The following is a 125,333-nucleotide window of genomic DNA, read 5'->3' on the forward strand; positions in this document are numbered from 1 at the left end:
CGCGGAGTCCGCGGATTATCCGCGGATCGGGCGGATGAAATTTAAAAAAATTAGATTTTATCCGCGGGTCGGGTCGGGTCGGGTCGGGCGGTTGAAATAAAAAATTTTTTTATTTGAAATAGATTCAGGCGGGTGGCAGTTAAACCAATTCGGAAATATATATACATAGTTAAATGTTGTTACCCACATACGAAAAACGAGCAGGCACCTGCTGCATATGCCACAACAGAAGAAAAAAAAAGAAAAGAGATGGACACTTTTACGGAGCGGAGAAGGGACGCCTCGCCGGGGTCCGGGACCGAGGCCCCTTCCCCCGAGAGGGCCCCACCGGGAGCCGTAGCTGAGGCGATCCGCGAGAAGGGCCTGACGCACGTCCAGGGTCACCACCGCGCCCACCGCACCGACACCGCGCCTCGTCCGCCTTCGCCGCGGCCGGCGTCACGCGCAGCAGGTAAGCAGCTTTCCTGCCCGCCACCCCCGTGGCCGGGGGCTCGTAACAGGGGTCACTCCGCGCGCTCCGCCCGCGCAGCTTACCTGCCCGCCACCCCTGTTGCCGGGAGCGCGTAACAGGGGTCACTCCGCGCGCAGTGCGCTCACGAAAGGGGTGGGGCTCACCCTGGTTGATATAGACAGCAGGACGGTGGCCATGGAAGTTGGAACCCGCTAAGGAGTGTGTAACAACCCACCTGCCGAATCAACTAGCCCTGAAAATGGATGGCGCTGGAGCGTCAGGCCCATACCCGGCCGTCGCCGGCAGCGAGACGCGCTTGGAGGTGCGCTCAGCGCGGCTCCCATATGATTGCGCACTGGTGTGCGTCTGGGTCGTGACACCGTGGCACACGAATGTCTGTGCTGCATTGGATCAGTCTCCTTTCTTTAACAGGCAAAAGCTTTATAACCTCACTAATGCCTTGCATCGTCTATATTAGATATATAACAACGGGCGGGTGCGGGCGGGTGCGGGCGGGTGCGGTTCTGATCAAATGTTACATCGGGTGGATGGCGGATGGTTGATGACTTTCTGATGCGGTTGCGGATGAAATAATTGCCTATCCGCGCATTTCTAATATATATATATATATATATATATATATATATATATATATATATATATATATGAAATACTTGACTTGGTGAATTCTAGCAAATATACTCCTCCCCTCTTAACCACGCCCCCAACCCCGCCCCGACCACACCCCGCCCCACCCCCGACCACGCCCCCAGCCCCCCACCTCCCGAAATCGGAGGTCTCAAGGTTGGCAAGTATGCATATAACGTACACTTATTCAGCCTGTTGTTCAATATTCTTTATTTATTTTAAATTGCCTTTCAAATGTCTATTATTTGTGTTGGGTTTTATAAAATAAATTTCCCCCAAAAAATGCGACTTATACTCCAGTGCGACTTATATATGTTTTTTTCCTTCTTTATTGTGCATATTCGGCTGGTGTGACTTATACTCCGGAGCGACTTATACTCCGAAAAATGCGGCAATGGTGGTTCTTTGGTCAAAATGTTGCATAGATTATGTTTTACAGATCATCTTCAAGTCGCTTTCTGACAGTCGCTTCATAATGCGCCGTTTTGTAGGCAGTCTTATTTACGTGGCTCACCTTCGGCAGCGTCTTTTCTCCGTCATCTTTGTTTGTAGCGGTGTACCGTGCAAGGATGGGAGTGGAAGAAGTGTCAAAAGACATTCAGACTTTACTTAAATCAATAACGGGGCAGCATCTCCTCATCCGTGGCTCACTAGTGCAACAACGCTGGAAATGTGTCCCATGAAAAACGGTCCAACCGGAACTCTCTAATAACTAAAGTTCCGTGGGTGAATTATGTAAATTCACTACACTGGTAGTTTTTAGCGTTTCCATAGCGAGATATAAGTCAGAACTTTATGCTACTTTATATTAGATGATGTTGGCAACAGCAGAGGGTGAATGTTCCATAACAAGAAGATAGTGAAAAAGAAGAAGCTTATCGACTACAGCTGATAAGCTTCAACCGATTTTGTCTTCCGGGGTTTTATTTGCCAAAATACTTAATTATAAGGCACAGACAGCACGCAGATGTACAATTTTTTCAGAAATGATTACTGTTACGATATACTGTATGATGCGAATATGATTTTTTTTTTAGTTAAAGATAATACTGTAACTTAGTTACCCCAGCTTTAACGGCCAGGTGTTCCAATACTAAAGGCCTCGGTGATGTGACTGATGCTGTGTTTAATGTGCCATAAAAAATGATCAAATGCTGGGCGTCCTCTCCCTTCAATTTGTCAAGTCTACTCATCTTGATATTGCATCATTGACTGATCAAATTACAGGCTGTCTGTGAGCGGTGACAAGCAACATTACGTCTAAATTGAGGAGAAAGTTGTATCTTGCGTAGAACTGGATACATTTTGCTCCAATCAAAAACCATAATCTTCTCTTTCTACCTGTCTTTACAACTGTCAATACATTTCTTTAAAATAGTTAACTATAAATATATATTTTACATATGACTAGGGATGTATACAGAGTACTGGTAGTTTTTGGCATTTGATAGTCAGCTTGGAATAATCACAAATAAGGAAGCAACACCACACAAACCTTTATAACACAACATTTATTCTTTCTCAAAAGTCCCTCAAAGTCACGCACACTAAAACGAGTTAGTGTCCATTTAAAATGAACACGTTTTACTCACCAGTCACGACCGCTGCGCTTCATCAACCGTCCTCTTACAGATCCAGCAATCCACAGGCCAATATTAATCCACTCAATAAAGTAAAAAAATTAAATAATATAATAATCCATTAAGTTCTCTGAAGCAAGATAGCATCCAATGACCGGTCTCTATTTGCCGTCTAACATCACACCATCGCGACAAGTTTGTGTGGCATCAAAACACACCTAGCTTAAATGCACACCCACTTAACATGCTAATTGATTGTCTCGATTTATATGATATATTTGCAGAGGTGGGTAGTAAGCTCCTAAAACAGTTGACTAAAATAGCGATATTTTTGTATTTTGACAAATCAGACTAATTCCGTACACAGTTGTTACTCTCAAAAGTGACATGACATCAGACAAGTCAGCAGAAATCTTCGATGATTACATTCAAACTAGTAAAAAGAACATTTATATCATGTGTTGTCATCCGTCAGTAGAAATGTTCACATTTCAGTCTACACGAATTCCACTTATAACTAGAGAAAACATGTTGCAACAAATTGTATATGATATTTATGTTTTACACACGCACGCTCACATCAACTACAATTGTAGTCTAAGAACCATTCAAAAATAGCTAATAAATAAATCAGAAGTTACTTACAAGCTACTAAATACTTGAGTAGTTTTTTCACGGAATACTTACTCACTCTTACGCAAGTAATAATGTTGACGACTACTTATTATTTTTACTTGAGTCGTATTATTCTAAAGTAACAGTAGCAAGATTTTTGGTCGGCCTCAAAGAGATTCTGGCAAACCATCCGACGCCTCAGGAGGGTGTGTTCCAATTATAGAGGTATCACACTTCTCAGCCTCCAGGAGAAAGTCTATTCCAGGGTGCTGGAGAGGAGAGTCCGGCCGTTAGTCGAGCCTCGGATTCAGGAGGAACAATGTGGTTTTTGTCATGGTCGTGGAACACAGGACCAGATTTATACCCTTGCTAGGGTACTGGAGTTTGCTCAACCAGTCCACATGTGTTTTGTGAATTTGGAAATGTGTCCCTCGCTGTGTCCTGTGGGGGTTTCTCCAGGAGTACGGGGTCTAGGGTCCGTTGCTACGGACCATATGGTCTCTGTACAAGCGGAGCAGGAGTCTGGTTCGCATTGCCGGTAATAAGTCAGACATGTTCCCAGTGGATGCTGGACCCTGCCAGGGCTGCCCTTTGTCACCGGTCCTGTTCATTATCTTTATGAACAGAATTTCTAGGCGCAGTCAGGGTGTGGAGGGTTTTCAGTTTGGTGGCCTGAGGATCACATCTCTGCTTTTTGCCGATGATGTGGTCCTGTTGGCTTCATCGAGCTGGGACCTTCAGCGTTCACTGGGGCTGTTTGCAGCCAAGTGTGAAGCTGCTGGAATGAGGATCCACACCTCCAAATCTGAGGCCATGGTTCTCAGTCGGAAAATGGTGGAATGCACCCCTCGGGTCGGGAGTGAAGTTCTGCCTCAAGTGGAGGAGTTAAAGTATGTCGGGGTCTTGTTCTCGAGTGAGGGAAGAATAGAATGCGAGATTGACAGACGGATTGGTGCGGCGTCTGCAGTGATGCAGTCACTGCATTGGTCTGTTGTGGTGAAGAAAGAGCTGAGCCAGAAGGCGAAGCTCTCGATTTACAGGTCATCTACTACGGATGCCTCCTGGACTCCTCCCTGGTGAAGTGTTTCGGGCATGTCCAGCCGGGAGGAGACCTCGGGGCAGACCTAGGACACGTTGGAGGGACTATGTTGGTATCCCCCCTGTAGAACTAGAGGAGGTGGCTAAGGACAGGGAAGTCTGGGCATCTCTGCTTAGACTGCTGCCCCCGTGACCCGGACTTGGATAAGCGGCGGAAATGGATGGATGGATGGATGGAACGGTACTCTTATTTGAGTGCAATTTTTGGATACTCTACCCACCTCTATATATTTGATATGATCATGTAAAAGGTCTGCGCTCTGCAAATGAATGCCTTTCATAAATATTTGTTCCACTTGAGGTCAATTGTAACTAACAGAAAGAAAGTGATGGATCAGTGTGGTCTTGACAAGATGTTGACATGACTGCATTGCACCAAACATAGTTGAATTGTTTAAGACTTAAAAAGCAAGTGTTGATGAGAAATGTTCCTGCTGTGAAATCCTACATGATGTTGGTTGTGTAGAACCTCTTGAGCTAATAAAAATGGTAATCTTTTTTTTCCGCCCCACATCTTTATGTACTCCAAATACATATACGGTCGCAATCAAAAGTTTACATACATTTGTAAAGAACATAATGTCATGGCTGTCCTGAGTTTACAATCATTTCTAGATAGAGTGATTGGAGCACATACTTGTTTGTCACAAAAAACATTCATGAAGTTTGGTTCTTTTATGAATTAATATGGGTCTACTGTATGTATCGATAAGGAATATAAATATTGGTATCGATAAAATCCTACATACATTCATAGTCGTAGTTACGACAGTCAAGTTGACCAAGTTTTTGAAGACAACTTACACCCGCAGTTTACGCACTTAGCCAAGTTCTAACTGAAGGAATTACCCAGGATGTAATGAAGTATTTCCATGTAGTGGCCTGGCGACGACCATAGCAATGACACTTGGTGGATCCTCCGGGCTACCAATGAGTACTGTAATCTGCTGTAGAACACACTTAAGGCTATTCTATTGGGTGAAAATAATCTAAAGGTTACTGTTGTATTGAAGTTGTAAGAAAATATTTAGAAGGTTGTAAACAGTTTTTTTTAATACTCTAACTCTAAAAATAATATTTTTAAGACTAATAATACTACTTCACGGAAAATTGTTTACCACGGTCAAACCTGGAACGAAGGTCAGCGCAATAAATTAGGTATGACTGTCGTCACCTATCTGCTAAAAGATATACTGCATGTTTAAGATTCCTTTTTTTTTTACTGTTAAACACAAACTATGATTTATTGATCCAACTATAAGACCACCCTAAATATAAGACAAGTCCCCTTTTATAGAGATGCCGATTTGAATAACAATCTATCACTGAGATGGTTTTAACCACTTTTGAGCAGTATTAACCCCCCTCCCCCAAAACCGCTACTGATTATGGTGAATATGAAACTAAACTGCCAAAATGTGCAGACGTAAGACTTAACAGTAAGGAGTAGTTTTTTTTAACGTTTTGTGAAAATGTCAGAGCAGTAAAGAGTACATTATTTTGTTCATATATAGACAACAACTATCCAGAAATCTTTCTTTAACAGGCAAAAATATCAATAAAACCATTGCAGACATGATACCGCAGTATTGTAAATAGAGAAGAGGCAATAAAATGACACAACACAATTGTGCTCATGTTCAGATTTACAAAAAAAGTGCCAAAATAACATATTTTGAAATGCTTTTTCAGGGGGAAAAAAAAAAAAGACGTGTCTTGAACAGGCAAGCTTTTGCGCCTCACTGTGAATGTCTATTAGGAGAACAAACCAAGCTCTTCACGATTAGAAATGAGCAGATTGAAGAAGTCATATTCATGAATACATTTCAATATAGTAGAACTTGCCAAGAATTGTAAGAATAAGCACACCAGCTTTTTTGGAAAACTGTTGTTTCTTTTTACATTGACAAGATGAGAAAAAGGGTTTTGTTTAAATGTATAATATTCTCTATTCAACTATGGAAAAAAAAAACTAAACGAAAAAAAATCCTCACCCGTCTTTAAGATAATATTTCCAAAGTACTTCAAATCTAGGGCAGCACGGTGGTACAGGGGTTAGTGCGTGTGCCTCACAATACGAAGGCCCACTTCCAAAGACATGCACCTGGGGATAGGTTGATTGGCAACAATATATTGGCCCTAGTGTGTGAATGTGAGTGTGAATGTTGTCTGTCTATCTGTGTTGGCCCTGCGATGAGGTGGCGACTTGTCCAGGGTGTACTCCGCCTTCCGCCCGAATGCAGCTGGGATAGGCTCCAGCACCCCTCGCAACCCCGAAAGGAAAATGGATGGATGGATGGATAGTTCAAATCTACGTTAGACTTGTGTGACAGTCTGGGCAACAGAGGCTCCACTGTACTCTGATTTAACTGTACCATATTTTGAGCTCCAGTTTTGTAAAACTTCTTAAACTAAAGTTTAAAGTCACTTCAGTTGCATTGTTTTAAATCCATATTACGTCCACACGACTTGTCCAGGGTGTACCCCGCCTTCCGCCCGAATGCAGCTGAGATAGGCTCCAGCACCCCCCGCGACCCCGAAAGGGACAAAAGTGGTAGAAAATGGATGGATGGATGGATTACGTCCACATTTTCTGTACTTAATTAAGACTAAAATAAGTATACATTGAACGTGCAGACACATGGGTCAATAAATATTACAAACACAGCAGAAACTGAGTGCAGCATTGAAAAGTCCTGCTATGTCCTCCATTGAACCGTCATTGTAAAAGTAACAAAAGTTTCTAACTCGACAGATCCTAAACCCCCAAGTGTCTTCCTCCGATTTTCCATGCAACACAATGTAATTGCATCGCACCGCCGCTGAATCGTTTGATAGTGTCACACAGGGCCCACAGTTGACATTCTGTGGTGTCAAGACATCAGATGGTTGTGAGAGTCAACCACCTGCTGGGTGTACCACCACATTCAACTGTTTGATCAGTGCGACCTATCCTACACAAGATGCGTGGTACTGACAATCTCAGTCCTCTTTCTCAAACTCATACAGGCATCTTTGCACTGTTAAAAGCAGGACTGGACAGTGCTGCAATCACTAATGGTCACAAGTGCCTCTGATGAAAGTCCAGACATGAGTACTTTGAAATAAAGTTGTTTTCCTCGTAAGTGGCATTGCTTGATAACATTTAGAACATGTGACTACACTGGAAGAAGATTGCATGACTTGATCATTTTAGTCAGGTGTCTACAAAATAAGAGGATAAGATTTGTAACATTTTCTATTTCTACATATGTTCATGTAGCAGGGACAGGAAACTTCGCCAGTGCATGTCAATGCAGTGTCATACTGTAATTGTCTATAATGAGATGGCGCTGACTGAAAAACGTTGTTTATTACATTTAAAATAGTATTGTATTGCTTTGAAGATTAAAAAAACAATTGACAAGTTAATTGGTTAAGGACATGCCGGGGATAAATGAATTTTCGCAATGTAGTAGTAATTCATGACTAGGGCATAAACACCCCGTTTACTATCTTACAAACAGTGTTGGGTTAGTTACTGAAAACCAGTAACTAGTTACAGTTACTAGTTACTTTATTTCAAAAGTAACTCAGTTACTAACTCAGTTACTTACACCAAAAAGTAATGCGTTACTGTGAAAAGTAACTATTTAGTTACTTCTTTTTTTCTTCTTCTTTTTTTAAAGCCCCATTAGCCTTCATTTCAGTACTGTTATTGCAGTGGAGAATAATACAATATGTTGATCAACTTGACATGCATTTGCATCACTGAACTCTGCTAAGCAATGTGGTCTACATACAACACACAAAGACAAAGATATGTTTCAAAGGGCCAAATTATTTCAGGCCAGCACAAATTGACAAAACTATTTTAAATAGCTGCAACATAACATACATAAGTAACAAACAGCATAATAGCAACATAGCTGCAAACCAAGGAAGTACTTTAACTTTAACTTTACATCATACTTGCCAACCTTGAGACCTCCGATTTCGGGAGGTGGGGGGAGGGGGTAGGGGTGGGCGTGGTCGGGGTGGGGCGGGGGCGTGGTTAAAAGGGGAGGAGTATATTTACAGCTAGAATTCACCAAGTCAAGTATTTCATATATATATAGATACGTATATGTATATATATATATATATATATATATATATATACATATATATATATTTATATATATATATATATATATATATATATATATATATATATATATATATATATATATATATATATATATATATATATATACACGTGTATATATATATATATATATATATATGTATATATATATATATATGTATATATCAATATATATATATGTATATATATATATATATATGTATATATAAATATATATATATGTATATATATATATATATATGTATATATATATATATATATATATATATATATATATATAAAATAAATACTTGAATTTCAGTGTTCATTTATTTACACATATACACACACATAACACTCATCTACTCATTGTTGAGTTAAGGGTTGAATTGTCCATCCTTGTTCTGTTCTCTGTCACTATTTTTCGAACCATGCTGAACACCCTCTCTGATGATGCATTGATGTGTGGCACGCACAAAAGTGCTTTCATCAAATGCACTAGATGGCAGTATTGTCCTGTTTAAGAGTGTCACAACATTGCTGTTTACGGCAGACGAACTGCTTTACGATAGACGGAAAACGTGACTGCTGTTGTTGTGTGTTGTTGCCGCGCTGGGAGGACGTTAATGAAACTGCCTAACAATAAACCCACATAAGAAACCAAGAACTCGCCTTCCATCATTCTACAGTTATAACGTGATTGGGCAGGTATGCTGTTTAAATTGTGGGTTAATACTCAAATAAAATATTTGTTATTATGGACCTGAGTCCGCCTGAATTTCGGGAGATTTTCGGGAGAAAATTTGTCCCGGGAGGTTTTCGGGAGAGGCTCTGAATTTCGGGAGTCTCCCGGAAAATCCGGGAGGGTTGGCAAGTATGCTTTACATACACAAAGCCTAACCAGGCATTTTTTCTCTCAAGGAATTCTGAAATAAAATCATGTCTGAAGCCTCTCTTCCTCCCTCCCCACACCCAGACACACACACACAGCGCCTCTTCCTTGTGATTCAGAAGGACGACACCGCAGCGCTGCAATAAAACACACTCAGATCTTCTGTTTCTAGCCGATATCACATAAAAAAATAACGTAAAATAACGCATCATGTAGTAACGGTAACTGAGTTACTGAATATAAAAAATAACGCGTTAGATTACTAGTTACCGCCGAAACTAACGGTGTTACAGTAACGCGCTACTTTGTAACGTGTTAGTCCCAACACTGCTTACAAATACCGTACATTCCGGGCTATAGAGCACATCAGTATTCAAGCCACACCCACCAAATTTTAGAATAATAAGATATGTTGTTCTTCGTGACTGCGTGGGTTCTCTCCGGGTACTTCCTCCCACCTGCAAAGACATGCACCTGGGTATAGGCTGAAGGGAAACACTGAATTGTGAAGTGAAGTGTGAATGCTTGTTTGTCTATCTGTGTTGGCCCTGTGATGAGATGGCGACTTGTCCGAGGTGTACCGAGTGCAGCTGGGAAAGCTATAGCCCGCCATGACACAAAGAGGGACAAGCGATTGCAAATCAATGGCTATTGTAAAACTTACAAAGGTTGCTTGGAATGATGAATGAAGAACCATTTTGAGAAGATGAATAGGCTATGGATGAATAGTATATGAAACGAGATATACTTCCATTTCAAGGCACAAAACAGGAAGTACATTTCCAACATGCAGTACCTGCAGTGAGTAAACTCGTTCAAAAGATGGCGCCAAAACACAACAACAACACACCTTTTCAGTCTCTCTATCGGTTTTGAAAACGATTTGTTTACTACAAAACATGGCCGTTAGTGAAGAAAAATACATAACATTTATTAGTTAAATATAAGCTGCAAGTTTCAAAGCGTAGGAACAAAATAGCGGCTTATAGTCGGGAAAATACGGCATGTCTAAATAACCCCTCTAAACATGAAACAGCGCCCCTTAGTCACCTTCAAACTGTTATAATCTAATACAGCAGGGGTCGCCAACCCGTCGACCGCAATCGACTAGTCGATTTTTGGGACTCTACCAATCGATCGTGAAAGAATTAAAAAAAAAAAAAGTATTAATATGACATTAGTGACAGCCCCACCCAGAGAGTGACCAACAGACGCGCCAGCAGGGACACATTTATACCCCTGAACACAGCACAGCAGCCACATCCCCGAACAACACTCGCTCGTCTCGCAAACGCACGATGCATGACGTGCACTAAGGCTGACCGTTGCAACGCATCGGACATTTTCCAGCATCCACTATCAAACAACGCTTCCCTGAATCACGACCATTATCGCTCGCCTGTGACGGGAAGCGAACAAGCCAAATTATAGAGTCCATGAACATTGCTCCAAAGTACGGAATTTTTGTTGATTTATTGTGCATACATAAGTAAATACTGACATGTGCAAAGGCAGTATTATATGATAAAACAAGGCGGCAGCTGTAGATGGACTTTCCAGTGTATCTTTTCTTTATCACACAGGAAAAACCCGCCAGGTGAACAGCTGATTTTACCACTTCCGATGCTGACTAGAGATGAATGCGTTAAAATGTAATATCGGAAATTATCGGTATCGTTTTTTTTATTATCGGTATCTTTTTAAAAAAATTTTTTTATTAAATCAACATAAAAAACACAAGATACACTTACAATTAGTGCACCAACCCAAAAAACCTTCCTCCCCCATTTACACTCTTTCACACTCATTCACACAAAAGGGTTGTTTCTTTCTGTTATTAATATTCTGGTTCCTACATTATATATCAATATATATCAATACAGTCTGCAAGGGATACAGTCCGAAAGCACACATGATTGTGCGTGCTGCTGGTCCACTAATAGTACTAACCTTTAACAGTTAATTTTACTAATTTTCAGTAATTACTAGTTTCAATGTAACTGTTTTTATATTGTTTTACTTTCTTTTTTATTCAAGAAAATGTTTTTAACTCGAAGACCTCCATGAATAATAAAAAACAAGGACCCAGATTTCCCTCGCCCGGACGCGGGTCACCGGGGCCCCCCTCTGGAGCCAGGCCCGGAGGTGGGGCACGATGGCGAGCGCCTGGTGGCCGGGCCTGTCCCCATGGGGCCCGGCCGAGCACAGCCCGAAGAGGCAACGTGGGTCCCCCCTCCAATGGGCTCACCACCCATAGCAGGGGTCATAGAGGTCGGGTGTGATGTGAGCTGAGCGGCAGCCGAAGGCAGGGCACTTGGCGGTCCGATCCTCGGCTACAGAAGCTAGCTCTTGGGACGTGGAACGTCACCTCGCTGGGGGGGAAGGAGCCTGAGCTAGTGCGCGAAGTGGAGAAGTTCCGGCTAGATATAGTCGGACTCACTTCGACGCACAGCAAGGGCTCTGGAACCAGTTCTCTCGAGAGGGGCTGGACTCTCTTCCACTCTGGCGTTGCCGGCAGTGAGAGGCGATGGGCTGGGGTGGCAATTCTTGTTTCCCCCCGGCTCAGAGCCTGTACGTTGGAGTTCAACCCGGTGGACGAGAGGGTAGCTTCCCTCCGCCTTCGGGTGGGGGGACGGGTCCTGAGTGTGGTTTGCGCTTACGCGCCAAACCGCAGCTCAGAGTACCCACCCTTTTTGGATTCACTCGAGGGTGTACTTGAGAGTGCTCCCCCGGGTGATTCCCTCGTGCTACTGGGGGACTTCAATGCTCATGTTGGCAACGACAGTGAAACCTGGAGAGGCGTGATTGGGAAGAATGACTGCCCGGATCTGAACCCGAGCGGTGTTTTGTTATTGGACTTTTGTGCCCGTCACAGATTGTCCATAACGAACACCATGTTCAAACATAAGGGTGTCCATATGTGCACTTGGCACCAGGACACCCTAGGCCGCAGTTCCATGATCGACTTTGTAGTTGTGTCATCGGATTTGCGGCCTCATGTTTTGGACACTCGGGTGAAGAGAGGGGCGGAGCTTTCTACCGATCACCACTTGGTGGTGAGTTGGCTGCGATGGTGGGGGAGGATGCCGGACAGACCTGGCAGGCCCAAACGCATTGTGAGGGTTTGCTGGGAACGTCTGGCAGAGTCTCCTGTCAGAGAGAGTTTCAATTCCCACCTCCGGAAGAACTTTGAACATGTCACGAGGGAGGTGCTGGACATTGAGTCCGAATGGACCATGTTCCGCGCCTCTATTGTCGAGGCGGCTGATTGGAGCTGTGGCCGCAAGGTAGTTGGTGCTTGTCGTGGCGGTAATCCTAGAACCCGTTGGTGGACACCGGCGGTGAGGGATGCCGTCAAGCTGAAGAAGGAGTCCTATCGGGTTCTTTTGGCTCATAGGACTCCTGAGGCAGCGGACAGGTACCGACAGGCCAAGCGGTGTGCGGCTTCAGCGGTCGCAGAGGCAAAAACTCGGACATGGGAGGAGTTCGGGGAAGCCATGGAAAACGACTTCCGGACGGCTTCGAAGCAATTCTGGACCACCATCCGCCGCCTCAGGAAGGGGAAGCAGTGCACTGTCAACACCGTGTATGGCAAGGATGGTGTTCTGCTGACCTCGACTGCGGATGTTGTGGATCGGTGGAGGGAATACTTCGAAGACCTCCTCAATCCCACCAACACGTCTTCTTATGAGGAAGCAGTGCCTGGGGAGTCTGTGGTGGGCTCTCCTATTTCTGGGGATGAGGTTGCTGAGGTAGTTAAAAAGCTCCTCGGTGGCAAGGCCCCAGGGGTAGATGAGATCCGCCCGGAGTTCCTTAAGGCTCTGGATGCTGTGGGGCTGTCTTGGTTGACAAGACTCTGCAGCATCGCGTGGACATCGGGGGCGGTACCTCTGGATTGGCAGACCGGGGTGGTGGTTCCTCTCTTTAAGAAGGGGAACCGGAGGGTGTGCTCTAACTATCGTGGGATCACACTCCTCAGCCTTCCCGGTAAGGTCTATTCAGGTGTACTGGAGAGGAGGCTATGCCGGATAGTCGAACCTCGGATTCAGGAGGAACAGTGTGGTTTTCGTCCTGGTCGTGGAACTGTGGACCAGCTCTATACTCTCGGCAGGGTCCTTGAGGGTGCATGGGAGTTTGCCCAACCAGTCTACATGTGTTTTGTGGACTTGGAGAAGGCATTCGACCGTGTCCCTCGGGAAGTCCTGTGGGGAGTGCTCAGAGAGTATGGGGTATCGGACTGTCTGATTGTGGCAGTCCGCTCCCTGTATGCTCAGTGCCAGAGCTTGGTCCGCATTGCCGGCAGTAAGTCGGACACGTTTCCAGTGAGGGTTGGACTCCGCCAAGGCTGCCCTTTGTCACCGATTCTGTTCATAACTTTTATGGACAGAATTTCTAGGCGCAGTCAAGGCGTTGAGGGGCTCTGGTTTGGTGGCTGCAGGATTAGGTCTCTGCTTTTTGCAGATGATGTGGTCCTGTTGGCTTCATCTGGCCAGGATCTTCAGCTCTCACTGGATCGGTTCGCAGCCGAGTGTGAAGCGACTGGGATGAGAATCAGCACCTCCAAGTCCGAGTCCATGGTTCTCGCTCGGAAAAGGGTGGAGTGCCATCTCCGGGTTGGGGAGGAGATCTTGCCCCAAGTGGAGGAGTTCAAGTACCTCGGAGTCTTGTTCACGAGTGAGGGAAGAGTGGATTGTGAGATCGACAGGCGGATCGGTGCGGCGTCTTCAGTAATGCGGACGCTGTATCGATCCGTTGTGGTGAAGAAGGAGCTGAGCCGGAAGGCAAAGCTCTCGATTTACCGGTCGATCTACGTTCCCATCCTCACCTATGGTCATGAGCTTTGGGTTATGACCGAAAGGACAAGATCACGGGTACAAGCGGCCGTAATGAGTTTCCCCCGCCGGGTGGCGGGGCTCTCCCTTAGAGATAGGGTGAGAAGCTCTGCCATCCGGGGGGAGCTCAAAGTAAAGCCGCTGCTCCTCCACATCGAGAGGAGCCAGATGAGGTGGTTCGGGCATCTGGTCAGGATGCCACCCGAACGCCTCCCTAGGGAGGTGTTTAGGGCACGTCCGACCGGTAGGAGGCCACGGGGAAGACCCAGGACACGTTGGGAAGACTATGTCTCCCGGCTGGCCTGGGAACGCCTCGGGATCTCCCGGGAGGAGCTGGACGAAGTGGCTGGGGAGAGGGAAGTCTGGGCTTCCCTGCTTAGGCTGCTGCCCCCGCGACCCGACCTCGGATAAGCGGAAGAAGATGGATGGATGGATGGATGGATGTATTTGTTTTGTATCATCCCGCGAGGTGTATATTACTTCTTTTGTATTTTCTGTTCGGTTTGTACATCATGAAGTTTTGCACTTCTTGTGTTTTTTTGTGTGTTTTTTTGTTTGTTTTTGTTATATTTGGATGTAATTGTTGGTTTATATGATATCATTAAGTAAGACTATGTATTATGTTGTAGGGGGCAGAAAAATATAAGATTTTTCTTCATCCTGCTCCTTCTCAGGCATTGGTGTGTAAATGTATAATTGAATAATTGAGGTATAATTGTCTATCAATCAAAGATGCACATCAATGAAGGAGATAAATAAAAATGAAATGAAATAAGACACTTCGGGGTGCCCCTGTGCTCAACAAATAAAATATTGCATCAAAAATCGTCTGTCTGGAGCCAAAGGGGGGGGGCTCTCGCCGTGGAGTTTACAGTTACGATAGCACAATTAGCCCCGAACGGGCTAACATCACCACTGACGTGTTACACGTCTGATTCGCCCAGCGACTCTCTGTCGGAGTATCAGCGCTGGGGTCCAGTGCACCACACTTTTGTATTGTCGCTCGGTCCTTCGGCGGAGTGCTTTGGAAGCTACCGGAGCGCTCGTCTTCCCCGCCCGGACTGTTTACAACGGGGGCGAGCGAGGGAGGCAGGGAGGGTGAGAGGAAGAGCGTGTGCGGGTGTCGTGGAAAAGCGGCAAAATGTTTCTCTGCTTGCATCACGCAAGTGACGTCAATGCATACTTGCCAACCTTGAGACCTCCGATTTCGGGAGATGGGGGGGTTTGAGATGTGTGTGGGGGGGTTGAGGTGGGCGGGGTTGGGAGGAAGCGGGGTTGGGGGTAGCGGGGGTGTTTTTGTAGCCCGGAAGAGTTAGGGCTGCAAAGGATTCTGGGTATTTGTTCTGTAGTGTTGCTGTTGTGTTTAGGTGCGGATGTTCTCCCGAAATGTGTTTGTCATTCTTGTTTGGTGTGGGTTCACAGTGTGGCACACATTTGTAACAGTGTTAAAAAATAAATAAAATAAAATATGACTACCCTCAGTGTGACATGTATGGCTGATCCTCAAGTATGTCTTGCAATAACTTGCGTGTGTCTGCAGAAACCTCATAAGACATGTGTCTGGCCCGCCACGCTGTTAGTATGGAGAAAAAGATGATGCAAAAAGATGATGCGGTGACAGTTTCTAGAGGACACTAAAGGCAGTGCCATCACGGCAGGCCTTCAAGATTGGAGAGAGCCATATACCACACGGTGATTGGTAGGTAGATTCCTTTAGCTCCGCACACAACGCTGTCAAGCGCCATTCATTTAAAACTCGCGGGCCGCACTAACATTAAACTTTCATAATAAGGTGGGGGCCGCAAAATAACGTCTCGTAATGTTTGAGACCCCTGGTGTAGAGGGTGTAGAGTAGGGGGCTTAGCACGCAGCCCTGGGGGGAGCCGGTGCTGATGCTGATGGATGTTGAGAGGAATGATAGGCAAAATAACAAAAAAAGTGCAGTTCCCATTTAAAGCAATTTTAGTGAGTGCCCAAAATATCACAAGTAATATTTTCAGCAAGAGTTCATGTCTTATTAGATGGCGTAAGATCTGCAAGCACTTCACACCATGGTCTCAGATCAAAGGAGTGAGTCAGCCTGCGCTGGAGGAAGTTCCTTCATGACACTTACACACAAACAGGATGTTGCCAGGTTTCATGTTATCAATAATACCTGGGCTTTTCCTGGCATGACATGTTCGAGTGGACTACTCAGTGGGGCACGCAGGCGTGAATAATTCACTGGCAGCATCCCGACAGCCCTGACAGCAACATGATGCAGTGCCGACTCTCACTTATTGGGTGTAACTGCTTTGACGTGGAGGTGTTGCTGCAGAGAAATGTTTGATATCAATTAGACTCACAAAGATCATCCCTGTGTTGCGAGAAGACGGAAGTGTAACAGATGTTCTTTGTACAATCACAATTGTGTCTCCTGCTTCACAGACCATGTAACTGAGGGAATATCATACAGAAAATAAATATGTGTCTGACACTTTTCTCTTCAAATTGACAGCACAAGAACACAACACGCATGCATAATGGATACTTGGCACCGTCTATGTTTCATGAAAATAAATATTTTGGATAATCTATTATCTGTTATCTAAAAGGACAAATCTAAAAAAAAAAAAATCATTTAATGTAGTTATTATGATGTACTGTAGCTCTTTAAAAGTGTGTTATTATATGTGATAAATGATACGGACATGCTTTGAATCCCTATTTCCCTCCAAGAGATGTTTTAGTGTATTATATTATGTATATACAGTAAATATGCCCAGCTTTTAGGTGGAGTATTTCTTTAATACTATGTTTCATAAATGTCACGTTGTTAATGTGGCCTTGAGCTAAAGACAATGGTTATGCAACACTGCTTTGGGAACGTACTGTACTGCATGTTTGAGAAGCTTTTAAAGAGCAAGTGCAGCTGTGTGGTGATAGTAAATGTCTGAGGCTGATTAACTGTGGAGTAGCGTCTCAACATACACCAAATATACCTATCCAGTCCACTTTATTGGTAACAGCAATTAATTACACTTGTACCCACCAACATGATGTGTACTTGCACTGTAAATACACTTGCACTGTCAGAGAAATTATTCTTGAAGAATGTATGATTGTAGTTTGCAGGGGAGTAGCACACTTTTTGTATTATTTTGCCTATGTCATGTAGCTAAATAAGGTAATGTTAAGAATAATATAACAAATATACGCCTAAATTCACTTAAATTCATACATTTGTCTTGAACTTTATTTGACCGCCAGGGGTGTCAAACGTACGGACCGTGGGCCGGACCTGGCCCGCAAACAGGTTTTATCCGGCCCGCGGGATGAGTGTGCTAAATATAAAAATGAGCCAAATTTTTTTAATGAAAGAAACCGGTGTTCTAAATGTGCCTACTAGATGTCGCAATAGCAATTTTTTGGAACTTGTAGATGATGCTACATATGTAGAACAAATAAGCCATATTATGTTAGTGCACCAGTCGAGGAAGATGAGCAAACTATGTAAATAACATCCTGGAATTTGATTTTGGAAATTATTTTTTTGTCATGCTACAAACCCCGTTTCCATATGAGTTGGGGAATTGTGTTAGATGTAAATATAAACGGAATACAATGATTTGCAAAACGGTTTCAACCCATATTCAGTTGAATATGCTACAGAGACAACATATTTGATGTTCAAACTGATAAAAAAAAAATATCATTAACTTTAGAATTTGATGCCAGCAACATGTGACAAAGAAGTTGGGAAAGGTGGCAATAAATACTGATAAAGTTGAGAAATGCTCATCAAACACTTATTTGGAACATCCCACAGTTGAACAGGCAAATTGGGAACAGGTGGGTGCCTTGATTGGGTATAAAAGTAGATTCAATGAAATGCTCAGTCATTCACAAACAAGGATGGGGCGAGGGTCACCACTTTCTCAACAAATCCGTGAGCAAATTGTTGAACAGTTTAAGATAAACCTTTCTCAACCAGCTATTGCAAGGAATTCAGGGATTTCACCATCTACGGTCCGTAATGTCATCAAAGGGTTCAGAGAATCTGGAGAAATCACTGCATGTAAGCAGCTAAGCCCGTGACCTTCGATCCCTCAAGCTGTACTGCATCAACAAGCGACATCAGTGTGTAAAGGATATCACCACATGGGCTCAGGAACACTTCAGAAACCCACTGTCAGTAACTACAGTTGCTCGCTACATCTGTAAGTGCAAGTTAAAACTCTCCTATGCAAGGCAAAAACCGTTTATCAACAACACCCAGAAACGCCGTCGGCTTCGCTGGGCCTGAGCTCATCTAAGATGGACTGATACAAAGTGGAAAAGTGTTCTGTGGTCTGACGAGTCCACATTTCAAATTGTTTTTGGAAACTGTGGACGTTGTGTCTTCCGGACCAAAGAGGAAAAGAACCATCCGGATTGTTATAGGCGCAAAGTTGAAAAGCCAGCATCTGTGATGGTATGGGGGTGTATTAGTGCCCAAGACATGGGTAACTTACACATCTGTGAAGGCGCCATTAATGCTGAAAGGTACATACAGGTTTTGGAGCAACATATGTTGCCATCTAAGCAAAGTTACCATGGACGCCCCTGCTTATTTCAGCAAGACAATGCCAAGCCACGTGTTACATCAACGTGGCTTCATAGTAAAAGAGTACGGGTACTAGACTGGCCTGCCTGTAGTCCAGACCTGTCTCCCATTGAAAATGTGTGGCACATTATGAAGCCTAAAATACCACAATGGAGACCCCCGGACTGTTGAACCACTTAAGCTGTACATCAAGCAAGAATGGGAAAGAATTCCACCTGAGAAGCTTAAAAAATGTGTCTCCTCAGTTCCCAAACGTTTACTGAGTGTTGTTAAAAGAAAAGGTAATGTAACACAGTGCCCTTTCCCAACTACGTTGGCACGTGTTGCAGCCATGAAATTCTAAGTTAATTATTATTTGCAAAAAAAAATAAAGTTTATGAGTTTGAACATCAAATATCTTGTCTTTGTAGTGCATTCAATTGAATATGGGTTGAAAAGGATTTGCAAATCATTGTATTCCGTTTATATTTACATCTAACACAATTTCCCAACTCATATGGAAACGAGGTTTGTAGATTGAAAATTAACACCAATGAGTTGACTGATGAACATTATCACATCATTTATTCAGAAAGTATAAATAATGACAAATAAAGATGGAATGCTATTAACCGCAACATGTAAGTTTAACAAAAAAAAACAACAATATTATTATTTGTACAGTTTCAGAATGTGCTTGTTCTATTTTTAAACAAAGAAAACAATCTGAAGTTGTCTTTTTTTTAAACTTATCATGCCGTTATTATATCAGTCCGGCCCACTTGGGAGTAGATTTTTCTCCATGTGGCCCCCGATCTAAAATGAGTTTGACACCCCTGTACTAGACATTTAGGTGTGTGGCACAAGACTATCTGCACAAATACGCAGTTGCATCATTGACCTGTAGAAATGATCCCTTGAAAAGAATAATGTCTCTGAATGTAACCTGAAGTTTACGCTGTCTTCAATAGCTAAGAAACATTGCAACGCAGTGAAGCGTCTCCCTCTTAATCCTTGGACTGGCACCCACCCTTGTTAGGAATCGTTGACCATGGACTCGTTTTAAAGATAGTGAAGAATTCATCACAGCTTGTTGTCTCAATGCAGCCATCTCCTCACTGAAGTTCTTCAATTCAGTGTTATCTGGTTGCATGGCATGTAACTGTTGTTCTCCACAACACTGCTGTTGTCCCAATGGTTGTTGACTTGAGACTTGGCATTCGACTGTTGGCACAATTTTGCATTCTCGTCTTTCAGCTTCTCCACCTCCTTTTTTAATGTTGCGTTGTCTTCACTGAGAATCTTAATTTCTTCTCTGAACTTTCTGAATACTGTCATATATTTACGAGACTCTTTTCCGTTTCCGATCATTTGTTCTTGGACATCTGCAACATATTTAGGATAGGATAGGAAAGACTTTTAGTTATTCCACAACGGGGAAATAACATTGTTGCAGTGCAGGTTTTTATATACAGTAACAGAAGTAAAGCGTAATGAAAAACAAAACAAAAATTTAATGATATGTACAGTATATATAGAAGATACAATTCTACAAAAACACTAACATCGATATTAGACTTAGACTTAGACTTAGACAAACTTTAATGATCCACAAGGGAAATTGCCCAACACAGTAGCTCAGTTACAATGATGGGAAGTGTAAGGATGGAAAGGGCAATGCAGGTATAAAGAGACTAATATAGTGATAAAAAAATCTAACATATTTACAAATATATACATAATATGTGTACAGAATAATATATATACACAGATATATTATATATTGCACACCACAGTAATCACATAAGTGGATTGTAAAGTCTTATGGCCGTGGGTAGAAAGGACCTGCGATAGCGCTCCTTGTTGCACTGTGAATGTAACAATCTAATGCTGAAGGACCTACTCAGGGACTCCAGCGTGCCATGCATGGGGTGAGATGGATTGGACATTATGTATGTCAATTTGGTCAGCATTCTTCTGTCAGCCACCTCCTCAATGCTGTCTAGTAGGCAGCCTTGGATGGAGTCAGCTCTCTTAATCAGTTTATTAAGTCTGTTCCTGTCTCTGACCCTGCTGCCCCCACCCCAGCAAACAACGGCATAGAACACGGCAGAAGCCACCAAAGTGTCGTAAAAGGTGCTCAGCAGTGACCCGCACACCTCGAAGGACCTCAGTCTCCTCAAGAGGTGTAGGCGACTTTAAACCTTCTTGTACACAGCGTTTAAATTGTAAGTCCAGTCCAGTTTATTGCTGAGTTGAACACCTAGGTATATAAATGAGTCCACTATTTCTCTATCTGATCCCTGGATGTTCACCAGTGTGGATCGTGGAGCTGACCGCCGGAAGTTTTTTATTTTTATTTTTATTTTTTTTTTTCAAAAAAGAAAAAACCGCACAGCCCCCACGCCCAATGCAAACACCGCATCCCGGCCATCCACACAGCAACGTGCCCATACGAGTCCCGGCCAGGGGAAGGAGCCCCCCAACGGGGCAAGAAGCCAATGCATCCCGTCCGCCCGCCAGCCCCCAAACCAGCCGGCAAGCCAACGCCAGCCAGCCCCACAACCCCACAAGCGCACAGACACCAGCCACAGTCCCCCAACCACTCCAACCCAACACAGCGATGCCAACCGCTGGTATCACCGCAGCAACCATCACCACCACCGCCCGTCCGCAGCGCAAACACCCGCGGCCGCCGAAACCAAAACAAAAAAGCGACCGACCCCGTAAACCACAACAACGCACACCCCCGGCTACCACCGAGGCCACCAACCCACCTACCCCAACTCATCCACAGCCAGGCCAATTGAGCCACCGGACATCCACACCCATGCACACACCTACACATTCATATACACATACATACACACATACATATATGCATATACCGGTACATATACATACACATACACACATATACACACGCATGCATATACATATAAACATACACATCCACACATATATACACATTAATACACCCACACACATATACATAAGCCCACATATACACAAACACATACATACACAACACACACATAAAAAAATAAAAAATAAATAAATAAATAAATAAATACAAAATTAAAAAAAAAAAAAAAAAAATAGAAAGAAAAGAAAAAAAAGAAAAAGAAAAGAAAAATAAACCCTTTAAATAAAATAAAATAAATAAAAATAAACAAGAGGCCTGGTCGCCAACAGTGCCCAACGCCACCAAACCCCGCAGCCCCTCCCGCACGTCCAGCCCCCCCCCCGCCCACCACCCACCAGGCATCCCATCCGGCAAAAAGCCATAAGGGCCCAGCCCTGCGCCCACAGCCGGCATGCCACGGCACCTCAGCAGACCCGGCGCCGCGATCAGCAATGCACACCGGGGCAGCGACACATACATATGTACCTACATACATACACACAGATTTCACCATACATATATACAAACGTACACACACCCACATACACGCGTACCCATATATAATTTAACAGAATAAGTTAAATATATTAAATAGATTAAAAAAAAATAATAATAATAATAATAATAATATATATATATATATATACATACACACATACATATATATATATACACATACATACACATACATACATACATACATACATTCATTCATACATACATATATACATACATACATATACATACATACACATATATATATATATATATATACATACACATAAAATAAATAATGGTATTAATAATAAATAAATTAATTATTTAATAATAATAAATAAAATTAATAAAAAAATAAGGGCAGAGTAAATAACAGGAGGGGGACTCCCGCAGGGCAGCCGGGGCCCCAACAAGGGAGGCAAGCAGTCCCCCCAACCCGGCACCAGGCAGGCCCGCACAGCCGCAGCGCAGGGTGACCCCGGGCAGACCCCGCCCCGCGCCCCAGGGGAAGGAGGAAGCCCACGGACACCCGGACCCAGAGGGGCACGAGCCGACCCCCGCCCGACAGCGGCAAGACCCCAGCCCCACGGGCGCAACCCCCCGCCCAACCACCCACGGGAGGGACAGCCCCCCCAACCAACCCAAGGCGGCCGCCCACAGCCCCACCCGCACCCCAACACCCGCCCAGGCACCTCCACCCACCCCCAGCCACCAGACCACCCACGGATCGGCCCGCCAGGCCGGAACCAGGAAACACACCCCAGGCCCACCCGACCCCGCGGCACACGGCCCCCCCGGCACCCAGGACCCCCCACCCACGGAGCAAGACCCCCGGGACAGAGCCCCAGCCCCGGCCCCCAAGGGAGTCAGGTCAGAAAATTAATTAGCGGTGCCCAAAGAGATCGGAATTCTGTCAGTTGTTGGTTTGATTCAGCAGACATTCTTTCCATAACTACATAATCTAATAAAATGTTTTTGTAAAGGTTTATACATAAATTATATTTTGATTTCCAATTTATGAGAATAGTTTTCTTGGCGATGCCTAACGCATTTATAAGGAGGTATGTTTTGTTTATATCAAGATCAGTTGCGGAGAGATCACCCAACAGGCAGAGTGCGGGGCAGATGGGAATAGGAATCTCTAACGCTAATGATAGGTTCTCGCACACTCCAAGCCAAAAGTTACTCACGGGAGCACAGGACCACATTGAATGCAAGTAATTATCTATCTTATTATCTGAGCAGTGTACACAGATGTTAGAGTCAGCTAAACCCATTTTATACATTCTTAGACCGGTGTAATGTATTCTGTAAAGTATTTTGAGCTGAATCAGTCGTACATTTGGATTCTTAATCAAACGAGTAGTATTGAGGCATATTTGTTTCCAGAATTCTGGGTCACAGCTTGTTGATACGTCTGAGTGCCATTTAGAAGTTGGAATACTTATTGTGTTATCTATTTTTGATAAGAGAGCATATAATTTGGATAAAGCTTTGGGGGCAGATGTTTTGAAGAATTTAACGGTCGTAGGATTACTTTCCCATGTTGTTTTGTTGAATCTTGCGCTGATTACAGATTTGATTTGTATATATTCTAGAAATTTATTAGGATTGATTGCATATTGTGTTATTAAACTTTTAAAAGAGATAAAACTGTTTGCATTGATGATATCCCCAAGGCATCCGACTCCCTTATCATACCATGTTGGAAAGTTCAATGGCTTCTTGTTTAAAAGAAAATCAGGATTATTCCAAATAGGCGTAAATTGGCATGGAGTGAGCGGGGACCCAGTTATTTTCAAAAACTCCCACCAAGCTGTTAAGGTAGTGCGTATATTAATACTTTTAAAGCAGTTGTGTTTTCGGAGAATTTGGCTAATAAAGGGCAAGTTAGAAATTGGGATCTCCTGGCTAAGTGATTGTTCAATCTCTAACCATAAACTATCTAATAAAGTGGGATTGATCCATTTTAATATATATTGTAGTTTATTTGCAAGGAAATAATAGGAAAAGTTTGGGAGTTCTAGACCCCCATGTTCTTTGGGTTTTTGTAAAGTTTTAAGGCTGATTCGTGCTGGTTTACTCTTCCAAAGAAACTGATTGATGTGTGAGTCTAGTGACTTAAACCAGATTTGAGAAGGTTTGGTTGGAATCATTGAAAATAGATAATTAACCCTAGGCAAGACCATCATTTTCACGGTAGAAACCCTTCCCATAAGTGAGATTGGCAGTGTTTTCCAACGCGCCAGATCATCCTCAATCGATTTTAAGATTGGGGAGTAATTCAAGCGATTCAGATCTGACAATGTGGAGGAAATATTGATTCCCAGGTATTTAATGTTCCCTTTATGCAGTGGAATCGATGAGGTGCTCTGAAAGTCAAAATTAATTGGTAACACAGTAGATTTGGACCAGTTGATGGAGTAATCTGAAATAGAACTGAATTTATTGATAAGTGAGATTGTATCTTGAAGAGAAGAATGTGGATTTTGTAAGAAAAGTAATACATCATCAGCATAAAGGCTTATTTTATGATGAACGGTTGCGGTATGGATGCCTTTAATATTTGCATGCTGTCGAATAGCGGTTGCAAGAGGTTCAATAAATATAGCAAACAGTGACGGAGAAAGTGGACACCCTTGCCTTGTGCCCCTCATAAGATTAAACCTTGGAGATATTTGGCTGTTCGTTCTAACCGAAGCTGTAGGAAAACTATATAGGACCTTAATCCATTCTATAAATGAGTCTCCAAATCCAAATTTCTGTAGAGTAGCTAGAAGAAAATTCCAGTTCACTCTATCAAATGCTTTTTCAGCATCTAATGAAACAACAGCTGTTTTTAGATTATGAATAACAGAATAGTCTATCACATTGAGTAGACGGCGAACATTGTTGGACGATTGTCTCTCTTTGATGAAACCTGTTTGATCAGGATGTACTATATATGGAGTGACTTTTTCTAATCTTTGAGCTAATACTTTGCAGATAATTTTAAGATCAGCATTAATCAGGGAGATTGGCCGGTAACTGGATGGAAGTGTTGGGTCTTTATCAGGTTTTAGCAAGAGACTGATCGTGGCAGAGTTCATATTTGGAGGAAGGAATGAGTTTTCTTTAATCTCTAAAGCCATTTTCGTAAATATCGGAGCTAGCAGTGACCAGAATGTTTTGTAGAACTCCACAGGGAACCCATCAGGCCCTGGTGCTTTATTGTTTGGCATCTGTTGAAGAGCATCGTGTAGTTCGCCTACAGAAATAGCAAGATCTAAATTTGATACCTGCCTTGTATTCAATTTAGGTAAGTCTATACCATTGAGAAATGTCTCAATGTCTGAAAGAGATGGGTCAATCTGGGGTGTATACAAGTTTCTGTAAAAGTCTCTAAAGATGGAGTTAATTTCCTCAGGAACGTGTGTAATGTTCCCATCTGAATCCTTGATGGATGGTATAGAGTTTTTTTCTTTGTTTAATTTTAGTTGGTTAGCCAAATATTTGCTTGGTTTATTGTCATGTTCAAATTTTTCTAAGCGTAACCTCTGGAGCAGGAATTGACTTTTCTTATCAATTATTTCTCTTAAATCTAATTTAAGTTTTCTCAGTTTGTTCAGAGTGTGATCATGTTGTGAATTCGCATAAGCTAATTCTAATATTTTTATTTCATTTTCAAGTTCCTGCTCTAGTAAACATTCCTTTTTTTTCTTGTATGATGAATAAGAAATAATTTTTCCTCGCATAACTACTTTTGCCGTCTCCCAGAGAACGCACGCCGTGATTTCTGGTTGATCATTAAAATCTAAAAAATCTGTCCATTCTTTCTCAAAATAGTTTAGGAAGTCTGGGTCCTTTAGTAATGATGTATTAAGTCTCCATTGTTTGATAGGTGCAGTGATAGTTTTGTTGGTGAGGGAAAGTGAGACAGGTGCATGGTCACTGATGATGATAGGATGGATGTGAATGTTTGAGATGTCAGATAAAATTGAGCTACTAGTTAAAAAGTAATCAATGCGAGAGGATGAGTGGTGAACTGGAGAAAAATAAGTGTATTCCCTAAGAGTGCGGTGATAAGAACGCCAGGCATCGCAAAGACCATAATCCTTCATATATTGCTTAAGTATTACCACTGACCGCCGGAAGTTAATCACAAGCTCTTTTGTTTTACTGGTGTTCAAGTGCAGGGGATTCGTGCAAACCAGTCAACGAAGCCTGAGATGAGTTCTCGGTAATCCTGCTCTCTCCGCTCAGATACACATCCCACCACTAATCCCAGTCGACTGAGAACTTTTGCAGATGGCAGCGGTTGGAGTCATGCCTGAAGTCTGAGGTATAGAGCTTGAACAGGTAAGGTGAGAGCACCGTCCCTTGGGGAGCACCTGTGCTGCAAACTACCACATCTGAAGAACAGTCAGTCACTCACGCACTGCGGCCTGACGATGAGGTTGTTAATGATCCATGCAGCCAGGTGATGGTACACTCCTGCCTCTTCCAGTTTCACCCGCAGCAGTGCCGGCTGGATGGCGTTGAAAGCACTGCAGAAGTCAAAGAACATGACTCTCACCGCACTTCCTGCAGTCTCCAGGTGGGTGAGGGCTCGATGCAGCTGGTAGATGATGGGATCATCCACCCCGATGCCGTGACAGTAAGCAAACTACAAGGGGTCCATTGCTGACACTCTGCGCACGCATTTTTGTACACCTTTGATAATATGTTTGTGGATATTGTTGACATCGCTTTGAAGAGTTCTTACTAACGCTTTTAAGTCCGGTTCCACCTCTGGTAACAGTGTATTGCTCCGTTGATGACTTCTTGTCATGCTTATGGTTGCTCAGGAGCGAAGTGAAGCCCTTGGTGTTGTTTGCTTCCGCGGCAAGCAGCGGCTCTATGGTATTTTTTTACGTACCTCGCACTGGCCAGACCTGTGTCAGCCTTTCTTGTAGATCTTTGTGTGGTCAGAAGCATTTAAAACATGTACAAATCTTTAGAATTAGTTGTTTAGCTTTGGGTTGCTGGGCAACGGCTTTGAGCTAGCATTTAACTAGTTAGCCCCGGGCTTTTCGCCACCTTCGGTTCGCTTACTTTCTCGAATCTGTGCTTCCCGCTGGGCAGAGTTGACGTCAAATATGTCAGTAAGCTGTCCTGTAGCTGTGATACCAATCAGTAGTCAGGAATTACAGTTCTTTAGTCAAAATTGTGGTGTCGGAAGTGGAGCTTTTCTAGTTTACAGCCTCCCTCGGAGACAGGACATGAGTTAAGACAAAATAAAAATAATAAGCCACCTGGGTCTTGGGCGTGATCCTCGCTGATACTGAAGCACCCATTCCACACACGTTTCCCTCCTCATCAGCCACGGATGTGTCTGTTCTATGGACGCACCCCGCGCCTGGGACTTGGGCATGGACCTTTTTCTGTTGCGTTCGTCGTGCGCTCCTGATCATCCTCTTTGCCAGCTGCAGCGGTGTTCCACTTGCCACCGCCACAAAACTCTCCATTACTGGCTGCGGGGAAACGCGGCCCAGCGACCCTCCTCCAAGTCCTCGTTCCCCCCTCCCCTGTTTTTGCACCTTTTTGTCCTTTGGTTTCAAATACGTGTGGAATCCGTTTGTGGGAGGAGAGCTACAGTCAGGACATGTTATGCGCTGGCTCCCTCATCTGTCCCTGATTGGCAATTGGGACACACATGTGCCTGGTTGCCAATCAGAGGTTTTTGTATATATACCAGCCCTGTCCTTTAAGGGGACGAGATTATTGTTGTTTGTATGTTTCATGGTTTGTCATGCCAGTGTTTTGTTTCTGCAAAGCGTTCCTTATGCTTTCTGTGCATGTGCTTGCTATACACTAGCCCTAAGTCAGTGGTTCTTAACCTGGGTTCGATCGAACCCTAGGGGTTCGGTGAGTCGGCCTCAGGGGTTCGGTGGAGGTCAAGACACAACCGACTCATCATGTAAATAAAAATCTTCTCCCTATCGGCGTACTATGGATACCCCCAAACAATATTCCCCCTAATTTTCCATCTGATTTACAGGTGTGTAATTTGTTGTGAGTTCATGTACTGTGTTAGTTTTGTTCTTTGAACAAGGTGATGTTCATGCACAGTTCATTTTGTGCAGCACTAAAAAAAACATATACTGGTAACTTTGTTTTGAATTTGAAAAAAAAACATTTTTATTTTTCACGAAAGAAGGGTTCGTGAATGCGCATATGAAACTGGTGGGGTTCGGTTCCTCCAACAAGGTTAAGAACCACTGCCCTAAGTATTGGTAAAATAAAGACCTGTCGTCTCCTGTCTCTGCACCTTGTGGACATAAATACCACGATCATGCGAGTCTGTGACAGAATTTATGCCCCACTCATATGGAAACCCCGTTTCCATATGAGTTGGGAAATTGTGTTAGATGTAAATATAAACGGAATACAATGATTTGCAAATCCTTTTCAATCCCTATTCAATTGAATGCACTACAAAGACAAGATATTTGATGTTCAAACTCATAAACTTTTTTTTTTTGTTGCAAATAATAATTGACTTAGAATTTCATGGCTGCAACATGTGCCAAAGTAGTTGGGAAAGGGCATGTTCACCACTGTGTTACATGGCCTTTCCTTTTAACAATACTCAATAAACGATTGGGAACTGAGGAAACTAATTGTTGAAGCTTTGAAAGTGGAATTATTTCCCATTCTTGTTTTATGTAGAGCTTCAGTCGTTCAACAGTCCGGGGTCTCCGCTGTCGTATTTTACGCTTCATAATGCGCCACACATTTTTAATGGTAGACAGATCTGGACTGCAGGCGGGCCAGGAAAGTACCCGCACTCTCTTTTTACGATGCCACACTGTTGTAACACGTGCTGAATGTGGCTTGGCATTGTCTTGCTGAAATAAGCAGGGGCGTCCATGAAAAAGACGGCGCTTAGATGGCAGCATATGTTGTTCCAAAACCTGTATGTACCTTTCAGCATTAATGGTGCCTTCACAGATGTGTAAGTTACCCATGCCTTGGGCACTAATGCACCCCCATACCATCACAGATGCTGGCTTTTGAACTTTGCGTCGATAACAGTCTGGATAGTTCGCTTCCCCTTTGGTCCGGATGACACGATGTCGAATATTTCCAAAAACAATTTGAAATGTGGACTCGTCAGACCACAGAACACTTTTCCACTTTGCATGAGTCCATCTTAGATGATCTCGGGCCCAGAGAAGCCGGCGGGGTTTCTGGATGTTGTTGATGAATGGCTTTCGCTTGCACTTACAGATGTAGCGACAAACTGTATTTAGTGACAGTGGTTTTCTGAAGTGTTCCTGAGCCCATGTGGTGATATCCTTTAGAGATTGATGTCGGTTTTTGATACAGTGCCGTCTGAGAGATCGAAGGTCACGGTCATTCAATGTTGGTTTCCGGCCATGCCGCTTACGTGGAGTGATTTTTCCAAATTCTCTGAACCTTTTGATGATATTATGGACCGTAGATGTTGAAATCCCTAAATTTCTTGCAATTGCACCTTGAGAATTGTTGTTCTTAAACTGTTTGACTATTTGCTCAAGCAGTTGTGGCCAAAAATGTGTACCTCGCCCCATCCTTTCTTGTGAAAGACTGAGCATTTTTTGGGAAGCTGTTTTTATACCCAATCATGGCACCCACCTGTTCCCAATTAGCCTGCACACCTGTGGGATGTTCCAAATAAGTGTTTGATGAGCATTCCTCAACTTTATCAGTATTTATTGCCACCTTTCCCAACTTCTTTGTCACGTGTTGCTGGCATCAAATTCTAAAGTTAATGATTATTTGCAAAAAAAAAAAACGTTTATCAGTATCAACATCAAATATGTTGTCTTTGCACTCTATTCAACTGAATATGGGTTGAAAATTATTTGCAAATCATTGCATTCCGTTTATATTTACATCTAACACAATTTCCCAACTCATTTGGAAACGGGGTTCGTATATATATTTATATATACACATAGAAAAAGCAAATACATATTTTCTTAAGAGCAATTTGTTAGATAAAAAGCAGTTAAAAAGTTAAACAGTTCAAAGTCTCATTATCACACAATGGCCTATTTCTTGTAGCAAATGCTGGCCACCAGGGAGCCACAGATCTAACCTACATTTTGGATTTGAATACATTAATAACTGCCTAAGCCGATTACACTCTACTGTACACACAGTCGGACGGTCATCTCATGCTGGCGTATTTCTAATAGTTTGTCGACATTGACAAGAGGCAAAGGGTTGCAGGCGTACTCGACACAGTGACTGTGGGTAAAGTGAGCTGTCAGTCCTGCAGCTATTGACTGCTTAATTGCTGCACCATGCCTGCATTTGGAGCCGATTTAAAAACAAGAAAACAACCTATACTGCTTTAGCTCAATGTACGAGTAAGCTTTCACACGGAGCAGCTGTGCACGGCGTTCATCGCAGCATGCAGATGATTGCCGTGACTGTGAGTGCGGCGTGCTCACATACAGAAAGCAACATTTTTGGCTTTCGAGGCCTTTAATATCAGTGTTGAAAATGTTTAAAAATGCATGACAGGCTTATAACAATAAAAAGGTTGGGAATTATATGTTAATATTATCTCTGCTTTCTGTGCAGGAAATATGACTCAGAAAATCAGATTATAGAACTTACTGAAAAATAGGCATTTTTGCATTTGACTTTATTTGACTACAATAGCAATAGAAACATAATTGTTAGCTTTGAGGGTAATTGTTTTGTTTCTAAAACCACAAACATGTAAAGAGTGAACACAAAACATCTTCTCTGTCTGCCATGCCATGATAGACAAGACCAAAATCAGGCTATAAAAACTTCACATTTTCCAGTATTTTATTGTGTTAGAATATTTTAGAATATATACACTTCCGCACATTTTATTCAACTTAAATTCACTAGATCAATTCTTTAAACTAAAAGTTAGAACACACACACACACACACACACAGGTTTTTTTTAATGCATTCTACATATGAGATACATGCGATCAAAAGTCTGCTTACAATGGAGCCTATTGGAGCCATTCAATTCTGCCTATAGAGCCCCAAAAAAATCTGCATTAGGGTTTTATATACATTATGTAAATATATATGAAATGTAGTAATGGGCACATTTATAATAACATTTAATATTTACATATTTTGATAATTTTAAGCATACGTGGCGCATTAATTAAAATAAAACACCTCACAACGTGTGCTTTGTTTTTTTCTTCATCACGGATTTCTGCTCACAAACATAATAAAATAAATAAATATCACTTACTGTATAAGGTCCGCTGTCATTAGGATGCCGACTGCTATGATGTTCATATATTTAATATGTACATGTCTCATAATCCTCGCGAAGGGTGTTCGAAACAAGTTATTTTTGTGTCGTTCTCGCCAGTTCCAGGTGCAGGCTGTCAAAGTGTCCCAACTTGTCAGATTATATTCTCAGCCATATATTTTTCAGGTGAGAGGCATGATTTATGATTTACAATAAACTTACAGGAAGCGAGGAGGATCAGACCACTCGATGTAAACATAGGCACACCCGGAAGTGATCACGATGCCGCTCTAAATAGTTTGTCTGCGTTAGCGTGTATAATAACAATATCACTAATACTTAATACTTAATATTCAAGCCACAAAATGTAAATTGCGTATTGTCGCTTTTTGAACGGTTCGCTATCGGATTTTATGGACGGTATAGCGGAGCTCCCATTGGCTCCACTGTAGGCAGACTTTTATGTAATATTTATAATTAAAAAAATATATGACAGTGAACGATAGGAAGAGTTCCAAAAAAAGTGCAGTTCCCCTTTAAGTGTTCATGATTACTGCAATAACAACGTTAACCTATGTCCAATACCAAAGGCCATAGTCCCCAATAGGACGAACAAAACAAAGGATTTAGGGTGTCGATGACAGGAATGTTTTGGTTACACACATTTCTAAAATAAACTTTAAAAATTGCCAAGCAACTCAGCTTCTCTAGCTGCATCACCCCAGTCCCAGAAATGTCCTTTGTTCAACAATGAGTAGGAAGACTTCCCTATGGATGCTCATTTTTGCCGAGGTATGTTCGTGTGCTTGACAGACTGGCACTTTATTTTTGCAATATTGAGACCAATGCTGTAACACTTACCTGTGACCAGCTTTGAATGAATATTGTCATACATCTTCCAGTTTCTCCTGTCCTTGACAGTTCAACAACAGAATATGGTAGCGTCCAACAGTTGTAAAAAAACTAAAACATTTAGTTGATGCACTTTAGAATACAAATGGGTTATTAGACGACCATCATCAACATCAATCAATCAATCAATCAATCTTTATTTATATAGCCCTAAATCACAAGTGTCTCAAAGGGCTGCACAAGCCACAACGACATCCTCGGTACAAAGCCCACATCATCATCACAATAATTTTGTTCCACCTGTAAGTATGTTGCCAGACAGAAAAAGTCAGTGGTGAAGAGAGTACATGTGAGGGAAACACAGTGACACTATTGTACCCCGTAATGATTCGATCGTGTGCTTATTCTAACTGCATCCATGCACATACTTCTTCTAATGTTGCCCTATGTAACATAAAAACTCACACGGGGCTCTTGATTAAACTGTTACGAAATGTAAATCAGCCCGTCCCACGACTGCACCTTTAGTACCGTGCTCGAGGTTGGGAGCACTTCAGTCTCTGCCATTAAGCGCAACGAGGTGAGACACAGCAGTTGGTGTGTTTTATTTAAGATTGGAAGCCTATCTCTACCGCCGCCTCACTTATCTTAACAAACCAGTGGCTCCACAGAGGTAATTGGGAGAGCACTAGACTGGAGAATAAGGTGTAGCCCTGGAAGAGAGGGAAGATAAAAGAGGCAGGTCGAATAAAAATGTGAGGGAAACAGCAGAGGGAGGAATGACTTTCAAGGTAAGTCAACTTGAACCTCGGTGGAAATGCTGTGGAAGCCAACCCGTGAAGCCTATTTCCCCAAATATGTCAAATTACTTTCACCAGAAACCTCTGAAGTTCAGAGCAGCTCTTTGGTATTTTCTCATTTCCAATTTAGTGGGTGCTAGGAAAGGAAATATAACATGCGACATGGAGCCCAGGTCCAGTGATGAAGTTGAAAAACACATTTTGCAGCTTTGCACTGCTCCCCTTAAAAGGAAACTGCACTTTTTTTGGAATGTTGCCTATCATGACAAATCAGTATGTGCAAAAAGAAGACGGGTGTATTTTTTTAATGCATTATAACTCATAAATAAATGTAAGTAAAAGTCAGACCACAAAGCCCTTTAAATACCCAACACCAGCGCCAACAATACTCTGACTTCAATGTTAACCAAGTATTAGTGATATTGTTATAGGGCTGGGCGAGATGGCCGAAAAGTAAATCACGATATACATTTTTTATATTGATCGATTGCGATAATTATTGATACTTTTTATGACTTATTTAAGACTGCCAATAAATACAGTAAAACAATTTCCAACTTTCCAAAGGTGTGAGGTAATAATAATAATAATAATAATACATTTTATTTATAAAGCGCCTTTCTGGGCACTCAAGGACACCGTACAAAATCACAACAATAAAATCAAATTGGATAAAAAAAACCAACAACAACAACAACAAAGATAAAACAAAAGATAAATAAATAAATAAATGGGTTATACTTGTATAGCGCTTTTCTACCTTCAAGGTACTCAAAGCGCTTTGACAGTATTTCCACATTCACCCATTCACACACTGATGGCGGGAGCTGCCATGCAAGGCGCTAACCAGCAGCCATCAGGAGCAAGGGGTGAAGTGTCTTGCCCAAGGACACAACGGACGTGACTAGGATGGTAGAAGGTGGGGATTGAACCCCAGTAACCAGTAACCAGCAACCCTCCGATTACTGGCACGGCCACTCTACCAACTTCGCCACGCCGTCCCCATATATCTATAAGATGATTACAATGAATAAGCAGTCAGGAATAGGTGTGTTTTGAGTCTTGATTTGAAGAGGGATATTGAATCTAAGTTGCGAAGGTCTGGTGGTTAAGAGTTCCAAAGATGTGGAGCAGAGCGGTGGAAAGCTCGGGCACCCATGGTGGACAGTTTAAATAAAGGGACAGTGAGATGGATAGATGAAGAGGATCTTAGGGAACGTGAGGGGGTGGCGACATGGATCAGGTCAGAGAGATATGATGGAGAGAGGTTATGGATGGCTTTGAAAGTGAGGAGAATTATTTTAAAGTGGATGCAATGTTTGATGGGTAGCCAGTGGAGTTGCTGCAGAACAGGGGTGATGTGCTGTATTGAAGGGGTTCTGGTGATTATCCGGGCTGCAGAGTTCTGGAGAAGCTGAAGTTTGTGAAGTGACTTGTGAGGGAGACCAAACAGGAGAGAGTTGCAGTAGTCCAGGCGAGAGGTGACCAGGCTATGGACTAGTATGGCAGCAGTATGAGGGGTAAGGGATGGGCAAAGACGATTAATGTTCCGAAGATGAAAGTAAGCAGACCGGGTAATGTTGTTTATGTGGGCTTTAAAGGAGAGTGTGCTGTCGAGGAAATACAATCATTTTAGTAGATTTGAAAGTAGTTGCAGATTTGAGGCACTATATAGCAGTAGTGTATAAGCTATTGAACACGACACAGTAGTTTTGGGAAGCAACTACATAAACGGACACACATTGGAAGTGTTAGGATGTTGCCACACTCTCTGCATTAAAACCAACACAACTAAAGACAAGTTTCTGTTATTGAGAGTTGATATATCAAGATATCACAGTTTTTCGAATCACTCCATGCACAGAATCCATGGCAAGACAGAAAGACGGCGCAACCACACCAGTGTTATGAGAGTAGCGTAAGTGTGTGCTCCTTTAAGAATGGCAGTGTGTTGGGTGAGCGATGTCAGTAAGTGAGTTGAAGAGTTAGGAGAGTGATTGGTAGCATGCAGAAGTAGTGGTTACTGGCGAATGTGTCCAATTATGTTCTGCAGAAATAAGAATAAAGCGACACAATTGTCACGAATCGGAGGCTTCGTCATTCCGACCCGAAAGGGGAGCTTAGCAGACCCATTGTCGGGTAAAGTGAAGGGTGTCATCCCGGATGAAAACATTGGCCCTGCGCTCCTCGACTACGTTCTGGGACTGGGAGCCGAACAGTAGGAAAGGTGTAGTTGATACTGTTACGTGATTGGCTGTTAGCGAGTCCATCCCATTGCTCAGTGAATACTGTCAGCTGATTGGCTGTTACTGTGTCCCTACCATTGCTCAGTGACACTTCCTGTATTCCAAAAGTGCGAGTGACTTCATTAAACAAATCCTGCTTCATAGTTTTTGGTTTCTTCTGACCAAAAAATATAAAAATATCTCGAATAATTTATTGAACGCATTTTATATTGATATCGATTATCTATCACGATATATATTGATATCGTACTATCGGCCCAGCCATATATCCTTATTATAAAAGCTATTGCTTACAGACTATTTATAACGGTGCCGTGATCGCTTGTGTGGCTATGCTGACATCATCGGCTGGTGAGCTGCTTTGTCACTTTGCACCTCGTGGAAGTTTATTCTAGATCAGGGGTCCCCAAACTTTTTGACTCTGGGGCCGCATCAGGTTAAAACAATTTTGGCCGGGGGCCGGGCTGTGTGTGTATATTTGTATATATATATATACAGTACAGGCCAAAAGTTTGAACACACCTTCTCATTTAATGCGTTTTTCTTTATTTTCATGACAATGTAGATTGTCACTGAAGGCATCAAAACAGTGAATGAACACATGTGGAGTTATGTACTTAACAAAAAAAAGGTGAAATAACTGAAAACATGTTTTATATTCTAGTTGCTTCAAAATAGCCACCCTTTGCTCTGATACTGTTCTGCATACCCTTGGCATTCTCTCGATGAGTTTCAAGAGGTAGTCACCTAAAAGGGTTTTCACTTCACAGGTGTCATAGTTTTGATGCCTTCAGTGACAATCTACAAGGTAAATAGTCTTGAAAATAGAGCTGTGATGTCACGTTATAGATGGGAAAAAAATCATTTTTAGAAAATATGATTTGCCTGAGCAGCCAGGAGACACGAGAGTAACAAGCAGTAGAAAATGGATTAGAAAGGACAGATTAAAAAAAACATATATATATTTTTTAAACTTGGGACTTCCCGCGGGCTCGATTTTGGAAACTGGCGTGCCGCCAGTGTCTGTATATGTATATATATATATATATATATATATATATATATATATATATATATATATATATATATATATATATATATATATATATATATATATATATATATGATGTCATCGCCAGTGTCTGTGTATATATATATACAGGTAAAAGCCAGTAAATTAGAATATTTTGAAAAACTTGATTTATTTCAGTAATTGCATTCAAAAGGTGTAACTTGTACATTATATTTATTCATTGCACACAGACTGATGCATTCAAATGTTTATTTCATTTAATTTTGATGATTTGAAGTGGCAACAAATGAAAATCCAAAATTCCGTGTGTCACAAAATTAGAATATTACTTAAGGCTAATACAAAAAAGGGATTTTTAGAAATGTTGGCCAACTGAAAAGTATGAAAATGAAAAATATGAGCATGTACAATACTCAATACTTGGTTGGAGCTCCTTTTGCCTCAATTACTGCGTTAATGCGGCGTGGCATGGAGTCGATGAGTTTCTGGCACTGCTCAGGTGTTATGAGAGCCCAGGTTGCTCTGATAGTGGCCTTTAACTCTTCTGCGTTTTTGGGTCTGGCATTCTGCATCTTCCTTTTCACAATACCCCACAGATTTTCTATGGGGCTAAGGTCAGGGGAGTTGGCGGGCCAATTTAGAACAGAAATACCATGGTCCGTAAACCAGGCACGGGTAGATTTTGCGCTGTGTGCAGGCGCCAAGTCCTGTTGGAACTTGAAATCTCCATCTCCATAGAGCAGGTCAGCAGCAGGAAGCATGAAGTGCTCTAAAACTTGCTGGTAGACGGCTGCGTTGATCCTGGATCTCAGGAAACAGAGTGGACCGACACCAGCAGATGACATGGCACCCCAAACCATCACCCAACCATGCAAATTTTGCATTTCCTTTGGAAATCGAGGTCCCAGAGTCTGGAGGAAGACAGGAGAGGCACAGGATCCACGTTGCCTGAAGTCTAGTGTAAAGTTTCCACCATCAGTGATGGTTTGGGGTGCCATGTCATCTGCTGGTGTCGGTCCACTCTGTTTCCTGAGATCCAGGGTCAACGCAGCCGTCTACCAGCAAGTTTTAGAGCACTTCATGCTTCCTGCTGCTGACCTGCTCTATGGAGATGGAGATTTCAAGTTCCAACAGGACTTGGCGCCTGCACACAGCGCAAAATCTACCCGTGCCTGGTTTACGGACCATGGTATTTCTGTTCTAAATTGGCCCGCCAACTCCCCTGACCTTAGCCCCATAGAAAATCTGTGGGGTATTGTGAAAAGGAAGATGCAGAATGCCAGACCCAAAAACGCAGAAGAGTTGAAGGCCACTATCAGAGCAACCTGGGCTCTCATAACACCTGAGCAGTGCCAGAAACTCATCGACTCCATGCCACGCCGCATTAACGCAGTAATTGAGGCAAAAGGAGCTCCAACCAAGTATTGAGTATTGTACATGCTCATATTTTTCATTTTCATACTTTTCAGTTGGCCAGCATTTCTAAAAATCCCTTTTTTGTATTAGCCTTAAGTAATATTCTAATTTTGTGACACACGGAATTTTGGATTTTCATTTGTTGCCACTTCAAATCATCAAAATTAAATGAAATAAACATTTGAATGCATCAGTCTGTGTGCAATGAATAAATATAATGTACAAGTTACACCTTTTGAATGCAATTACTGAAATAAATCAAGTTTTTCAAAATATTCTAATTTACTGGCTTTTACCTGTATGTATGTATGTATGTATGTATGTATGTATGTATATATATATATATATATATATATATATATATATATACATATATATATATATGCAAAATTACAAACATACACACACATATATATATAATCAAACATATCCAAACATAACCCGGGGGAGCAGCAATCAGGCCCCAGAACCCACCATCCACCGAGAATCAGCCGATCCATCCCCCTCTCCCACTGGTTTGGCTGCACGCCTCCCCCCCATGGACAACTCCAAGAAGCCCGCACCTAGATGACGGCACAACAACGGGTACGAAGAAAGGCGTGGCAGAGTACGAGGGCAGGCAAGTCTCCCAGCCCCAACAACCACCACGCCACAAACCACAACAGTGTTCACCCCCTCGCACCAGACCCAGCAGTCACGGCCGCCTATACACCACAAGCAAACAGCAGGAAATACAACGGCTGAAAAACCCCCAACAGCCAGCACTACCCGATCAAATCAAAACAACCAAAAAACCACGACCAACAACCATACGCCGACAAGACCATAAAGACCAAACTCACCACCGCTTAAACAACTGAGCCGGAGCACCCACACCAAACAAAAAGGCTGTGCTGCCCCCGCACCAAGCCAACACAAACGGACAACAGGAAGCAAAACCCACATGACGGCGGAAGTGAAACAACCGACCACCCAAACCACATCTATTAAAAAAAAGTAAAAACAAAACATGGCCCCCATGAAGCCTGAACAACACCCGATGGCCCCTACGCCAAGAAAAAGTCTATCCTGTGGCCACACACCCCAGTCATAGAAAAATAAATAAATAACACAGAGCCTGGCTAAAATACCCTAACATGTGCACAACCATCCCCTGGGTACACCAAACAACAGTACAACCACAATGGCAACAGCTGCAATCTCGGACCCTACAATGGGTTGTACTTGTATGGCGCTTTTCTACCTTCAAGGTACTCAAAGCGCTTTGACACTACTTCCACATTTACCCATTCACACACACATTCACACACTGATGGAGGGACAACTCCATCTAGCCTTTCCACCCATTGCCCCAGCCGCGTATACCTGATGGTAAACAGTCCCATTGCTGTGGTTTGTTGGCCCAATGATCTTTCCCCTTATGCCTTCTTATGTTCTTGTTGAATAGAACAGGATGTCATTCACTTGACTTTAAGGCATTTTTGTACACTCTGTTCAACCATACTTCTGCATAAGTCAACACGTCATGGAGTTCATTACATTACATTACACTACTTTTCCACACTAATCTTTGTTAATATTAAAAAAACATCATTATAAGTAGTCAATATTAAAATACAGTCCAAGCTAACATTTATTGAGTATGAATATTTAATAAGCAGTTTAAAAGGTAATACTAAAATGAAGTAAATAATAACAATATGATATTTTATAAGCAGTCCCAAGAATGGTCTAAATGGTAACACAAACCATGTCAAGACACTTTCTGTGCTGCGCTTTAATGACACTAACAAAACAAAAATGTCTTATATTACCACCACGCTTTGTCAAAGATGTTTGGAAAAGTAATCTGATATTTCTACCTAAAAAAATGTTTACAGTAAAATTGACATAAAGTGTATATTTTTTTAGAAACTGTTCTGATCGATAGTCTGCAATCACAAAATGTTTAGCTGGCTGAATAGTACATTTTATTAATAAATAAAGGTTAAAGCAGTACCATTTATTTATTCAGGTAGAAATATCACATTTTACATGACCAAACATCTTTGACAATCAAATCATGATCGTAACAATCCACATTTTTGTGTTATTAATGCTTGAAACTGGTATCTAAACATGGTGTAGCTGTTTCACTGAACGCAAGTGCTCCTACAGCAGGAATACAATTTCTTTATTCCTACAAAATACCAAATCTGGAAAAACATCCACGCAATGCAGGTATTAATACTCATTAAAAGCGTGTTCATGTCCATTTTGTGTTGAGTTGTTTAAAATAGCATAATGTTTAGAAAAACCATTTCATTAACGCAAACTAATTGTCCAGTCAGGGTATTGCACACTTCACAATTATCTGTCTCGGGTACACTTATTAATGACGAAAGTTAAGCTTGAGTGTACCACACAGGATCTACAAAGCTACTGAAAGTAAGAACATACAAAGTATTTCCCAAGCTGAATCACCCTCTTAACTTCTGTTGCACTTTTGTGAAAAGTTCAGCAAACTCCCATCAACAATTTTGTTTTCATAACACAGAGGCCACAGCAAGATATTAAAGGTTAGAGCCAAGCAGTAATGAAGAACCATGACAATAATCTCTAAGGTGTTCCTCAATACAGAAAAGGTGCAGTGGCCAACTTTTAGAGGGATGAGCAACCCGACGACATTGATGCAAGTGAGACCAAATAGGTGTAATGAGTAGCCTACTGTCAATACATACCTCTGCCAAGGCAAAACTGAAATGTCTACCTTCATAAATCATCACTTCCTGTACATACGTGCCATTCCAATCAAATAATTATTAATTTGACCCATCATTCACTGGTTGACTCATGTGCTTTGTGTTCTTTCAGTCTGGGTTTTTTAAGGGATGTTCCGATCAAGGTTTCATGCTGCCGATTCCGATACTAATCATCCATTAGTAAGATTGGCCAACACCAATACCGATCACATGTGTTAACTGTAAATATGTAAATTTATGTATAGTGAGTGCAATTGACAGTTTAACAATATCAACACAATATTTTAACTACCGTATTTTTCGGACTATAAGTCGCAGTTTTTTTCATAGTTTGGCCGGGGGTGCGACTTATACTCAGGAGCGACTTATGTGTGAAATTATTAACACATTACCGTAAAATATCAAATAATATTATTTAGCTCATTCACGTAAGAGACTAGACGTATAAGATTTCATGGGATTTAGCGATTAGAAGTGACAGATTGTTTGGTAAACGTATAGCATGTTCTATATGTTATAGTTATTTGAATGACTCTTACCATAATATGTTACGTTAACATACCAGACACGTTCTCAGTTGGTTATTTATGCCTCATATAACGTACACTTATTCAGCCTGTTGTTCGCTATTCTTTATTTATTTTAAATTGCCTTTCAAATGTCTATTCTTGGTGTTGGATTTTATCAAATAAATTTCCCCCAAAAATGCGACTTATACTCCGGTGCGACTTATATATGTTTTTTTCCTTCTTTATTATGCATTTTTGGCAGGTGCGACTTATACTCCGGTGCGACTTATACTCCGAAAAATACGGTAGTTCCTTACTGTCTTCTATTACATAGAATTGTTTGATTTAGACCAGGGGTGCTCAAACGTTTGCAGGACAAACAGCGATTTTTTTACCATACAACAGCACCGCCAGAGAGGAATTTAGCCTCATACCGCCATATATTGATATAAGTTGTGTACCTAATTCCGTTAACATGCAACTCTGCATCTTTTATGTAGATTTTCAACCTCAAAACATTCAAAAAGGTCATTTTCCGCAGATTTTGGCCATTTCCAGGTGTAGCTCTGTAACCAGTTCCTTTTAGATATTTCATCTGATCACTTTCAAACTTTACCCAGGCAGATAAGACACATAGTAACGTTCATGATTGTGCGCTGCCGGACATGCTCCTCTGCTCGTAAAACCAGCAATGTCACGATGTTGACAACGGCGCGCCGTCATTTCTGTAAATAAAAAAAAAAATGGGGAACTTGTACTTTCATGGCGGTATAGTACGGATTATGATTCATTAGTATTGCAGTACTTTACTAGTACCGGTATACCGTACAACCCTAATGTGCAGTGTCACAGCATTTTAATTGTTTATTTTACTCCTGTTTGTTTTACGTTGGGTTAAGGGGAAAGAGTTGCAGGCCCGCCTGTGTACCTCTATTAACTATTTACTTGCCTAAGAGAACTTATTTTGCGATATCGAGTGGACACATTTAGAACAGCAGTTTCTTTAATTTAAAAATGCAACTAAAATTTACACCTAGCAAACTCATCTCGCGGGCCGGATTGAGCCTGATCAGTCCCGCGGGCCGCATGTTTGAAATCCCTGATCTAAAATAATCTCCTCATTATTTCCTTTGTGCTGTAACATGGTTCCATTTACACTAAACACATATTTATTGGTGTTGTTTAAGGCTAGCTTAGCAGTTAGCTGGCTGCGTTTGGTCTGTCCTCCAGTGATAATGTAGTTGATGATGATACTTAAGATACTACGAAATGCAGTTTATATGCTGTAATAGAGATGATTATTATTAGCTTAGGGGAGCGGCCCCACACTGTATGGAGACACACAACTAGCTGCTATCCGCTTGTCAGCCAGAGAACTAAAAATCACATAAAATGTCAGCCAGAGGGGATCAGTAATTAGCAAAGGAGAGATCCCCTACTTTTTCCGGAAAATTGACCGGTATTAATTGGTGGCGGAACGATTGGCAATTTGAGGTTTTGGCACCAGCCGCTGGACTATATCTGACCAATCTAATAAGTATATGAGCACAAACTGATGAAGCCTGCTCGGATGAGTGGCAAAACGTTCAATGTTTTTAAATGGTTTGTTATTCTGATTTGGTGGGTGTCATACACTCTTTTTTTTTCTCCGCGCAAACTTTCTCAGTTCCTGTGGTTGGAGGACAGGATTGTGTCAAACTATGGCCAAATGCGCGCCTAACTCAAGCTACGGTACTCGTAAGTTAGGGTACTGTAGCATATTGTACTTAATGTCCAGTAATATGTCATTTATTTCATTTAGCTAACATTGGGTGGATAAATGTAGACCAGCATAACACAGGAATGAAGAAAATTCTGAAAAAAAACAGTTACAAAAATACAGCTCCCAATGCATGGCTTGTCTTTCAACCATCATTATTTTCTAATGTAGTAAGTCATGCAAAGCACTACTTTTCTGCAGACATTTTGTTGCATGAGTGGTAGCCATTCGGCCACCAAGACTGAGCCTGTCCTGGTCACTCCACTACTTTCTACTATCCTGTGACTCTTTAAGATTTCAGACTTGCACACCCACTCACAGTAATTTGTTCTGAAAAGCACCCCCTTGACCATCTGTCTTCTTTTTGAAAGCCTCTTCAGCAACCCTTTCATTTCCACCGCGGTGCTACCTCTGTCCACCCACCTGAGTTCTCGCTGCATCTCCCCTGGGATAACAATCACGTCAAAAGTCAAAGTTGACAAAACACAAAACTTTGTGTTCTTTTATATTCTGTGTGTCACCGCAGAAGATTGTTAAAATATTCCAAAAATATGCTCTTTTTTTTGTATTTTCGTTTGTAGGATTGCTTGTTTTGAATTGGCACCCTTTCCATTATCTAATGGTTGCATCAAGGGCTGCGTTTAAATAGTCCAATATAAATGACAAGAGCTTGAAATGTACAAAATACTTACAAATTCACATTTTCATGTGACATAGATCATAACAATCAAACACAAAGCTGAACTTGAATAGTACATTTCCAATTGGGAAAGCAAAAGGTGCAAAAACAACAACAACAAACACAACAACAGCAGAACAACATCAGCAAATAGGATATGTACAAATATGATAGTAAAAGTGATATCAAAGAAGCAGTTAGTGAAATAAATAATAATACAGAAATGACAATGAGCATTATTACACTACAAATGCAGCAATAGAAATAACACTATTGATAAGGAATAATAACAATAATTATCTATATTATCAACAATACAACTGTATCAAATGCAACAATACATATATGTAATGATAACTTGAAATATAAAAGAAAGCAGATAAATGGAGGGGCAGAAAGAGAAGCCAACTATATTAACCTTGTAGATTGTTATAGTAACAATAGGTTAAGCTTTGTCAGTGTGCCATGTGTTACCCAGTTCCCCCTAGGGCAACAGTATGTATGTATATGTGCAGTATGTGTATATGTATGTTTGTACAGTGAGTGTATATGTACAGTATGTGTATATGTATGTTTGTACAGTGAGTGTATATGTACAGTATGTGTATATGTATGTTTGTACAGTGAATTTATATGTGCATTATGTTTATATGTATGTTTGTACTGTGAGTGTATATGTACAGTATGTGTATATGTATGTTTGTACAGTGAGTGTATATGTGCATTATGTTTATATGTATGTTTGTACAGTGAGTGTATATGTACAGTATGTGTATATGTATGTTTGTACAGTGAATGTGTATGTTTGTACAGTGAATGCGGTTCTGTGCGGAAATTGAAAATATATGTACCTGTACCCATCCCATAACCCCGGAGGGTCGTTGAGGCACCACAGACGATCTGTTGACCAGCTCTCTCCATCCCTCTCTGTCCTCAGCAGCTCTAATTGCCTCAGTCAGTTTCAAGTGAGTCCACTCTCCGATGTTATCTTCCCATCTTTTCTTTTGTCTCCCTCGTCTTCTGCCACCTTGTATGGTTTTTGCAAGGCCTGAGGATCTGGTGATGTGTCCGTACCACCTCAGTTTCCGCTTTATGACCGTGGTGAGCAGGTCATCATATGGGACGATGGCTTGGCTGATCTTTTGCCGGACTTCTTCGTTTGTGACATGTTGGGTGGAGGAGATACCCATGAGTCTTCTGTAGCATCTCATCTCCATGCTCTGAATTCTCTTCTGCAGCGCTGCTGTAAGGGTCCATGTTTCACAGGCGTAAAAGAAGATTGACATTACAAGTGAGCGCTGTAATCTCACTTTTGATGCCAGACTGATGTTTGTGTCTTTTCATATGGGCTTGAGTTTTGCCAGGGCAGCAGTTGTTTGAGCACTTCTGGCAAGGACTTCCCGTTTGAATCCTTCATCGGACTCGATTGCTCCGAGGTACTTGAAGCTCGACACCGTGTCCAGTGCCTGTCCATTGACTTTGATGTCTGAGCGGATGCCATTGTTGTTGTTGGTCATCATTTTGTTTTTTTCAGCATGGATTCCCATTCCATACACTCGGGAGGTTGTATCAAGCCTTTCAACTAGACTGGCAAGTTCTCTTTCTTCTCCAGCTAGCCCATCGATATCATCTGCAAAACGAAGGTTTTGCTGACAGTTCCTTCATGATCTACCAGGGCATCCGTCATGATACGCTCCAGAAAGATGTTGAAGTGAATGGGAGAGAGAAGGCATCCTTGGCGCACTCCAATTGTTGTCCTGAACCAGTCTCCGATAGCTCCGTTGTAGAGAACTGCGCTAGTAGCTTTACTGTACAGATGTTGAATGACTTCGACAAGGTTAGGACTGATGTTATATTTCCTTATGGTTGCCCACAGTGCAGCATGCCATACTGTTTTGCTTTCTTGAAGTCTACGAATACATGGTAAAGGTGTTGTTGATACTACAGGTATCTATCACAAATTATTCTCAAGCTATAAATCTGTTCTGTGGTGCTCTGCCCTGCTCTAAATCCAGCCTGTTCTTCAGCTATGATCAGTTCAGCTTGGGGTTTTAACCTATTTAGTAGGCGTGTGGGAAAAAATCGATTCAAATTCGAATCGCGATTCTCACGTTGTGCGATTCAGAATCGATTCTCATTTTAAAAAAATCTATTTATTTATTTATTTTTTATTTATTTTTTTATTTCATTAATCAATCCAACAAAACAATACACAGCAATACCATAACAATGCAATCCAATTCCAAAACCAAACCCGACCCAGCAACACTCAGATCTGCAATTCACACAAGACACAAACACGACACAGAACAAACCAAAAGTAGTGAAACAAAAATGAATATTATCACCAACAGTATCAATATTAGTTACAATTTCAACATAGCAGTCATTAAAAATCCCTCATTGACATTATCATTAGACATTTATAAAAAAAAAAAAAAAAAGAACAATAGTGTCACAGTGACTTACACTTGCATCACATCTCATAAGCTTGACAACACACTGTGTCCAATATTTTCACAAAGATAAAACAAGTCATATTTTTGGTTCATTTAATAGTTAAAACAAATTTACATTATTGCAATCAGTTGATAAAACATTGTCCTTTACAATTATAAAAGCATTTTACAAAAATCTACTACTCTGCTTGCATGTCAGCAGACTGGGGTAGATCCTGCTGAAATCCTATGTATTGAATGAATAAAGAATCGTTTGGAATCAGGAAAAAATCGTTTTTGAATCGAGAATCGTGTTGAATTGAAAAAAAAAAAAGATTTTGAATCGAATCGTGACCCCAAGAATCGATATTGAATCGAATCGTGGGACACCCAAAGATTCACAGCCCTACTATTTAGTATTATTTTCAGTAGGACTTTGCTGGGATGGCTAATAAGACTGATCGTGCGGTAGTTTTGGCACAGTTGGAAATTGCCTTTTTTTCGGAAGTGTGATAAGTGACTAGGTGCATGATGTAGGCCACTCACCACTCTGCCAGATTTTGTTGCACAGGATGGTGAGGGTGTCGATCATGGCTTCTCCCCCTGTTTGTACAAGCACAGCTGGGATGTTGTCCACTTCTTTTCCTTTTTTCAGTGCTCGGACTGCTGCCTCAACTTCTTCACGGAGGATGGGGAGTGTATCTTCATCCTCTGTGGATTGAGGACATGTCAGGATTGTTGGATCTCCACTTGCCATGTGGTTGTAGAGCTCAGAGCAGTATTCTGTCCACCTGTCTAGGATCTGCTGTTCTTCCGCTAGGCATTCACCGGTCTTGTTCTGGATTGCAGAGACTCTGGTTTGTTTTGCTCTTGTTAGCTCCTTACCAGTTTGATATGCCTTCTTGGTGTTGTTGTTGGCATTCAGGCTGTTCTCTATTTCTTGGCACTTTCCCTCAGTCCAGTTCTGTTTTGCTGACTGCATGGGTTTCTTGATGCTCTTATTGATTACTCTATAAGCATCAGATCCTTCAGGTGAGTTCTTACTCTTCTTCAGGGCTCTCCGCTTGTCACACAAGTCTAGCAGTTCATTAGTGACCCAAGGGTTCTTCTTTGGGCGGAGTTTGCCAAGGATGTCAGTGGCTGTTTCGGTTACGACTTTGTTCAAAATGGTGGTCATGCTATTGACATCAATTTCTTCTGCACCTAAGATGAGCAGTGGTGCAAACTTCCCTCCTATCATTGCCTTGAAGACTTCTACCACCTCAGGGTCTCACAGTTTGTCCAGATCGAACTTCATTCTAGTGCAGTGGTTCCTAACTTTGTAGTAGGTACCGAACCCCACCAGTTTCATATGCACATTCACCGAACCGTTCTTTAGTGAAAAATAAAATGTTGTTTTTTTTCAAATTCAATACAAAGTTATATGTTTTTGGTAACACTTTAGTATGGGGAACATATTCTAACTAACAAAGACTTAATTTAGAGTTTTTTGGACACTATGGGAACATATTCTAAGTAACAAAGACTTAATTTAGAGTTATTTGGTTAGGGTTACAGGGTTTGAGCCAGGGTTAGAGGGTGTGAGGGGCGTGGCCTGCGGACCTGCAGCGAGGCGGGACGTGTCGGGACCGGCTTCGAGATTAGCGACAGGTGAGTGGATGACACAGCTGAGTGTGTTTGTCTGATCACCTGTCACTCTGTTAAAAGCAGCAGTCAGGAAGAAGAGAGGAGGTGGAGCACGAGCGAGAGCGAGACAGACGAGAAAGACATTTGCTGAAAAGCACAAAAAGACTGAAAATAAAACCTTGTTCAAAACCCTGAACACTGCTGTCATGTCCGTGGTTGGTGGTCAGAAGAACCCGGTGGAACCAGACTTCCACAATTTGGCGCCCAACTCGGCTGGACCACCGGAGGCCGGGGAAGACGACACCCTGACGGCTCTCGCGGGAGCGCTCTCTGAGCTGGCAGCGACCACCCGCCAACAGTGCCAGGTCCTGCGGGCGTTAGCGGACCAGGGGGGCGGCGCACTGTCAGTGCCGACGACCGTCACCATCCCCCGCATGGGAGAAAAAGAAGATCCCCATGCCTTTTTGGACATTTTTGCGGCCACGGCGAGATCATGCGCGTGGCCGGAAGAAGAGTGGGGGGTGCGACTCTTACCGCTCCTGACGGGGGAGGCGCAGCGTGCGGCGCTCAGCCTGCCGGCGCCCTCCAGAGTGCGCTTTGAGGACCTGAGGAGGGCGGTGCTGGACCGGACGGGAGGCACCGCCGAAGATTGCCGACGACGGTTCCGGTCCATGCGTCTGGGGAAGGAGGACCGGCCATTCGCCTTTGGCCAGCGGCTCCAGGAGGCGGCGACGCGCTGGCTGCAGCCGGGAGAGGGAGATGGCCGACTGCTGGACCAGATCGTACTGGAGCAGTTTGTGGAGGCGATCCCGACGCGGACGGCGAACTGGATCCGGTACCACCGGCCCCGGACCTCGCAGCAGCGGTGACCCTGGCCGAGAACCACCTGGCTGTCCACCGCGAGGAGAGAGAACGACACATTCCCCACTTTTTCCCACGTGACCCTCCCTTTACTCTGTCTCCGCAGGTCCCGGCTGCTGCTTCCAGAACATCTCCCGCGCAGACGGCTCCTCAAACGCTTGGGCAGGCGTGCTGGAGGCGTGGGCGGCCCGGTCGCGCGCGTCACGGACCTCCGCAGGTGGAGGTGGGGCGCGTGAGCCGGGTGGCCGCTCCTTCAGTGCCCTCCCCCGGCCCGGGGGAGACGTACGGTATGAAGGTAACGATACAGGGGAGTCCATACCAGGCGATGGTGGATTCGGGCTGCGGGCAGACCATGATCCACCAGAACCTGGTTCGACCCGGGGCTTTGAGGCAGGCAACACGGCTAAAAATCAGGTGTGTTCATGGGGATGTGCACGAGTACCCTATGGTGCCAGTAGAAATTTGGTATGAGGGCCAAAAGCATAGGGTCGAGGTAGCTGTAAGTACGCACCTCTCGCACCCCGTAATCTTGGGCACAAATTGGCCGGGGTTTAACCATTTACTGACACAATGTGTGGGGGTGCGTTCACGGACCGTAGGAAAGGGGAGCATCCGCGCGGTTCTCAGTGGTGACGCGGGTCCGTCCGATACTGCCGAGCGGGAACCGGTGGGGGCTTCGCGGGAACCCCCCCCGGCCCCCCACTGGCACCCTATGGAGGATTTTCCGCTCGAGCAGTCTCGCGACGAAACTTTGCGCGCGGCCTGGGACCAGGTGGATTACATCGACGGTCAGCTGGTGCGCCCGGGAGCAGCGCGGGTGTTCCCTCACTTCTCGATTATGAGAGATAGACTATACCGAGTGAGCCGTGACACTCAGACCGGAGAGGAATCCACCCAATTGTTGGTGCCAAAACGCCGCAGGGAAATGGTTTTCCAGGCGGCGCATAACAATCCCATGGCTGGCCACATGGGGTATAATAAAACACTAAATCGGGTCATGGTCCGATTCTATTGGCCGGGCATCCGGGCAGACGTGCGCCGCTGGTGCGCTGCCTGCCCGGACTGTCAGCTGGTGAACCCGGCGGCCACCCCAAAGGCACCTTTGCGCCCATTGCCGCTCATGGAGGTCCCCTTCGAAAGAATGGGTATGGACCTCATCGGACCATTCCACCCGAGCACACGGGGATATCGCTTTGTGTTAGTCCTAGTGGATTACGCAACACGCTATCCCGAAGCAGTGCCCCTGCGCTCCATCTCTGCAAAGAGTGTAGCGCAGGCCCTGTTTCAGGTCATCTCCCGAGTTGGAATCCCGAAAGAGATTCTGACTGACCAGGGCACGTCCTTTATGTCACGCACGATAAAGGAACTGTACGGATTATTGGGAATTAAAGCGATCCGCACCAGCGTATACCATCCACAAACAGATGGGCTGGTGGAGAGATTGAATAAAACGCTGAAAACCATGATCCGTAAGTTTACACATAAGGACAAACCAAATTGGGATAAATGGCTGGATCCCCTACTGTTTGCGATGCGGGAGGTACCTCAGGCCTCCACAGGCTTTGCGCCTTTTGAGTTACTATACGGCAGGAAGCCGCGCGGAGTATTGGACGTAATTAAGGAAAGCTGGGAGGAGGGGCCAAGCTCCAGCAAAAACGAAATTCAATACGTCATGGACATGCGAGCAAAACTCCACACGGTGGGGCACTTGTCACGCGAGAATTTGCTCCATGCCCAGGAACGTCAGCAGCGCACATATAACAGGGGGACTCAGCTTAGAAAATTTTCACCGGGAGAAAAAGTGCTTATATTACTCTCCACATCCAGCTCGAAATTACTTGCGCGCTGGCAAGGACCCTTCAAGGTCACACGGCAAGTGGGTGATGTGGACTACGAGGTCCGGCGCTCGGACCGGGGCGGAGCCACCCAAATTTATCATATAAACCTCCTGAAAGCATGGAAGGAGGCGGAGCCTGTTTCCATGGTAACGGTGGTTAAGGAGGAGGGGGAGTTCGGGCCGGAGGCCCCGCGCGCTGGTCCGCCCTTTCCCCTCCTCTGTGACGATCAGCTCACGTTAGCGCAGAGAGCGGATGTTGCTAAACTGCAGCAGCGCTTCTCTGATGTGTTCTCCCCTCGGCCCGGGCGCACGAACCTCATCCAGCATCATATTGAGACCAGCCCGGGTGTTACGGTGCGGTCTCGGCCCTACAGGCTCCCCGAACACAAACGCAAAGTAGTTCGGGAGGAATTAAAATCCATGCTGGAGTTGGGGGTAATAGAAGAATCCCACAGCGCGTGGTGCAGTCCCATTGTTCTGGTAGGGAAGAAGGATGGGTCTGTGCGGTTCTGTGTGGATTACCGCAAGGTGAACGAAATTTCACGTTTTGACGCGTACCCAATGCCTCGGGTCGACGAGCTCCTGGATCGGCTGGGCGCTGCTCGTTTCTTCACGACACTGGATTTAACCAAGGGCTACTGGCAGATTCCCTTGTCACCAGAGTCCAGGGAAAAAACGGCCTTTTCCACTCCGGAAGGTTTGTACCAATTTGTGTCACTTCCGTTTGGCTTGTTCGGTGCGCCCGCCACGTTCCAGCGCCTCATGGACCGTGTGCTGCGACCCCACGCTGCATACGCTGCGGCCTACCTGGATGATGTCATCATCCAGAGTAGCGGCTGGGATGAACACATGCGACGGGTGGGGGCAGTGCTCGAGTCCCTGAGACAGGCAGGGCTCACCGCCAACCCGGCGAAGTGTGCAGTTGGCCGGAGGGAAGTACAGTATCTGGGGTACCACTTGGGAGGAGGGCAGGTACGGCCGCAGGTAGATAAAACAGCGGCAATTGCGACCGGCCCAAACCCCAAGACGAAAAAAGAGGTGAGGCAGTTTTTGGGTCTGGCGGGTTACTACCGGAGGTTTATCCCCCGGTTTGCGGACCTTACCAGCCCAATAACTGACCTCACCCGAAAGGGTGCTCCAGATCTGGTCCAGTGGACGGAGCAGTGCCAGCAGGCGTTTGAGAGGGTTAAGAAGGCCCTCTGCGAGGAGCCGGTCCTGCACATGCCTGATTTTTCTCTCCCGTTTTGTCTGCAGGCTGACGCGTCGGGCAGAGGACTGGGAGCGGTTTTGTCCCAGCAGGTGGAGGGCGTCGACCGACCCATTCCCTACATCAGCCGGAAGCTGTCCGAAAGGGAGGCAAGGTACAGCACAGTGGAGAGGGAGTGCCTCGCCATCAGGTGGGCGGTCGGGGCCCTCCGATACTACCTCCTGGGGCGCTCATTCAGCCTCTGCTCAGACCACAAACCCCTCCAGTGGCTCCACCGCATGAAAGATGCCAACGCGCGGATCACCCGTTGGTATCTAGCCTTGCAACCCTACAACTTCAGAGTGATTCACAGACCGGGGGCACAGATGGCTGTGGCCGACTTCCTTTCCCGCTCCCTCACTGGGGGGAAGGGGGGGGGGGGGAGTGGGCGCGGCCGGACGGCGTCCCGGCCTGAGTCTGGCGGTGGAGGTATGTGAGGGGCGTGGCCTGCGGACCTGCAGCGAGGCGGGACGTGTCGGGACCGGCTTCGAGATTAGCGACAGGTGAGTGGATGACACAGCTGAGTGTGTTTGTCTGATCACCTGTCGCTCTGTTAAAAGCAGCAGTCGGGAAGAAGAGAGGAGGTGGAGCACGAGCGAGAGCGAGAGCGAGACAGACGAGAAAGACATTTGCTGAAAAGCACAAAAAGACTGAAAATAAAACCTTGTTCAAAACCCTGAACACTGCTGTCATGTCCGTGGTTGGTGGTCAGAAGAACCCGGTGGAACCAGACTTCCACAGAGGGTTAGGATTATAATAAGTCCATGTCGAATAAGGCATTAATAAGTACTTAATAATGACTAGTTAAGAGCCAATATGTTACTAATTTGCATGTTAATAAGCAACTAATTCATGGTGAATATGTTCCCCATACTAAAGTGTTACCATGTTTTTTTACTGGTGCACAAAATGATCCGTGCATGAACATCACCTTGTTCAAAGAACAAAACCAACACAGTGCATAAACTCACAACAAATGACACACCTGCAAATCAATGTGACTTCTGCTGTTGCCGTATCCGTAATATGCCGATAGGGAAACGTTTTTATTTACACGATGAGTCGGGTGTGTCTTGACCTCCGCCAAACCCCTGAGCCCGACTCACCGAACCCCTAGGGTTCGATCGAACTCAGGTTGAGAACCACTGTTCTAGTGCACTTGGAGCTTTTGATCTTCTTCAAGCGTAGGTGAAAGGACATCAGGATGAGGTTGTGGTAACTCCCAATGTCTGCTTTTGGAAAGCTGCGTGTAGTATTGACGCTTGAGAGAAAGCACTTCTTGACCAAGATGTAATCGATCTGGTTGTGGTAATCTCCACGGGAGCTGTGCCAGGTCCATCGTCTAGAGGCCTTATGGGGGCCAAGTGTGTTCACCAGCAACATGTTGTTGTACCTGGCAACCTCCAAGAGCTTTAGGCCGCTGTCGTTGGTCTCGCTGTTGCTGTATGGACCACATGTGTCTTTCCAGTTGTTGTAAGCGTCCTCTCCAACCTTTGCATTCCAGTTTCCTTGTACAATAATGATGTCCTTCTTTGGAGTTTGATCTAGGACTGCTTGTACTTGATCGTAAAAATCCTCCACCTCACTGTCCTCATACGTGGATGTTGGGGCATAGGCCTGAATGATGGTGATGTTAAATGGAGTTGCTCTCAATCGAATGGTAATAAGTCTGCTTGAGACTGGCCGGCAGCCCATGACAGTGTCCGTAATGTCTTTGTGAACAAGGAAACCAACACCATGCTGGTGTTTGTCTTCATTGCCACTGAAATAGAGCTTCTTGTGGCCTACGTCGGTTGATGTTTCACCGAATCCTTTCCAGTGAGCTACGCTGGAAGATATATAATAAAACCATAAAACAGGAAGTTGAGCCGGAACAAAAGAAAACCAAAACTAAAAGTCTAACCGAATATGACATTCGAATATCGATAATTTTAGATTTCAAGTTTTGATGTCATAGAAAAGTAACTTATTTTTTCTTTGTTTGGTAAATGTACAGACATATATTTATATTTTGAATAAACAATCTGACATAATACTTACCAGTAACAACCAATACATTTTACACCAATTTAATTGATCTTCAAAGTATAAATCAGCATTGCTTGTGATACACAGTGATGTATTTTCTCCATTATGTTTTGATGAGCTAAGAATTAGGCCACGGCAACCCTCTAACTTCACACAAACAGGGAGTTGGCCTTAATATCAAAATGTTTGCGTCCTGATGTTAGAATTTAGCTCCAAGCACTGCCGTGTCATAGCAACACAGGAGTATGCACACCTGAGACCTCTCTTGGGTCGCTCTTGTTTTCCTCGAGATATAAAATGCAGGTGAAGACACTGAAATGAGGTTTGTACGCTCTGCTGTTTACTTGGGTGAGAGGGATGACAATATTGAAAATGAAAGCAATAGAAATGACTGAGGAAAAACAAATTTTGCAGCAAAAACGCAATAAAAACATTTCTACATGAGAGGAAGGTGGAGAGAAGATTAAGTGAGCGGGTGTAAGCTCATAAAAAGGTCAAAAGAAATAAAAACACCGCAAGAATGAGGGAATTGCGACTCCTCAAAGGGAGGTAAGGTGATAAAGTATCTGCATGGTCACAAATTACAGAATTTACTTAATAGTGTGTTTAATTACTCAACTGCAGAGATGACCTAGAGTCTAGAATATATTTGGAACAGGCAAATAAATAGCTGATATTTAATACATTGAAAATAAACTATCATATTAGATATTTTGTCCACAAATAAATATTGATTCAATAAATAAATTACTGAACTAAGTACTTATTAAATACTGCATTAAAATAATGTAGTATTATTAAGGATGTTAAAATGTACAATTTAATTCATGTGATTAATCACAGAGAAGAATCACATTAATCATGTACACACTGAGATTAATCATCCAATAAAAAACACTTAAAAACTTTCGATAAAACTGTTACCAATTTTTGTGCAAAGAAATTACATGCATTCATTTAAAACGTTTAAAAATGTTCCGGGGCTCAAAGCCTGAGCCCCGGTATTAATGAACTAGCATCCAAGAAAAGATGGCAGGTATCTGGCTTGGGCACATCAGATTAGATCAGTGTGTTGCAAACTGAGCAGTTTAAAGTCCTGAATGGTTGGTTTATTCATTGTTATTTTATTTTCAAATTTATTAGCCTGTGGAAAAAGTTAATGTTGATATTTACCTCAAAAGGCTGCAAATAGAAAAGAGGCATTCAATTTTTATTTAAATTGTATTTGATATGCCATTGATATTTTTTAATTATTATTATTATTATTTGAAACTGGATTTTGCATGTCACTATAAAGTTATATAAGCCTTGCTTGTTCAATATTCAATGCACAACTTGTTTGGGTCCCTATTAAAAGGTTAATTTGTTCAACTTTGGCCCTCGGCTTTGTTCAGTTTTCAATTTTGGCCCACTCTGTATTTGAGTTTGACACCCCTGGTATAGCTGCTTAATTCAGACAAAAAGACAGTGCCATAGGAACGTTACTGGGTTTGAGGAACTACAAGAGAAAGTAAGATAAAATATTATTTTGATTTAATCGCGGCTTGCGCACAATAACTCCAATGTGTGACATGCAGTGAGACAAATGCTTCTAAATGTAGCTTTTTTTGGTGCGATACAACAACCTAATATTGTGACCGGTAAATGTATATACTGTTTGTGGAAAGTTTATTTTCAACCATGGTCTGAAAAAAATGCAACAAGTTTTGTATTCAAAATAAATATTTAACTCAAAATATACATTCTGATACTTTTGGAGAGAGTGGGTCTGGAAGGTTTAACTTGCAATCTAAAGAAAGCGCCTTCACAGACGACCCTTTTGCAGACATACTCAGAGAGAGAGTTAAAAAAGTGACTGTGCAGGAACACTTACACAAAAGTATATCCAATACATATTATTTAGATCAGGAGTTTGTAACCTTTTTGACCTCGGGGCCCGACTTTTGCACGACTGAGGGGCCTGGGGGCCACTCAAATATAAAAGGGAAACTGCACTTTTTGGGGAGAATTTTGCCTATCATTCACAATCCTTATGTAAGACAAGAACACATATATTCGTATTTTTTAATGCATTCTAAATAGTAAATTAGGGTAAAGCAGCCCCATGATGAACAACATAGCATCAGCTCAAAGTTAGTAGCAGTCATTGCGCCCTGTAGTCACGTGAGTTGTCATGAGGACTGTTCTCCTGCTCTTTTTCCTCCTGTCTTCCTAATCCCCTCCCCTCTTGTGTCTGTAAGTCTCCTATCCTGACATTAGTTTCAGGTGAGCTGCCAGTCGTCTGAGCCCACCTGTCTCTAATCAACCACCAGACTTAAACCCTGGATCTCCACTCAGCCGGTGCCAGTACTTCCGTTGTCTGCGGTAGAGTTTAGTCTGAGCATACGTACTCTTGTCTTTTTCCCTGGACCTTTTGTAATCCTGTTTTTTGTATTTCCTCAGGTATAAGACAGATGTTGACCCGGTTTTCCTGGAGCTGAACTTTTGTTACAACTGATTTATTTTCTCCAGTGATTTTTTGTTAGCAAAAAGAGACTTTTACGGATCTGCACCTGGATTCTAATTTTTTGAGATCACAACATGAGTGCCTTTTGACCAACCAGTGAGGAGATCGCCTGAAACCGAGTTGGCCATATTCTCTTTATACACAACTTTGAACAATAGCCACTGATCTAGACCACAGGGGAGTCTGTTAAATGCAGCTTAGGCCCCTTCTACCAATGGTGTGCCGTCAGGGCCAGCAAGGCCTTCTCTGCTGGCCTAACATAACCAGAAATCATGATCATAATTAAAGATACAATTATTTTTTTTATTTACTTTCCCTAAATATCTAAAATTATTTATATTCTCTTAATGTTCTATTATGCTCGTTCCAGTGCTGTTGTTTTTATTTTTAGTTTGTATCCAATCAGAATTCAGCTATCTTATGTTGCCATGCTGTACCAAATCTGCCAGACGCCTGCAAGATCAACAATGCAGGCGTCTATGAACGGGGACATACAGGTGATAGACAGTTGTGATAGCCAATCAGATCACAAGTTGTTGTCAGTAAGGCATTCTAGCTGGCCTCACGTTGAACGTGACAATTACGCGTCCTGTGATTGGATACTCATCGGGACCGTTAGCAGATGAATTTGAGAACACATAGAGTTGAGAGACAGTTGCGATAGCCAATCAGATCACAAGTTGATGACAGTAGCTGTTCTGTTACAACCAAAAGTTGTAAACTCTTGTTAAAGTGTGTCATGATTGTCATTTAATTAACATTGTTACATGTGTATTTGTTGCCATCATGTGGTCAGGGCAGTTAATATATATTTGTGAAGTGTGTACTTTGAATCAAACTTTATTGACCGGAAGTTGCATAAGCCAAGCAGAAAAATGTACGGTATATGTTTTAATTGCTAATGCATTTTAATAGAATTTTAAATGCGCCAAAAAATAACCTGTTTTGTATACTGTTGATGTGATTCAATGCCAAGGTGGGAAACGCACAGCGCGACACTGCCTAAGGTTATCCAGGGTAAATCCCACCTAACCTTATCCTTGTCCACACACACACAATGGTCGTTTAAGAGCCCCTTGCCCCCCTCCGTCCGCCGGCACAACGCGACCTAGTACGCATGCGCAGAAAATGCGCACATTATAGTTCACCTCCAGTGTTGCTTTGTGTGCAAGTTCTTAAATTTAACTTATCTGAACAATATCCAGTGTTGTGGTATTTCAATTAACTGGAATCCAGTGTGCTGTAGTGAATCACACCTGAGCCATCATAAAGTAATCAAATCTTTAATAGACATGTGAAAGTAAACAATGTGATAAAGAACATTTTACATCAATCAATTCAGGGATCTAGATATCTGGTCAGGACACTCCTCACTCGTTTGCCTTCACCTTCATTGTCAATTTGTTTTTGGTGACTTTATATACTCTGGACCTAGACGTTGAGTCCGCGACATACATGGCGGACAATAACTGATACGGTCTGCTTTGCCAGTCCTAAAGCATTCGCCATTTTTGGTAGTCTTTCCTCGACGGCCAGGTAATACAAAGCACACGCTACCTTTTTTTTCACATTCTTGTTATCTCTCCTTTGACAAATGGACAAAGTTTTTCGGTAAGTAGAATCACAGCTGACGTGGACATTCGAAAGTTCTCTTGCCGTCTGAGATGTGTTGTATCCGGAATAGCTGCAATCGTGCATTTTCTTGTTTTAAGGTATTCAAGTGTGATTTCCACAAGCGTCTGTACAGACGGAAGGGGAAACACGGGCATGTCTGGATGACTCGCCTCCATATTTCCAGTGGTTAGCGCCGAGTTACGAAACCGCTTGTTATGAAGCTGGCTGTGAGGTGCGGTCTTTCTGGCGTCACTTCCTGTGTGAGGCGTGGTCTTCCTGGCGTCACTTCCTCTCCGACCTCAGTTTGTAAACAATCCATGAGCCCATACAAAGCTAAGAGCCGGAGATTCAAGAAATAGACGGCGCACTTACCTGTGTAAAAAATTATCCAAGGAGGGGAACCTTAAACAATGAATTAGTGTGGCCAAAACAGGGCTAAACCTTAGACTCATCACAGGTCCACCATATACTTCAGCTATACGATTGCCAAATTATGTTTTGCATGACAAATGGTCATACAATATACTGTAAGTCTTAGTAAAGTGTTGAATATACATTACTGTATAAAACTGACTCAGCAAAATTTTACTGCGTTGATGAAAGTCCATTACTTTTCCTGGAAAATTTACCTTTAATGTTGACAGGTAAGATTCAGACTTAAATGCAGTCTGACTTAAATAGATGAATATAGAAGGGAGGTTTCTTTCCAGTAAATCATTCGATTCCAGGGCACATTAGGCACTTTGTCACGTCAGAGTCGAGTGAAACCACATACCTTGGACTATCTCTGTTTTTGAATACCCCCTTCTGCTTAACTGCTGTGATTATAGACAATTAAGGATAAGTGGGTTGGGCCGCACAACGGGCAGGCAGGCAGTGGTTTGGCATGGGCGGGAGGATGCCTGGTCGAGGTGGATCATGAGGGATGCAGCACTAATGTGAACACAAATTAATCGTCAATAACCATAAAGCTAATGGAATTAGAAGCACATTAGCAGCACTTTTGAGATGCTATTATTAGACCCTGAGGATTTTTTCACTCAAGTAATGGTGTCCATTACTTATTACAATGTTCCCTGATTACAAAGGGATTGCTGCGTTGATAATTTACATACATATCATCACTATTTGTTGAGAAAAGTAAACTTAGTAAAGAATGTATACAAATACACAACAACTTCAGAAGCAGCTTAGGGGCACAACACAATGTGAGCGCTCTATCACGGCGACATCTATCCTTGTCAACCGTTTACACAGCAGTGACGCGCATGTCAGGGGAGGCAGGTGAGGCGGGGCCTCACGTGCCATCATGGAAAGAAAAAAAATTAAATTGTTATATGTATCCAGTGATTATACTATAAAGTTATTTTCCATTTAACTTCACCAGTTTTAGATTATTTTTATTCAAAATCGCAGAATTTTCACATTTGCCGTTCAAATACTGAGAAGAGACTTGCGGTGATCAGCAGCCAGTTGAGCCTCGCCATGGATTGCGCAATGACTCGGCTAACTGCTGGCCTGCTGTGCAGTGAGACCGTATTGCTATATGAATTATATTATACATTTCCATAGTTTAGTTAGCTGAGGTATATAATGTACAGTGTATTTTGTCAACAACTGTATGTGTGTAACGTATTTCTTGTGCTGAGCAATCATAAAACGGCTGCGAAGACGCACTGGCTGAGGCTCGCAGTAATCCCGCCTCCTTTTAGTAGAGGGCGCTAGTGATCCCAGGGAGCATTTTTGCGACTACTCGGCTGCAGAATAAGTGACAACAAGCAGCAACAGTTAGCGGTTGTTTATTTTTTCCTCTCGCCTGGACTTTTAACATGGAGGAGTACATATCTAAAATAAAACAGTTTTTTAAACTGGACTTTCAATCGAAGCAGGAGGTAATAATTAAAGGAAGATCTCCATCAAGACAGAGAGACTTTTAAAACTGAAGAAAGATGAGGAAGACTTCTATAAACAAGTTATCGATGCTTTTGTTCAGAAGTGGCGCATGGACTTCATTTATAAGTAAAGGTAAGACCATAATAAAGTTTTTTTTTTATTAAATATGCTTTTTTGTGTGCTACAGTTTGCATGTGTAAAGTTAAAGTTAAGTTAAAGTACTAATGATTGTCACACACACTAGGTGTGGTGAAATTTGTCCTCTGCATTTGACCCATCCCCTTGATCACCCCCTGGGAGGTGAGGGGAGCAGTGGGCAGCAGCGGCGCCGCGCCCGGGAATCTTTTTTGGTGATTTAACCCCCAATTCCAACCCTTGATGCTGAGTGCCAAAAAGGGAAGAATGCTTGTATGAGGTTTTAAATATGACCCGTTAACTGCTGCCAATCAAATGGTGAATAAGATACTCTTTAGGGTTCATATGTTTGTAAATCTGACTGTGATGAAGTCAGTGCCTCACCAGCCATGAACCTCACCGCACGTCACTGCTACACAGTCTGTGTAAACACTGACAAAGTGAGAATGTTACTATTTGCATCTATAACAACAACAGTAGGTGCTGCCTATAATATTATTTATATGGTGTCATATATTACATGCGTATGTTTATGACTGTGCATTTTCTGCCTACAGATTGATTTTTCATTTTTCTTCGTCACTGTTTAACCAATCATGTTGTGCTTAATGAGGCCAGTCACCAACAAATAGATCTGTTGCAGGCTGCGGGCAGACTGAGAATTAGCATGAATTATCATTCATTTCTGTTGGCCTCAGGAGGACTAGATGTTGGTAATCAGATTCACACACATGATGCAGCACTGACAGCACTTATGGCGACTCATGTGGGGAGGTGGTCCAACGGCCACCTAAGCTTTTGAAGCAGCCTCCCTTACTGTCTGGTTGTTACATCACATGAATCCTGATGCATTGTGGGAACAGATCATAGCCCAGGCCTTTAAGATATATGCTCTAAAGTGATTTAGGGAGTGGGGGAAATGGTTGTGATCCAAAGTTAAGATGTGCATCATTTGTCTCCAAAAACAAGCCAATTTCCTCATGGCGAGGATTCAGCCAAGAGCTGGATATTGTTCCAGCAGCTTACTCAAGCTCCAGCATATTTCCATGGATACAGTATTTTAAAGTAGTCTACAAGGCTTTCAAAATGCCACTTAAACATGAAAAATATGGAGAGGATTGATGACTTACTGGGGATACATTTGCCCAAAAAGGACAGTGACGATGAAAAGATTCCATCCATGCATTTTTCTACCGCTTGTCCCTTTCGGGGTCGCGGGGGTGCTGGAGGTTATTTTCTTTAATTCATCAACAGGTATGCCAGATATTCTCTAAATCAAATGGTTGTTATCATTTGTGTCACAAGAGCCTGAAAGTGCACAGTTTTTTTAATTTTCTAGAACACTCATGAAAACCATAAGTACGCAGTCCACAATGGCTCATTAAAGCATCTTTTACATTCAGGAACTACACTCAAGTGAAGTGAAGTGAATTATATTTATATAGCGATTTTCTCAAGTGACTCAAAGCGCTTTACATTGTGAAACCCAATATCTAAGTTACATTTAAACTAGTGTTGGTGGAACTGCGAGCAAGTGGGTAAAGTGTCTTGCCCAAGGACAAAACGGCAGTAACTAGGATGGCGGAAGTGGGAATTGAACCTGCAACCCTGAAGTTGCTGGCACGGCCGCTCTACCAACCGAGCTATACTGCCCCTGAACAAAAATATAAACGCAACACTCTTGTTTTTGCTTCCATTTTTCATAAATTGAAGTCAAAAATCTAGAACTTTTATTATATACACAAACGTATGTTCACAAATCTGTCCAAATCTGTGTTAGTGAGCATTTCTTCTTTGCCAAAATATTCCATCACACCTTACAGGTGTGGCATATTAAGATGCTGATGAAACAGCATGATTATTGGAGAGGTGTTCTCTTGACAAATGAGACCTGGTTTTCACTGTTTGGGCAGATGGCAGACAGCTTGTGTGGCGTTGTGTGGGAGAGCGGTCAGTATGCCAACTGCAGGCTCCCTCAAAACTCTACACATTAGTGGCATTGTGCTGTGTGATAAAACTGCACATTTCATGGTGGCCTTTTATTGCGGGCAGCCTACGGCACACCAGTGCAATAATCATGCTGATTAATCAGCATCTTGATATGCCACACCTGTGAGGTGGGATGGATTATCTTGGCAAAGGAGAAGCGCTTACCAACACAGATTTAGACAGATTTGTGAACAATATTTGAGAGGAATAGGTATTTTGTGTATGTAGAAACGTTTTAGATCCATGAGTTCAAGTCATGGATCTTTGCACGTTTGGACTGCAAGAATTAGGGCTAAAGCTACAACAATGTTGCGTTACAGGTGTACTGAGAAGGCAGAATTTTCGAGTTCCTAGTCGGTACTTTCAATTGCAACACCCCCCAGAGGTCGGATTTTCTACAAACCCCGTTTCCATATGAGTTGGGAAATTGTGTTAGATGTAAATATAAACGGAATACAATGATTTGCAAATCATTTTCAGGGTCACCACTTTGTCAACAAATGTGCGAGCAAATTGTTGAACAGTTTAAGAAAAACCTTTCTCAACCAACTATTGCAAGGAATTTAGGGATTTCACCATATACGGTCCGTAATATCATCAAAGGGTTCAGAGAATCTGGAGAAATCACTGCATGTAAGCAGCTAAGCCTGTGACCTTCAATCCCTCAGGCTGTACTGCACCAACAAGCGACATCAGTGTGTAAAGGATATCACCACGTAGGCTCAGGAACACTTCAGAAACCCACTGTCAGTAACTACAGTTGGTCACTACATCTGTAAGTGCAAGTTAAAACTCTCCTATGCAAGGCGAAAATCGTTTATCAACAACACCCAGAAACGCCGTCGGCTTCACTGGGCCCCAAGTTCTTCAACAGACCCGGCCGCTCACTGTTAAAGACAACAGATGATTAGATTAACACGTACCACCTGTGAAACCGCTCCTACCCGATGGTGCTCGTCCCCAGCACCATGGACAGCGGCGGTGACCTTTGCTCCTGCAAGCGCGCTGTCCACATCTCCCTCCACATTGTTTTTTTCATCAACATGATGCGCACCGTGGTGACAATGCTGGCACATTGTTAGTCAACACACGCACACACAGCACTTGCAAGCAGAAACAGTGTGAAGAAAAAAGAGGGAGAATGGACATATTTTGGCTTTAAAACTAACAATAAAGTTGGGGCTACAAACACTGAACCACTGCTCAACAAACGGTGCTATAAAGCAGTGGTCCCCAACCACCGGTCCGGGGACTGGTACCGGTCCGTGACGCATTTGCTACTGGACCACACAGAAACATGAATTAATTTATAAACTACTGCATGTTCTCCGACTTAACTTTCGCCTGTCCCACTAAACACACCAATAAGTTTGTTATAGATTACAACTCCTTTGTTATAATACATGGGACAATGCACATAAATGAACATATGACATGTTAATGTGCCAGATTGTAGCCAAAGGCTAATTTCCATCTGCAGTGCCCTGCAGGGTCATAGTATATATCAGGGGTTCTTAAGCTTTTTGACCTCGGGACCCAACTTTTCCACTACAGAGGAGCCCGGGGACAACTCCAATATTAACACTGAATTAGTCATCTTAACCTTGATTTTGATCATATTAAAAAAATTATATCTAGCGTACTTACAGTTTACAACCTTGTCAAATGATATAAAAGCATGTGTCAATCACAAAGATTATATTAATATATTATACAAATAAACTTTAGGCTTAGGTCAGGCTGATTTGAAAAATAAGTACTAACCAAATAAACAATACATTTAAATACAAGATTGTGGGGGGAGGTGTAGTCAGCGCTGCTTGCAGGAGGAAAAGTCACCGCCGCTGGCCAATGGCACTGAGGACGAGCGCCATCGGGCAGGGGCGGAGCATGTGCTGACGGCGAGACACAGCTGGCAGGTGATTAGATTTCACAGGTGGTACGTGTTAATCTAATCATCTGTTGTCTTTAACAGTAAGCGGCCGGGAGCAGAGGGGGAGAGAGGTACGGACGTGGCTGAAAAGTCACGTTCTGGGAAAAGGAAACAATTGATAAAACATATGAGCATTAAAACTTTGTTAAAACCTGCAAGCATGGATCCTGTGAAGTGTCTGTCAGTGGGACCGCTAGGAAGCGACTTCCACAAATATGTATTATGTTGTGCTAAAATAAATAGACTTAATTAATAACAAATATGTTTCTTAACTAAACTGTCAATACAATTAAAGTACGAATAAAAATAAAACTTCACCACTTTAGTCATACTTTTGTCTAGCTTAAGAAATGTTGCTTTGACATTAGCGCTAGACTTCTTCTGTTTGTTTTATATCGTCATTACTGACACAAGTGGTGGAAAAGTGTATCACAACTGAGTACTGCTGCTGCCTATACGGACCACAGCTGAAAAACTCATTTAATACATTCTAGGGGGCGCTCGCCCTTTGGTTAAGAAACACTAAGACTATGTCTTCGCAAAGAAACACGCCCAGGGCTCCCACAACGTCAGCTTTATAGTGAGTTTATTTTTTATGCTAATTTTTTTGCTGTTTTTGTCTGCCACACGTGGACAGCCGGTCCATGAAAATAATGCATACATTAAACTGGGCCCTGGTGGAAAAAAGGTTGGGGACCCCTGCTTTAAAGCATACCTAGTTCAAAGCTAGTGAGCGTCTCTCCTTTGTGTTTTAGCTACTTCTAAATCACTAATCCTCGTCTGAATGGTGACAAATAAACTATTTCTTACAAGTATCATCCCTGCAGGACGAGGAATAGCTTAACATGCTTCACTACACACCGTATGAGGAAACAATAGCTAACCACTAACAGCCAGCTAGCTGTCCTGAATGTAAACAAAAGGTTGGATCTACACTGATAACGATAATAACAATATCAAGTACAAGAGCTGTATCTAGTTGATACTGCAATGATTACATTGACATTTTTTATCGGCACAAAATCTTTTTTTCACTGTTTAATTTCTATTGTGTTTGTTAACTCAGGAAATACACATGAACATTTTAAAGATGACCAATGTATGACACTGTAACTACTTGGTATCAGATCGTTACCCAAATTTGTGGTATCACCCAAAACTAGGGATGTCCGATAATGGCTTTTTGCCGATATCCGATAGTCCGATATTGTCCAACTCTTTAATTACCGATACCGATATCAACCGATACCGATATCAACCGATATATGCAGTCGTGGAATTAACACATTATTATGCCTAATTTGGACAACCGGGTATGATGAAGATAAGGTACTTTTAAAAAAAATATAAATAAATTAAAAACATTTTCTTGAATAAAAAAGAAAGTAAAACAATATAAAAACATAGAAACCAGAATATTAATAACAGAAAGAAACAACCCTTTTGTGTGAATGAGTGTAAATGGGGGAGGGAGTTTTTTTTGGGTTGGTGCACTAATTGTAAGTGTATCTTGTGTTTTTTATGTTGATTTAATAAAAAAAAACAATTTAAAAAAAAACGATACTGATAATAAAAAAAACCGATACCGATAATTAAAACAATACATTTTAACGCATTTATCGGTCGATAATATCGTATCAGAACAACAGAACAATAAGTGCTTCTTAGATTTTAACAGAAGTGTAGATAAAACATGTTAAAACAGAAAATAACCAGATATTAACAGTAAATACACACATAGATTAATAATCCATCCATTTTCTACTGCTTGTCCCTCATCATTTTGACACAATACTACAATGGGAAATGACACAATATGTACTGCGTTCGTCAGCAGCCAAATTAGAAGCCTTCGTAACCAGTTTGCTTACTTACTACTATGTAAGGTATACCGGTATTAGTATAGTGCCACGATACTCATGAATCATTTTCAGTACTGCCTCTGAAAGGTACCGGTCCACCACCCGCCCGCATCATGTTGTGTCATTGCTGGTTTACGAGCAGACGAGCATGTTCTGCAGCGCACAATCACAGAGTACTTACAAGCAGACACAGTGTGTGGATAAAAAAGGGAGAACGGACGCATTTTAGCTTAAAAACTAACGATAAAGGTGAAGTTATAACACTAAAACGCCCTCAGGAAGAGGTGATTTAGGACATAGCGGTTAAAGTCCAACCACTAATCACTAATCCTCGCCTCCACGAGGACAAATAAAGTAAGTTTCTTACAAGTATCATCCCTGCAGGACGAGGAATAGCTAAACATGCTTCACTACACACCATAGCTCACCAATGTCAAAATGTAAACAAATGCCATTGGTGGATCTACACCCAACATCCACTGTAATGATACCAAGTACAGTAGCGTATCTCGTCGATACTACTATGATTGCGTCAATATTTTTTTTAGCATCACAACATCTTCTTTCGTTTAAAAAAATGTATATTATGTTTATAAACTCAGGAAATATGTCCCTGGACACATTAGAATTTTGAAGATGACCAATGTATGATCCTGTAACTACTTGGTATCGGATTGATACCCAAATTTGTGGTATCATCCACAACTAATGTAAAGTATCAAACAACAGAAGAATAAGTGATTATTACATTTTAACAGAAGTGTAGATAGAACATGTTAAAAGAGAAAGTATGCAGATATTAAAAGTAAATGAACAAGTTGATTAATAATTAATTTTCTACCACGTGTCCTTAATAATGTTGACAAAATAATAGAATGATAAATGACACGATATGTTACTGTATATGTCAGCAGACTAAATTAGGAGCCTTTGTTTGCTTACTTACTACTAAAAGACAAGTTGTCTAGTATGTTCACTATTTTATTTAAGGACAAAGGTGCAATAAAAAACTAATTTTTGGTTAAAATAAAGCCAAATATGCAATTTTTTGTGGTCCCCTTTATTTAGAAAAGTATCGAAATAATGTTGGTACCGGTACCAACATATTGGTATCGGGACAACACTACTTACTAGTAAAAGGGAAGATGTTCACTATGTTATTTAATGCCGAAATTGTTCTTTGACTGCAATAATTAAAAAAAAGTTTTATGTATCATAATATTTTTGGTTAAAATAAAACCAATAATGCCATTTTTTAGTCCCCTTTTTTTAGAAAAGTATTGTACCGGTACCAAAATCTTGGTATCGGGACAACCTTAGTGTAGCTGCAGCCCAGTAATGTAAAACCGGTAGAAATGCAAGGCTCGTTATGTGAAGCTTTCTAATAAAAATTCTTCAACTCAGTGATGTGCATCAGGAGGCAGCCAGAATAAAACTTCCAACAGATTGCACTGTGTTCAGATTCTAGATTACCTTCACTTTTACCCAAAGGATCAGTTTGTTTTTGTGCTCCATGAAACAAGATACATTATTCATGGGCTCAAATACTCAGAGAAATCGCTCAAATGTTGGCGGTCTGTCGAGCTATGAGAACCAGTGAATCATTTGCCAATTATGTCCCTGCTTATGGAAGAGTGCTCACACACTCACATTCACCTTCACTCTCTCTCACACACACGCACACACACACACACTTTACCTGAGACATTAGATGGGATCAAACATGTTAGTAATGACTGAAAGTGGTGTACAGTAACTGGCAGGCAATACAAAGCATGGTGGCACTCATGTCAAGCCCGGTCAACATTTGAATGCCTTAAAGGGGAACTGCAGGTTTTTTTGTGGAATTTTGCCTATTGTTTACAATCATCATGGGAGACAAGAACACATATGTCTTTTTTTTTTTTTAGGATTTTAAAGTTGATAAAGAACACTTGGAAGATGTGGCTAATGGGATTCACCATTGTAGCCTTCAAAGCCCTCTGGAACAACTTTAAAACCATCCATCAATGTTTTATATACAGGCTGCAAGTCTATGTATATTGTAGTTACAGACAGATTCAGAACAATATGTAATATGTGCAATATTTACAGTATTTTGACCATTTTAATCATGATTATCTGATTTATTCGGCGCATTGATTTCCATTTCCATAGCAGCGCGCTTCCGACTTCTGGCAACAAATGTGTGTTTTTACTTCCGAATACTAAGGCGCGTGTGTGTTGTAATCATGGCAGACTTTGTAACTGACAACAAAGACGACTATTTTTGGACAAATAAGGATGCACAACTGTACCATGAATTGATTACGTGGACCCCGACTTAAACAAGTTGAAAAACTTATTCGGGTGTTATCATTTAGTGGTCAATTGTACGGAATATGTACTGTACTGTGCAATCTACTAATAAAAGTTTCAATCAATCAATCAATCAAAAACCTTTTTGAAGCTTAATACAGTGGAACCTCGATTCACGAACACCTCCATTTGCGTTCTTTTCGATCTACGAACGTTGAGATGGAGCCAAATATGCCTCGGTGTGAAAGCAATGTCTTGGTGTACGGTCATTTCATTCATTTGTTTATTTATGTATTCATTTTGTTTGCCACCGGATACTCTATTGGGGCTGCCATTTTAATGACAACACTTCCTTAGACTTAGACTTAGACAAACTTTATTGATCCACAAGGGAAATTGTTCCACACAGTAGCTCAGTTTCAAAGGATGGAAAGAGTAAGGATGAAAAGTATAATGCAGGTATTCAGTAGACTAAAAATATACCATATTAGCAATATAAAATATAACATATATGTAATATTTACATATTATATATACAGTATATAATATATGCTGATATATTATATTATTATATTATATTATACTTGTACATAATATATACTATGTATAACAAATCCCAATTACCATGTACAATATTGCAGTATATGTAACAGCTGCAGCAAAAATATATATAAAAATAAAATAAAATAAAAACGGGCAGCATAAAATAAAGAGTAGATTGAGCAGAAACAATACATTATAAACAAAGAGAGGTAGCTAACATAGAAGCGGTCAGATAATAGACAGATATCATCTATTGCTGTATGGCGATTGATTTTAAAGGGGAACATTATCACAATTTCAGAAGGGTTAAAACCATTAAAAATCAGTTCCCAGTGGCTTATTTTATTTTTCGAATTTTTTTTCAAAATTTTACCCATCACGCAATATCCCTAAAAAAAGCTTCAAAGTGCCTGATTTTAACCATCGTTATATACACCCGTCCATTTTCCTGTGACGTCACACAGTGATGCCAATACAAACAAACATGGCGGATAGAACAGCAAGCTATAGCGACATTAGCTCGGATTCAGACTCGGATTTCAGCGGCTTAAGCGATTCAACAGATTACGCATGTATTGAAACGGATGGTTGTAGTGTGGAGGCAGGTAGCGAAAACGAAATTGAAGAAGAAACTGAAGCTATTGAGCCATATCGGTTTGAACTGTATGCAAGCGAAACCGACGAAAACGACACGACAGCCAGCGACACGGGAGAAAGCGAGGACGAATTCGGCGATCGCCTTCTAACCAACGATTGGTATGTGTTTGTTTGGCATTAAAGGAAACTTAACAACTATGAACTAGGTTTACAGCATATGAAATACATTTGGCAACAACATGCACTTTGAGAGTGCAGACAGCCCATTTCAGGCGCGCTAAGAACATATATTTTTCCACGATTTCAGCACTCAGGTTAACCATACCTAAATAGACACAAAATACTGCATTACACAAGACTACCCGAATGTACTCGAATGATTGAAAAAAATAAATGTTTTTAAGCTAAATTACTGGTAAACACAGTTTATGTGTATTTACGTAAAACCGCGAGTAATTAATAAAGTTTTCATCAATTAATATATTCTGTAGACATACCCTCATCCGCTCTCTTTTCCTGAAAGCTGATCTGTCCAGTTTTGGAGTTGATGTCAGCATCTGCTTTGAGTGTCGCAGGATATCCACACATTCTTGCCATCTCTGTCGTAGCATAGCTTTCGTCTGTAAAGTGTGCGGAACAAATGACCGACCATTTCGTCGGCTTTCCCCACACCCTCGTATTTTGAACAAATATCGTCCAATTTCTTGCCACTTTCGCATCTTTGGGCCACTGGTGCAACTTGAATCCGTCCCTGTTCGTGTTGTTACACCCTCCGACAACACACCGACGAAAGTGAGAAAATGGCGGATTGCTTCCCGATGTGACGTCACGTTGTGACGTCAGCGCTCCGAGAGCGAATAATAGAAAGGCGTTTAATTTGCCCAAATTCACCCATTTAGAGTTCGGAAATCGGTTAAAAAAATATATGGTCTTTTTTCTGCAACATCAAGGTATATATTGACGCTTACATAGGTCTGGTGATAATGTTCCCCTTTAAAGCTGGATGGAGTGTGGAATGAAGGAGGTCTTCGAACACTGTGGGAACGAAGCTAAAGGAGCCTGTTGGAGTATGAGCTCCGTTGTCCCTCAATTGTCTGGTGGAGTGGGTGGGCAAGATTGTCCATGATGGCCAGCAGTTTATCCAGTGTCCTCCTGTCCCTCACTGACACAAACGCCTCCAACTGCGTGCCAATAGTTTGGCCGGCTTTCCGGATCGGTTTGTCAATCTGGTTTAAGTCCCTTTTGCTGGTGCTGCTTCCCCAACAAACCACTGCAAAGTACAGGGCACTGGCCACAACAAACCGAAAAAAGCTCTCCAACAGCTTGCTGCACACATTAAAGCAGTGATTTTTAACCACCGTGCCGCGGCACACTAGTGTGCCGTGAGATACAGTCTGGTGTGCCATGGGAGATTATGTAATTTCACCTATTTGGGTAAAAATATTTTTTGCAAACAAGTAATTATAGTCTGCAATAATGTGTCGTTGTTGAGTGTCGGTGCTGTCTAGGTAACGATGTAATACTCTTCCATATCAGTAGGTGGCAGCCGGTAGCTAATTGCTTTGTAGATGTCGGGAAGACGTTGTCTGAGACGACGAGGGTTTGTCGTCGTATCTAATGCTTAAACCAAAAATAAACAAAAGGTGAGTGCCCCTAAGAAAAGGCATTGAAGCTTAGGGAAGGCTTTGCAGCACAAAACTAAAACCTAACTCGCTACAAAGTAAACAAATATAGAATGCTGGACGACAGCAAAGACTTACTGTGGAGCAAAAACGGCGTCCACTATGCACATACGAACATGACATGACAATCAACACTGTCCCCACAAAGAAGGATAGCAACAACTTAAATAGTCTTGATTGCTAAAACAAAGCAGATGCGAGGAATAGCGTTTAAGGAAGACATGAAACTGCTACAGGAAAACACCAACAAAAGAGGAAAAGCCACCAAAATAGGAGCGCAAGACAAGAACTAAAATACTACACAGGAAAATAGCAAAAAACTCAAAATAAGTCACGGCGTGATGTGACAGGTCGTGACAGTACACCTACTTTGAGACAAGAGCTATATTGATGCATGCTTGGTTATGGTTTAAATTCATATCCAACAATTGCGACAACAACTTTTTAATGTCAACTGAGTTTATTTTTTTAATGATTTCTGCTGGTGGTGTGCTTCTGGATATTTTCAATGAAAAAAATGTGCCTCGGCTCAAAAAAGGTTGAAAAACACTGCATTAAAGGACCTGTAAAATGGCATTTTGTTGAGGCGGGCCCCAGATGTCACATCCTGTTTGTGTTCTGCTCGGAGTACTAGCCTAACAGAGATGCCAACGAGACATGGATTGGCTCAAAAGTACGGCAAAAACAACTCCACAATTGCAAGAATTACCAAAAAGAATGTTTTAATAGTTTCTGACTTTGCCGAAGGAGTTAAATATTTATACAATGTAGACAAGCTGTTCCTAGTGTAGCTAAATGAAAAGCAGCTAGCCGGCGATAGCGTTTCAGAGGCTATCATTCGAGAGATGGCTTGCCATTTAGCAGCGACTTGATGTCCAAAAGTTACCGTGCTGAAACCAACACAGATGAACAATTTAGGACGTACCGTGGGTGTTTGGAAAAGATTAAAAAGAGGAGCCTTCTTTCACAGCAGCGGGTGCAACGTGGCGAGGCTGCTCGGACAATGCTGACGCTTCAACTTGGATTTTATTCGTGAAGTGGGATTTCTACCAATCTTTTTAACTGTGAAAAGACCAAACTTTTTTGAAAAAATAAGCCAGAGGGGACCTTTATGACAGCGAAGAAAATGCAGTATGGGTGCACAAGCCGATTTGGGGCTTGCCTCCTCACACTGCTAGTTTGTGCTAACGCTAGCTGTGGCTGGAGGGTGACACTATGCCATACTTGCGAACTCTCCAGGATTTTCCGGGAGACTCCCGAAATTCAGCGCCTCTCCCAAAAACCTCCCGGGACAAATTTTCTCCCGAAAATCTCTCGAAATTCAGGCGGAGCTGGAGGCCACGCCCCCTCCAGCTCTATGCAGACCTGAGTCCGCTTTCCCACAATATAAACAGCGTGCCTGCCCAATCACGTTATAACTGTAGAATGATCGAGGGCGAGTTCTTGGTTTCTTATGTGGGTTTATTCTTAGGCAGTTTAATTAACATCCTCCCAGCGCGATAACAACACACAACAACAGCAGTCACATTTTCGTCTACCGTAAAGCAGTTCGTCTGCCGTAAACAACAATGTTGTGACACTCTTAAACAGGACAATGCTGCCATCTAGTGCATTTGATGAAAGTACTTTTGTGCTTGCCACACAGCAATGCATCATCAGAGAGGGTGTTCAGCATGGTTAGAAAAATAGTGACAGAGAATAGAACAAGGGTGGACAATTCAACCCTTAACTCAACAATGAGTAGATGAGTGTTATGTGTGTGTATATGTGTAAATAAATGAACACTGAAATTCAAGTATTTATTTTTTTATATATATATATATATAATAAAAGAAATAAAGTAAATATACTCCTCCCCTCTTAACCACGCTCCCAACCACAACCAAATATGATACGAAAAGTGATAGGACAGAAATGACAATGAACATTATTGCAATACAATTGGAAAAATAAAAATATCGACAGAAATAGCACTAATGATAATGAATAATAATAATAATTACCTCTATAATCAACAATACAATGGTTTCAAATGCAACGATACATATATGTAATGATAACTTGAATTACAAAATAAAGCAGATACATGGAGGGGAAGAAAGAGAAGCGAGCTGTATTAACCTTGAATATTGTTATAGTAACAATAGGTTAAGCTTTGTCAGTGTGCCTGCCGTGTTTTACCCAGTTTCCCCGAGGGGAACAATGTTAATATATGTTTAATGAAACGTGAATATATGCATGATGTATATGTGCTTGTTTATGTAGCGTAAGTGAATATGTGTGTTTGTACTGTGAATGTGCGTGTGGATATATGTACCGTGTGTGTGTATGTATGTACTGTATTTGTGTATGTATGTAGGAGCGTATCATCAATCAATCAATGTTTATTTATATAGCCCTAAATCACAAGTGTCTCAAAAGGATGCACAAGCCACAACGACATAGTTACATCGTATGTACCTATGTCTGTATGTATGTATGTATCTATGTGCGCGTATGTATGTAAGAATGTAAGTGTTTATGTGTATATATATATATATATATATATATATATATATATATATATATATATATATATATATATATGTATGTATGTACAAACCCCATTTCCATATGAGTTGGGAAATTGTGTTAGATGTAAATATAAACGGAATACAATGATTTTCAAATAATTTTCAACCCATATTCAGTTGAATATGCTACAAAGACAACATATTTGATGTTCAAACTGAAAAAAACTATTTTTTTTTTGCAAACAATCATTAACTTTAGAATTTGATGCCAGCAACACGTGACAAAGAAGTTGGGAAAGGTGGCAATAAATACTGATAAAGTTGAGGAATGCTCATCAAACACAATGAGCAGTGAGCAAATAGTCAAACAGTTTAAGAACAACGTTTCTCAAAGTGCAATTGCAAGAAATTTAGGGATTTCAACAGCTACGGTCCATAATATCATCAAAAGGTTCAGACAATCTGGAGAAATCACTCCACGTAAGCAGCATGGCCGGAAACCAACATTGAATGACCGTGACCTTCGATCCCTCAGACGGCACTGTATCAAAAACCGACATCAATCTCTAAAGGATATCACCACATGGGCTCAGGAACACTTCAGAAAACCACTGTCACTAAATACAGTTTGTCGCTACATCTGTAAGTGCAAGTTAAAGCTCTACTATGCAAAGCCAAAGCCATTCATCAACAACATCCAGAAATGCTGCCGGCTTCTCTGGGCCCGAGATCATTTAAGATGGACTCATGCAAAGTGGAAAAGTGTTCTGTGGCCTGACGAGTCCACATTTCAAATTGTTTTTGGAAATATTCAACATCGTGTCATCCGGACTAAAGGGGAAGCGAACCATCCAGACTGTTATAGACGCAAAGTTCAAAAGCCAGCATCTGTGATGGTATGGGGGTGCATTAGTGCCCAAGGCATGAGTAACTTACACATCTGTGAAGGCACCATTAATGCTGAAAGGTACATACAGGTTTTGGAACAACATATGCTGCCATCTGAGCGCCGTCTTTTTTGATGGTCGCCCTTGCTTATTTCAGCAAGACAATGCCAAGCGACATTCAGTACGTGTTACAACAGCGTGGCTTCGTAAAAAAAGAGTGCAGGTTCTTTCCTGGCCCGCATGCAGTCCATACCTGTCTTCCATCGAAAATGTGTGGTGCATTATGAAGCGTAAAATTCGACAGCGGAGACCCCGGATTGTTGAACGACTGAAGGTCTACATAAAACAAAAATGGGAAAGAATTCCACTTTCAAAGCTTCAACAATTAGTTTCCTCAGTTCCCAATTGTTTATTGAGTGTTGTTAAAAGAAAAAGTGATGTAACACTTTGGCACGTGTTGTTAATTATTATTTGCAAAAAAAAAAAAGTTTATGTGTTTGAACATCAAATATCTTGTCTTTGTAGTGCATTCAATTGAATATGGGTTGAAAAGGATTTGCAAATCATTGTATTCCGTTTATATTTACATCTAACACAATTTCCCAACTCATATGGAAACGGGATTTGTATATATACAGGTAAAAGCCAGTAAATTAGAATATTTTGAAAAACTTGATTTATTTCAGTAATTGCATTCAAAAGGTGTAACTTGTACATTATATTTATTCATTGCACACAGACTGATGCATTCAAATGTTTATTTCATTTAATTTTGATGATTTGAAGTGGCAACAAATGAAAATCCAAAATTCCGTGTGTCACAAAATTAGAATATTACTTAAGGCTAATACAAAGAAGGGATTTTTAGAAATGTTGGCCAACTGAAAAGTATGAAAATGAAAAATATGAGCATGTACAATACTCAATACTTGGTTGGAGCTCCTTTTGCCTCAATTACTGCGTTAATGCGGCGTGGCATGGAGTCGATGAGTTTCTGGCACTGCTCAGGTGTTATGAGAGCCCAGGTTGCTCTGATAGTGGCCTTCAACTCTTCTGCGTTTTTGGGTCTGGCATTCTGCATCTTTCTTTTCACAATACCCCACAGATTTTCTATGGGGCTAAGGTCAGGGGAGTTGGCGGGCCAATTTAGAACGGAAATACCATGGTCCGTAAACCAGGCACGGGTAGATTTTGCGCTGTGTGCAGGCGCCAAGTCATGTTGGAACTTGAAATCTCCATCTCCATAGAGCAGGTCAGCAGCAGGAAGCATGAAGTGCTCTAAAACTTGCTGGTAGACGGCTGCGTTGACCCTGGATCTCAGGAAACAGAGTGGACCGACACCAGCAGATGACATGGCACCCCAAACCATCACTGATGGTGGAAACTTTACACTAGACTTCAGGCAACGTGGATCCTGTGCCTCTCCTGTCTTCCTCCAGACTCTGGGACCTCGATTTCCAAAGGAAATGCAAAATTTGCATGGTTGGGTGATGGTTTGGGGTGCCATGTCATCTGCTGGTGTCGGTCCACTCTGTTTCCTGAGATCCAGGGTCAACGCAGCCGTCTACCAGCAAGTTTTAGAGCACTTCATGCTTCCTGCTGCTGACCTGCTCTATGGAGATGGAGATTTCAAGTTCCAACAGGACTTGGCCCCTGCACACAGCGCAAAATCTACCCGTGCCTGGTTTACGGACCATGGTATTTCTGTTCTAAATTGGCCCGCCAACTCCCCTGACCTTAACCCCATAGAAAATCTGTGGGGTATTGTGAAAAGGAAGATGCAGAATGCCAGACCCAAAAATGCAGAAGAGTTGAAGGCCACTATCAGAGCAACCTGGGCTCTCATAACACCTGAGCAGTGCCAGAAACTCATCGACTCCATGCCACGCCGCATTAACGCAGTAATTGAGGCAAAAGGAGCTCCAACCAAGTATTGAGTATTGTACATGCTCATATTTTTCATTTTCATACTTTTCAGTTGGCCAACATTTTTAAAAATCCCTTTTTTGTATTAGCCTTAAGTAATATTCTAATTTTGTGACACACGGAATTTTGGATTTTCATTTGTTGCCACTTCAAATCATCAACATTAAATGAAATAAACATATGAATGCATCAGTCTGTGTGCAATGAATAAATATAATGTACAAGTTACACCTTTTGAATGCAATTTCTGAAATAAATCAAGTTTTTCAAAATATTCTAATTTACTGGCTTTTACCTGTGTGTGTATATATATATATATATATATATATGTATGAATAATTGTGTGTATGTGCATATGTATGTACAATATATTTGTCTCCCAGTCAGGCTGGCCAGCGACAGAATCCCATGTGATGTGGGAGTGTATAAGACCCCCAGACAGTCTACTCTGTAGTTAAAATTAGGAGGTCAGCCATTACAGCTGACCTCCTGTCCCTATTGATGTGTGTGCTGTAGAGTGAGAGAGATATGTATGCGGGTGAATACTAATGATGTAATTAAATTTGAGAGACAACAAGGTCATGGTGGGTCCCTACCATGCAGAGTCTCCGAAACCCTAAGTGTCGAATATGCAGTTAAAATTGAGGGATGGACAAGCAGGGGACAATTCAGGAGGACTGGAGCCCTACAGAGGCATTGTCACCCCCCCGCAGGACAATCCCTTAAAGTCATATGTGTGTGTGCGCTGTGAGTACGAGTAGCAGAGGGCCTGGACAAAGCCCCCCCCCAGTCCACACAGGAGGCAACCAAGATCCACGGCCAGGACGCCCCCCCCCCACAACCCATGACTCCGCAGGCGCTCCACACCAAGCCAACACGACGCCACGCGAGTCAGCCTCCGCCAAACAAAGTCAGTGCCTGTCTGTCCCAACCCGACTATGCTAAATCTACATAAACTCAGAGGTTGTTTTTTTTATGCCACCATTCAAATATTAAACTCTGCGTTCATTGTTTTGGTTTTGTTGCTGATTACTGTAAGAAAATGATAAAACAGGACATAACAGAGTGAATGCCTCTCCAAGGGACTCTGTTTTTTTGTAAATGTTTGACATGTCACAAACATTTTACCGTTGGCGAATGCAGAAGACTGGAGTTAATCACACATGAAGTAGCAGAGCAGTGTGTAGCTCTATCAAGGTTTAAATGAAAAACCTTTCAGCCTTAAAGGAGCCATATGTAATAATGTGGCCAGAAATGGTACAGCAATCACAGTCAAAATTATGTATTCCCCTCCCTCTCTCCCTGACTGAGGTTGCCAGATACACAGCCGTTTCACATTGCCATGATAACAGCCGTGCTACCATGCTAAGCATTCGTTGCATGAACATACTAGCTTTGTCAGACAAGATCATAGACTGTATTGGACAATACAGTTTACATGTAATATAATAAATAACAATAATTGTAATAAATGTCCATTTCCATTTATTACAAGTAATAAGAAATCATACAGGCCTTACTTACCTATCAAGGAGGAAATTCACAAGTTTGGCGTCAGAAGAACAAATCTTCTCCGCCTTCAATCGTCTCCATCTTTCAAAGGCATCCTTGTTACAAATCCTTGTTTTGTTCCTGGCTTTGTCGTGAATAAGTTGAGAATCGTAGCGAGGCCTTTTGAATTAACTAAGGTATGACATGTTTAGTAACTTTACCGGTGGCAGTAGCTAGACAAAAGTGGCGGTGCGTAACTGGCAACCTGGATGTAACACACCCACATACTTTGTAATTGGTCAAACGGTGGAAGGCGGGGCATCGAAATAAAAACAATAACAAGATTTTGGGGCTGTAAATCTAATTTTGAAATTAGCATATCCCGGCTGAACTACCGTTATCAGTTGTAGAAGTATTTGAAAATAGCATGATTTATTAATGCCCTTTGACATATCAGGGCCATTGACAAGACATTTCTACATATTTTGATGTTCTGCGTGCATGCAAATAATTTCAAAACAATTTCCCCTTGAGATGAATCCACTGTCAAGATGAACGGCGTGGCGCAGTGGAAGAATGGCCGTGCGCGACCCGAGGGCCCCTGGTTCAATCCCCACCTAGTACCAACCTCGTCATGTCCGTTGTGTCCTGAGCAAGACACTTCACCCTTGCTCCTGATGGGTGCTGGTTAGCGCCTTGCATGGCAGCTCCCTCCATCAGTGTGTGAATGTGTGTGTGAATGGGTAAATGTGGAAGTAGTGTCAAAGCGCTTTGAGTACCGTATTTTCCGCACTATAAGCCGCCCCGGGTTATTAGCCGCACCTTCAATGAATGGCATATTTCAAAACTTTGTCCACCTATAAGCCGCCCCGGACTATAAGCCGCGCCTACGCTGCGCTAAAGGGAATGTCAAAAAAACAGTCAGATAGGTCAGTCAAACTTTAATAATGTATTAAAAACCAGCGTTCTAACAACTCTGTCCCAAAATGTACGCAAATGTGCAATCACAAACATAGTAAAATTCAAAATAGTGCAGAGCAATAGCAACATAATGTTGCTCGAACGTTAATGTCACAACACACAAAATAAACATAGCGCTCACTTTCTGAAGTTATTCTTCATTCGTAAATCCTTCGAATTCTTCGTCTTCGGTGTCCGAATTGAAAAGTGTGTGTATAAGGTAAGACATATTATCTGGCACTTTGTTTCGCAATATTATGCAAACACAACTTTTCTTACCTTCTGGTACCTGCTGATCTGTATTTGGGATCTCTATAAATCCTGAAAAATTGTGCGAGTCCGCCTTTGTAGTCCGTGACGACACCGTAGTCTATAAGCGTCTTTTCATGAACCGGAAACACCAAGAAGCACCACCTTTAAAATCATCCAGGTGAAGTTCGCTTGCTAGCGTTGTTGCCTTCATTCGAATAGTGATGGTGCTGACACTTCTGCTTGCTGCTCTCTGCTCAACAACCCACTGTTCGAGTTTGTCCTCCAACAGTTGCCATCTTGCTTTGTTCCCTCGGAAATTCTGTTTTGTCTTCTTTACCTGGCGCAGGTCATCTTCTTGCTTCCTCCACCTACGCACCATTGATTCATTTATGTTATATTCTCTTGCTGCTGCTCTATTTCCGTGTTCTTCGGCATGACTTATTGCCTTAAGTTTAAATTCTGCGTTATACGCGTGTCGCTTAGTAGGAGCCATTTTGTGGTCTGGTCTTTACAGATGTAAACACACAAAGGAAATGAAACGAAATATCCGCGCGCTTCTTCTTCTTCCGGGGGCGGGTGGTTGCTTACAGTAGAAGAAGAAGCGCTTCCTGTTCTATGGGGGCGGGTGCTTACCTTGGCGGTTGCTTGCGTAGAAGAAGAAGCGCTTCCTGTTCTACCGGGAAAAAAGATGGCGGCTGTTTACCGAAGTTGCGAGACCTAAACTTTATGAAAATGAATCTTAATATTTATCCATATATAAAGCGCACCGGGTTAAAAGCCGCACTGTCAGCTTTTGAGTAAATTTGTGGTTTTTAGGTGCGGCTAATAGTGCGGAAAATACGGTACCTTGAAGGTAGAAAAGCGCTATACAAGTACAACCCATTTATTTATCATTTATAACTATTGTCATTTCTTGGCAGCCTACTTTGACCAGCCAAATTTTGATCAGATTAATAATGATGATGGATTGTTCTGCATTACCATGTTACTTTGATTATGTGTTACCTGGTTCTATAAATGATACAATTTGATAAATAAATGTGTTACATTTGGAGCGTCGTTTAACCTGTTTGAGGGAGAATGATACAATTTGTTAATACATTCTAAGAGACAAATGGTGGCAGCTTGATACCAGTTTTAAGAATTATTGGAACTAATATTTCAATATATTGCACTGTAATCATAACACAGTATTGACACATCTACAAAAACATTGATACTGTCGCTTTTCAATGTCAACTTATTTTGTAATTTCAATTTATTTTCAAAATGTCCGTATCAATCAATCAACGTTTATTTATATATCCCTTAATCACAAGTGTCTCAAAGAGCTGCACAAGCCACAACGACATCCTCGGCTCAGATCCCACATCAGGGCAAGAAAAAACTCAACCCAATGGGATACAATGAGAAACCTTGGAGGGGACCGCAGATGTGGGACTCCCCCCTGGGCGACCGGTGCAATGGACGTCGAGTGGATTTAGTTAATAGTGTGAGAGTCCAGTCCATAGTGGGGCCAGCAGGAGATCATCTTGAGTGGAAGCAAGTCAGCAGCGCAGAGACGTCCCCAACTGATGCACAAATGAGTGGTCCACTCCGGGTACCAACTTTGAACATCTGTGGGCACCTACTAATCTCACCACGCAGGAGAGGGGGGCAGAGCAGAAAAGAGACAGCAGATCAACTGGTCTAAAAGGGGGGTCTATTTAAAGGCTAGTGTATGCAAATGAGTTTTAAGATTGCAGATTTAAAAAAGAATAGAGACTGTTTGCAATGCTTTTATGTTGAATGGAACTATTTTTAAATTGTTTTGTTTTTTTCAGTTTTATGCCAACTACAGTACAGTAGTACCACAAGTTCATACTCTATGTAAATGAATATAAATTACTTGAATAACTTTGAATACAACTGTAAATATATATTTCATTTTTTGATGAAAAATCCATCTAACAAAAGTTTAAGTGTTTACTGTAAAACAAGAGACAAGCGGTAGAAAATGGATGGATAACACTACTAAATAAAAAAAACACATGCATTTTGAAATGGATATAGGCTACTAATTTAATGAATAAGTATATATATTAGGGATGTCCCGATCCGATATTTCGATCGGATCGGCCGCCGATATTTGCAAAAAAATGCGTATCGGCAAGGCATGGGAAAATGCCGATCCAGATCCAGTTTTTAAAAAACTCCGGTCCGTGTTTTCCAACGCACCGATTTAAATAATACATTCCACTTTTCTGCCGCTCCCTAATTTCCGTTCCGCATTTTCCAGCACACCTTCAACACATCCACAGGTCTGTGGATTCTCACGCAGTTGCTTTTAGCTGCTGGCATTACACGACAGGCTCTTCTCACTCTTTCCTGTGTCTCCCTCTTACAGACAGCGAGCGCACCATCTTACACACGTCACATACTGTCACGTCATACGTCACATACGTATACGCCCTCTCCCAGCAGAGAGCGAGGTAGCAGCATGGCTAACGTTAGCTGTGATGCTAGCGCAGCCGCTAAGGTGCGCGCCTGCTCGAGCGTCCTCTGCGCACGGCAAATCTATGCCACGCACAAAATCAAGTAAAAAAATAAGCGCATAACAATTTTCGACACACGGACACGACAGAGAAAACAGTTTTCGTCATCATTGTTCAAATATTGTAACGTCTGTCGAGACGCTTATCTCCATTCGGTGCCACACGCCCACACCATCAAAATGCCGAGGCAAACATTTCCACATCAACACCGTATGAAAAAAATAGTGATTTTATTTTAGTTGTCATTTCCCTCTCTGCATGAAAGTTTAAAAGTAGCATATATTAATGCAGTATGAAGAAGAATGTTTTAATGTAGACACATAGAATCATCATACTGCTGTGATTATATGCATCAAGTGTTCATTCAAGGCTAAAGCAAAATATCGAGATATATATCATGTATCGCAATATGGCCTTAAAATATCGCAATATTAAAAAAAGGCCATATTGCCCAGCCCTAGTTCAATGATGCCATTTATGTTTGTCATGTATAAATTTGTCTATTTTGTGTTTATCCTTGAATAAACAGGTCAGTTTCTTGTTACCAACCATTGTGTATTATTCAAACTCCCCTAATTCAGCTGGCTAGTTGTTATCAAGAGTACTAAAACCCTTTTCAACATGATTCTGACAACTAAGTAGGCTAAATAACTTTAAACTTTAATACATGCTCGGATAGGCCAGTATCGGTCAGTATCGGTATCGGTCAGTATCGGTATCGGATCGGAAGTGCAAAAACAATATCTGTATCAGATCGGAAGTGCAAAAACCTGGATCGGGACATCCCTAATATATATATATTTTTTTCGTCCTAAAAAGTCAGCTTTTCAGCTTATAGACGTTAAACGTTATCTAGCCTCATGTTCTTGATAATCACTGTGGCCCTAGGAACTTGCCTGATGGCCTAAAATGACCTGTAGTGTCTTCTTACCCACAAGTAGCAGGTCTGTAATATAACTGGCAGTGGGGGAGTCTCGTGTCAGTGGACCACATGAAGCGTTAATGGCTGGATGGAGGAGACCAGGATCAGTAATGAGGAACATCTGGAGCTCCCCATAGCTGAATCCTTCTCTGCCACAGAAACACAAGTTCTACCTGAAAGCTGATTAAAAAAAAGTGTGATAGAGGTCTTGGTTTCTTTGGGAACCTTCTTGCTATCAGCACCAAAAAAGGGAAATAGTCTACCACTGCTTCTTTAATTGCAGCTGTCGTATCTGATGCAGGAACATTTGACATAAAATTCACGCTTTGCAATAGGGAACTTGTAGAACAGGTTGAAAGTCAGCAATGTGGATCAAATTGGAGGAAATGAAGATGGGGGCGGATTGGGTGTCAGATTGATGGAGTTGGTAGGGGCATGCTGCTCATCGCAGACTAAAAAGCAATGACAATTCCTCATGTACTTCCTTCAGTGGATAGTGTTGGGGAAATAACACTCAAGATGGAGAGTGAGACAAACAGGAAATTAGATACTTTAATGGTTGGACCTTTGACCTGAATGTGCGCTGAAAAGTGTCATGACAACAAAAGTACACTGGTGGATCAGTATGATTAATAATATAATTTGTAAATATGTTATCTCCTATGTTTGTAAGTCTGTACTTGCTTTACCTCCAGCTAACAGGAGAACTCATAGACCAAGGCTTTTCAACTAAATTGTTCGAAAGGCCACATTTCCAGGAAGCTTAGGACTTCTGGGACTTCTCTCTTCAACATCAGTCTTGTTTTGAGAACCAGAATCTTGTCCAGTGGACATTTCTAGTTGGTCTATTTTTTTTTTATCAGGAACAGGTCTTTCTGTATGGAGTTTGCATGTTCTCCCCGTGACTATGTGGGTTCCCTCGGGTACTCCGGCTTTCTCTGCACCTCCAAAGACATGCCCCTGGGGATAGGTTGATTGAAAACACTAAATTGGCCCGAGTGTGTGAGTGTGAGTGTGAAGGTTGTCTGTCTATCTGTGTTGGCCCTGCGATGAGGTGGCGACTTGTCCAGGGTGTACCCCGCCTGTAGAAAATGGATGGATGGATGGATGTCTCTTAATAAAATGACCCTGCTCTTGAAAATATACAGTAAGTGTCTGCTGTAGTGGACGCTGGTAAAATGTCAAAACAAGCATCTTCCAATGTGCGCACAGTGGTCCAAGTTCTTCTATACAGGAGGAGCACTCGGGGACGCTAATTAAATTGCCCTATCCTAGAGTTTTACATTGAGATGCCCTGTTTCCACTGCTCTGTACCTCATACTATTGATGCTTTACCACTGGCAAAAGTAAGAGACATAAACACAGACATAAACCCCTGCAACTCATTCATTGGTCAAGCAGAATCATTATTGCCACAACAGTTAACCATTTGAGTCTAAAAATGTTTGATTTTCATCATCAAGATTATTTTTTATTATGAATAGGTCATGGGAATATGGCAGGTGGCTATGGGACAGAAAATCACAGTGAAAAGTGAACAAACAACTTTTCGGTCCTAATGAGCCCAAAAAACCAGAAACAGAACAAAAAACGTAGAAAAATTAAACAAGTCAAAGTGCTAAAAATCACTTATTGAACCAATCACAAAACGTATACACTCAAGTACTTGTCATAGTCGTAGTCTTTACTGATTTTAATTGAGTCCCCTTTCTTTCCCATAAATTAACCGGTGGAAATATGTAAACAACTTAATCAAAGGCACACCCAATCTGAATACTCCCCCTTCCCCATTGTCTTAGCCCATGGGTGTCAAACTTTGGTCCGCGGGCCAAATTTGACCCGCCGTGTAATTTCACTTGGCCCTTGAGGCGATATCAAATTAACACTAGAGCTGGCCCACCGATTATATACAGCGGCGGTGCCACGGCAACACCGCATTCACCGCTAATTCTCATACTTGCCAAACCCCCCGGGAGACTTCCTAATTTCAGTGCCCCTACCGAAAATGGTAACGTCCGCTTTTTTCACCCGAGTGCTGGCCCAGTCACATAATGAATGCGGCTTCTGCACGCACGCACAAGTGAATGCAAAACATACTTGATCCACAGCGATACAGATTACACTGAGGGTGCCCAAATAAACCATTTTAACACTGTTAGAAATATACGCCACACTGTGAACCCACACCAAACAAGAATGACAAACACATTTCGGGAGAACATCCGCACCGTAACACAACATAAACACAACAGAACAAATACCCAGAACCCTAAACTCTTCCGGGACGCTACAAGGTGTGTGTGTGTGTGTGTGTGTGTGTGTGTGTGTGTGTGTGTGGGGGGGGGGGGGGGGGGGGGGGGTTGTGGTAGCGGGGGTGTATTTTGTAGTGTCCCGGAAGAGTTAGTGCTGCAAAGGGTTCGTTGTTAGAATGGATGAAAAGCGGACGTGACAACAGCTCGTAGAGGACATTAAAGGTAGTGCCTTTAAGGCACGCCCCCAAGACTGTGATCCGGGTGCACTACGAGATATAATGACTGATGAACACCTTCGTTTGATAATGAAGGCTGCCTCAGCTCAAAGCCTGAGCCCCGACATTAATGAACTAGCATCCAAGAAAAGATGGCAGGTATCTGGCTTGGGCACATCAGATTAGATCAGTGTGTTGCAAACCGAGCAGTTTAAAGTCCTGAATGGTTGGTTTATTCATTGTTATTTTATTTTCAAATGTATTAGCCTGTGGAAAAAGTTAATGTTGATATTTACCTCAGAAGGCTGCAAATAGAAAAGAGGCATTCAATTTGTATTTAAATTGTATTTGATATGCCATTGATATTTTTTAATTATTATTGTTATTATTATTTGAAACTGGATTTTGCATGTCACTATAAAGTTATATAAGCCTTGTTTGTTCAATATTCAATGCAAAACTTGTTTGGGTCCCTATTAAAAGGTTCATTTGTTCAACCTTGGCCCGCGGCTTTGTTCAGTTTTAAATTTTGTCCCACTCTGTATTTGAGTTTGACACCCCTGTCTTAGCCCTAAACACATTGTTTTGGTCGTTCACCAATTGATGTCCTATTTCTCTGTCAGGTAAGGGGAAACGGCCAAGTCTTAGCCCTTAAAATGAAGTGAAATGGGATACTTCCCTAGATATCGAGTGCTATACAGCTAACAAATTAGTGTGAGTCAAAAAAACAAATAAATAGTGGATTTCATAAAACCTAGCCAGAATGTTCCTCAAACACATTTTACATACCACAGGCTGATACGCCAAAACTTACATATTTCTCAGAAAACGTTGTCTTCGCACCTGTCTTCTTTGTGATTTAGACAAGAAAATAAAAAGAGCCCAAGCAAAGCTGAACATTGTGTGTGGCGGAATCCTACAAGTAGTGCTGTCAGGCTGCTTGATTATTGTTTTTAATCAGATTAATCAAACTCTTGAATTGTTATCACAGGTCATTGCTCACTTGCATAATTACAATTTGCTTAAGAAAAGACTCACATTTTTGGACACAAATGCAATTTTGTTGTGAGAATGTAATCCAATAACATTTTTAAACGTTTTTCCCAACTGCAAGTCATTGATTCGCTCAAGACTTGGTGACAGTAAGTATAGTAAGTGCACATTTTCAAAGTATTTGCAATAATATAGCAAACAAGGTACAGATGTACAATAATAGATAATTAGTGATGGGAAAGCTACTCGTTACTCTCGAGTAAGTGTAGCTAAGCTACAGGGGAAGCTATCACTAGAGAATTGTAGAAAACCAGACTACAAGCTACACGGCAAAAGTAGCTTGCTACCAGGGGCAGCGCTATTGGTGTCCGTGGGACCGTAGAGACCTCGGGACGGCACGGGCACATACAGTCGTGGTCAAAAGTTTACATACACTTGTGAAGGACATAATGGCATGGCTGTCTTGAGTTTCCAATACTTTCTACAATTCCTATTTTTTTGTGATAGAGTGATTGGAGCACATACTTGTTGGTCACAAAAAACATTCATGAAGTTTGGTTCTTTTATGAATTCATTATGAGTCTACTGAAAATGTGAGCAAATCTGCTCGGTCAAAAGTATACATACAGCAATGTTAATATTCGGTTACACGTCCCTTCAGCATTAGCCACACATTTAAGTCAGGACTTTGGGAAGGCCGTTCTAAAACCTTAATTGTAGCCTGATTTAGCCATTCCTTTACCACTTTTGATGTGCGTTTGCGGTCATCAGTGTTGGGTTAGTTACTGAAAACCAGTAACTAGTTACAGTTACTAGTTACTTTATTTCAAAAGTAACTCAGTTACTAACTCAGTTACTTACACCAAAAAGTAATGCGTTACTGTGAAAAGTAACTATTTAGTTACTTCTTCTACTTTTTTTTTTTAAAGCTCCCATTAATGCCCTTTTAGCCTTCATTTCAGTACTGTTATTGCACTGGAGAATAATACAATCTGTTGATCAACTTGACATGCATTTGCATCACTGAACTCTGCTAAGCAATGTGGTCTACATACAACACACAAAGACAAAGCTATGTTTCAAAGGGCCAATTTATTTCAGGCCAGAACAAATTGACAAAACTATTTTAAATAGCTGCAACATAACATACCTAAGTAACAAACAGCATAATAACACTAACACTAACACTAACACTAACACTAACCACGTTAAACCCAGATTCCGAACTAACAAAGGTCTTAACTCATTCTCTTTCTATGCCACTTCAATATGGAATGCACTCCCAACAGGTGTAAAAGAAAGGGCATCTCTATCCTCCTTCAAAACCACACTAAAAGAACACCTCCAGGCAACTACAACCCTAAACTAACACCCTCCCTTCCACATAATACCTCTTCGGATTGTAAATAATCAAATGTAGACACTTTTTCTTATACTTTCTGATCTCTCTCTCTGTGTCCACTACTTGCTATACATATCCTACGAAGTCAGTCCTACACTGTTACAATGTCCATTTATCTGATGATGCAATTGTTGATGACTGAAGTGTTGATACCAACCAAACCTATCCCCCCCCCCTCCATATCCCTGTAAACCTGGCTTCACCTAAGGAAGGCACACGTGACATACACAGAGCCTAACCAGGCAGATTTGAATTGTTGTTTTGGGCAGTAGACGGGATCTTTGATCCAAGACACAACTTACATTTAACTAAAATGTTCTTTTCTTTGTGCTCGACAAAAGAAAAGAAGTGAGAATATCTCATACTTGCCAACCCTCCCGAATTTCAGTGCCTCTCCCTGGGACAACCATTCTCCAAATTTCTCCCGATTTCCAGCCGGACAAAAGGCACGCCCCCTCCCGGTCCGTGCGGATCTGAGTGGGGACAGCCTGTCGTCACGTCCGCTTGGCCAACCAAAAAGTAACCACAGAACACTATACCGTATAGTCGTATAGTGTTCTGTGGTTACTTTTTGGTTGGCCAACGGTTTACGTTGTATTGCGCACCCCCCTCCCCTCCCCTTCCCACAGCCAGACACACACACACAGAGAGAGTGCAGAGGAAGAATCAGAAGCACGTCTCTGCTTCTCTGCGATCAAACACACTCAGATCCTCAGTTTCTAGCCGATACTACATAAAAAATAACGTAAAATAACGCAGTAACGCATCATGTAGTAACGGTAACTGAGTTACTGAATATAAAAAATAACGCGTTAGATTACTAGTTACCGCCGAAACTAACGGCGTTACAGTAACGCGTTACAAAGTAACGCGTTAGTCCCAACACTGGCGGTCATTGTCCTGTTGGAACACCCAACTGCGCCCAAGACCCAAACTCATCTCGGCTGATGATTTTAGGTTGTTGTTACGTTCCACGTAGTGGTGGTTTTTTTGTTTTGTGTTTCTTCTTCTTTTGTTTGTACAGGTCACACTCAATCACGGCCTCTGCTGCCAATCAACCGGTTCCTGTTCCCAGCTGCTGCTCATTTCACCTGTTGTTCAGCCAGCCAATCCCAGTCCACCATTCATCCTCTCAGGAATTCTTTTTCTGACATGCTGTGTGGAGCTTTGAGAGACGCTACTTTGTCTTTGACGCTATTTTGTTTTGTAATCATTTTTGTTAAGCTCTTTGCTAAACTTGTGCCACCTGTTTTTGAGTCTTCCTTTTTGTTTTACCTTTCAACTTTTGTAAGTATCTGCAGCCTAGTCTTGGGAAAGGTTAGACAGAGGCCTCTATACACTACACACTTACACGTAGGATTTGTTTGTGTATAGAGACACCAGGCTTAGTGGTGGCTGTCACCCTTGTATGTTTTGGACCCCCTCTTTGGCTAGAGTAGGTAGGTAGGTTTTTGGTTTATGCTAATTAAATAGCTTTAGTTAGTAAGCTTACCTTTCTTTTTCAGAGGTGTCTTTTGGTATGTTTTGTTCATATCTTTGATAGCACCTGTATTCCCAAGCGAGGCTAGTGTGTCTTGTTGCAACCCCCCCACCCCCTGGTTACTTTTCAATAACACTAGTTTTTGTTTTCAATTCTTGGCTTCGGTGTCTTTAATTTACAACTCATTTGGTTTATACACTTTTATGTTGCGTTCTCTTACAATCCCTAGACTCTGAGCCATCTGGGAACGTAACAGTTGTCCTGAAGAATTTAGAGGTAATCCTCCTTTTTCATTGTCCCATTTAAAGCACCAGTTCGATTGGCAGCAAAACAGGCCCAGAGCATAATACTACCACCACCATGCTTGACGGTAGGTAGGGTGTTCCTGGGATTAAAGGCCTTACCTTTTCTCCTCCAAACATCCATCCATCCATCCATTTTCTACCGCTTATTCCCTTTGGGGTCGCGGGGGGCGCTGGAGCCTATCTCAGCTACAATCGGGCGGAAGGCGGGGTACACCCTGGACAAGTCGCCACCTCATCGCAGGGCTCCTCCAAACATATTGCTGAGTATTGTGACAAAACAGCTGAATGTTTGTTTCATTTGACCACAGAACTTTCCTCCAGAAGGTCTTATCTTTGTCCATGTGATGTCAGATGAAACAAAAATTGAGCTGTTGCAAAGCAACTCCACAGGGAAGGGACAAAATATATGGGAAACATCAATGATAATTGGTTGGTTTACGTATAAAAAAAATCCATAATTGGTTGGTTGGTTGGTTTACTATGATGAGTCACGATTGGTTAAGATTAGGGCAAAACATTACGGACAGACCGAAAGAGTCGGAGAAGAGAAGACGGAATTTTCAAGCGGGCGATTTAAATATTAAAAAAACTAGTGGAAGATGGCAGAGGGATTCTCTTCCTTAGATTTTTCTTTTAGCGATGTAGACGACGTCCAGGAAACCCACGATGCGTCTATTTTGGCCACATTTGGACAAATGTATGCGTCTTGATAAAACAATGCTCAGAACATTAATTTGAGTTGTTTACTATGTAAGCCCAAATCAAAACTGCTCTTGACATGGAAAACGTGGAATACACATTTAAGAACACACATGATTGTGGCAGACATGTGATTACGTTTGCTACTGTATAGTCTGTCCAAATGCTACATTTCATTTTCATTGGTGTTTTCGAACAAGACAGTAGCTGACATTTTGTTCATTATTTGTACTGTTTATGTTTTGCCATTGATTAGTTTAATCATTTTGAAACATAAACAAAATGACTGCAAGATATTTGTTATTTCATGCTATAAATCACAAATGGCTATTCCGATAAAGGAAGTTAGCTAAAATAATAAATATTATCTGTACTCTTTATGATTTTTGCATTTGGATCAGTTTGAAGTGGAGAGGGAGTCGAAGGGACAGAAATCATCTATAAAATTCAAGGCAGAATCTACAAAAGCAGAATCAAAAAGGAAAATGCAAGCTTCTCAGCAATTTGCCAGGAAGGCTCATGTCAGAGCCATCAAAGCAAAAATGCCAAAGTAATGTGGTAATGAACAAAAGTAATGTGTAAATAATGTAAATAACTAGATTAACAATATGTGGCTGTGAAGTGAACACTAATAAGGTTGTAAATACTGTATAGAGTAGGCTAACCCATGTGGTTCCTGTGGATGTGAACACAAGTTGTAATTACTGTAGTGACTAAATAACATAGTGACTGAAACAGACATAGTGATTAATTTGGATGAATGGGGTATGTATTTATGTAATTGCTGTGTATAATTTTTCTATTATTTAAACATTAAAACATCTTTAAATTCTGTTTTTTTTGTGTGCAAATTTTTGCATGTTCAATTACTGAAAAACCAGGAGCTTCGGGGGGTGTGACCTCCAGTCCCCAGACCCCCGGCTTCATTCCAGTCTTTTTCATTAAGTTCAAATCACATCATGCCTGTAACAATTACTGCACTATAACAGGGTTTCCCCGGTGAATTGAAAAGCATTAAAGTCATTAAATGTATTTTTCAGAAATTTAAGGCCTTAAAAATCATTACATTTGATGTCCAGAGGCAAAATTGTTTTTTACAATTGTAGGACTGGACGGATAGAAGTAAGTCAATCAATCGAACGGTAAATGGAAATAAACTCATTAACTGACTGACACTTTATACAAAACTTGCTATTGATTGTACTCATTTTAAACAACTGAGAGGGTGTAAAATACAAGCTATTCAAGATGTTTAATTGACTCAGCTTATTTTATATGTATCCAAAGGATCCAAATATCATTCCATGACATGTATTTTTCTAAAATGTTTAAGTCAGTCATTAACATACTTGCCAACCCTCCCGAATTTTCCGGGGGACTCCCGAATTTCAGTGCCTCGCCCGGAAATCTCCCGGGACAACTATTCTCCCGAATTTCTCCCGATTTCCAGCCGGACAACTATATTGGGGGCGTGCCTTAAAGGCACTGCCTTTAGCGTCGTCTCTCACCTGAAAAGGAGACTATTATGTATGTCTCTGTTATCCATAGGTTCATCATAACCCATAAAGTAGGCAGGCATGGAGCTATTTCTCAGCGTGTGTTTATTCCAGCCGGCACGTTAATACACTGACAAACAACATCCGGATTCCCATCATGCATTGCTTCAAAACTACGGCAAGTAGTAATGTCCAAAATTTCCAGCCGGACAAACAATATTGGGGGCGTGCCTTAAAGGCACTGCCTTTAGCGTCCTCTCACCTGAAAATGAGACGATTATATATGTCTCCGTTATCCATAGGTTTATCTATAACCCATAACACAGTGGCCGAATGGATATAGTCACTATTGAACGGTCAGAGAAGCACAAGGCGGCGGCAACGCAGTATTATGGGCCACCTTGCAAGCAACATCCCGTTCTCATTTGCAGATGTTTTCAACAAATCCGAGAAGGATATGTTACCGGATTCAGAGATCGCTCACCAGTACTCAAATGGCAGAACAAAGGCTACTCACATAGTGAAAGGTAAGTGTTTTTTTTTTTTTTAAGTAAGCAGCAAGTACAGTACAGTTAGTAGAACAACTGTGTTTTCATTACTGTGTCCTGTACTATATATATATAAGAAATACTTTAATTTCAGTGAATTCTAATTATAAATATACTCCTCCCCCCTTAACCTCTGAATTCGGAGGTCTCAAGGTTGGCAAGTATGGTCATTAATTTTCGAACACATGCATCATTTGTATTCCTAGTATGATGGTCATTTATTATTCCATAAGACCAATTAACTATTTGATTTAAATTGTATCCTCAAAAAAATCTGTTCTCCGGTTTGTTGCTATTATTAGGCATATTTTCACAGGATACACATTTTGCAGCATGTTTTAAAGAGCTAACATTTTAAAAATGAGTTCTGGGTATATTATATTGATCAACTAATTCTTATTTGGATGGTTTTGTAGGAGGAATAGAGGCGCTACCATTGACACCAATGTTAGAATTTGGATAGTTGGGATTTTGCGCATGTTTATTTATGACTTAGAATGCATAACAATAACAAAAACATATGTGTTCTTGTGTTACATAAGGATTGTGAATGATAGGCAAAATTAAAAAAAAACTTTAGAGCCCCTTAAATAAGTTTTCTACATCCTGTGAATGTCGAAAGTGAGAAAATGAATACATGTTGGGAAAATGAGAAACTGCAAATTTCAGGTGGCTGGCTGGCTAACTTCAAAACCTGGTTAAAGCTTGTCGATAGTAAACCCAGAGAGGCATCTGTATGTTTTCAAATTATGTTAGGATGAGCTTTGTTATTTGGGTTTAGGGGGCCCATCATGGAGCCTGTTCCCGGCCCAGGCTCTGACTGGTTCCGCCACTGCTTGTTACATCACCACTACATATATATACTATAAATGTACATCTGAACGTAATATACAGCTTTCCACCAAACAAATAGGCAGAGCAAAAATGTCCAGTTGGATTGTTTATTATTATAAACACAAACTGGAAACATGCCCTGCGATGAGGTGGCGACTTGTCCAGGGTGTACCCCGCCTTCCGCCCGAATGCAGCTGAGATAGGCTCCAGCGCCCCCCGCGACCCCGAAGGGAATAAGCGGTAGAAAATGGATGGATGGCTGGAAACATGCCACCTGTCTGGCTTTTTAACATTTTAACTTAACTTGCAAAGATGCGGTAGCATGTACAAAATGAGTAGGAAGACACTGAAAAAAAAATTCAATTACAGGTAAGTTAAACAATAATAATATCAGATAAACACAAAAATATATATACTCTCGATTGGAATAGAGATTTTTTTGCATTGGATAAATTACAGTTTAAACAAAAACTACAGTGGCAAAATGACAATTACAAGTGCAAAACATGTGTCTCACATAACAAACATGACCAAACTCCATCTTTACATTAATGGAATTCAATACAAGTTTTGTTTTTGTTTTTTTTATTAAATCAACATAAAAAACACAAGATACCAACCCAAAAAACCTCCCTCCCCCATTTACACTCATTCACACTCATTTACACAAAAGGGTTGTTTCTTTCTGTTACTAATATTCTGGTTCCTACATTATATATCAATATATATCAATACAGTCTGCAAGATTGTGCGTGCTGCTGGTCAACTAATAGTACTAACCTTTAACAGTTAATTTTACTAATTTTCATTAATAACTAGTTTCTATGTAACTGCTTTTATATTGTTTTACTTTCTTTTTTATTCAAGAAAATGTTTTTAATCTATTTATCTTATTTTATTTTATTAATTTTTTTTTAAAGTACCTTACATTCACCATACCTGGTTGTCCAAATTAGGCATAAAAATGTGTTAATTCCACGACTGTATATATCGGTTGATATCGGTATCGGTAATTAAAGAGTTGGACAATATCGGAATATTGGATATCGGCAAAAAGCCATTATCGGACATCCCTATATGTAACTTTTATTCCAGTGTTAACTAAGCAGCATTGACACCCAACATGTTTGGGGGCACCTCTGGCTTAACTGATACATTGTTGGATTGTTGGATTGATGAAGACAAACATAAATACAAACCCTAAATTTTCTTTAAAAAAAATAAAAATTGCAATATTCCAAACTATTTCGGGATTCCATAGACAAAATTAATGTTTTGTAATGTACAAAACATCACTAAAAGCAACATTAAGACTATATACCAACAGTAGATACAGTAATAATTTTGACTCCCCGATTACGCAATTACCTGCATCTAGCTCACAGTTTTTCACGATTTACAACACACATAAAAGAAAAAGACGTGTGTGCTTGGGTCACATAAAGATTGTGAATGATGGACAAAACTGTACAGCTTTTCTGGTAAGATTCACCATAATATTTTGAAGTGTCAATTCTGTCCATTTATGAGGTCAGAAGTCATAGATGTTGGGCCTGCTTACTCGCTATGACTGTTCTAGTTCATCTCAATAGTGATTGCTCGGACATCTTAATTTCCTCTGTCAACTCCTTGTAATATGTAAGAAATCATGCCAACTAGCACCTTCATGCACCTGCTTCAGGGAGAGTTTTTAACAAGGAGTTAGGAGCAGATGCGTACTTCATCACTGGTAAATAAACAGTCCGTTGTTTCACTGCTGCAGTAAATACAGAATGGACTGTACCTGAGAGAAACATTCCAAGATCCCTACATGCCGCTAACAGTACATGTATACTTTAGACTGTATTATCTTTTGTTCGCGGTGCTTTGCTTTTGAAGTATGAGCTTCAGTTGTGTCTTTGATTGATTGATTGATTGAGACTTTTATTAGTAGGTTGCACAGTGAAGTACATATTCCGTACAATTGACCACTAAATGGTAACACCCGAATAAGTTTTTCAACTTGTTTAAGTCGGGGTCCATGATTCATGATACAGATATATACTATCATATATATACTGTCATCATAATACAGTCATCACACAAGATAATCATCAGGGTGTATACATTGAATTATTTACAATTCGGGGTGTGGAGGGGGGGTAGGTTTGGTTGTTGCAGTCATCAACAATTGAGAACAGAGAAATGGATATTGGAACAGTGTAGGTCTGACTTGGTAGGATATGGACAGCAAGTAGTGGGCAGATAGAGAGAGAGAGAGAGAGAGAGAGAGAGAGAGAGAGAGCGTGAGAGAGAGAGAGCGAGCGAGAGAGAGAGAGAGAGAGAGAGAGAGAGAGAGAGAGAGAGAGAGAGAGAGGGAGAGAGAGAGATCAGAAGGCATAAGAAAAAGTATCTGCATTTGATTGTTTACATTTGATTATTAACAATCCGGGGAGGGTGTTAGTTTAGGGTTGTAGCTGCCTGGAGGTGAACTTTTATTGCGGTTTTGAATGAGGATGGAGATGCACTTTTTTGTATACCTGTTGGGAGCGCATTCCACATTGATGTGGCATAGAAAGAGAATGAGTTAAGACCTTTGTTAGTTCGGAATCTGGGTTTAGAGAAGATATTCAGATTTCTGCTTTCTTTTTTAGAGCAGGGATACTCAAACTGTTGTATGTGTACTAGAGATGCGCGGTTTGCGGACACAACCGCGGAGTCCGCGGATTATCCGCGGGTCGGGCGGTTGAAATAAAAAAAAAAAAGATTTTATCTGCGGGTCAGGTCGGGCGGTTGAAATAAAAAAAAATTAGATTTTAAATAGATTCAGGCGGGTGGCAGTTAAACCAATTCGGAAATATATATACATAGTTAAATGTTGTTACCCACATACGAAAAACGAGCAGGCACCTGCAGCATGCCACAACAGAAGAAGAAAAAAAAAAGAAATGGCAACGCCGGCAGCAAACGTGGTACGCGACAAACTAAAAAAGGGAATACTAAAGACCAGGGGAAAAAAAGGCCAGAAAAGTTCAGCGTGGACTCGTTTTTATGAGGTTGTAAATCAGGATGATAGTAATGCTGGCTACGTGATTTGCAAGAGCTGCGACACTGTTTATGTCTACGACAGTCACGAAACCGGGATATCTAACAAGGTGCATCACATTTGTGCAAAACCTGACATCCACTGTAATGATATCACGTACAGGCACATATCTAGTCGATACTACTATGATTACCTCGATATTTTTTGGTATCACAACATCTTCTTTCGTTTTTTTTAAATGCATATTATGTTTATAAACTCAGGAAATACTGTATGTCCCTGGACACATGAGGACTTTGAATATGACCAATGTATGATCCTGTAACTTTTTGGTATCGGATTGATACCCACATTTGTGGTATCATCCAAAACTAATGTAAAGTATCAAACAACAGAAGAATAAGTGATTATTACATTTTAACACAAGTGTAGACAGAACATGTTAAAAGAGAAAGTAAGCAGATATTAACAGTAAATGAACAAGTAGATTAATAATTCATGTTCTACCACTTGTCCTTAATAATAATGACAAAATAGAATGATAAATGACACAATATGTTACCGCATATGGCAGCAGACTAATTAGGAGCCTTTGCGACCCCGAACAGGACAGTTTAGTATGTTCACTATTTTATTTTAGGACTAAATAGCAAAAAGAAACATTTCTAATGTACCCTAAGATGTTTTGTTAAAATAAAGCCAATAACGCAAATTTTTTGTGGTGCCCTTTATTTAGAAAAGTACCGAAAGGTACGTAAAAGTATCGAAATAGTTTTGGTACCGGTACCAAAATATTGGTATCGGGACAACACTAATCCAAACACAGTGTTACTGTTTAAACTGTGTGTAATTATACAATTGTCCCAACATTTGTTTTAAATATCTGCCTTGTTACCTTGTCAGTGGCCTTGTGGTTAGAGCGTCCGCCCTTACTCTCCTGAAGGAATCAATAAAATAAAGTACTATCTCAGATCGGTAGTTCAAACCCTGGCCGAGTCATACCAAAGACTATGAAAATGGGACCCATTACCTCCCTGCTTGGCACTCAGCATCAAGGAATTGGGGGTTAAATCACCAAAATGATTCCTGAGCACGGGGTGAGGATCAAGGGGATGGGTCAAATGCAGAGAGTCATTTCACCACACCTAGTGTGTGTGTGACTATCAGTGGTACTTTAACTTTAACTTTACGAATGAATACTACTAGCTATTGTGTTTTTTTGTTGGTCATTATGGTGGTACTTGGAGTAAAGTACTGATTGCAATCGCTGTACACATTTTGACAGATGGTACCGTATCAAGGTTGCATTAAAGGGATTTTAACTTTAAAAGTACACCGCATGGAAAATACACCTTACCTTGTGTGTGTATGTGCTCATTTATTATTGTGCCGTAGGTTTCCACAATGCCGAATCTGCACAGTTCTTTCACCATTTATCATCAAAACACAGATAAATATTGCTGGAGGAGCAAATTAGCAGGCGAAAGCAAAACAATGACTTCCACAGTGTAAAAAGCAAAACGAAAAAAGATCACTAGTGTGTTCAAGGCGTATGTAGTGCAAAAATGGAACAACACTGAATGCAAACTGGCAGCACATGAGAATGATTAATTCATATTAGTACAAAAAGGAGCTTTTCACCCTTCCTCGAACTATGACCATACCATGACTGTCTAGTTCACTCATAGGTCACTGTACGATTAACCATTCTATTAACCTTTACTCAGCTACGAAAATATTACTGAAAGACACAATGGCACTGTGCAATCATTATTGACTTCCTGTTTCCGAGAGAGGACACAAACTACTTCTAGTTTGTGTCTTGTGTCTTGTGTCTTCACCTCTGCTCTCTACATCAGAGTTTTGACTAAAAATTGGATTTTACTGTCTACTAATTGTGATCACAACTACAGGATAGCTTGCTAACATATTCGACTTGAACTCTGCCCGACGGGAGGCACAGATTCGCTAAAGCAAGCAAAGTAAAATGTACCGAAAGCCCGGGGCTAATTAGCTAAATGTTAGCTCAAAGTTGTTGCCTAGCAACCTGAAGCTAAACAACAAAACCGAGAGAGTTGGACACATTTTATGCGTTTCTGACCACACCAGTGACCTACAAGAAAGACTGACAGATCTCTAGCCAGCGCAAGGTATGTGAAAAAAACAAATTATAGGAACCATTTGCCGCCAAAGCTAACGACACCAACAGCTTCACTTGACTGCCTAGCAACCATGAGCATGATAAGACGAAATCAACCGAGCAATACAGGATTGCTAGAAGTGGACCTGGATTTAACAATGTTAATAGTAACTTTACAAAGCAATGCCAATGATGTACGAAAAGGTGTCAATAATTTCCAAGAACAGATGATCAATGGTATACAAAAAGATGTGGAAAATCTCCAAAAACAGATTTTCAGAGAGAAAATAATATTATCATAATATGATAGAAATGAGAAAGTTCAGAAAAGAAATGAAGATTCTCAGTGAAGACAACACAGCACGAAGACAGGAGATGGAGATGCTGAAAGAGGAGAATGCAGAATTGTGCCAAACGGTTGAATGCGACGCAGCTAGATAACACCCATTGGGACAACAGCAGTGTTGTGGAGACCATTAAGTAGGAGTTAGCAGCATTTCACCAACAGTTAAATGACAGGCAACAAGATAACACTGATCTGGAGAACTACAGTGTTATGAAGAACTTCAAAGAGGAAACAGCAGTATTGCGCCAAGAGCTCAATGCCAGACAAAAAGATGTCACAGATATGGGGAATATCAGTGTTTCGGAAAACATCCAAGAGGAAGTGGATCAGTTTACGTGACAGAATGACATCATCATTGCAGGGTTGCGCATCATTCCTCAATACTATTCAAGAGCAGGTGACAACGGAGGAGAACCAGACGACATGGATGCTGCTTAAACAAAGCGACAAATTGTCAACATTCTACAAGGAAAGGGAATTGATGTTGATATTAACACTATTGATGCATGCATAGAAGCAACAATAACAACAAAATATTTAGGAGCACATTAATTTACACTAATGGACATTCATAGAGCAACACAAAAACATTGCTGAACAGAAATATATAGAACTGAAAACCTTCTGCAACATAACTCACAATAGTCTGGAATAGGAGGAGGATATAGATCTAGACAAAACTAATTTAAAACTCATTTTTATACGCTAGCCTTTAAATAGACCCCCCTTTTAGACCAGTTGATCTGCCGTCTCTTTTCTGCTCTGCCCCCCTCTCCTGCGCGGAGAGGTTATCAGGTGACCACAGATGAAGCGCTATCTGTTCAAAGTCGGACCCGGGGTGGACCACTCATCTGTGCATCACTCTGTGCTGCTGACTTGACTAGATCCACTCGACGTCCATTGCGCCGGTCGCCCAGGGGGGTTCTCATTGTATCCCATTGGGTTGAGTTTTTTCTTGCCTTGATGTGGGATCTGATGTCGCTGTGGCTTGTGCAGCCCTTTGAGGCACTTGTGATTTAGGGCTATATAAATAAACTTGATTGATTGATTGATTGATTGATTGAAAACTGATTTCTCAATGATCAGGAATAACTGTTTTTATTATACAGACGAACAATATAATAGCAACATTAAAACCAACTGCTGATTATTCATTTCAACAGCAGAAGCTTGTTTGCAAATTTCAACAATATGAAGGATTTTTTGGAACAATTCAACAAAGTGATCGTTATCTCAGAAACATGGATACATGCTAAAAAAGGAATAGATTTTGATCTGACTAATTTATACCAACATAACCAACAGGAACAGAGGCGGAGTAGCTGTGTACTTGATAAAGAACTTGAACTACAAAGTGGTAAAAAACAAGTCATTAGCTGTCGACAGTATTTGAGAATGTTTAACCATTGAAATATGCCATGAAAAAAAGCAAAAACGTATAATCAACTGCATGTATAGAAAACACTTAAAGGCCTACTGAAACCCACTACTACCGACCACGCAGTCTGATAGTTTATATATCAATGCTGAAATCTTCACATTGCAACACATGCCAATACGGCCGGGTTAGCCTACTAAAGTGCAATTTTAAATTTTGCGCGAAATATCCTGCTGAAAACGTCTCGGTATGATGATGCCTGCGCGTGACGTCACGGATTGTACAGGACATTTTGGGACAGCATGGTGGCCAGCTATTAAGTCGTCTGTTTTCATCGCAAAATTCCACAGTATTCTGGACATCTGTGTTGGTGAATCTTTTGCAATTTGTTCAATGAACAATGGAGACAGCAAAGAAGAAAGCTGTAGGTGGGAAGCAGTGTATTGCGGCAGGTGTTGTGCCGGATAACGCACCCCCGCCGTAGAATGCACCCCCTGACTGTTGTGCCGGATAACACAGCCGGTGTTTCATTGTTTACATTCCCGAAAGATGACAGTCAAGCTTTACCATTGGCCTGTGGAGAACTGGGACAACAGAGACTCTTACCAGGAGGACTTTGAGTTGGATGCGCAGACGCGGTACCGTGAGTACGCATGCAGCTGTGGCTTCCAAACATTTGATCGCTTGCCCGTACGTACGTGCCGCTATGTGCATGTCACGTACGTAACTTTGGGGAAATATATGTGCTGTATGAACTTTGGGGAGGTGAACAGTACTTTGGGCTGTGGGATTGAGTGTGTTGTGCAGGTGTTTGAGTTGTATTGGCGGGTTATATGGACGAGAGGGGCGAGGTATTTTTTTATGCGGTATTAATTTGTGGCATATTAAATATAAGCCTGGTTGTGTTGTGGCTAATAGAGTATATATATGTCTTGTGTTTATTTACTGTTTTAGTCATTCCCAGCTGAATGTCAGGTCCCACCCGCCTCTCACAGCATCTTCCCTATCTGAATCGCTCCCACTGCCCTCTAGTCCTTCACTCTCACTTTCCTCATCCACAAATCTTTCATCCTCGCTCAAATTAATGGGGAAATCGTCGCTTTCTCGGTCCGAATCGCTCTCGCTGCTGGTGGCCATGATTGTAAACAATGTGCAGATGTGAGGAGCTCCACAACCTGTGACGTCACGCGCATATCGTCTGCTACTTCCGGTACAGGCAAGGCTTTTTTATCAGCGACCAAAAGTTGCGAACTTTATCGTCGATGTTCTCTACTAAATCCTTTCAACAAAAATATGGCAATATCGCGAAATGATCAAGTATGACACATAGAATGGACCTGCTATCCCCGTTTAAATAAGAAAATTGCATTTCAGTAGGCCTTTAAGTCTAATGTTTGAGAACTGAAATAAGGCAACTTTTACTGATATCAAAAAGTAACTTTCTTATGTGGAGACTTCAACATTGACCTTGTGAACCCTAACAAAAAAAGCCCATAGATGACTTCATAGACACAATGTACAGTCTGAGTTTATATCCTAAAATCACAAGGACAAGCAGAATCTCAGGACAAAGTGCCACACTTATTGATAATAATTTAACTAATGATTTTGACAATAATACCACAAATGGTCTACTAATATCCGACATTAATAATCATCCGCCAGTTTTCACAATCTATGATGGAAACTACACGAAGATGAACATTGATGACAAAAAGACATTTCGAAGAATATGCACAAAGCAACGTAGGACAGCTTTTGAGAATAATCTGAAAAATCTAAGTGGAGACAATGTATAGAGTGAAAATGACATAGATGATGCATACTGTAATTTTTTCAACACTTTCATGGTGCTTTATGACAAACATTGTTCAATGAAACAACTTAGTTGGAAGTAAAAAGGAACAATCAACCATAGATGACAACATGACTGGAAAATGCTTGCAACAAGAGGAATACATTATATAGAACATTTATAACACAAATATCTACTGAGGCAGACCACAAGTACACAATGTATAAAAGCAAGCTAACAAGCATGATAGAAATATGTAGAAAATAATATTACAATCAATTATGAGACAGGAACAAAAACAAAATGAGAGCAACATGGGGCATTCTAAATAGCATCGTTAAAAATGGTGCTAAGAAGGATTGCTCTCAATACTTCTCAGACGGAAACATAAAACATGACAAAATTAATGAATTAGTTGTAAGCTTTAATAACTACTTTGTAAATATTGGACCAAATCTGGAGGAAAAGCTTACAGATCCTGAGTCAGTTGAGGACTTGAGTGACACTATAGACAGTTGCTCCTCTTCAAGGGCATGACACCTACTCAGTGGCCTAGTGGTTAGAGTGTCCGCCCTGAGATCGGTAGGTTGTGAGTTCAAACCCCGGCCGAGTCATACCAAAGACTATAATAATGGGACCCATTACATCCCTGCTTGGCACTCAGCATCAAGAGTTGGAATTGGGGGTTAAATCACCAAAAATGATTCCTGGGCGCGGCACCGCTGCTGCCCACTGCTCCCCTCACCTCCCAAGGGGTGATCAAGGGGATGGGTCAAATGCAGAGGACAAATTTCACCACACCTAGTGTGTGTGTGACAATCATTGGTACTTTAACTTTAACTTTAAAAGAGGAAACAGTCAATATTGTGAAAAAATATAAGTCCACTGCTTGTAACGGAATTTGATATGGAAACAATAAAGAAGGTTATTGAAGAGATTTCAGAACATTAAACTGTACTGTAAAGTTCAAATTTGAATGACAATAAAAAGGAAGTCTCTAAGTCAGTATCAGCAACATCATCGCCCCAGGGTAGGGGTCAAATTCCCAAGCAAAATGAAAATAGCAAAATTCGTACCGATTTATAAAACGGGAGACAAACACCAGTTTACAAACTATAGACCTGTTTCCTTACTTCCACAATTTTCTAAAATGATTGAAAAACAGTTTAATAAAAAAATGGACCAATTCATGAACAAAAATGGAATGCTCACAGACAATCAATACATAATACAGACCCAACATTTCAACATCAATGGTATTAATCGAAATAACAGAAGATATTACCAACGCAATAGATATAAAACAGTGCGCGGCTTCAGTGTTTATGGATCAAACCAAAGCATTTGACACACATTAATCATACTATCTTAGTAAAGAAATTACAACAATATGGCATCAGAGGGTTAGTCTTGAAATAGATAAGAAGCTACTTAACCAACAAGAAGCAATACGTGAAAATAGGCGAACACACTTCTACAGAGCTGAATACATCTTGTGGTGTACTCCAAGGATCAGTACAAGAACCAACATTGATTAATCTTCATATAAATGATATTTGTAAAGTTACAAAAGACTTAAATGTACTATTATTTGCGGATGACACGACTGTGTTTTGTTCTGGATAGAAGACACATAAGCTAATACAGAAAATAACACGAGAAATTAACAAATTAAAAGGATGGTCTGACAAAAATATCTCACTAAAACCAAAAAAATGCTATTCCGTAACAGCAGAAGGGAAAGTCAAACACAGATACAAAATGACGGAGTAGACATTGAAAGGGTAAAAGAAAACAAATTATTTGGTGTAATTGTAGATGATAAAATGAACTAAGAATCTCATGTAAACAATATACAAACCCCGTTTCCATATGAGTTGGGATATTGTGTTAGATGTAAATATACACGGAATACGATGATTTGCAAATCCTTTTCAACCCATATTCAATTGAATGCACTACAAAGACAAGATATTTGATGTTCAAACTCATAAACTTTATTTTTTTTTCGCAAATAATAATTAACTTAGAATTTCATGGCTGCAACACGTACCAAAGTAGTTGGGAAAGGGCATGTTCACCACTGTGTTACATGGCCTTTCCTTTTAACAACACTCAGTAAATGTTTGGGAACGTTTGAGGAGACACATTTTTTAAGCTTCTCAGGTGGAATTCTTTCCCATTCTTGCTTGATGTACAGCTTAAGTTGTTCAACAGTCCGGGGGTCTCCCTTGTGGTATTTTAGGCTTCATAATGCGCCACACATTTTCAATGGGAGACAGGTCTGGATTACAGGCAGGCCAGTCTAGTACCCGCACTCTTTTACTCTGAAGCCACGTTGATGTAACACGTGGCTTGGCATTGTCTTGCTGGAATAAGCAGAGGCGTCCATGGTAACGTTGCTTGGATGGCAACATAGTTTGCTCCAAAACCTGTATGTACCTTTCAGCATTAATGGCGCCTTCACAGATGTGTAAGTTACCCATGTCTTGGGCACTAATACACCCCCATACCATCACAGATGCTGGCTTTTCAACTTTGCGCCTATAACAATACGGATGGTTCTTTTCTTCTTTGGTCCGAAGGACACGACGTCCACAGTTTCCAAAAACAATTTGAAATGTGGACTTGTCAGACCACAGAACACTTTTCCACTTTGTATCAGTCCATCTTGGATGAGCTCAGGCCCAGCGAAGCCGACGGCGTTTCTGGGTGTTGTTGATAAACGGTTTTCGCCTTGCATAGGAGAGTTTTAACTTGCACTTACAGATGTAGAGACCCACTGTAGTTACTGACAGTGGGTTTCTGAAGTTTGAGGAGACACATTTTTTAAGCTTTTGTTAAAATAAAGCCAATAACGCAATTTCTTTGTGGTCCCCTTTATTTAGAAAAGTACAGAAAAGTACGTAAATGTATCGAAATAATTTTGGTACGGGTACCAAAATATTGGTATCGGGACAACACTAATCCAAACACAGTGTTACTGTTTAAACTGTGTGTAATTATACAATTGTCCCAACATTTTTAGATACTTGTTAAATAAAATATCTGCCTTGTTACCTTGTCACAACTTGCTCAGTGGCCTTGTGGTTAGAGTGTCCGCCCTTAGATCGGTAGATCGTGAGTTCAAACCCCGGCCGAGTCATACCAAAGACTATACAAATGGGACCCATTACCTCCCTGCTTGGCACTCAGCATCAAGGAATTGGGGGTTAAATCACCAAAATGATTCCCGAGCACGGGGTGAGGAACAAGGGGATGGGTCAAATGCAGAGAGTAATTTCACCACACCTAGTGTGTGTGTGACTATCAGTGGTCCTTTAACTTTAACTTTACGAATGACTACTACTAGCTATTGTATTTTTTTGTTGGTCATTATTTTGGTACTTGGAGTAAAGTACTGATTGCAATCGCTGTACAAATTTTGACAGATGGTACCGTATCGAGGTTGCATTAAAGAGATTTTAACTTTAAAAGTACACCGCATGGAAAATACACCTTACCTCGTGTGTGTATGTGCTCATTTATTATTGTGCCGTAGGTTTCCAAAATGCCGAATCTGCACAGTTCTTTCACCATTTATCATCAAAACACAGATAAATATTACTGGAGGAGCAAATTAGCAGGCGAAAGCAAAACAATGACTTCCACAGTGTAAAAAGCAAAACGAAAAAATGTCACTAGTGTGTTCAAGGCGTATGTAGTGCAAAAATGGAACAACACTGAATGCAAACTGGCAGCACATGAGAATGATTAATTCATATTAGTACAAAAAGGAGCTTTTCACCCTCCTCGAACTATGACCATACCATGACTGTCTAGTTCACTCATAGGTCACTGTACGATTAACCATTCTATTAACCTTTACTCAGCTACGAAAATATTACTGAAAGACACAATGGCACTGTGCAATCATTATTGATTGTCGTAGAATTTCATGGCTGCAACACGTACCAAAGTAGTTGGGAAAGGGCATGTTCACCACTGTGTTACATGGCCTTTCCTTTTAACAACACTCAGTAAATGTTTGGGAACGTTTGAGGAGACACATTTTTTAAGCTTCTCAGGTGGAATTCTTTCCCATTCTTGCTTGATGTACAGCTTAAGTTGTTCAACAGTGGGGGTCTCCCTTGTGGTAATTTAGGCTTCATAATGCGCCACACATTTTCAATGGGAGACAGGTCTGGATTACAGGCAGGCCAGTCTAGTACCCGCACTCTTTTACTCTGAAGCCACGTTGATGTAACACGTGGCTTGGCATTGTCTTGCTGGAATAAGCAGGGGCGTCCATGGTAACGTTGCTTGGATGGCAACATATTTTGCTCCAAAACCTGTATGTACCTTTCAGCATTAATGGCGCCTTCACAGATGTGTAAGTTACCCATGACTTGGGCACTAATACACCCCCATACCATCACAGATGCTGGCTTTTCAACTTTGCGCCTATAACAATCCGGATGGTTCTTTTCTTCTTTGGTCCGAAGGACACGACGTCCACAGTTTCCAAAAACAATTTGAAATGTGGACTTGTCAGACCACAGAACACTTTTCCACTTTGTATCAGTCCATCTTAGATGAGCTCAGGCCCAGCGAAGCCGACGGCGTTTCTGGGTGTTGTTGATAAACGGTTTTCGCCTTGCATAGGAGAGTTTTAACTTGCACTTACAGATGTAGAGACCCACTGTAGTTACTGACAGTGGGTTTCTGAAGTGTTCCTGAGCCCATGTGGTGATATCATTTACACACTGATGTCGCTTGTTGATGCAGTACAGCCTGAGGGATCGAAGGTCACAGGCTTAGCTGCTTATGTGCAGTGATTTCTCCAGATTCTCTGAACCCTTTGATGATATTACGGACCGTGGATGGTGAAATCCCTAAATTCCTTGCAATAGCTGGTTGAAAAAATGTTTTCTTAAACTGTTCAACAATTTGCTCACGCATTTGTTGACAAAGTGGTGACCCTTGCCCCATCCTTGTTTGTGAATGACTGAGCATTTCATGGAATCTACTTTTATACCCAATCATGGCACCCACCTGTTCCCAATTTGCCTGCACACCTGTGGGATGTTCCAAATAAGTGTTTGATGAGCATTCCTCAACTTTATCAGTATTTATTGCCACCTTTTCCAACTTCTTTGTCATGTGTTGCTGGCATCAAATTCTAAAGTTAATGATTATTTGCAGAAAAATAAATGTTTATCAGTTTGAACATCAAATATGTTGTCTTTGTAGCATATTCAACTGAATATGGGTTGACAATCATTTGCAAATCATTGTATTCTGTTTATATTTACATCTAACACAATTTCCCCACTCATATGGAAACGGGGTTTGTACAACAGGTGGCAAGAAATACGTCAATAATGAATAAGGAAAAATATGTTCTGGACCAAAAATCACTCCATATTCTCTACTGATCGCTAGTGTTACCATATCTGAGTTATTGTGCAGAAATATGGGGAAATAACTCTAAAAGTTTGCTCATTCACTAACAGTCTTACAAAAAACATCAGTAACGATAATACATAATGTTGGATATAGAGAACACTGAAACCCTTTATTTTTGTAATCAAAAATATTGAAATTCAATGATCTGGTGCATTTGCAAGCAGCTAAAATTATGTACGAAGCATGGCCAGTTCTGGGCAAGCACATGTGAGGGGGTAGTCAGAAATACAAAGAGGGCATCATGTGTACACACTGCTCCATCATGCTCCAGAACTATTTTTCTGTGCTAATACAGTAGTAACATTGCCTTCTTCATATACTTTGGTTGTGCCTGATTCTCTAAGATCCAAATACTATGCGCTAAACAGTGTGTGCAATCTATAAAATAGCATGCACTATTAGTGGGCATGTTGCGTGTTATTTACAAAGACTGTGTGGGCAATTGTAAAGTGGTGCAGACCGCCTTATTTAAATGAGGATTTTGCGGTGTACTTTACAGGGCAGGGGTGTCAAACTCAAATACAGAGTGGGCCAAAATGTAAAACTGAACAAAGCCGCAGGCCAAGCTTGAACAAATTAACCTTTTAATAGGGACCCAAACAAGTTTTGCATTGAATATTGAACAAGCAAGGCTTATATAACTTTATAGTGACATGCAAAATCGAGTTTCAAATAATAATAACAATAATAAAAAAATATCAATGGCATATTAAATAAAATGTAAAAAGAAATTGAATGCCTCTTTTCTATTTGCAGCCTTTTGAGGTAAATATCAAAATACACTTTTTCCACAGGCTAATAATAAATTTGAAAATAAAATAACAATAATGAATGAATCAAACATTCAAGCCTTGATGTAGCAAGAGAAAGTGCATGAATAAAACGTTAATTATTGCTCAGTTTGCTACACTGATTTGCTGTAACACTGAACATGGAACAAGCAACGCTTATATAACTTAATAGTGCAAAGTCAACTTTCAAAAAACAAACTAAAAAACATCAATGGTATATTGAATACAATTTAAATAAAAAATTGAATGCCTCTTTTCTATTTGCAGCCTTCTGAGGTAGATATCAACATTAACTTGGTGGGCGGGGGCGGGGTTTGGTGGTAGCGGGGGGTGAATATTGTAGTGTGCCGGAAGAGTTAGTGCTGCAAGGGGTTCTGCTGTATTTGTTCTGTTGTGTTTATGTTGTGTTACGGTGCGGATGTTCTCCCGCAATGTGTTTGTCATTCTTGTTTGGTGTGGGTTCACAGTGTGGCGCATAGTTGTAACAGTGTTAAAGTTGTTTATACGGCCACCCTCAGTGTGACCTGTATGGCTGTTGATCAAGTATGCCTTGCATTCACTCATGAGTGTGTAGAAGCTGCATATATTATGTGACTGGGCCGGCACGCTGTTTGTATGGAGGAAAAGCGGACGTGATGACAGGATGTTGAAGGCAGTGCCTTTAAGGCACGCCCCCAATAATGTTGTCCGGGTGGAAATCGGGAGAATGGTTTCCCCGGGCGATTTTCGGGAGTGGCACTGAAATTCGGGAGTCTCCCGGGAAAATCGGGAGGGTTGGCAAGTATGAGTATTAGCGGTGGATGCGGTGTTACAGTGGCACTGCCGCTGTATAATACCGGCGGGCCAGCTCTAATGTTAATTTGATATTGCCTCAAGGGCCAAATGAAATTACACGGCGGGCCAGAGTTTGACACCCATGATACAGGGCATCACCACAGAGGCACTCTCATTTACTGCACATTTGTGTTATCATTGACTATTCATCATACTTGCCAACCCTCCCGGATTTTCCGGGAAACTCCCGAAATTCAGCGCTTCTCCCGAAAACCTCCCGGGACACATTTTCTCCCGAAAATCTCCCGAAATTCAGGCGGACCTGAGTGACGTGTCGACAGCCTGTTTTCACGTCCGCTTTCCCACAATAAAAAAAGCGCGCCTGCCCAATGACGTTATAACTGTAGAATGATTGAGGGCAAGTTCTTAGTTTCTTATGTGGGTTTATTGTTAGGCAGTTTCATTAACGTCCTCCAAGCGCGGCAACAACACACAACAACAGCAGTCACGTTTTCGTCTACCGTAAAGCAGTTTGTCTGCCGTAAACAGCAATGTTGTGACACTCTTAAACAGGGCAATACTGCCATCTACTGTACATGCATATGTGACATTAACATCTAGGGCTTTTAGAGAGTGCAGTGCACAACTGCGCACACAACAAGGAGACGAAGCAGAATGCATCATCAGAGAGGGTGTTCAGCATGGTTAGAAAAATAGTGACAGAGAATAGAACAAGGATGGACAATTCAACCCTTAACTCAACAATGAGTAGATGAGTGTTATGTGTGTGTATATGTGTAAATAAATGAACACTGAAATTCAAGTATTTCTCTTATTTATTTATATATATATATATATATATATATATATACATATATGAAATACTTGACTTGGTGAATTCTAGCTGTAAATATACTCCTCCCCTCTTAACCACGCCCCCAACCACGCCCCCCCCCACCCCCCACACCTCCCAAAATCGGAGGTCTCAAGGTTGGCAAGTATGCTATTTATTTATGAGAACTTTATTTATGGTGTATATGTTTATATGTATAATATGTATTTATGTAATTTAAAAATTTTTACTAACATATTATATATTCATTTATTGATTTTCTCATTTATTTATTCACGGTTGTGTTTCAAATAGAAAACAAGCAAATGGGATAAAGCTGCTATAATATGAAAAGGGATAGGATTAAATAAGCTTTGTTTCTTCCCACTCTTTTTCGGACATGCCGTGATGAAACAAATGAACATATGTGATGTATTACATTGTAATTGTATTGTATGCATGTTGGAAATAAACTGAGACCAACCAATTATCCCTGCAAAGCGACTAAGGGAGAGTAGGGAAATCTTGAGATGTATTCATTCAAACCAAAAGGTGGCTCCAAATGACCTCACTCCCTGTGAGTCTGAGGGTTTCTTCCTGTCACTGACACACTAGATTTTTGGTTCATTGCGATATTCTAGTTTATAGCGTGCCGATTATGAAAACATGGTTTTAAAATGAATATATGAGTAACAGCATGTATAATACAGGTATATGAAAAATATGCGCAGTACCTTATAACACATGCAACAAGTTTTTTTTGTATTTAAAAAAGTTTACATATATATATATAGATTTATATAATTATAAGAATATATCAAAATGTATATTGCAGTGATTCTCAAACTGTGGTAGGCTCCATCTAATGGTACGCCACATAATCACTTAATTAAATATTCAAACTTATGGTTACAGTTCAAACTGCGTGTAATGTTACAGTGGCCACAAAATGTTTAAATATACTTGCTAAACAAAACCTCTGCCTTGTTTTAAATGAATATTTAGGCCTAGTACGCTACTGTGCATTAATTTTGGTCATTATTGTGGTACTTGGAGAGACAAGTTTTTTCTGAGGTGGCACTTGGTGAAAAAAAGTTTGAGAACCACTGTCACCAGTGTATTGCATTATAATATAAGATAAACAAGTCAGGATTATTTTATTTTTTTACCTCAACCAAATTAAAATGACCCAAATGTGTATAACTGCACAAAAAAATCTAGCCTTTTATTACAGTATCATTCAAACTTTGGAAAAAATAATTCTTAAGGCTAATGTGGTAAATATATTTATGTGTGATAATTAAAATGTACTGTATCTTACTATATGTATACAACAGTGTAGTACAAGTCGCAGCATAGCTCTATGGCTATTTTTTTTTCTCAAATGGTACATACACTGTACAATCTGTCCACAAGTCTCTGGCTGGTTTACACTATCGTAAACAAAACAATATAATGAACGTGTAGGCTTTCACTGCACGAGAAGGTCAAACTATTGCACACATAAAGCATGAAAAGCAGAGAGGGTTGGGTCAGTGGTGGCCCAAAAGGTGATTCCTACCCTGGGGCTTTTAAAATGATATATATGCATCGGAGGATGTGTAACATGCATTATGCAAGCAAACAGTCGTTAAAATATGCATAGTAAGTGTTTAAGGCTACTGCAAGGCCTCATAAAATCTATTTTAATGCTGAGGTGCAGCAATTAGGCTTCACGTTGTCAAAACAATTAGTCAAACTTTCAAGAGAGATACCAAACATCCCAGATGATCAAAAGGCCTATTAGATCATTTAAAATAAATGTATTTCGACCTGTAGAGACAGTTGCTGTGACAGTAGCGTAAGAGGCCGGAATGGCGGTTTAAACCAGGAATTTGAGCTGTTATGAAATATTCACAAAGGGCAGCCGAAAGATGGATGTCTCTCCCCGTGTCCTACTCCTCTGGTGGTGGCGTGGTTGGCAGGTGATTGATGGAGAGCTTACAGCTGGCAAGAATTTTAAACTTGACCCTTCGGGGACATCAGGAAGGGAGGCAACGGGATGGAAGAGTGAGAAGGTAAGTGGGGTAGGGGGTGGGTATGTATAGATAAGACTCAAGTACAGCAGTGTTCAATTCCTCTTTGTTATGTTGACTATAAACAAAACGAAAATAAGCAGCAACAGCAGCACGCTAAAAGCAAATTAAAGATCAGAAAAGTGATTGGAAAATGTATTACTTCTCTGAACCTTATTTATATCCATAATATAATTCCTTTCACGACATAATGACACGATCAAGTGCACCGCCTCACCAGACTGAAGTGAAAACCGCTGCTGCTCTCTTGAGGTGTGTGAAGTAACTGCACTAAAAAAATGCCCTCGGAAAATAAATACCAATGAGTTCAAAAAACAAATCACATTATAGACCAAGGGTGTCCAAACTTTTTCCCACTGAAAGATGAAAGCATGTACCCCGCCTTCCGCCTGAATGCAGCTGAGATAGGCTCCAGCACCCCCCGGGAACCCAAACGGGACAAGAGGTAGAAATGGATGGATGGATGCAGAGGCCATTTTTATATTTTTCATTTTTAAAACCATTAAGGGCTCCCCTCAATGTTGATGAATGTCAAAGGTCCTGTGGACCCAAAAGGGTCTCAATCATTAAAGTGTGTACCGTATTTTCCGCACTATAAGGCGCACCTAAAAACCACAATTTTTCTCAAAAGCTGACAGTGCGCCTTATAACCCGGTGCGCTTTATTACGATTCATTTTCATAAAGTTTCGATCTCGCAACTTCGGTAAACAGCCGCCATCTTTTTTCCCGGTAGAACAGGAAGCGCTTCTTCTTCTACGCAAGCAACCGCCAAGGAAAGCACCCGCCCCCATAGAACAGGAAGCGCTTCTTCTTCTACCCGCCCCCGGAAGAAGAAGAAAAAACGCGCGGATATCACCGTACGTTTCATTTCCTGTTTACATCTGTAAAGACCACAAAATGGCTCCTACAAAGCGACAAGGATCCGGTTCATAAAAAGACGCAATCTCTCCATCCGCACACGGATTACTACCGTATTTCACAGCAACTGATATTCCTGTGAACTGCACTGTGGAACGGGAGCACGTACGGTGAATATTCGCACCACAGGGAATGAGAAGTCATCCTTCACTGTGGTTCTAGCTTGCCATGCTAACTTCCACCCATGGTGATATTCAAAAGGAAGACCTTGCCAAAAGAGACCTTTCCAGCCGGCGTCATCATAAAAGCTAACTCGAAGGGATGGATGGATGAAGAAAAGATGAGCGAGTGGTTAAGGGAAGTTTACGCGAAGAGGCCGGGTGGCTTTTTTCACACAGCTCCGAAGGCGAACACACCTTCACTAAGACGGGCAGACAGCGCCGGACGACATACGCCAACATTTGCCAGTGGATCGTAAATGCCTGGGCAGATATTTCGGTCACAACTGTGGTCCGAGCTTTCCGGAAGGCAGGATTCACAGAACTGCTGCACAACAACAGCGACACTGAATCCGATGACTTCGACGAGACGGAGCCGGCCATTTTTGGATCCCACGCTTGCGCAACTTTTCAATTCGGACACCGAAGACGAAGAATTCGAAGGATTTACGAATGAAGAATAACTTCAGAAGGTGAGCGCTATGTTTATTTTGTGTGTTGTGACATTAACGTTCGAGCAACATTATGTTGCTTTTGCTCTACACCATTTTGAATTTTACTATGTTTGTGATTGCACATTTGCGTACATTTTGGGACAGAGTTGTTAGAACGCTGGTTTTCAATATATTATTAAAGTTTGACTGAACTATCTGACTGTTTTTTTGACATTTACTTTAGCGCAGCGTTTTTTTGACATTCACTTTAGCGCAGCGTAGGCGCGGCTTATAGTCCGGGGCGGCTTATTGGTGGACAAAATTATGAAATATGTAATTCATAGAAGGTGCGGCTAATAATCCGGTGCGCCTTATAGTGCGGAAAATACGGTAAAATAAGTCATTTAGCTTTCTTTTTTTTTATTACTTTCAACACCCACATATCTAGAGATCAGCTTCAGATTTATCTATTGCCATTTTTTTGTTTTTTTGTTTTATGCCCTATTTTTCAGAGAAGACCATTGTTTAATGGCAAAACACTCAATGCTCCCCTCACCTCCCAGGGGGTGATCAAGGGTGATGGGTCAAATGCAGAGAATAATTTCGCCACACCTAGTGTGTGTGTGACTATCATTGGCACTTTAACTTTTTTAACTAATATGCAATATTTTCCCCAAAACATTTTTCAAAATGGGATATTTGATGTGAAGTAATTGAATTCTTAAATAGGTAAATAATTAATAACAACAATGCTTTTGATTTATTATTATTTTTGAACAATGATAGTTTAAAAAAAAAAATCTGACTCAGAGATCCAAAAGGTCCTGACTCATAAAAGTATTAAAAAAATAAGTCATAATATAGACATTCTTTTTTACTTTCAACACTTAAATCTTTAGATCAACTTCAGATCTATCTATCAATTGTAAGTTTTTATTATTTTCTGAGCAATGACAGTTGAAAAAAAAAAAAAAAAAAATGCATTTATGGACCTCTGTGTTATTAGTGTAAATATTGCAACAATGTATTGTTACATTAAACCTGTTCACTCTTTTATTCCGTTTTTTTTAAATGTTTTTGGTGAAATAGTATTTCTAAAATGGGCCTTGTATTTGAATGTTCTTCCGCCATTACAGTATGCAGGGTTGTTTATTGTTGTTGAAACTTTTATTAGTAGATTGCACAGTACAGTACATATTCCATACAATTGACCACTAAATGGTAACACCTGAATAAGTTTTTCAACTTGTTTAAGTCGGGGTCCACGTTAATCAATTCATGGTAAAATTACATGCACCGCCCGGGAATCGAACCCGGGTCGCAAGAATGGGAATCTTGCATGATACCACTACACCAGCGGCGCCCAGGTCAATTTGTCCAAATTTAAATGATATTGTTCTGTATCTTTTTGCTTCGTATTTTATTTACGTACATCCATTCATCTATTTTCTACCGCTTGTCCTTTTCGGGTTCGCGTGGGGTGCTGGGTAAATTACATCTGACCTAGTAATGTATTTTTTTATTCATGGCATCGACGTAGAAATATACTGTACCACTCATCCATACCTCATCAGCCTGATTTTTTTTTTTTTTTAATGTAGGTTCTAACACCCATGTCGCTTATACAAATCCCTTGATTTCCCTTATTTTTTCTCTGGAAATTTCCCAAATTTTGAAATTCAAATGTTGACAGTAATGATTTGACCCCACACCTTAGCACTCCCGCCTCCTCTTCTCTTTCTTCTCCATTAAATCTTATCCAGCATAAACCAACTCTGCAGGATTCAAGTATTCCCATTTGGTTTATTTCTTAGTTGTTGCTGCATTCTTTAAATCACATGTTAGAACAAAGAAGTCCCATGTGATGGTGGGGGAAGGACTGCTGACTGAGGCCCGCCCAGACAGATACTCAACTCTCCTCTCTTAGGTCCGCAGTCATGCAATAGGTGCAAGCTCAGCCAGTCTTCCAGTTAGTCAGGTAGCATTGTTGTCAGCAAACTTTGAAAATGTCCAGAAGGGGCAAGGAGGTAAAGGCCTAGGGAAGGGAGGGGCCAAGCGGCATCGCAAAGTTCTGCGTGATAATATCCAGGGAATCACCAAGCCCGCTATCCGCCGCTTGGCTCGTCGTGGTGGGGTAAAGCGTATCTCCGGACTGATCTATGAGGAAACTCGTGGAGTGTTGAAGGTGTTCTTGGAGAATGTCATCCGTGACGCTGTCACCTACACTGAGCATGCCAAGAGGAAGACGGTGACTGCCATGGACGTTGTGTATGCCCTCAAGAGACAAGGTCGTACTCTGTACGGCTTTGGAGGCTGAACTCGACACTAAACTTTTGAATCAACGGTACTTTTAAGAGCCACGCACTATGTCCGCTGAGAGCCTATTGTCCAACTAATATAATTGTGTTTATATTTATGTTTATATTTAATGCTTATTCATTTGAACGAGTGGCCTTAGTATATTACTACTTAGAGCACAGGTGTGAAACTCATCATTCATTGTATGTGGCCCGCGAAAGCCTGGGAAAAATGTGTGCTGATTAATACTTAATTTTCTTTACTAAATGCAAATAATTATTTGATTTTGACAGGAAAAATGTGTAACTTCTAAACGTTGTTTAAGCATGCCAAATATTACATTATTTTTATATATAGTGTATTACAAAAATGTTTGTCAAGATAACATTAGTTTGTACATGAACAAATCTAATAATCGAGTGTAATATTATGAGGTGATTACTAGTACACATTTATATCAATGCTGTCAAATAATATATATATATATATATATATATATATATATATTTTTTTTTTTTTTTTTTTTTTTTTTAAATCAGATCAATTTGAATTTTGATTAATCACAGGTTATTGCCTGCATGCATAATTTTAATACATTTTAAAAAGACGGCCCTCTGAAGGCAGCCATTACCGCGATGTGGCGCTCAATGAAAACAAGTTTGACACCCCTGATTTAGAGCATATTTACAGGTTCATCGCAAATAGTTTAATACAATATACCCACTGTGTTTGAATTTTCCAAATAATGTGATTTTGATTTATTCCAGATATACTTGAAAAATTACAGAGAAACATCATGTCAATTCGGCATGTCAGAAGCTGTTTAGGAAGAAATGAAATCTATAATCCATCCTACCCCTTCGACTCCTGTCTGCTACAGAAAATTCATGTACACCATAATTTCACATGTTTAAATGTTTGACATTGGTCACTAATTTAAACTTAGTTCAATGGATAATGACTACGACTCAGCAAATAACCCTTATTTATAATATATATTACATATTTGAAATTAAATGTTAAGATCTGACCTGATTAATTCTTGAAAGCTTCTGTTTGTGTTGGTATATGATAATGTGCCCGTTTTGAAGGTCAGCGTGTGTTGGACCTTATACTGTATATGTGTTCATCCTAAAGTGGGTGAAAATAAATTTAGATTTTATTTACAGGGTGTGTGAAGGTAACTCCCTATTCTATTTACAGAATATAAATACACTGGGATTGCATGGTGTGTTCTCCAGAAACCCATAGGTTGTTTGCTGGCTGAAATCGGTGTACCAACTTCCGAGAGAACTGGAGCCTATATGACATTTTGAATCAATGTCAGTTTGTACCTACTCAGTGGCTTACTGGTTAGAGTGTCCGCCCTGAGATCGGTAGGTTGTGAGTTCAAACCCCGGCCGAGTCATACCAAAGACTATAAAAATGGGACCCATTACCTCCCTGCTTGGCGCGTAGCATCAAGGGTTGAAATTGGGAGTTAAATCACCAAAAAGGATTCCCGGGCGCGGCCACCGCTGCTGCTCACTGCTCCCCTCACCTCCCAGGGGGTGATCAAGGGTGATGGGTCAAATGCAGAGAATAATTCCGCCACACCTCATGTGTTTGTGACAATCATTGGTACTTTAACTTTAACGCTTTATTGTCTTTTAACTTACGTAATTAAAGGAATTCAATCAATCAATCAATCAATGTTTATTTATATAGCCCTAAATCACAAGTGTCTCAAAGGGCTGCACAAGCCACAACGACATCCTCGGTATAGCCCACATAAGGGCAAGGAAAAACTCACCCCAGTGGGACGTCGATGTGAATGACTATGAGAAACCTTGGAGAGGACCGCATATGTGGGTAACCCCACCCCTCTAGGGAGACCGAATGCAATGGATGTCGAGTGGGTCTAACATAATATTGTGAGAGTCCAGTCCATAGTGGATCCAGCATAACAGTAAGAGTCCAGTCCACAGTGGGGTCAGCAGGAAACCATCCCGAGCGGAGACGGGTCAGCAGCGCAGAGATGTTCCCAACCGATATACAGGCGAGCGGTCCACCCCGGGTCCCGACCCCGGACAGCCAGCACCCCATCCATGGCCACCGGATCTGTGTGTCTCCCCTTCCACAAGGGATAGGGGGGAGCAGAGGAGAAAAGAAAAGAAATGGCAGATCAACTGGTCTAAAAAAAAGGGGGGCTATTCAAAGGCTAGAGTATACAAATGAGTTTTGAGATGGGACTTAAATGTTTCTACTGAGGTAGCATCTCTAACTGTTACCGGGAGGGCATTCCATAGTGCTGGAGCCCGAATAGAAAACGCTCTACAGCCCGCAGACTTTTTTTGGGCTCTGGGAATCACTAATAAGCCGGAGTTCTTTGAACGCAGATTTCTTGCCGGGACATATGGTACAATACAATCGGCAAGATAGGCTGGAGCTAGACCGTGTAGTATTTTATACGTAAGTAGTAAAACCTTAAAGTCGCATCTTAAGTGCACAGGAAGCCAGTGCAGGTGAGCCAGTATAGGCGTAATATGATCAAACTTTCTTGTTCTTGTCAAAAGTCTAGCAGCCGCATTTTGTACCAACTGTAATCTTTTAATGCTAGACATAGGGAGACCCGAAAATAATACGTTACAGTAATCGAGACGAGACGTAACGAACGCATGAATAATGATCTCAGCGTCGCTAGTGGACAAAATGGAACGAATTTTAGCGATATTACGGAGATGAAAGAAGGCCGTTTTAGTAACACTCTTAATGTGTGACTCAAAGGAGAGAGTTGGGTCGAAGATAATACCCAGATTCTTTACTGAGTCGCTTTGTGTAATTGTTTGGTTGTCAAATGTTAAGGTGGTATTATCAATTGAATTGAATTGATTGAATTGAAAAGTATTGTAAGAAATTACCATATTTACGTATATATATTTATGTACATGACATACAGCTCAATTTTAAGGCTTTTTAAGTGCTTTACATTATAAAATCTAGCAGCCAAACCCACATTTCTCGAACCGGTATCACGTGACTGTAAATGTTGCAGTCCCGCGCAATTTTGTTAGACCACCTCCCAGTGCAAATTTCAGCCAATCAACGAATGGCATTGCCACAGTTTAATTTGCATAACCCGCCTACAAGAACACAACTGCCGCCTCACATAGCATTATTCCGTTTACCAGCCAAGATGCCTGAACCAGCGAAGTCTGCGCCCAAGAAGGGCTCCAAAAAAGCTGTCACCAAGGCGGCCGGCAAGGGAAAAGGAAAGAGGAAAAAGACAAGGAAGGAGAGTTATGCTATCTACGTCTACAAAGTGCTGAAACAGGTCCATCCTGACACCGGCATTTCGTCCAAGGCTATGGGCATCATGAACTCGTTCGTCAACGACATCTTTGAGCGCATCGCTACTGAGGCGTCTCGCCTGGCTCACTACAACAAGAGATCCACCATCTCCTCCAGAGAGATTCAGACCGCAGTCCGTCTCCTGCTGCCCGGTGAGCTGGCTAAGCATGCTGTGTCAGAAGGCACCAAAGCTGTCACCAAGTACACCAGCTCCAAGTAAAGTGCTCTAACAATGTCAGCACTCAACGGCTCTTTTAAGAGCCCATTCACTTCTTCAAAAGAGAAAGTTACAGAAAAACGTGTGTTGGATTCATCAACATTATATCATCAGCCTACTTGTGTGTGTATACCAGCAATACCACTGTCTTGATGAGAAAAAATTTATATTGGGATGATGTGTTGCTGATCTGACACATAAAGCAACAATATCTAATATTCCTGGTAATAAGCTGAACACTAGAAGGGTAGCTGCTCTATGGCAGTCATCCTTGCTAGTGTTGAAGTGCATTTATTTTCAACTATGTAATATCTCCAAGTAGACATAAACTTGCTGTCTTGTAATATGCAACGACTCATCTTAACTGCCAGTCATGTTCTTGCTTGGGCATTGAAAAGTAGTTCACACCTATTGCTTTTAGTTTTGACAAGATTCCAAGTATTATTTTATGCCTTTCCCATTAATAATAAACATCTCAATTAACTACAGCAGTTATTCTCAAAATGTGGGATGTGTACCACTAGTGCAGTGGTTCTTAACCTTGTTGGAGGTACCGAACCCCACCAGTTTCATATGCGCATTCACCGAACCCTTCTTTAGTGAAATTTTTTTTTTTTTTTTCAAATTCTAGAAAAAGTTAGATGTTTTTTTACTGGTGCACAAAATGAATCGTGCATGAACATCACCTTGTTCAAAGAACAAAACCAACATATTGCATGAACTCACAACAAATGACTCCCTTTACACACATTACCGTGAATTGATTAAAGTGGACCCCGACTTAAACAAATTGAAAAACTTATTCGGGTGTTACCATGTAGTGGTTAATTGTACGGAATATGTACTGTACTGTGTAAACTATACTGTTTCATATAATGTATTGTCTTCCTTTGCAATCTGCTAGTAAAAGTTTCAATCGATCAATCAAACAACCTGCAAATCAGATGGAAAATTAGAGGAAACATTGTTTGGGGGTCTCCATAATATGCTGATAGGGAGAAGTTTTTATTTACACGATAAGTCGGATGTGTCTTTACCTCTGTGGCGGAGGCTCCGCCGAACCCCTGAGGCCGACTCACCGAAGCCCTAGTGTTCGATCGAACCCAGGTTAAGAACCACTGCACTAGTGGTATGTGGTCTCCATTTAGTGGGACGCCTAATAATTACTTTAAGTACAGTGTTTCATTTTCCTATATGCAAACTCGGTATTACTGTTGAAACTGTGGGTAGGGTTAAAGTGGCTAAAATATCAGATATATTAAATAAAACCCCTGTCTTATTTTAATGAATACTTAGGCCTACTACGCTACTGTACAATAATGTTGGTCGTTATAGGTACTTGGAGTGTCAAGTTTTTTTCTAAGGTGGTACTTGGAGAAAAAAGTTGGATAACCACTGTACCAACGTATCAAAAGTATTGTTATTTTGATTTGAGAATCAATATTAGAACATAAAGCACTGGTATCGATATTTCAGTATCAATGCGCACATCACTAATAAATAACCATACTCTTACATGTGTGCACATTTTATTAATGACTTATATGTTGTGAGCATGGAAAGTAAGTTTATTCCAAACAAACCATTTTAAATTTGAAATGAGTATATATTCTATTAGGAATGTCACAAAGCACATAGTGTATTTCATGCACTGAATTGTGGTGACTACTGATCAGAAAATGAGTCAATATAAAGGCAGTCTGGTACTATCATCCATTCAAATGCTTCGCCTGGCATGTCTGTGATTGTGTCATAAACTGCACTTTGTATAATATTCACCCATCATGCATAGGGATGATCACAGTGCTGAACCGGTATAGACATAGCAAGACAGCAGGAGGGTCCTGCAAAGCTATCGAAGCAATACACAATAAAAAATGCAAGAAGACAATACAATACTGAGGTAGTGTGCTGTGTCCATGTAGTCACAAGCCAACACATCTATTTAAAGGGAATGTATTCTGTTTTTCAGACTTCAGAATCCGCATTACCGTCCAACTGTTTCACACAACCCTCAATTATGCACACATTTACATAGTCCTGTGTTCACATTATTTAACATATGGCCAAATATAAATTCAGATAATAATCCAAACCCCAAAAATCTACACACATGAGCATTGCACATCATGTTTCAGAGGTGTCCAGAAAAGGGACAGAGTGCACATGTTAAATGTTAAACACAATTAGATTCCCAATATAGAAAATTACACAAAAGACAATGTTTTTCATTTTTACTTGCACATACATATGTTTAAATGTGTTTATTGTATGACACACCAGCAGATATTATAGTATACTGTTTTTGATTCACCAATAAAGGCGTACAATAGCCAGCAAGCATGTAATTTGACTGACTTTCCAAAAAATTGCTGTTGAAGTTCAAAGGTTTCATGTCATTACCAAGTATAGGGTGTATGAAATTGCCCAGATCAGTGGTTCTTAACCTTGTTGGAGGTACCGAACCCCACCAGTTTCATATGCGCATTCACCGAACCCTTCTTTAGTGAAAAATAAAATGTTTTTTTTCAAATTCAAAACAAAGTTATATGTTTTTGGTAACACTTTAGTATGGGGAACATATTCTAAGTAACAAAGACTTAATTTAGATTTTTTTTGGACACTAGGGGAACATATTCTAAGTAACAAAGACTTAATTTAGAGTTATTTGGTTAGGTTTATGGTTAGAGAGTTAGGGCCAGGGTTAGAGGGTTAGGGTTGTTATAAGGCCATGTCGAATAAGGCATTAATAAGTACTTAATAATGACTAGTTAAGAGCCAATATGTTACTAATTTGCATGTTAATAAGCAACTAATTAATGGTGAGTATGTTCCCCATACTAAAGTGTTACCATGTTTTTTTACTGGTGCACAAAATGAACCGTGCATGAACATCACTTTGTTCAAACAACAAAACCAACACGGTGCATAAACTCACAACAAATTACACACCTGCAAATCAGTGTGACTTCTGCTGTTGCCGTATCCGTAATACGCCGATAGGGAGAAGTTTTTATTTACACGATGAGTCGGGTGTGTCTTGACCTCCGCTGAACCCCTGAGCCCGACTCACCGAACCCCTAGGGTTAGATCGAACCCTAGGTTAAGAACCACTGGCCCAGATGTATGATTATTTAATAAGTAAAAATAGAAACATTTAACACACCAGCAGATATTATAACATACTGTATTTGATTCCCCAATGAAGGCGTACAATAGCTAGAAAGCATGTACCGTATTTTCCGCTCTATAAGGCGCACCTAAAAACCACAAATTTTCTCAAAAGCTGACAGTGCGCCTTATAACCCGGTGCGCTTTATTACGATTAATTTTCATAAAGTTTCGATCTCGCAACTTCGGTAAACAGCCGCCATCTTTTTTCCCGGTAGAACAGGAAGCGCTTCTTCTTCTACGCAAGCAACCGCCAAGGAAAGCACCCGCCCCCATAGAACAGGAAGCGCTTTAAGCAACCACCCGCCCCCGGAAGAAGAAGAAAAAACGCGCGGATATCACCGTACGTTTCATTTCCTGTTTACATCTGTAAAGACCACAAAATGGCTCCTACAAAGGACAAGGATCCGGTTCATAAAAAGACGCAATCTCTCCATCCGCACACGGATTACTACCGTATTTCACAGCAACTGATATTCCTGTGAACCGCACTGTGGAACGGGAGCACGTACGGTGAATATTCGCACCACAGGGAATGAGAAGTCATCCTTCACTGTGGTTCTAGCTTGCCATGCTAACTTCCACCCATGGTGATATTCAAAAGGAAGACCTTGCCAAAAGAGACCTTTCCAGCCGGCGTCATCATAAAAGCTAACTCGAAGGGATGGATGGATGAAGAAAAGATGAGCGAGTGGTTAAGGGAAGTTTACGCGAAGAGGCCGGGTGGCTTTTTTCACACAGCTCCGAAGGCGAACACACCTTCACTAAGACGGGCAGACAGCGCCGGACGACATACGCCAACATTTGCCAGTGGATCGTAAATGCCTGGGCAGATATTTCGGTCACAACTGTGGTCCGAGCTTTCCGGAAGGCAGGATTCACAGAACAACAGCGACACTGACTCCCGATGACTTCGACGAGACGGAACCGGCCATTTTGGATACCACGCTTGCGCAACTTTTCAATTCGGACACCGAAGACGAAGAATTCGAAGGATTTACGAATGAAGAATAACTTCAGAAGGTGAGCGCTATGTTTATTTTGTGTGTTGTGACATTAACGTTCGAGCAACATTATGTTGCTTTTGCTCTACACCATTTTGAATTTTACTATGTTTGTGATTGCACATTTGCGTACATTTTGGGACAGAGTTGTTAGAACGCTGGTTTTCAATATATTATTAAAGTTTGACTGAACTATCTGACTGTTTTTTTGACATTCACTTTAGCGCAGCGTTTTTTTGACATTCACTTTAGCGCAGCGTAGGCGCGGCTTATAGTCCGGGGCGGCTTATTGGTGGACAAAATTATGAAATATGTAATTCATAGAAGGTGCGGCTAATAATCCGGTGCGCCTTATAGTGCGGAAAATACGGTAATTTGATTGACTTTCTGTATTATTTATGTTTAAGATCAAATGTTTCATGTCATTACCAAGTATAGGGTGTATGAAATTGCCCAAATGTATGATTCTTTAATAAGTAAAAATAGAAGCATTTCCACACACAATAATACATTATTAAGACATAAAATAATACTTTTAAATCGAGACAGGCTGTATTGAAGCTGCATTAAAACTTACCAACGCCAGATGTCGCTGTAGAGTTGTCATTGATGATTGGCTCAATCCTCAGTCTTCTCCTCCAATAGTTGTTTAGCACCTGGGCGCGTTCTTCTCAAACCAACCAATAAGCGCTCTAGGGTCTGAATAAAAAGGCAGCTCGCGTCCGTTGAGCACATTTCTCAGCTCATATCACAATGGCGAGAACCAAGCAGACAGCACGTAAGTCCACTGGCGGCAAAGCCCCCAGGAAGCAGCTGGCCACAAAGGCCGCCCGTAAAAGCGCGCCAGCAACCGGCGGTGTGAAGAAACCTCACCGTTACAGGCCCGGCACCGTGGCTCTGAGGGAGATCCGTCGCTATCAGAAGTCCACCGAGCTGCTGATCCGCAAACTGCCCTTCCAACGTCTGGTGAGGGAAATCGCTCAAGACTTCAAAACAGACCTGCGCTTCCAGAGCTCAGCTATCATGGCGCTGCAGGAGTCCAGTGAGGCTTATTTGGTGGGTCTATTCGAGGACACCAACTTGTGCGCCATTCACGCCAAGAGAGTGACCATCATGCCCAAAGATATCCAGCTTGCCCGACGCATTCGCGGCGAGAGAGCTTAAACTAGGAAGCCTTCTTGACCCCAACGGCTCTTTTCAGAGCCACCACACTGTCAACTAAAGGACTTTCTCCAGAACATCTTACTCGAACAAAGACATAATTTTCGTGTCTAACTATATGTAATTTAACCCAGTGTCTTTCAACCACTGTGTTTTTCAACCTTTTTTGAGCCGAGGTACGTTGTTTTCATTAAAAAAAATACGGAGGCACACCAACAGCAGAAAAGGTTAAAAAAATGAAACTCCACCAGGTTGTCATGCCTCATTTTTAGTTTGTTGTTTCCTGTATGTAGTGCTTTAGTTCCTGTCTTGCGCTGTTATTTTGGTGACCCTTCCTGTTTTGTTGGTGTTCTCCTGTAGCAGTTTCATGTCTTCCTTTGAGTGCTTTTGCTTTGTTTTCGCAATCAAGACTAATGAAGTTGTGCGTACGCTATCCTTCTTTGTGGGGACATTGTTGATTCTCCTGTCATGTATGGATGTGCTTTGTAGACGCCGTCTTTGCTCCACACGCTGTAAGTTTTTGCTGTCGTCCAGCATTGTTTTTGTTGACGTTTGACTTTGTAGCCAGTTCAGTTTTACTTTTGTTTTACATAGCCATCCCTATGCTTCAGTGCCTTTTCCTAGCAGGACTTGCCTTTTGTTAATTTTTGGTTTATCCTTACATACCTTTTTACCTACACGCTGTCTCCCGCTGTGCTCTGCATATTGGGATCACGACAAACCATCCTTGACGCGTTCAGACTTCTACAAAGCAATGAACTACCTGCTGCCACCTACTGATATGGAGTATCACAAGATTACCCTGCCAAGCTCTACACAGCACAGGCACTAGACAATGTCACATTATTATGATTATTGATTTGCAAAAAATATTTTTTGGACCAATTAGGTAAAGTTGCATCATTTCCCACGGCACACCAGACAATATCTCACGGCACACTAGTGTGCCGCGGCACAGTGGTTGAAAATCACTGCACTACTGTATATAGCCTGCTGTTCTGTGGAAAATGTATGCAACTTCACCTAACACCTAACTGTTCCAAAAAATATTTATTGCAAATCTATAATTATAATCTGCAAATGTGCCGTTGCTCAGTGTCTGTGCTGTCAGTTAATTGCGTTGTAAAAGTCGGAATGTGTAGGATGAGACAAGGATGTTGTGATCCCAATATGCAGACCACAGCGGGAGGCAGCATGCAGATAAACCGGTATGTAATGTTTAAACCAAAAATGAACAAAATGGAAAGGAAAAGGCTATGGCTATGCAAAACGAAAGTAAAACTGAACAGTCTATAAAGTAAACTGAAACAGAATGCTGGACGACAGTAAAAACTTACGGAATCCACAAAGTACATCCGTACATGACAATCAACAATGTCCACACAAAGAAGGATCGCAACAACGTAAATAGCCTTGCTTGCTAACACAAAGCAAGTGCGCGGAATAGCGCTCAAAGGAGCGACGTAAGTGGCTGATCCGTTGGCGGTCCCGTCTTGTCCCCCTTGTAACGTATGTCTGCTCTTAGTGGGACTGTGCCGAAAATGTAATTTCAGTTCTTATGTGTCTTGTACATGTTAAAGAATGGACAATAATAAAGCATCTTGAATCTTGAAACCGCTACAGGAAAACACCAACAAAACAGGAAGGGCCACCAAAATAACAGTGCAGGACAAAAACTAAAGCACTACACACAGGAAAACACCAACAAACTCAAAATAAGGCACAACAACCTGGTGGAGTATCATTTACAGTT

At 41.4% G+C, this 125,333-nt stretch overlaps 3 protein-coding genes and 1 non-coding gene across 4 annotated transcripts; 3 read left to right on the forward strand and 1 right to left on the reverse strand.

Annotated features, from left to right (window-relative positions):
• Positions 1–53,232: 53,232 nt before the first annotated feature.
• Positions 53,233–114,716, forward strand: LOC133574502 (histone H4-like). The gene is made up of 3 exons (XM_061926661.1): positions 53,233–53,287; positions 76,654–76,811; positions 114,327–114,716. Exons 1-3 carry the CDS (start codon positions 53,233–53,235, stop codon positions 114,714–114,716), a joined length of 603 nt encoding a protein of 200 aa, XP_061782645.1.
• On the reverse strand, positions 113,692–113,762 carry trnag-ccc (transfer RNA glycine (anticodon CCC)). Its single transcript has one exon. It is a non-coding gene; the product is annotated as a tRNA-Gly (tRNA).
• Positions 114,717–117,871: 3,155 nt separating the features above from the next.
• Positions 117,872–118,603, forward strand: LOC133574544 (histone H2B 1/2). The gene has a single exon (XM_061926703.2). It carries the CDS (start codon positions 117,873–117,875, stop codon positions 118,245–118,247), a length of 375 nt encoding a protein of 124 aa, XP_061782687.1. The 5' UTR covers position 117,872; the 3' UTR covers positions 118,248–118,603.
• Positions 118,604–123,172: 4,569 nt separating this feature from the next.
• LOC133574900 (histone H3-like) lies at positions 123,173–123,750 on the forward strand. The gene has a single exon (XM_061927243.2). The coding sequence runs from the start codon at positions 123,173–123,175 to the stop codon at positions 123,581–123,583; it is 411 nt and encodes a 136-aa protein (XP_061783227.1). The 3' UTR covers positions 123,584–123,750.
• The last annotated feature ends 1,583 nt before the right edge of the window (positions 123,751–125,333 follow it).

This window comes from Nerophis lumbriciformis, linkage group LG32, assembly GCF_033978685.3.
Source record: "Nerophis lumbriciformis linkage group LG32, RoL_Nlum_v2.1, whole genome shotgun sequence".
In the NCBI taxonomy this organism is placed as follows: domain Eukaryota; kingdom Metazoa; phylum Chordata; class Actinopteri; order Syngnathiformes; family Syngnathidae; genus Nerophis; species Nerophis lumbriciformis.

Bases quoted from the DNA above. Each gene is read 5' to 3' on its own strand.
- LOC133574900 (XM_061927243.2), top strand. From the start codon at position 123,173: ATGGCGAGAACCAAGCAGACAGCACGTAAGTCCACTGGCGGCAAAGCC.
- LOC133574544 (XM_061926703.2), top strand. From the start codon at position 117,873: ATGCCTGAACCAGCGAAGTCTGCGCCCAAGAAGGGCTCCAAAAAAGCT.
- LOC133574502 (XM_061926661.1), top strand. From the start codon at position 53,233: ATGCTGGTGTTTGTCTTCATTGCCACTGAAATAGAGCTTCTTGTGGCC. The intron at 53,288-76,653 runs GTTGATGTTTCA...GTGCGCTGTGAG, and splicing joins GCTTCTTGTGGCCTACGTCG to TACGAGTAGCAGAGGGCCTG. The intron at 76,812-114,326 runs GTCAGTGCCTGT...CTCCTCTCTTAG, and splicing joins GTCAGCCTCCGCCAAACAAA to GTCCGCAGTCATGCAATAGG.